General features: G+C 48.3%; 4 protein-coding genes across 30 annotated transcripts; 1 reads left to right on the top strand and 3 right to left on the bottom strand.

The window, feature by feature from the left end:
* Positions 1–6,904: 6,904 nt before the first annotated feature.
* ASS1 (argininosuccinate synthase 1) lies at positions 6,905–42,075 on the bottom strand. Its single transcript, XM_072984556.2, has 15 exons — positions 41,957–42,075; positions 39,211–39,323; positions 38,726–38,794; positions 38,193–38,381; positions 34,910–34,966; positions 33,163–33,237; positions 30,198–30,268; positions 29,561–29,591; positions 23,084–23,174; positions 20,157–20,241; positions 19,272–19,336; positions 16,834–16,965; positions 12,020–12,176; positions 8,245–8,310; positions 6,905–7,218 (listed from the first exon to the last, which is right to left on the bottom strand). The coding sequence occupies exons 2-15, from the start codon at positions 39,316–39,318 to the stop codon at positions 7,167–7,169; spliced, it is 1,248 nt and encodes a 415-aa protein (XP_072840657.2). The 5' UTR covers positions 39,319–39,323; positions 41,957–42,075; the 3' UTR covers positions 6,905–7,166.
* Positions 42,076–44,579: 2,504 nt separating this feature from the next.
* On the bottom strand, positions 44,580–49,006 carry CZW-PARH9orf78 (chromosome ZW-PAR C9orf78 homolog). The gene is made up of 9 exons (XM_072984557.2): positions 48,756–49,006; positions 48,361–48,420; positions 48,041–48,092; positions 47,800–47,870; positions 47,375–47,452; positions 46,898–47,095; positions 46,232–46,368; positions 45,748–45,846; positions 44,580–44,914 (listed from the first exon to the last, which is right to left on the bottom strand). The coding sequence occupies exons 1-9, from the start codon at positions 48,839–48,841 to the stop codon at positions 44,823–44,825; spliced, it is 873 nt and encodes a 290-aa protein (XP_072840658.2). The 5' UTR covers positions 48,842–49,006; the 3' UTR covers positions 44,580–44,822.
* Positions 49,007–51,132: 2,126 nt separating this feature from the next.
* Positions 51,133–68,620, top strand: USP20 (ubiquitin specific peptidase 20). Of its 4 annotated transcripts, none has more exons than XM_072984627.2 (25): positions 51,133–51,270; positions 54,189–54,276; positions 54,493–54,546; positions 55,058–55,120; positions 55,444–55,575; positions 55,989–56,085; positions 56,215–56,284; positions 56,421–56,534; positions 57,144–57,222; positions 58,016–58,448; positions 58,713–58,850; positions 59,472–59,584; positions 60,740–60,915; positions 61,662–61,756; positions 62,063–62,096; positions 62,467–62,512; positions 62,653–62,833; positions 63,395–63,521; positions 63,785–63,954; positions 64,500–64,581; positions 65,132–65,240; positions 65,471–65,573; positions 65,834–65,905; positions 66,412–66,573; positions 66,836–68,620. In XM_072984627.2, the coding sequence occupies exons 2-24, from the start codon at positions 54,205–54,207 to the stop codon at positions 66,570–66,572; spliced, it is 2,721 nt and encodes a 906-aa protein (XP_072840728.2). In that variant the 5' UTR covers positions 51,133–51,270; positions 54,189–54,204; the 3' UTR covers position 66,573; positions 66,836–68,620. The 4 variants fall into 4 exon arrangements, with proteins under 4 accessions (XP_072840728.2, XP_072840725.2, XP_078238862.1 ...); XM_072984624.2 differs by having other exon boundaries at positions 65,831–65,905; XM_078382736.1 differs by lacking the exon at positions 51,133–51,270 and adding an exon at positions 51,589–51,727 and having other exon boundaries at positions 65,831–65,905.
* Positions 68,621–72,047: 3,427 nt separating this feature from the next.
* FNBP1 (formin binding protein 1) lies at positions 72,048–137,655 on the bottom strand. Of its 24 annotated transcripts, none has more exons than XM_072984630.2 (20): positions 137,111–137,507; positions 136,817–136,891; positions 114,307–114,422; positions 111,117–111,173; positions 109,964–110,111; positions 104,552–104,614; positions 104,024–104,128; positions 96,957–97,085; positions 94,981–95,127; positions 92,817–93,011; positions 89,090–89,272; positions 86,633–86,719; positions 80,471–80,485; positions 80,274–80,309; positions 79,026–79,135; positions 76,891–77,023; positions 76,110–76,231; positions 75,429–75,568; positions 74,836–74,994; positions 72,048–72,295 (listed from the first exon to the last, which is right to left on the bottom strand). In XM_072984630.2, the coding sequence occupies exons 1-20, from the start codon at positions 137,132–137,134 to the stop codon at positions 72,288–72,290; spliced, it is 2,052 nt and encodes a 683-aa protein (XP_072840731.2). In that variant the 5' UTR covers positions 137,135–137,507; the 3' UTR covers positions 72,048–72,287. The 24 variants fall into 24 exon arrangements, with proteins under 24 accessions (XP_072840731.2, XP_078238864.1, XP_072840729.2 ...); XM_078382738.1 differs by having other exon boundaries at positions 75,429–75,565; XM_072984628.2 differs by lacking the exon at positions 72,048–72,295 and having other exon boundaries at positions 74,801–74,994.
* Between the last annotated feature and the right edge of the window lie 3,435 nt (positions 137,656–141,090).

Genomic DNA, 141,090 nt, shown 5'->3' with positions numbered 1-141,090 from the left:
TCCACGCAACACCCCATCCTTCAACGCCACCCTGGTGCCACATAAGCACTGCTTCTCCGTGGCCCTCTTGACTTGACCAACTGGAGGAGGGGGGAACAAAATCACTGCTCATTTCTGCCTCTCTCTTTTAATTCCCCGGAATCGCTCGCTCTCGAGTCCTCCTTGACCGAACCCTCGCCGGGCTCTGCCGCCCACCGGGCACCGTCAGGTCTGCCTCTTCCCTCCCCCAACATCCTCTTCTCCCCATCACACCCCCCCCACACACACACATCCTCTTTCCAGGTGACTTTTGTCCTTGATGGTTCAGCCGTCTGAATGAGACTTTTATTATATTGCATAAAAAGGAGCTTTTAAAGAGAAAGTGGTGTGCGTTTTTTCCCCGTCAAACAATGCCCATTTTTGCTAATTCTCCGGTCCTCGGCTCGGCTCGTGGGTCCCATCTGGTTGGCACGACGCGCTCCCAGGCTCTCCCCACCATGCGACGGCGTACCTGTTTGAATATTTCCCCCCCTTGCCTCGTCTGCTTTATCCACCTCTTTTCTCTCCCACCCCCTTCTCCCCCCCCAATCCCCTTCCTTTTCTTCTCTTTTAATCGTCTCCTAAAGGCCAAGCAGAAGTTGCTTAATAGAGTAATGTCAAATGTGTGCAAAACAGACCAATAAAAACCTAATGCATTTTGCCGTCTTTGTCAACCTCTCAAGAGCCTAACATTTTCCACTCTGAAAACCACTTAAAACACATCTCCAACAATCCTCACAAAACCGCCACTTGTTGGCTAATTGTATGGCCCTCTTCCCCAAGCCCTCTGTTTCGTCTTTTTCTCCCCTCCTTATTTTCTTTGCGTTTGGAAGGTCCCCATCCTGCCTGGAACGGGCGGAGGGTCCTGAGCGCCTCCTGCTCCCAAAGGGGAGCCCACGAGCGAGGGAAGGTGACTCTGCCGGGGCCTCAGAACCCGGAAGGATCCTCGCCTCGGTTTCCCCTCATGGCGCAACACGGGGAGCATGGTCTCCCTTGCTCTGCTCCTTCCTTGGGTGACCTTGAGCGCCTTGCTTAAAATACCTAACGGGGTCTTCAAAGTGGGTCAATGGCTTTGTGTGCCTTTTTTTTAAAAAAAAAATAATGAGTCTGGAAAAAGGGGATGGGAGAAGGTTTCTAAGCACTCTGTGTGGTTTTCAAGAATGGCATCATTCCGGGGGGGGGGCACGGAAGGGGAGTAGCCGTGGAAAAGTCATCCAACAGCTCGTGAGGGTGGATGACCTTTGGAACATAAGAGAATGCCTTTTACCAACGTCCGACTCTCGACCCACCCGCCTCTCCTTTTTTTTTCTGGTGGGGAAAAAAGGCCTCGAACTCAGGACTTGAGACCTGGTACCAAAGATACAGATTCGAACTCGGGACGTGGGACCAACGACTCAGGCTCGGGACCAAAGGCTTGCCCACCTCTGATTTGGGTGTCTCCGGTAGAGGCGACAGAGCCTGCGTTTCGTACGGCCCGTGAGACGAGACGAGCCGTTTCCCATCGCTCAAACGACGCGCAGGCGATCGCAGACCAAACCGACTTTGCTCCCTCCCCAGTCCGGACCTCTTTTTTTTTTTGGTCCACCGGCAGAGATGCTCTTCCTCGGAGCCGGGCCAGAACGATTTCCGTGGGCCTGGAAGAAAACGACGGGAGAGCACCGTACGAACGGTGGCCTTTCTGAAGAAGGGCGCAGAAGTAACTTAAGAAATATCGAGGGCATTTAAACAAGTGAATTAAGAGGGGTTTGCAGAGATCTAACAACGGGCCCGTCTCTCCCACCCTGGTTATCTCGTGACCCACAGAGGCGGTTGGGGCAGATGATGTCAGCTCCGAGCGGAGCCTCTCGTATAACCCCGAAGGTCAACCCAGTGACCTCTCCTTGTCCCCTGTCCTAAAGAACAGAGGCCACGGGGGTCACCGGGGTCTACAATTACCGTCGCCAACGAAATCTACCTGTCCTGTCCGTGGCCACCGGGACATTTAAGCCCCCTTTCCTCAATTGCAGGGAAAGGGGTGTGTGGGGGGGAGCAGAAGGAGAACTCCCTCCACCAAGGGCCAACAGGCTGGACCGGCGATGCTCTTGAGTGGCCAGATGGGGCCATCACACCCTCTCTCTCTCTCTCTCTCTCTTTCCTCCGAGGTTTCTTGTGTAGGCTTCTTGTCTTCTTCTCTTCTCCCCTCGGGCACCCTTTTGTCATGGGTATCTGCCCCCACCGGTTTGTGATACCCCCCCCATCCTTTCTCCCTCAGGTGGTTCCCACGATCGCCCATCCCGTGGAACAGAAAGAATGGCCCTTTTCAAGCCTTCCCAGCGATGGCTTTTGCGGGGGGGGGGGGAGAGAAATAAAACTCCCCAAAAGAGACCCAGAGGGATTCTTGTCCAACATGGGAGACAAAGCCACCTTGTTCCAAATTTTGTAATCTCTTCTCTGCAGCCTGCGAAGATCCATTCCCCCCCCCTCCCACAATCACACAAGGGAATTATTTAAGGATAGATCGAAGGACCTTCCTTTGGGCGGGAGGGAGGGAAGTCAACGGGGCAGCCCGAAACCACTTTCTCTCCCCAGATGGAAAGGTTTCGTGACCACGCTTAGCGAGTGAAATCGCTCAGGGGGTTTAAGTCTCTGGTCGGGAGTTTGATTCCCCCGTTATGCCTCCTTGGATGAACTGGATGATCCAGAGGGTCCCTTCCAGCTCTGCCATTCTTAAGATCATGTTGATGATGATGACATCGCCCCTTCGGGTTCCAATATTCTGGTCTTGAATTCAGCTGTTGGCATGGGATGATTTTTTTTGAGGTGTGTGTGTGTGTCAGGATTACATAGAAGCTAGTTGGAAGGGTTTCGAAGTTCTGGATTAATCCGCGAGGAGGGCATCTATTGGGGGGCATCTGGTGGGAAATGACTAGATCTAATAGAGATGGCTGTCCTGTTTTTTTCTTGAAGGCCTCCAGCGTTGGAGCGCTCGCCACCACCTCCCGAGGTCCTTCGTTCCGTTGTCGTACTACTCTAACAGTGAAGAAGTTCTTTCCAGATATTCCACCGAAATCTGGCTTCCTGTCTCTTGAGCCCATCGTTGTGCGTCCTGCTCGCTCGGATGATCAGAAAACAGATTCTTACAAGAGCTGAACTCATTGATCTTCAAAGTTCTACCAGATTCTGTATTGGTTTTGCCGCTACCCTCTCCTTTACAGGCATGGAGACTTTCGGCGAACGAATGGGCTTGAGCCTGGGGGGGAAACGATGGAAGATTCAGAATGGGGGACCGAACCCATTTCTTTAAAGGCATCTCCTATCTGCCTGCTTCGGCCCCACGGGCCTCGGATGGAGCTGCGGCATCTTTAAAAGTCAGGGAGGGGACCTCTTCTCCGGTGTACCCATCGGCGGAGGAGCCCAGCGGCACACCGCTGGGAGGAAGATGATGGAAGGCCACCTGCAGAGATCCTGTACAGCTGGGGAAGATTAGCCTCCTTCCACCCGACCAGAGTCATTACCGGCTTCCAATATGCTATCACTTACGCTAGGACAGCCTGCAGAATGAAATATTGATTGGAAGTGACCCCGGAGAAGCCCCTTTCCTCTTCAGCGTACAGATCAGCCCCGGCCGGCCCGAGGTAGAAGCCTTCAAGAAGGTCGGTCGGTTAGCCGAAGGCCTCTGGATTTAGGGGATTCGTGGGGGGGGGCTCCTGCGGCTGGCCGGAGGAAGGGAAAAGGGGCCCCCAAGTTATTGCACAAAGGAAGGGAAGAGAAATCACCTTGAAGTTGTGAACGTTGTGCCAGGTTCTTCTCACCCACCCACCCCATTTCATTTAACTAGTTGTAGAGACTTCACCTTCTGGACACCTTCGATGTCAACGAATTGGACCAAGTTCATAGGAGGGGAGACACAAAACTTCTACTGGAGTTTTCCAGCGGAAGTCAATAAGCCGCTTACAAATAGTCTCAGCTCGGAGGTATCTCCATGGAACGGATCGCTCCAGACTGAGCAGGATCTGTTCCAAAAACCCTGATATTAGCCTTAAAATTAGATGGAGAGTAGAAATGCAGCGCCTACGGTAGGGCCCCCTTATCCGCGGCATCCGTATCCGCTGGTTTACCGATCCGCGGTCTCAAAATATTAAAAATATGAAAAGAAAAATCCCAGAAATATATATTTCCAAAGATGATGTTACTAGAACTGGCCACTAGAGGGAGCCAAAGACCGTGTGCAGTGTTCGCTATTAAAATAGTGTTTGCTATAATCCACATTTTTCAACATCCACGGGGAGGGCGGCTTGGAACCGATCCCACGCGGATATGGGGGGGTCCAACTGTACCGTTATCCTTGCCCTCCTACCCCACCCCCTGACATCACGGAGCCCTCCTCAAAGGCTCGCTCCTTTTGGGGAACAGCCCAAGCTAATTCCTGCTTCTGTCAGTTGTGCATTACGACAACGTTGTTTTCATCAGTTGTTGTTGTTGTTGCTTTTTTAACTTCCAGTTGCCTTTTGTCACTTTCTTGGTTCAAGAGCATTGTTTTGCATGGAAGGCGTCCCAGGAGTGGGCCTTGAATAATCTCTGAATGTTATGCTTCTATGTTCTAAATTTTGCAATTAATGGATTTTGAAGAGATGAATGGAATATATCCCGGCCATCGTCCTGGTTCTTATTTAGATGCTCCGAGAGGCAGGCTTTTTGTGCGTTAAACAGCATTGTGCATCTATTCTGGTTTCCTCTTGTTAAAAGATGTTGTGTCCTTGTCTTGTTGTTCTCGTTTTTTTTCAGTCCAGGCAACAAACACCAGTAGACAAACACAGAAGCAATACACATTCTGAATGAGGAATGTGGGAATCCCTCTCCCCTTCTCACTTCCTTCATTCTTAAGACCTCTTTGCACCAAATGTTCCATTTTTTTGTTCTTTTACACCTGCGGATCAAAGCTATTTTACACACTCTGCCTTGCGACCCCCATCCCTTTATTCCCCACAAAGCGGGTTGCGCTCGTGTCAGCAGGTCAGATTTTTAGGGCAAAATGACCCTGAATAGGCTCAGCCCCTTAAAAAATCTGCTTTAAAGTTCAGACAAAAACTTAGCGCGGATGGGCTCCCCACCGAACAGCCACCGGTGTTTGCTATGTGTGTGTGAGCCAGAAGGGAGACAATGTATTCTTCCAGCCTTTTCTTAAATCACAGCAGGACCCCCTTATCCGTGGGAACCGTATCCACTGATTCACTTATCCATGGTGTGAAAATATTAAAAATATCGAAAGAAAAGTCCTAGAAATATATATTTCTAAAGGTGAAACTAGAACTGGCCACTAGAGAGAGTCAGAGACCAGGCTATGTATATAGCATTCAGTATTAAAAGACTTCCCTTGAATACAGCTGGCAGTTGCAATAACTGACAGTGGATTAAAAACTGATATAGCTGGGATGTTCCATGTCCAGCTTATATAACCAGAGAGAACCAGCTCTTGGAGCCTAAAAGCCAGCAATCTCTTAACTCGATGGTGCACTTGACATGTATTTAGAAGCAGTGCTCCCTCGTGTGGTGAATGGCATCTGTTTGTCATAGCACGTATTTCTCCTCACCTCCATATTTTGCATCCCGGGATCTTTTGTTTCGTGAGTCAGTCATCAGAAGGAAAGCATGACCTTAATGTGAACGAAATTCTTGTCTGGCGGGAATTAAAGCAGGCTGGGTGGGTATCCTATTATTAATCCAAACCAGAGTAGGCCCACGGATTCAATGGGATTTACACAAGTGTTAATTTGCCATTTAAGCAGCTCATTCAGTGCATCTACTCTAGCTGGATTTAGCAAGTGTAGATCAGTGATCAGAGTTTGATAGCAGGCACCCAAATTCTTGATTTAATTTTTTTTTTAAATTGTGTTCCGTTTCACTGCTGCTAGAGAACGTTAAATGCTTCGCCATGGAATTGAAAACCTCTTCGGTGGGGTTGTGATTTTCTTTATTGCTTTGTGTTTTAACATCACAGGGCATCACCCGGGCATTTTGCAAGCCAAGAAATACGGCAGATGAACATTGACCGACCAACCAACCTACTGCATATTCAGCTCCACCAGTGTCAAATAAAGAGCCCCACGTTGCAGCTCTTTAAATATTTTTGAACGGCCAGTCCTGCTTGTATTTATTCATTTATTTGTAATGCTTTCCGATGGATTCAATCCACGGAGCCCGACTGCAGGATCTCAAGTGGGGGGTGGGAAAAGTGCATTCAAAACCTAGCATCTCCAGTTGCTGAATGTAAAATTAAGTTCACCCTCCCGTTTTCCCTACTTTAGTTAAGAAAATGTTCGCAAGTTTTCTTTCTGGCGTTCCTAGCGCTTTCCACGAAACTGTCTCGAGTCTACCGAGGGCGATGCCTCGAATGGGGTATTTTCAAAATTCGACATGTCTCCCTCCACAAAAATTATATTCCCTTCTTTTCCTGTTCTCTCTCCCAATTGCCTCGATCAAGCGAAAGATTCCTTTTGATTAAAAAAAAGAAAGGTTTTGGAAGGAAAAGAATGAGAAAAAAACCCCAATAAACCAGGCCTTGGAAACGAAGACGAAAACAATGTTTTCTATTGTGATTTTTTTTAAAAAGGGATGGAACAAACAATTATTCCTTCACTTTCTTTTTAATGTTCCACAAGCGAAGAGGGGGTTTGGTTCCCCCCTTCGTCACAAAACACCGTTTGATTTTTTCACTTCCCCAAAGAAACAATGCGGATTTCCCAACATTAAAAAAAAAAATCAGGTGTCCTTCAGAGGCACTTTAAAAACCGTTACAAAGACCGGTTTTGGCAAACGCCATGGGCCGGCGAAGCGCGAGCCGCGCAAACAGCTGCAAACAAACGAACAAAATTTTTTAAAAGAAAGGCAGAAATTAAAAAGACGCCTCTTTCGTTAGGAACAATGTGTGAGATATTTTAATAGCATTCTCCTGCACCGAGCATCCTAGCTCACATTCCCCCCCCCCTTCTGGGTCCCATTTCCCATTGAGAAGAATAACACACACACACACAAAAAAAATAATAATCACACAATGCTTTTGGCTCGAGGAGATGAGTAGCAGTTACCAATTACCGCTGGCAATTAGTGGCCCCACATGGAGGAATTAAGATGAGAGGGGGAGGAAGAGCCCGGGGTCCCCTGGATCGCCATCAATTCTGCGCCAAGCTGGCCTTGCTTTGAAGCCGATGATATTCCTTCAGCCTGGAAGTCAGGAGAGGGAAAAAACGAAAATTCGTTTCATTATGAATTAATATTAATCTTGGGCAAATTCAAGTGAAGTTAAGCGAAAGGTTGAGAGGAGGGGGGAAAACACAACATGTGTCTCTCAACTTATTCAAATTTTCCATATTTCCATTCTTTCTTTCCCCCCAAATACTCGATTGTTGGATCATGAATCTATCCGAGAGGAATAAAACGAGGATCGTCAGCTGATGGAACAAAGAAGTTACCTCGCTATGCATAGGAAGAAAGGAACGCATTATGTAAATGTTCCCTTATATATATAAAAAAAGAATGTTTCAAGGCGGACCATGGGAGTAACAGATCCATTAACAAAAAATAAAACATGCTGCAAGCTGACAATGATTATGGTTGCTGTAGACCAGCTGGATTCCCTGCTTCTTGAAAGTTTGATGGGCGGATGCTTTACAGACATGGGGTTCTTTCCTTTATGCGAGAGGGCACCGCTTCCTGTATTGAGAAAGCTAGCAGTTCATGGTGGTGGAGAATAAATCTATTGAAAGACAGGTGGGGAGCGGGAAATCATTCAGTGAAACGATGGTTGTCCCCTATTTCGGGGGGGTTGTGAGAGAAAAGGCTTCTCACGTCAAGCACTAATGTCTGGGATATATTGAATGAAGAAAACGAGGGCTGTTGAGACGCCTTCGGCTCTTTTTGAGAACGGCGAGATAAAAATATTTTAAATAGAAATTTAATAATTGTTCGATCCTGCTTCGCAGACAGATATTGTCTACAATACCCTTCTTGTGGTTGAAGAATACATTGCATGGTCTCTGGCTCCCTCTACTGGCCAGTTCTGGGAATACAGGGTGAAAACACATTTTTCTGGATTTTTTTTTGGTTTTCTTTTACCATGCTATTTACGGCGTTGGCTATTATTCTGCTGTTTTCGGCATCCGCAGGGGAGTTTGGGACCACATCCCCGTGGACACAGGAATCCTACTGGAAAACCTGTAGCTGTCCCTTGCACGAATGACACTTACTTACCTCAAGGAGTTGATGTTAATGAATCCTGTGGCGTCGGACGGTTCATAGTCCCCTTGGACATCCATGCTGTTCGGAGGAGAGGCAAAAGTAAAAGTTACACACTGCAGTGGAGACTGGGGGGGGGGGGACAAGGCCGCACCACGCATTCAGACAACCCACAAATTCCAGAGGCAAATCTAGACCAAAAGGAAAGGATCCAATTGAATTCCAATGAAGCAAACGTACACCTAAGTTTGGATCGTGAGCATCCGCTGGATGCAAACTGAAATGGGTTTAATTAGAATAGGAGTCGGTAAGGCACCGTCAGGTGTGGCTGATGTTGTACTACAATTCCCATTCTCCCCGGGCAGCAAGAGTGAGAATTGATGGGCACTGTGGTCCGCCGGCCTCTAGATACCTCAGAGTTAGGAAGGTATGAATGCTCCTCTGTGTTTAAAGAAATCAAGTTGTCTTAATTCTCTCCAGTTTATAACAAACAATTCTCTAGAATTGAACCATATTTTTAAGGCTACGGCACATCTAAACAAAACCCCAGTGAAACAATGCCATTATTCATAATTTTGAACTCTTCCCACAACAAAGACAAAAGTCTAAAATTAATCATGGCTTCGAACATTTTGTGAATACCGTTTTTTGGAAAGCTCACAAGTAGAAGAGCTGGGGGGGGGTTGGAAATCTGGCAACCGAGCCAGAGGTGGGGAGTTCGAATCCCCCACTGGGCCTTCTTGAGAGGGGCTGGACTAGGGTCTCTTTCGTCTCTACAGTACTAAGAGGATGAGGGTGATTGTTCTTAATGAATTACTAGGGAGTTCGGTGGTTTAGGTCTCTGGCTTACAGGAGCCAGAGGTTGGGAGTTCGAAAATAAATAAAGATTAAAAATAAAATCCTCGTAATGCGTGACCTAGAGGAGAGAGAAAATTATTTTCCATAGCGGTTCGTCCCAACATGCTAGCTTACTACATGCAGGGATCTCTTGACGCTGCAGGGCTGTCTGGAATTGTATCCGCTCCATTTCCCTAATTGCGCCGATCAGCTAAGTGGAGCAAATTGGGCAAGGCATCAAGCCGTTTACGGCGACCGTAGCATAATCACGGGGGTCTCTAATCACATTGTGTTAATTATTTTAATTGTTAAATGTGGGATTGGAAAAGTAGCATTTCGGCATAATGGCCGTTGCGGCTCCTTATTATCCTTACCCAGCGCTTTCACATTTCCGGAGAGCGTATGGCAAAAATCAAACCGTCCTGTATTTTCATAAAACCCAGCCACCTGTACACGAGTCCGGGTTTTAATTAAAGCCGTGCAAATCGACGGTGCTCTGCTGCCTCCGTGAGCTTTTTGCTGCTCAGAAACACGCCGCTGGCTGATTTGTAGATCGCCCGGCCACACGTTCCTGGTTTTTTGCTTGCCCGCAGCCCCTAAATGTATCACCGATAATCTTTTTTTTCATTATCAGGATCCGAGCTCACAAAGCATCAATTCCATTTAAAAACGTCTGATCCGTTAAAAGAAGACAATAAGGTAATTAATGCAACCTCCAGCAGTAGCTGGTGATGTAAAACTATTTGAGAGCGGTTTAGTCCAGAATTGGAAGTTAAAAGCCATTCACTTTAAAAAAGACCTGATGCTCAATTGTAAATAGAGACCCATTTGGCTACCCGGGAAGAGTTAACCATGGGGGAATGTCATGCTCAGATGCTGCACTTCCAGATTTAGCATTAACTCCCTGGATGAGATATAAACGCAATACAGAAATCAATACGACATCTTCTCTACCTAAGGTAGCTCCTCGTTGTGAAGCAGAGGTGGCGGTGTCTGGAAAGATTTAATGCTCACCTAACCCCCCAAAATCCTGTCTTTTCCAAAGTCTTGCTACTGCCTCCTGCCTCTCAGAATACGCTCCATTCTGCCTCAAGATAGAGCCGGCCCAGGCTTGCATTTCATCGATGGAGCAAGATGGAGGGCTGCTGAGAAAACCCTATTGACAAAACTCTTAGCCAAGACCCACACACACACCTTGGCCCCACTGATAGGACCCCCACGGTTTGACATTGGCCGCCCCAGCTTTTGCCAGACCAAAGACACCCCTTTTGCAAACGACATTCCCCAAAAACCAAACATTTCCGAGCTCTGTCATTTAGCGCTACGCCGATAGAGTTCTTTTTTCCACGAAAAATCCTCTCGGCTCTCTCCGATACACACACACACACCCTTGCAAAACTCAACACAAACAAAACACAAACGAAGCTGGTTTATTCTCTCTCCCCGCCCCTGCAAAAAGAGAGAGAGAGAGAGATCGGTGTGTGAGTGTGTGTAAAACCACACAAACACAAAATAATAAACTCGCTCATTTTCTAGCAAAGGCGCAAACGGTGTGCTGTCGTTTTTGCTGTTTTCAATTTGGTTGTGTGTATGGTGGTGGTGGAAATATGAAATACAAAAAAAGACAGAGTTTACAATGATTTTTAAAAAACACACACACACACCAGAACCCTCCCCTGACGGGCTGTAGAAAAACCTCTGTGCTTTTATTTTTCCTCATCCGAGTGGGTTCTGACCTGCTCTATAATTATGTTACTTTCTACCTACTGCGCGCTGGCGTTTTTTGTGAGATGCACCTCTCACAGCATTCTCTCGGGTCCCTGCGATGCCGTCACTCAAACGCTTTTCAAGAAAAGGGAAATGGCTGGAGACACAGTGAGAATAAGTGCTCCAGATTCCCCACCCTCTCTATTTTCCATCTCTTTCCCCCCCAAAATCCTCCCGCACGACACACACACTCTCTTCTTTTTAAGCTTATTCATTTAATCTCTCCACGTGAGAATGCAAACCATAATGAACGGTTTGGGGGATGAATTATTAGGGACCGGTGGATTGCAAAGGGGTGGGAAGAAGAAGAAGAAAAAGCCAGAGACGGGGGTAGCAGGGGAGCAGGAAAAAGAGGATAATATGGCATTTACTCTGATCTAAATTGATTTGGGTATATATATATGGTTTGTAAAGTGTTTTTTGGGGGGGATTGAAAGGGGGCCGAAGGAAAGCAGGGCCTTTGGAGAGCCAGGGAGAGAAGAGTCAGGGTAAAGAAGGAACATAAAGGAGGAGAAACGAATAGATGGAAATAAATAGATTTGACTTTTAAACAAGACCCTCGCTTAATATATATTTTTTAAAATCAAAAGGAATAAAACCGCCCGGTTTCAAGGAAGCAAGAGCGCCAAAGGTAAACAGAGGCGGTTTTCGTTGGCTGCACGGTCTAGGATCGGAAACGGCGATAAAACTGGGGTGACAGTAAGGACGCCCAAGAGATTTCGCTGCCTGAGGCATACGCCGGCCACTTTCTATATATTTTAGTGGACCCGTGAAGATACTTGCCAGCTCTGATTTTATTTTTTAAGCCTTGAAAGGCCATCCTCTTAGTTTGCTCCAGAGCCCAGCGCCCTGAAGGTTTGGCCATCCCATCCATGGGCAACGTTTTCAAAATGGCGGCCACTTTGGCGTTTCCTCTTGGACCCAACCTTCTCTAGGAGAATGGGATTCCTGGAGCACGGTAGTGTAAGGACACGAAAATTGCACGCCGACACGGCGGTGCAGCCTTTGCTTCCACATCGAGGACCCCAATGGCGCAGAAGGCCCACCCAACAAGCCTGAAAATTCAGCATGATGGGAGTTGTCATCCCAAAGGTCGGAAGAAGAGATGGTCCTTAGGGCCTTTAGACTTTATAAAAAGGGCTTGCGGCGGAGTTTGAACAGCCTCACTTCCCAGACAGATGCTCACCTCACAAGTTGCTCGTTGTACAACGACCCGCCGGACTCCCTTCCCAAAATGTAAACTTGACCCTTCAAGACGGACAGTCGAACTTTCCCCTCCACGGCTTCTTGGGACTTTCCGATGCAGTGGCGGATGTATTTGCATTCCGGACTGAACCAAAAACCTATAACGGGGAGGAGGGGAAAAAAACGGGATGGGGAGAGACCGAATTTCATGAGTCCCGACACTGGGAGGGAACTCTAGGTTCGAGGATTGTTTTTCAAACCGGGAATTTGAGACGCAAACATCTTCCAAATTTCCTGGTCCATTTCGTGCTCAATCGCTCAGGGGTGGAGGTTTCTGGCTGTGGAGCCAGAGGTTGGGAGTTCGAATCCCCCGTTGGGCCTCCTGGACATGGGGCTGGACTGGATGATCTACAGGATCCCTTCTAGCTCTGCCATTCAAAGAGGAGGAGGATTAGCAAAAGGCATATACAAGAGAGGATGCCATTTTCCTGTGGTTTTAAAAACAATCCGTATTTCGATGCAGAAATTGGGCCGAATTGGCTCAGGATTCAAATCCACACCAACCTTCCCAGGCCACAAATTGATTTATCTGTTGCTTTTTTTTTTTTTTTTTTGGTCAGTGCATTGAGCCAATCACTGGATTCTCCTGGTGAATCCGTCTATACCCTTAACTTGCAACGGATCCACGGCGCCCCTTCCAGGGTTTTTAGGGGATGTGAGATATTTAAGGAGTGCCCAGTCTGAAAACCAAGTCCGAAAAAGGCTCACATTTTGCCTTTTTAGTGATGATGATCATCATCATCACTGCAATCATCTTAGAACTGCCAGGGCTGGGGGATCAAGGAGGCCCGGGGGGGGGATTCAAACTCCCCACCTCTGGCTCCACAGCCAAATGCCGAAACCACCGAGTTATCCAGCCAGCTAAATCATTGAACCCTAATTTGGATTTTCCCATCATCATCATGCTCTTAGAACAGCTGAGCTGGAAGGGACCCTATAAGATCATCCAGTCCAGCCCCTGTCAAGGAGGCACCATGGGGGAATTCGAACTCCCAACCTCTGGCTCCACAACCGGAGACCTCAACTCTAGAGCCAGCTAACTGATTGAACTTCCGTAGGGATGTTTCCCATCATCATCATCATCTTAGAACTTCAGAGCCAGAAGAGCCCCAAGGGGTCCTGTCAAGGAGACTCAGTCGGGTATCGAACTCCCGACGGTTCTCCTGACCCCACGGTTCGAATCCCAGCTCCGAAGCAGCGATCAAGACTCGAGAGAGCCGTCTTTTCCCCTCTCGGCTCTCCGCCGATCCCTGTTCTTTCTCTCCTGCCCACGGGAAGACGGATCCCAAAACCCCACGGGATCCCTTTTAAAACCCACCCCACCACCCGCCCTTCCTCGCCTCCCCTGTTTGCAAACCGCCCTCCCTGTGCTAATCCTGGCGATGACGGGAGAGGAGCCCGGAGGGAGGGGAGGAAGTGGCGCCATTTTGCAACACCTGGCCTTTTCTACCTGGCACACACACAGAACGACAGAACAAAACCGGGGGGAAGCTTCTCCGGCGGTGCCACCTTCCCCACAGCGCCGTGGGGAGCAGGGGAGGGGGATCTGCGGGGGCAAGAGGGAAATGACAGCCCTTAATTGCCTTAAATTCGGAGAGACTAGTTACAATAATTAGGTGTTTAAGGAAGACATGAAATATGGGCCTCCAGCAGGCTTGCCTTCTGCTAAGTGGAACCCTCTGTGATCTACGACATTTGGCCGGAATTCATTTTGTGTGTGTGTTTTTTTTAAAAAAAATCTCTTCCACCATATTTGGTGACGATTTCTGGCCCGGCCGCACTTTCTATTCCGGGTAGAGGAGAGGAAGCCATCGCCTCGCCAAGCCGGGCTGAAGCGCTGAAAAGCCAAGGTCGTGGTTTCCTTTACCAAGTCTAAGAGTCTCACGTTCCGCCTTCCTCATTTCCTAGCCCTGTTGCCTCCTCAGGATATATCTAAAGTTAAGATATCTTGAATTTTTTAGTCCTCTGAGCTTCAGGGACAGCCAGATTAAGAAGCTCCGCAGAGCAAGGTCAAAGTGGAAAGTTAAGGACGTGTTGTGCGGAAAAGGATTTGCATTGCCGTCTTCAATAATTAAGGAATTAACCTTGTAATCGTTTAACAGTTGTTATATTTTAGGATGTTTAACACGCTGAATCTATTTTTTAATATTTGTACTGATGCCTTAATGTTTGATTATGTTGCAAACCACCCAGAGTGGCCTCAGGCTAGACGGGGGGTCTATAAGTTAAATAAATAATCTGATCAATAAATGTGTGATTTTTTTTTTAAATTAAGTCCTTCCTCATCTGAAGATCTAAGGTGGAGCTGACTTGGCTTCTGTGAAAATCATCTCCTGCAAATTCATCAATATCTAAACTGATACCATGGAGGCTGGCAGGTTTGGGGGTCCGAGTCACGAGTTCGAGTCTTGGGTACCGAGTTCTGAGTTCAAATGCGAATCTTTGGTAGCGAGTCCCAAGCCTCGAGTTTGAGTCCCTGTTAAAAAAACAAGCCTTTTATCCAGGAAAAAAAGGGAGGGGTGGGTGGGTTCCGAGTCACAACTCAAAACGAAGTCATGGGAAGGGGGACCCTGTCTTGAGTTCGAATCACGTTGCTGGTGCGACTCAAGTCCAACTTGACAGCGAAAGTCCAGATCTGACTGATCTAGGAATCCTGGGTCAAGACAGACGTTCTGGGGTGTGGTTTTTTTTGCCAGAACTTTAGGAATTCAGAAAAGGTCTAAAAACTCTGCCACTCTGAATGACTCGGCGATGTGGATCAGAGTTAGCAGGAACGTGCAGCCTTTGAAGGAAACTCAGATACGTAAAGCGGTTCTGTAGCTGTAGAAGGAAGCAGAACAGGCTGGGGGAAAAAAGCCACCTCCCCAAAGGAGGTATAGATTGATTTTGACGTGGACCCGCTGGCCAGACTCTCTTGACTTTCCCCGCGTTGGCTCCTGCGCTGAACACCGCCACCACCGCCAGCCTCCGAGGCAGCTGTTTCTCCTGACCCCCTCTTTCCACGTTTCCCGGCCCAAATTGCAGCAATCCTATAATGGCTCGCCCTGCTGACCGCACACGGCCGATTGAAATGTCAGGGGTAACAACTTCCTCGCCGCCCTCCCCACCCGCCACACACACACACACACACACACACACCCTCTGGCAGGATCGGCCCCTTTAGGTATGTTCATCGGGCCGTGTTTTTCAGGCGTTTCTCCGGCGCTCCCGCCAGGCCCTTCGGCAACCGGGGAAAATTCACAATGCCCCAGTCTGGACTCTCCACCGCATCGCAGGATTCCCTCGAGGGAGAAATGAAGGCCAAGGAGATGAGGAGCGGGCGACAAAGACCAGCAAACTTTGGCCAGAAGTGTTCTACTACAACACCCATTATCCCCGGGGAATGGGGATGATGGCCTCTCCGGCGACTGAAGTTGAGCCCAGTGGTAGGGAATGGATTATATTTTCAGGACCCCGGAGAGCTCCCGAAACGGGCAGGCTTGAGCTGTGCTTTGGTGCCATCCATGGGTGAGAGGCTCCGAGTCCCATCATCCTGGGGGGAGGAACGGCTGTGCAATGACGGGGTTGTAGTCCAACTCCTCCGGATGGCATCAGGCCACAAAAAAATCTTTGTCGGCCTTCTGCGCATCCTGTGTAAATAGCACAGGAGTTGCTCAAGAGACCTCAGATTCGAGTCCCACTCCGGAACACCTATCGTTATGTGCCGTGAAGTCAAGTCTGATTATTGGTGACCTTTTTTCTGGATTTTCCAGGTAGAGAATACTCAAAAGGGGTTGAGCCTTCCCTTCTTCTCGGGGGGTGCCCTGGGACTGCGCAGCTGGCCCAAGGCCGTCCAGGCTGGCTCTTGTTCCCTGGGATGCACAGTGGGGGAACCAAGCTCCTAGCCTCTGACTCTGCAGCCAGAGACCTTAAACCCCTGATGGATGGATGGATGGAAGGAAGGAAGGAAGGAAGGAAGGAAGGAAGGAAGGAAGGAAGGAAGGAAGGAAGGAAGGAAGGAAGGAAGGAAGGAAGGAAGGAAGGAAGGAAGGAAGGAAGGAAGGAAGGAGCTGATGATGGATGGATGGATGGATGGATGGATGGATGGATGGATGGATGGATGGATGGAAGGAAGGAAGGAAGGAAGGAAGGAAGGAAGGAAGGAAGGAAGGAAGGAAGGAAGGAAGGAAGGAAGGAAGGAAGGAAGGAAGGAAGGAAGGAAGGAAGGAAGGAAGGAAGGAAGGAGCTAGTGATTGGTAGAAGGAGCTGGTGATGGATGGATGGATGGATGGATGGATGGGTGGGTGGGTGGGTGGGTGGAAGGAAGGAAGGAAGGAAGGAAGGATAGGAAGGAGCTAGTGATGGGTGGAAGGGAGGAAGATGCTGATGATGGGTGGAAGGAAGGCACAAGTGATAGGTAGAAGGAGCTGGTGATGGATGGATCGATGGAAGGAAGGAAGGAAGGATAGGAGGAAGGAGCTAGTGATGGGTGGAAGGGAGGAAGATGCTGATGATGGGTGGAAGGAAGGAAGGCACAAGTGATAGGTAGAAGGAGCTGGTGATGGATGGATCGATGGAAGGAAGGAAGGAAGGAAGGAAGGAAGGAAGGAAGGAAGGAAGGAAGGAAGGAAGGAAGGAAAAGAGAGGGAGAGAGAGGGGGGTTTGGTTTGAATCCAGAGCACAAACTGAATTGCACAAGGACACAATTGTTTTCCTGACTCCCTCAGGATCTTTTCCAAATCTCTAACTTGGCCAACCTTGCGTTGCGAGACCTACCGTTGTACACCAACTCGGCAAATTTCCCGGCGAGCCCTTGCTTGATTTTCCGGACTTCGCGGTCCATGGTGAAGGCCTCGACGTCTAAGTGGGCCTGGCGGAGGAGGGTCCCCGCTGGGGTCTCGTAGATACCTAGGCATTTCACCAGGCGGGGGGAAGAAGGACAGGGGAGGGGAGGGGGGGAGAGAGAGAGAGAAGCGAGAGCACAATGAATGAGACCAAACTGTCAGAAAATGACAAAACCCGACGATTTCGCTGACAGAAGGAGCCGTGGGCCCGAGCCCATTCAGTCCCAGCTTGCCGTAAAATGCATCTGTCATTATAGTCCCGCTGGGGCCGAGACAGTCCACTCCACACCTTGTGGAGAAAATATCTAGTTTCCTCACTTCGAAGAGGCACTCCAGTGAGGCGAAATGACAGGGTTTCTGAGCCGGCCGCCCCCCCTCCCCATCGCAGGCCCACCGGTCTACGGCTGAAAACCTGTAATTAAACAAGCCACGCAGGGCAAAATCATGGGGGGCGGGTGGGGGGGGGAAATCCTCTTTTTCTGCCTTCCCACTCTTCCCCTAGAAGTAGAAAAAAAGGGGGGGAGGCTGCAAAACATGGAGGGGACTTGAGTTTCCGGCTTCCTTGGTTCGGGGGCCTGCCAATTCGGCCCCCAACAAACCCTCTACTCCTCAGTGCGAATTTCAGTACCAACTTTCGTCAATTTGACTCGTACATCGCAGAAGACAATTTAATGCTTTTCCAGGACTTTAAGGGTCGCTATTGGCTGGGTTGAAAGGAGAGGCATTTGGTAGAAGCGTTGAGATCAGTGTTTTCCAAGCTTGGATTTCCAGACGTTCTTGGACTACAACTCCCATAAGCCTTCGCCACTCGCTGGGCCGGCCAGGACTTCTGGGCGTCGTAGTCCAAGAACACCTGGGGACCTCAGGTCGGGAAGTCCCTTGGTTCAGATCCGATTCTATGCAGTTGGCCCTTTATTTAAGGGGGAAGACATTAAAATCCTTCCACCTCTGTGTGTAAATCCACACAAGACGGCTTTCAAACATCTGCTCCCAGGAGAAGATGCCGGCAACTTTCTTCCGCAGCCTCGAAATAGCAAAGGGGATTCGGAGAGAGGTTAAAAACGTGGAACCATTTTAAAAATATATATATCGGTGGGAGAAAGAGAAATATTCGGTGCAGCAACCCTAATCTATTCCAATTAAACTGTCTGATCTTTTCTTCAGAGGGTGTTAAAGTTAATTTGGGCTGATAAAAAGATAGGTTTCGGTAGGAACTTTAATTCCCCTCTTTCCACCCACCTGTCTCTCCCCCTACCTGTATTCACCTTGTAATTTATTCTGAAAGAAAAGTGGGGAGTGGAGTAGATTTTTCCCCCCCTCTTGTCTGCCTGTGTTTCTCTATAATATGTTTGTTTGATCGGTGACAGCAGCCCGAAGCTCGGAGAAAGCTCTGTCCAGAAAGCTGGTGTGTGTGGTTTTTTTGACAGTCGGAGTGCGAACCGCCTTTCAAGTGACAGCCGCACTCATCCTGCCTTACCACGCAGGAGACAAGAGACACCTTCCAAGTGACAGGCAGAACCACTTCAAGTGTCTATTTTCATCGCTCCGTGTTTACAGGAAAAAGACAGGGGTGTCAGCTAAGGGGGCTGACGGAGTCTCAATCACCCTGTAATTGCCAGGAAGAAAGTGGGGGGGGGGGAAGAAAGTGGATGAGGAGGGAAGGGGAAATTAAAAAATAAAAAAAAAGGAAGGGGGAAATAGAGACAGCGGCTGCTGCTTAAAAATTTCTAACTAGTAATCTCTACTGGCTATTTACCGTCTTAGAACGGCAGAGCTGGAAAAGGGGACCCCCTAGATCATCAAGTCCAGCCCCTCTCAAGGAGACCCAGTGAAAAATCGAACTCCCAACCTCTGGCTTTGCAGCCAGAGACCTAAACCTATCCAGCAGTTATAGATCAGATGGACTTTGATTGAAAAGATTATCCGGCTTCACACTGGAATTAACCCGTTAAGAGATAAACGTCAGCGCTGATAGACCACCCCAGATTCAAACTACCAAAGGGTGTTATAAAGTTTTATAGTGCTCTAAGGTACAATTGTTCGAGCGTCATTCTTCTGACCTTGACATGATAGCACGCTAGTGTGTCCTGTTTTAGGATCCTTAGTATTTTCGGTATTCACCCTGAAACCAGTTATAATTTGACAGCTTTGTTTTGCTTGTGTGTCTAAACATCTAAACGCTGCCACTTCTGCATGTATCCCCAGAGAGCCTATTTAAAATCCCCCCCTAAAAAAGGAGTAAGACCTCATTTTCAATATCCACACTCATGGAATAATGTTCGCTGTTTTCCGGTCCTGTTCGCATAAACGTGATGCAGCGTCGCATCAGAACCTTTTTGACTGGAAGAGGCAGCTGGAAAGCGTCCTTACCTCTGGACTTCATCCCAATAAACCGGTTCTCCACAATATCGATGCGCCCAACACCATGTTTTCCACTGTAGATGGGGAGAGAGAGAGATTCAAAAAGATCGTTACTTCGCTTACAGGTACATTTTCTTAATTTCCGTGCAAACCATAGGCTCTGTGACGGACAGACTCAAAGGCCCATCTCGTCACTTCAGCCTGTCAAAGATGACCATCTGCAAGGAAGGATTGATGGGGATGATCTGGAGAAAGACCAGAGGGTTTCCCCCTCCCCCCCGGTCTTCCCTTCTAACACGAACCTAGTAAGTGTCCGGTTATCTTACTGTTTTCTGCATCGTCTTCTAGTTAGGGGGCACCTCAGCCTAACCGTTGAGCAACTAAAGCTTATTTTTAATAGGGACTCAGATTTGAGGTATTGGGCCTTGGTACCAAAAAATTCAGGGACGTGGTGGCGCTGTGGGCTAAACCGCAGAAGCCTCTGTGCTGCAGGGTCCGAAGACCAAGCAGTCGTAAGATCGAATCCACGCAACGGAGTGAGCGCCCGTCGCTTGTCCCAGCTCCCGCCAACCTAGCGGTTCGAAAGCATGCAAATGCAAGTAGATAAATAGGGACCACCTCCGTGTCTAAGTCGCACTGGCCATGTGACCACGGAAAGATTGTCTTCGGACAAACGCTGGCTCTATGGCTTGAAGAGCGGGATGAGCACCGCCCCCTAGAGTCGGACACGACTGGACAAAAATTGTTAAGGGGAACCTTTACCTTTACCTTTACCAAAAATTCAGACTTGGGATTTGGACTCAACGATTGGCCAACCTCCCTAGCTGATGCCACAAGGACCATGAGGTTCGGGAAAGCGTCTTCATAACTCTGTCCCTGCCGTGATCGACTTACGCGATTTCGTTCAGGTAAACGAAGAGCTCGAGGGCAGAGTGGCGTTCGGTCCCGTCCATCACATTTCGGACCCCGATGGGGACACCTGTTGGGGCCGGAGGAAAGGAACAGAGAGAGAGAGAGAGAGAAGTGGCCCTGGGATCAAAGAGACAGGGTGGGAAGGGGTAATTCGGAGACCAGACTCCGAATCGCCTTATTAATGTCAACCGCGCCTCTTTAAAACATCACCTCCAACGAGTTAAAGAGAGGTGACAGATATGAACTCTAAATAACTTCTTAAAAAGGCATGGCTAAGCCTCTTTTTGCAAAAAAAAATAAAGGGGGGGACATGGAGAGGAGGGGACCTCGCATAATTTGAGCTGGGAAAGAATGGAAAGAAAAGACAGGGCTTTTTTTTTGTGGAGGGGGGGAAGAGGGGAAAAAGAGTAATAAAAGTTCCCCCCCACACACACACACAACAGCCCCTTCCCACCCTCCCGTCTCCTGCTCTTTTCCAGGAGCCGGAAAATTGCAACGTGGCCCTGGGCTAATTGAATTTCACGCTGCCCATTGTTTTTCGGGCTGTGCACCTTCTGTTCCACCAGCCATTGGGGTCGGCCCTGATGTACAACACCCCCCCTCTTCCCGCCAATAGACCAAAAGAGAGAGAAAGGAGGAGGGTGCAACGGAGGGAAAAAAACGGAGGCATACGGGGGACACCGCGCACGGCCCCTATGATGGAGCGAACCCCACGCATGTGGCCGAGCAGGAGTGAATAGGACCCAGTCTCTTTGCAGGCCCCAAAGGAGAAAATGCTCCATGAATTAATCATCACACCTAATTTTTTTTGGTGGGGGGAAAGAGGAGAGACGGTAGAAAGAGGGGGGGGGGTGCAAGGAACAAAAGGGGGGAACCTCGAGAGGGGGGGCAATGGCCCGGGTTGGCCCCCCGAACAGAAAAGCACATTCTATTTCACTCTTTGGCGAAGGGACATGAGCCATAAACGTGTCCAGAAGTAGACCCCCAGGAGGAGGAGGAGAAGAAGGGTGGCTATAGGGAGAAAGAGGGCTAATCTCCCTTCCATCTGCCTTCCTCATTACCATATAGGGCTTTATCAGTCACTAATCATGGTTCAATAGCCCCCTTTTTTAGCTCTTCCTCACAATAGCCCGCTGCATGGCGGAAAGGGACCCTTGTCAGCTTCTTCGCTCTAAACCCCTTTATATATATTTCATTTCGTTTTATTTCGGTCGGAGCGGGAAGAGGGGAGGGAGAAAAGGGGGCGGTGGGAGGCTGGACGGGGTTTATAAAACGCGGCTCTAAATGACTATTAAATGTAAGCCGCCTCGATAATGAACCCTAAATCTCTTTCGCGCCAATGGTGTCGGGGACTCCCCTTTTTCTGGGCTGTCGTCTCCTTTCGGGCCTGTCGGACGCGGTTCACCTGGCAGAAAAAAAAACCCACACCACCACGCATTGTCCGGGAAAGCAGCTTATCCCTTTTAAAATAGTTAATAATTAGATTAGAACTTCAAATAAATTAACTAGGGGGTAAAACGAGGATGTGTCTGCAGGATGGAGAAGGGAGGGTTCAAGGGGCCCCCCCTCTGGCTGTCACTTTTTTAAAGGCACATAAAAGGGAGTGATTCAAACCACCCCAGGAGTCCTGTATAGATGCAATCACAGGGGGAAAAAAGGGGGCGCCTTCCCGAGCGGACTTTCATTTTACCCATTAGCTAATTTGCCTGATTTGTTGGAGCGCACGCTAGCTCATCTATTTGAGGCGCGTATCGAATGATGAACTACGTTGGAAAAGTTGAAAGGCTGCCTCAGTCAAATGCTTAACACTCTGGCAGGTGATGTGCTATTTTCAAAACATTATTCTTGAAAAATTGGTTGGTTGGTTGGTTGGTTGGTTGGTTGGTTGGTTGGTTGGTTGGTTGGTTGGTTGGTTGGTTGGTTGGTTGGTTGGTTGGTTGGTTGGTTGGTTGGTTGGTTGGTTGGTTGGTTGGTTGGTTGATTGATTGATTGATTGATTGATTGACTGATTTGACCACCCTTATACCCAACCCACCAACAGAAAACACCCAAACCCTAAAAATGACAAGGGGGGGAGAACCCACAGATAAATCTTTCCCCTGAACGCAACAGCAGATTAACACTGAAAGAAAATGGTTAAGGGGAAGGGCGTTTCTGAAGGGCTCCTTAAAAAGCTCAGATATTACACATTCTTTGAAGGAAGAGATCGCACCACAGATGAGGGGCAGGATCTGTTCTCCATCATCCCATTGGACAGGACACATAACGACGGGCTCAAGCGACATGCTTCTCTGGAGATCAACCGCTTTGGAGCAAGATAGGAGAGACCAGCAACCCAAGCTGGATTGCTAAGGGCTGCCCTGCTGTTAGGTAGAACGAGGCAGCTAATTTGGATACCAAAGAACTGGCATCATGCAAAACCAGCTATCTGTATGTTGCTAAATAATAATTGCTGCATTTTTCAGCGAAGGTCAGTCAACCCCTTCCGGGTTTTCGTTCGGAACTTTACAGGAGTGGTCTACAGAAGCGATCAGAATAGGTTCAGCACCATGGTCAGCACTCTGAAAGCATGTGCTGAAACCAGGACTGGATTCCTTGGCTATCTACCGGCATCAGGAGGACCAGCCGCCCGCTCAGAGAGATGCTTAAAGGGCTGTTCTACCTTGTGCATGAAAATAACTTGGTTGGCCTCTGTTATTATGTGTCTTGTGTCGACGGAAAGCGGAGTGTGATCTTAAGTGAGTGAAAATGGGTGGATGCCCCAGCGGCGAAGAAGGCGGCGGCGGGGGGGGGGGAGTCATCCCAAAACAAGGTCAAGGTAGAATGCTCAGAATTGAGAATTACAGTGCCTGTAGTCCAGAAAATCTGGAAATCACATCTGATTCTTTCCCCCCTGATTTTGCTCTTACCCTTCTTGAATTCAATCTCTAAGACATCAGGAGTGTTTGGGCTCATAGCAGGATCGCTTGTTTTCGTGTAGAGACCTGGGGGTGCCTGGTTCTGTAAGAAAGGAAGGAACGAATTGAATTCATTTAAGACTTTACCAAAACTTTATATTTGGGTGGAAAGAATTCAAGGTCTTAAAAATCGGAATGTAGGAAAAACCACAATTCCTCAGGCACATATATTTTTTGGGGTTTTGCGCCAGATTGGGTCTCTGTAGCTTGATAAGGTTCTGTTAGTTTCCCGTCTACCTCTGATGATTTATTTCTTCCAAGTGCTCTCAGAGCAGCTTTTGCTTCACTTTCTAAAAGAGTAGGTTCTTCTTCATACAGCCAAGAAAACAGAAAAAGACAGAGGTTTGGAAGGGCAGCTAGGAAGGAAGATCATCAACTGTTGTGTTATTGGAGACCAAGCCCAAAATCATTAATATGATTCTGTTCCTGATTACTAGGTATAAATGAGGAAGTTAGAGGCGGCATTTAGTGAGAGGCAAAGACTCAAAGGGTCTAGGATTAGACCATATTATTATTATTATTATTATTATTATTATTATTATTATTATTATTATTATTATTATTATTATTATTATTATTATTATTATTATTATTATTATTATTATTATTATTATTATTATTAATTGCTTTTAATGCTTTTGCCCGTCGTCAGGGCCCAATAAAGATACTGCCCTTAATCCGGATATCAGGATCGGATCCTATCAAATCTACCTGAAGAGTTTTTCGACAACGAGCCGCCATCGCGTGCCTTGAAGAGGTGGATTTAACGTTCGCCCCATCCAGAGACGAACAAGGACAGCCTCCAGGAGCGTTGAGATGATTCCAAATTGCGACGCCGAGAACCAGAAAATGGCGTTTATTTCCACTTCCCGAGCTACGGCCCCTCGCCTTATTCAAACTTTTTTTCCTCCCCCCTCATTTTTTTGCTTCGTCTCCAATTCCCTCAAAATGTGGGGATTCATCAGAAGCTCCCGAACCATAAGCTAATGGTGGGAAAAGAAGCGTTTTTTTTCCCCCCACTGGTCCAGCTTTAAGAGCGAACACATCCTTGTGCTATGAAATTTGGCAAGGGAGGGGGAGTGAAGGAATATATATATATACACACACACAGAGGAGACACACACATATATAAAGGTTGATGTGTTTTTGAAATGGGTTTTTGCTTTGTTCCTCTATTTTCCCCCCGGGTGTATTAACCTCAGGGACACCGTCAAAAAGCTTCGTCGATGCAAGCACCTGCTGGGGTCACGTCTTGTCATTAGTTTTTCGGTCAATGCAGAATAAACCCCATTTTTTTCCTGTGGTCGTGTCTCTCTCCGTGGCTGGGCCAGACCCCTCTCTCTTTTCACTCTCTGCCAAAGTCAGATTCTTCTTACTCTCTGTTTTTTTTTTTCCCCTCCTCTCTTTTTCCCTTGACTTCTTCCTCCATAGCTATTTCACCTCCAGCTGTGGGGGCGTCAAAGAAAAAGATGAAATCCAGTTGAGGGGAAAAAATTGTTTGATTTTTTTTTCCTCTCTCTCTCTCCCTGCTGGCCTTTTGTTTCCAGACATCTTCCGACATTCTGATTTTTTTTAAAATTATTATTATATTTTTGTGAAGGCTGCAAAACTCTCTCCTCGGCTGTGTTGTGGTCGGTAGGGTGTTTTTTAAAATTTTTATTTTATATATTTTATTTATTTGCTACCTGTGCAATCTTTAAGGCAAGCTTTAAGAACAGAGTGGGGGAAAAATATGTCTCCGATGTGCCTGTGTTCAGAAGGCGGATAAAGAATGTTACAGACTGGTAGCACAATAGAACCTCCATGTCTCAAGGCAGTCTACCTCCAGACGGATTGGCGGGCAACCGTCTTGGTTGGGCCTTCTTGGATAACTCTGGTTATCCCCAGTAGGCATTGGGAAGGGTTGGGGATGATCAGTGCATTGGCACTGAGGTATGGAAGCTCATGGCGTCAGCCGCCGTGGTGCGTGAATCCGTCTCAGGTTTTAGTCCGAACTACCCAAAGGCTCAGCGAAACTACATGGGGGAAACTGGACTAGATGCTGAAAATCTCTGACTAAAACTCACAATGTGCAAATCAAGTGTGGGGGACTTACAGAGGAAAAGAGCTATTCGTTCTTCAGAGAGTCCACCCTCTCTCTCATCAACTGGCACTTACAGTCCCAGTGACTCATTGGGAGACATTAGTAGTAGAAAGTATAAAACATACCCTTTGCTTGCAATTGTGAGTGCATGAACGACAAACTATTGACAACGGGACTGCTTGTAACAACTCTGCTTCGAGAGACTTTTTAACTGATCTTTCCGCCAGCCAACGACAACGGGCATTAACAAAGGCTCGGAGGAAAAAGACCTCTCGGCAAAGAGGCGGGACTCTCTTTGAGCTCAAAGGGAACGATTGGTTAATGCTGGGCAGATTGACAGTCCCCTCCCAGTCAAAGAAGCTAGAAGGCAGCATACAAGGTTGCAATAAACCCCAAGAGATAGTGGGAACAAGGATTGCATTCATGTTTTTCAGAGCCACCTGGCTGGCACTTTTGGGACGCGATGGCCACCATCCAGTGGGCAATTTACTCTTAAGGTGTGCACTGGAGCAGTAAATTGGCACTCATTCTAAAGGTGCTGGTCGCGTTCCCGGAAGGGAGCTTGGTGGTGCCATCCAGCGCAGGGCGAAGAGCGCAACCAGCACACGTTCTAGGTTAGTGGCAATTTGCTACCATGACCCGCATCCGGAGAGGCGAACCTTTCGCACGCCAGAGGTTTCGGGTCACAACTCCCAGAACCCATCACCTGCGTTGCCCAATGATAAAGGGCCATAGGGGTAGAAAGGCCAAACATCTGGAGTGCCAAAGGTTCGACACCCGCCCGGATGCTCTTGTGGCTCCCCCCGGACCACAGTTTGCTGAAGTCACTAGAAAAGCTTCCACTTAGCCTGGCCGAACTCCAGCAGAAGCATTTACCCCCATCAGCTAGCAGATGGGAGAAGCTGGCACGAACCCGGGGGGGGGGGGGGAGGATGGCTACCATAAAGGCAGAAGGAATCACGTCTGGTCCGGGGTGTGGGGGGCAGTTTAATTATTTAAACCCAGCAGAATGAACTCCCCCGCCAATGCAAGAGGGGTGCAACTCCGTTGCAGGACGCAAAGCCTGGCAAAATACGCTCCCACATTTCGAAGAAGGTAGAGAAATGTTTCCGAACTCTTTCCGTCCAGCGTCTAAAGACATCGAGGAACGTCGGTAAATTCACTAACAAAAGAACCCCCTTAAGATAACTATGATCATTTCGCAGTAATTGTTATTATTTCCCAATGAACAGGCCAGGGTGATAATGAAGTTTCATCTGAGTTCAGTGAACAGCGTTCAGAATGTCATTTAAGGCCACAGGGCAAAGCGACGGGTTTGAAGCATGTTTTCATCAATGCGCAAAACATGTGCCTTACTGAAAGTGGATGCAAAAAATGCGGAAAGTATAAGAATATAGAATGCTAGAATCATGGAATTGGAAGGGGCCTTTAAGGCCATCAAGTCCAACCCCCCACTCAAGGATGATGGAAACAACCTGCTTTGGGATTTGGCAGCCCCCCCCCCTCAAGCAGAGCAGGGCCAAGCGGTTGGCAAGGATGAGAAAGACCGAGAGGCAGCCCGAGAGGAGAAGGGAGATGAAGATCGAGACATTTTTCATCCGAGACTTAGAAGGGATCCTCTAGATCATCAAGTCCAGCTTTGGTTAAAGAGACCCAGTGGGGAGGAATCAAACTCCCAACCTCTGGCTCCGCAGCCAGAGACTTAAAACACGGAGCTATCCAAACAGTTAAATCACGTAACCTTAATTTGGATGTTTCACACCGTCGTCATCATTTTAGAACTGTAGAAGGGATCCTATAGACTATCAAGTCCAGCAGCCCTTGTCAAGTAGGCCGGATGGGGGATTCGAACTCCCAACCTCTGGCTCCACAGCCAGAGACCCAAGCCACGAAGCTCTCTAGAAGTTCATAATAATCGCAGAACTGCAAGGCGGGAAGGGACCCTGTAGATCATCCAGTCTAGCCCCTATCCCAAGAAGGCATAGCCGGGAATCAAACTCCCAACCTCTGGCATCGCGGCCAGAGACCTCAGCCACTGAGCTATCCTTAGAGGAGAAGAGGTGGAATCTTTAAAACGTTCCAACCATACCCCCCAAAGGTGAATCTGGGGGGGGGGTATGTCCAAGTTTTCCAAGCAGGCAGCCCCCCTCCCCACGGTTAAATGAAATAACTAAATAGAAATCAAGGTAAAGAGGAAAAAGTTTAAGTTGCATGCCATCACAAGGGTGGTTTAATTCTTTTTCCTGGGGGGGGGGGAAAGTCCCCGGTTCAAATGACACATACGTTTGCCACGGTCTGTCCCTATTTATCCCACACAGTAGGAGGGTCGGGCTTCCAACGGCATCTTTAAAGGAAGGGCCAAGCCATGGGGGGGAAAGTGGACTGCAGGGTTGGGGGGGAGAGAAGAGGAGGGAGGGAGGGAGGCCGAGGCGACAGGCTTTTTGGGGGGGCTGTAGAAAGAGGGCCTGGAGAAAGGGGGGGTGGAAATTGCTAGCAAATGGTGCGTGAACTAAACCATGATGTACAGCTATCGATGCCTCAAATGGTTTATTCATCCAAGTTGATATTGTTGCTTCTGGGAGTGAATGAACTCTTTTCAGGGTGCGATATGAAGTTAAAGCAAGTAAATTTCTACCTTTCTCGGCATTAGCTGCCTCATCGCTCTTCAATCAGGCATCACAGAGGCAGAAAATAGCTCAACCATCTGTTTTGAAATCCCTCCGGCTGGCAGGTCTTTTGGGGGGGGGGGGAGAGAGGGAGCGTGTGAGGCCTGCGGGAGAGGATGATGGCCGAGAGCGAGGAGGACTCCGAAGACCTCCGCGCCCTCTTCGTTTCGCCGGGTTCCCATCCATAGTGGCCGACCCTTGACGAAGATTCGCCCTGCCCAGAAAGTGTGGCTGAAAAGGCAGGATTCTCGGGCGAGGGGTCCAAAATGGGTCCGGTTTTGTTTTATCCTATCTCCCAATTTCATATGGATAGCTCAGTAGTGGTTTAGGGCATCTGGTGGCAGAGCCAGAGGTTTGGAGTTCGATTCCCCCACACACACCGGGGCCTCTTTAACAGGGGCTGGACTGGATGACCTCAAAGGGTCCCTTCCCGCTCTGCCGTCCTAAGACGAGGATGATGCCTATATACATTCATGCAAAAAAACCCAACCAAGCTGCTTCGTGCTTCCCGATGGTCTGACTTGCAAAATTCCTCGATCAATATGACTCCGGGGGAATCCAATGGAATGGGCACATCCCGGATTAAATCTGGATCCTTTCCGAAGCTTCAAGCCGGATCCCAAACGGAATCCGTGCATGCCTGCTGTTCGTCCCTGGTGGTCTTTCACTCTTTGTTTGGACGCACAAATGCCCACCCACACAGTCACAAAAAAACCGAGGTGGAATCCTTAGACAGCTCGTGCGTACACCCCTCTGGACCTCTGCTGGTCCAGAGAGGTGAAGACGTACCAGGATGAGGCCCTCTTTAGAATACAGACTGGGAATTCGTGGATCTTCCTTGGAAGCAGACGGTCAAACGCGGAGGCCACACGGACCTCGCAATAGCGCTCATACAGAGGTGCGACAGGCACCCTCCTTTGGCCGTAAACGAAACGCTCACTTGATGACTCGCAGTAGCCCATTCACAAGCTCCCCCCCCCAAGGCCCAGAATTATTAGACGGGGCGCTTCCCGGACTCCAGTGCCCTCTCATCATCATCTCAAACTCATTTAGCCCCCCCTCCCAACAGCCTCGGCAACGGGATTGTCTAATTAGTGCTGATGGATAGTTTAAATCGCTCCCCCCCCCAGTGTGGCACCGTCCAGCCGAGCGTGAAGCGGAAGCAATGAGGACCAGCAGGCAAAAAAATATATATATATTTAAACCCTTCGGGCCCCATTGAGACGCCAAGAGCGGGCATGGTGACCGCATTCAGCAGAGCGTCGCGGGGATGTTCTAGAAGAGGAGGATCCCGGTGGGTGGAGGGATGACTTGTCTAACTTTTGGGGAAGTGAGATCTGTTCCCCCACCCCCCACATGCTTGGCTTTTGCTCGTCCGGGGTCAGAAAAGATCCCCTTGCTTTTCTGTTTATCTTTCAGCATCCTTCCTGTCGAAAAAATCGGGGACAGGGTTCAAAGACCTGTTCTGGCACATGATATCCACGCCAAGCTCTCGCGCCCCCCGGATTGTGACGGATTGTGCTCGGGAAAGACAAACTGGTAGTGGTGCATGGGGCTCAAGCCAGGTGGATCTGGCCCTTCCAGGAACAAAATGTTACCCCCCCCAAAGGCTACCCCATGGGACGAAGCTCTGGCCTCTCTGCCTTAGATCCAGCTGTTTCGGTGTTAAATATGACTTACCTTTGGGTCCTCCAAGATTCCACCTTCATAGCTTTAGGGGAGGCGGATGGACGGAGGGAGAGAAGATTTTAAACATAATTAATTAGCAAGCTGCATGCATGGAGAATGTTGCCAAGATGTACAGTAGGAACCCCTTATCCACGGAATCAGTATCCACTGATTCACTTATCCGTCGGTTATATATATATATCTAAAGATGACGGTACCAGAACTGGCCATCAGAGGGAGCCAGAGGCAATGCTATTTATATTATTTGCTACAGAAAAAAAAATATTTCCATGATATCATTACCAGACGTGGCCACTAGGGGGAGCTAAGGACCATGCTATGGAGAGCATCCGTTATTATAATAGCGTTTGTTATAATCCACGGTTTTCAGCATCCGCCTTGGGAGGGGATCCGCCTTGACCTCCCACAGCCCTATTCCGTGGGGAGGGATTATGGGATTTGTAGTCTGACATCTGGAAAGTTCTGGACCAAATGATCCTTCATGCCCTGGACGGGCATTATTACATGTAAGACCAGAGAGCAGTTGCCTTCATCTCATCCTTAAGAGTTATCTCAGGATCCGTGCGGGAACCAGAATCCTGGGCGAGAGGAATGTTCAACCTCCCATCAAGCCACAGAAGCCCCTCACCTAATATGCATAATGTTCTCATCCATGCTCCAAGGGTTTGATGGGGTCACCGGTACTGGAATCCCATGTTTCTGCAGGGGAGAAAAGATACGGAAGACATGGAGGGAATTAAATGTCAGAAACATAGCAGCACGGCGTTGCCAAGTTTTGAATTTCTGGTTCAATTCCTCTGCGAACCCCTGCAGCAGAAGTGCAAGGATTCGCAGAGCAGAATAGCATCAAGTCCCGCAAAGTGGTCCACCCCTTTCCTCATCCGCCGGCGCGGATTGTCTCACTAGCGCACTCCGAGACGTATTATAAAGGGCAAAGACCGAACCGCATAAAGGTCTTTAATTGATGCTGATTTGGGATATTCTTTTTGCTTTTTTAAAAAAAACAACAACACTATCCTTTTAACCGTTCCACACCCTCCGCCTTTTGCACGACCCCCCCCCCAAATGGAAGTCCCGGGCTTTTCATCGCCCCCTCCCCACCACGGGACCGAGATCGTGATAAACCTCGGCTCTGTTACAGGGTCGACCCGCTCACTCAATTATCCGGAGACATTTCTGTGGGTGAAATGGTCTGTGAAAAACCACAGGGACTAAATGCCGGGCAGGAAATTAGCAGGCGATGTCGCAATGACATGGTTCTCAGCCTGACAAACAAGGATGCTGATGGGGCGGCCGGAGGGGGGGGGGGGAGAGAGGCAGGGAGGTGAAGTTTGGGTCTCGCAAAGAAAGCCGAGAATCAACAGGCATCTTCAACCAGGCTCAAGTGTCCTCTGAAGAGTTTCCAACTGTGCATTGACTTATTTTGCCGTTTTTTGCCCCGTTTCAGTGGGGCTGGACAACAGCGATGTTGGCAAAAGCACAGGACCAAGACCCACGCCTGAGTCTTCAGCCCCCCCACTTGAGGCTTGCGACTCAGGACTCGGATGGTGCATGCGCCGCCCAGCTGATCGGCCAGCACATGCGCCGACGTCCCTTCCTGGCCTATGAGTGGAACACCATTGATGGAACCCCCATTCCCAGAATGCATTGCCTGATACCATCTTTGTATTCTTTCAGATCCGGCGGGGGGGGGGGTTGGTGGAGGGGAGAAAACAGAACAAAAGACAACAGAGGTGAGTTTCTGTTAGGACTCTGCTGTGGTGAAGCCTAATAATATTTATTGGTAACTTGCAGTATCATTTTCAGTCACTAGGTGGCAGATTCCTCCATTGAAACATGGCTGCAGGTTACCATCTTTGGCCAATAGGGGGCAAAAATCTCTAACCACAACATAGCCATTGTTCAGAGCTGTGGCTCGTATAGCAATTGTGGTAAGAATAGTGTTTGCTATTATCCGCAGTTTTCACCATCCACGGGGGTGGGCGGGCTTGGAACCAATTTCCCCACAGAAATGGGGTCCTGCTGTACTGCAAAGGGCATGGGCTTTGGTTATTTTTAAAAATGCATTTTAGAATCCACAAAACATCATCCCAACTGTGCATGAATAGACTTGCACTTGCTAGTCCATTAACCAACGGGTTGAAAAGTCTCGGGCATCCCTTAAGTCCATTTTAATGGCTTCAAGGCCCCCCCAAGCCTTTCCCATGGCCATAGGGCCTTTTTCCTGCCTCCCTCCCACCCCCAGGATCGTCAAAAGAAAGCAGAAAATACACTCTCCAGTTTCCGCATCATCATCATCATAACAAGGAACAAACATGCGTACGTCCCGCACGCACTGAGGGAGCTCCCTGGGCCTGTTTGTTTGAAAACATACGGGGAGATGCTTATTAAACGTTCCTTCTTAGAGTACGAAGTAACAGATGGCGAAATAGAGGGGGGGGACCCAAAAAAAAAAAAGTTTGCGGAGAGTGGGTTTTGATTTATTTTTTTAAAAAAGGAAAATAAAAACAGAGACCCAGCCGTCCCCGTGCTCTTCCAGATCTTGAGCGACACTCCGCTTCTAACTCGGTCGCCATTAGCTATGCTGCTTTCGATGGCTGCATTTATATATAAATTGCTTTATATATTTATATATATATATATATATAAAGCAATTTTCTGGTTGATACACAGAACTGCTCTTTTTCTCTTTGATTGATTGAACCCGCTTGTCAAGCATTTCCCGTAAAGCCGACATGGAAGAAAGCTCCCCCAGGGCGCCTTCCAGGGACCTGATGCAAAACTTCTAATATGTTTTATTGCAACTTGTTCTTTTTTTTCTGGGGGGGGGGAGGAAAAGAATGGAAAAGCAAAGGGGGAAAAAAGGGCAACGTTTGAAACCAAGAGAAAATGCATTTACTGACGTCGATCACGGTTGCCGCAGAGGTGGGAGAAGTTTCTCTCTCTTAAGTGGGTGACAATTAGCAGCTAGGTAATTATGGGCTGGTGTGTGTGTGTGTGTGTTTTAAGAAACAGAAAACGGGGGAGAAGTAGGGGAAAATATTGTTATATTTCTTTCTCCCCCCCAAAAAAAAATCCTGACAAAAGCATCAGTCTCCTGCAGGGTTGGGTATATAATTGCTGCAGTAACGGCAAAGCGAGACCGTATGATTGGGGGGGAAGTTGAAATCCAAAGTGCCCTTTAAGGTTAGAAAATTAAAGGTTCGGTGTGGAGAAAGAAACCTTCAGTGTACGGGAATAATAAACTGAAGCCAGGATGTAGAGATGGGAGATGAACGAGGCCTTTGTAATATTCCGGAGGTTGCTTCTCGGATATCTCGCCAGATCTGTCCGGGAAAGGGTGGGTTTTCCAGATCAGGACGCTCCCGGTTTCAAAATGAAATTTGATCCCGGGTTTCCCCGAGCCCACGCCTGAGGATCTGGAAGAGTCTCCCGGTCAGAGTCTCGAATTCGTGTTTTCAGGACCGAATTCCGAATTTTGGGGATTGAGTCCCAAGTGTGAGGTGGGCATCAAGAGCCTGAAACCACAACTTGTTTGGACCATAACCCCACACACACACCCCCCACAGCCACCACTGGGGCCAGTCACACACCTTTGCGTATTCCATCAAGTCGCTGCGACCCTGGAAGCGAGTGTAAAACTCAGGCATCCTCCAAGGAGCAATGACCTAAAGAGAGATGAGGAAAGGGGGTTACTGGGGGGTGAGGAGGAGAGAGTTTTCCACTCAAACAGAATCCTATGCAAATATGACTAAATGGGATCAAAAGCACCTTCTCTCACACTCAGATGCTTTCCACATTTACTGAACTTCTTCTTCTAACGACGGGCTGTCTATAACATATAGTTCAACCCTAAAGCACGTCTACTCTGCAAACTTAATAGCAGGGTTTTTAAGTTAGTTTTACATCCTGCTTTTTGTCCGAAGTTCTCTGACTCTCCTTCTCTTCGCTTAGTCATCACAATAAGCTTATGAGGTAGGTGAAGCCGAGAGAGATTGACAAGTTTAAGTTCATCTAGTAGGACTGATACCTCCATAGGGACTAGAAGCAAGGTCTTCCAAACACCATTCCACATTTTTAAATTCATTTAAACTGCCATTCTCTGGCCAAAATTCTGGGAATCAAAATTTGAAAAACCCACAATTTTCCTTCAAAAAAATACATGTGTACCTGTTTGTTTGGCCATTCTCAAACAGAAACGCTGAACGAGTACATATTAACTGAGGAATAAAATAAGTCTGAACAATTTTAACCATGGTTTTGAGTTCAAGATTCTTCTATATATATTTTTTGCTAATACCCTTCACGTTTTAGACTCATATAACTGCAGAAGTATTCCATAACTTTAACTCAGGCAAGGAAGAAATAAAAAACTTTTGGCCCATTTCCTGCCTCTCGATTCGATATCCTTGGCTCCATGGCAAAAATAGTGTATGTTCACTTTTAAAACAAGACATTCAGGGGCGTTTTGCCTTGTTTTTAAAACAACCCATGTTTTCAGAAGATAAGATCTGGCTTTTTAAAAAAAAAACACAAGGTGTAAGCCCTGTGAGCGTCTGGTTTCAAAAGAATGAATTTTGTAAAATTCGCGCTCCAACGAAATTCGCCCAGGCAGCAAAAGGAGAATTTCTCAATAAGTGTGTATTGCAGTCTTCTAATTTAAAAAAAATCCCACCCACCCTTGTTTTTAAAATCGTTTTCCCCCAACCAACTGCTCGGAGTCAACCCCGGCCTTATGGCTTCGGGGTTCCCAGAAGCGCTGAGCGTTAAGTATCCGTGTTAATCTCATCCGACAAAGGTAATGTGAGACCGTTGCAAGCTGCTACTGTAACTTAACAAGAAGCCTGACCTGCCGAAGGCAAGGTATGATGGGCGGGAGTGTAGATTTACCTCTCCAGATGCTTGCTTTGGGTTTAAAAAAAAACAGGAGGGCCATTAAAAGTTAAGAAAAACCCCATCAAAATCCCAGAATGTCATCATTAAGGTTAAGCTCTTTTGGGCTTTGTTCTAAAGGGTTCCCTTTAATCCACTCTGAATTCGGTTCAAACAGACCTTCTCCAAAATTTGTATTATCTCTTTGGCTATATATATTATTGTATACACACACAAACAAACACACACAAATATTATAGCTTCAATTAACATGCCAAATGTTGATCAAAAGAAACAAATCTTTTTCTTTTCTTTCAGAAGCTTGGGACTGCAGTATTCGGACCCAAATTAGGGTCGAAGCACTGATTTTATTCACTTCGTGCCACTTCATTTTAAATATATTGCCATCCCTAGGAAATTCATGAATGAAAAAGACTTGGTGGTCCCCTCCCTCTTCGGACGCCTTACCTTAATCTGAGGACACAGCGCGTAGTAGGTGAGCTCAAAGCGAACCTGGTCGTTACCCTAGAAAGGAGTGGGGGAAAGCAGGACAATTAACGAAGGATCAAACAGATCCTTGGTTATGTGCAAATTTGGGATTCGAGCTCCATCGCTGGGACTTGAGATCTGAGAAGATGCAGCATTGAAAACACTCCCTTTATTTTCCTTTTCTCTGTCGTATGATGAAGGGTATGAAGTAGGACCCCCCCTTTATCCATGGGATCCATATCCGCTGATTCACTTATCCACGGTCTGACAATATTAAAAGACAACGTGTGTGTATGTGTGTGCATATGTGCATTTGTGTGCATTAACAATGACGCTCCCTGAACTGAACACTAGAGGGAGACAGAAACCATGCTATGTACAGTATTTGCTACAGAAATAGATTTCCACAATGTCATTACCAGAACTGAACACTAGAGGGAGGCAGAGACCATGCGATGTATAGCATTTGCTAGAACTTGATTTTTACAGTGTCATTACCAGAACTGGCCACTAGAAGGAGGCAGAGATCATGCTACCCTGTTTCCCCGAAAATAAGACAGGGTCTTATATTAATTTTTGCTCCAAAAACCACATTAGGGCTTATTTTCAGGGGATGCTTTATTTATTTTTTCATGTACACCAAACTACATTTATTTAAACACAGTCATGTCATCTTCTGGTAGCTGCACAAGGGTGGAGGGCGGGGTTTCACTTAACTAGGGCTTATTTTACAGGTAGGGCTTCTATGACGAGCCTCTTGAAAAATCCTACTAGGGCTTATTTTCAGGTTAGGTCTTATTTTCGGGGGAAACAGGGTATTTATAGCAGTGGTCCACAACCTTTCTGGGGCTGCAGACCGGCTGGGGGTAGCAAGCTCCATGAGCTGCCCCCCCCGTGCTCGCACCGTGGGTGTGTCACGCTCGCACGGGGGGGGAAGAGGGTTGTACTGAAGTCGCGTCTTTTAATGCTAGCTGCGGCTAATGGCTTGAGTCTTCCCGAGACGCTGTGTTTCTCTAATTAACCTTCTCTCTGAGCGTGTAATCCCTCGCCCATCTGCTTACCATTATCGCCAAGGCCAGCGCTGGCACGGAGCCATGCTACAGATGCCCGCCTGCCACGCCGTCACCAGCTTCCTCCGATTCTAGTCCGCGAACATTATCCCGGGAATCTTTCTCTCTCCTACACGCCCAAGTTTGCAGAGATTCGGGGAGCAGAAGGGGGAGCAAATTCCAAATTATTGTTCCGTCAACTCCCGCAACGGAGCTTCTTTTTGAAACGGACAATAATTTGGGAGCTTATGTTTTCCATTGAAAGAATTGGGGGAATTTTGCATCTCTTGGTCCTTAGTCTTGGCAGCCACCGAGAAAGCAGAAGACGGACGATTCCAAATTTCTACCCGGGGCCAATTCCGAAATGCTCTAAAGAGACCCTCTTCTCTCTCGCATGCGACAAACCACCCCGTCGGCTAGCAAAAGGGGAGGCCCCACAGATGGCGCATTGGGGCACCGAAGCCCATGGGTTGGGTCTGATCTGTGGGGCCAGGTGGCTCGTCGTGAGTAGCTCTGGACCCACGTCCTTGCAAGCCAAGTGAAATTTTGCACGGAAGAACGAATGTGTTGCTTTTTCACCCCAAAGGACGTTGGGATTTCAGGAGGCTTAAGACGATGCCACTTCTGTTCTCCGAATCTTCTAAGAGCCTGATCCGAGGGAATTCGAGGGAGGGAAGGATGATGGGGGACAGGGAAGAGACCAGCTCTTTCAGATTCATTTTCTCTGCCAGTGGATTGTAGCAAATCCTTATCAGAAAACATAACACACAACATTCTTAATTATCCAGAGAGCGATTCGGTTACCTGGATTAGCCGCAGCAAAACCCAGTGGCCAAAATCCAGTTCCTGGCTATAGTAAATTGCACTGGAGTAGACCCAAAAGGGGATTTAGTGCTCCAGCTCCTCTGTAAGTTTCATTGATTCAAATGGACCTCATTTCCTACGTTCTCCCAGTAAGGCACAGTTAAGGGTCGGGGCCATTTGAATTATTGGAAATCGCAGCGGCCTCGGCTCGCTGAATCCCCACCGACGCCATGGGCCTACTCCGGCGCCATTTACGGCGCTAAACGACAAGATTGTGGCCATTAAGTTGTTTGAGATAATTGCTAGACTCTTGGCTTGGAATCAGGACAGGGGAAAGGGCTCAAAAAGGCTGCAAGGAAGGTGGGATCAAGCAGCGAAGTCCAGATGGAGGAGCGTTGAGCAGCGAATCTCCGTTTCCTGGTCTCTCTCCCCCCTCTGCTGGACAAATTCTGCCTCGTCAGGCCGCAGAACCCTGAGTCAGCGAATTTAGAGACAGATCCCGGCCGCCTTTCGGGGAAAACGTGGGTGGCTGGCACCCTCTTGTGGTATGAACCTCGTCGGGCGCCTTTCTGGACCACAACATCAATGGCAACGGGAGGGAACAAATAAATGTTCATGGAGAGGATCTGATCGAGATTAAGAAAGCACCTTGCTTTCTGTGGCATGGATTCAGGAGACGCCCCCCCAAAGGAGGCACCTTATTCCACAAATGGGACTTAACCATTTTTGTTTCCACCAGGCGGGTCTTTTAGGGAGTTAATGGCTCTTAATGGAGTGGGATACATGGGCTCTTAGGCTGGTGGAGTTTGACCTCTCGCGTTTAGGGGAATGAATGGATTAAAACATTCTTTTGCAGAGCTCGGCAGCCGCCCCCGTCCAATTTGGGCTGAGCTCGTTGACCTTCGCCAATGCCTTCAAGACAAATGGACTCTCTCCTCTGTCTGAAAAAGAGCTAATTTTTAACTGGGGTGGAAAACAGATAGGATGTCAGGGGTCACAAATCTAGAAGGGTTCAAAGTTGCTTCTTTCCCTCCTGGAGGGTTGCTGAAGTCAGAAACAAGGATGGCCCTTCTGAGAACTCCAGATCTAATGCAGGAGGAACCCGTATCCCTGGGGGATCGTTTCCAAGTTGTCCTGTGGATGCTGAAAACAGCGGATGATAGTGAATGCTATTTCATTTGTGAAAGCTATACATAGTGTGGCTTCTGGCTCCCTCTCGTGGCCAGTTCTGGTCATCTCATCTTTAAAAATATATAAATCAAGGAATTTTCTTTTAATATTTTCAGACTGAAGATAAGCAAATTCGTGGATACCGATCCGGCGGATAGGGAGGCCTTACTGTCGTTCGATCTCTCTAACCTGTGGGATCCTTTACCCCCATTCGGAGGCCGGGCCCTCTCGGTTCCTACCTTTCCCGTGGCTCCGTGGGAGACGTACTGAGCGCCGGCTTCCTGAGCAATTTCTATCTGCTTCCGAGCGATGCACGGCCTCGCCAAGGACGTCCCGAGGAGGTAGCGGTCCTCGTAGATGGCGTTGGCTTGCACCGCCGGCCAGATAAATTCTTCCACAAACTCTCTCCGGATGTCTTCAATGTAAACCTGAAAGGAATCGATGGGAGCAAAGATGGAGACGAGACAAGGGATCAAGGGAAGCAAAAAGAGAGAGAGAATACATCTAATGTTTGCTGTTGTGATGTGCCGACAAGTCGCCTTCGGCTCACGGCGAACCTATGAATGAGAGATCTCCAACATGTCCTGTCTTTATCCACCTTGTTCAGCTCTTGCAAACCCAAGCCTGTGGCTTCCTTGAGGGAGTCCGTCCATCTTGTATTTAGTCTTCCTCTTCTCCTGCTGCCTTTCCCAGCAGGACGGTCTTTTCCAGGGAACCCAGCCCGTGCAAATTTGAAAACCCAGTCGATTTTACCATTCGAAAGAGGTTTTACCTTTTTAGCTCCTAAAGACAGGGCTTTAATCCGTGCTTCCTCAAAGTTTTCCTCTTGGCCGATGTCCGCCTGGCAGATGCACACAAAAACACAACGCAGGAATGTTCAAATTAATTGGGGAGCAAACGGGGGGTGTGGGGGGGGAAGGGGCGAAGCAAATTCTTGGCCAAAATCTCTTGACATGTAACAGGCTGGCAGCTCCCCCCCATCCCCCGGAATCTAAACCTGGGACTTATTTATTTATTTATTTTTGCAAAGGAAGAGGGACGCTGTTGGCATGCGGACCCGAAAGCGCTTAACGACCTTCATTGTTTGGTGTCATTCGCCGTGCAACTAACCGGAAAGCTTAAACAAAGGCAGTTTGTTCCGAATTCCCGTTCCCCCGAATTCTAGCTGGGGCAGTTTGGCAAACTCTGGGGGTGATCCTTTAAAATATAAGCAGAAATCCCAGCCCGCATCTCAGAGATCCTTCTTCAGCCCCTTACCATGTAAGCAATGACTTCGTAGCCTTGTTCCTTCAGCCAAACCAGGATGCAGGATGTGTCCAGACCTCCGCTGTAGGCGAGCACCACAACGCCTTTGCTCCCAGACATCGTGTCTAGCGGGAAAACCCAGAGAGAAAGTCCAAGAGCCATCCAGAACCGAACCGGCCTCGTTTCCATCAGAAAACAAACCGGGAAGACTTCAAGAGGTCAGGCAGCCCAAAAGCCAAACATAAGCAAATCAGCGGATACTGATTCCGTGGATAAGGGGGTTCTACTGCAGACAGTAGGGATTAGGATACAGATCAGGATGGAAGAAAGAGACACCTGGGTTGCACCAAAGCGCCTGATCTCAGAAGGTGGTTTATGTAGCTCCATCGGTTGCAGACACTTAGGCAGCTGGAAAAGCAACTCAGGTGCAGGATTTGGGGCGCCCTTCTTTTCTAGGAAGGAAAAGCTTTCCTTGAAGGAGCTCCCTGCTCTTGAAGGCTCACATTGGCTCCTGCTAAAAACACCCTTTCCCACACTTGGCCTGGGTTTTCCCTTCCTTGCTGCTCCTTTAGATCATAAAACTTAAGCGCCTTGGGAAGGTCTTCTGGAGTTCGGACCAAAATCCGGAGGGGATGACCAGCCCAAGGATGCTGGAGTCACCAGGCTACACTCTAGTGGTTTTCTTTTTAAAATCATAGCGTCCTAAAATAATGGAGTCCGGAAGGGGCCCCCAAAGGCCATCCAGTCCAACCCCCTGCTCAAGGCAGGGATCCCAATCCAAGCAGATCGGACAGAGGGCGGTCCCGTTTTCTCTTGAAGGCCTCCAGCGTTGCAGCACTCACCCCCTCCCGAGGTCATGGGTCCCATCATCATACTGCTCTAACAGTTAGGAAGTTTTTTCTTGATCTTCAGCCTAAATCTGGCTTCCTGTCTCTTGAGCCCATGATGATGGGTCCTGCATTCTGGGATGATGGAGGACAGATCCTGCTCCTCCTTTGGAGGACGACCTTCCAGGTCTTTGAAAAAGGCTCTCCCCTCCATCTTTATTTCTCAAGGCCAAACCTGCCCAGTTATTTCCGTCTTTCCTCCTTATAGGGCTCAGTTTCCACCACCCCCTTAATCCTCCTAGTTGCCCTCCTCTCAACTTGATCCAGTTTGTTGACCTCCTCCTGCACGTGCAGTGTCCAGAACCGGACACCGGACTCCCGAGGAGGCCTAACTCATCAGCAAATGCAAATTTCGTCCATCATCCCTTGACCGCTTCTGTTTGGGCAATGTAGAAACCACCACCGCCCTATTCAGATTTCTCTGCGGTCGCCTCCGTTTTTCGAAATCCCAAGGGAACAGGCTGAACTTCGGCTGCCTCTAAACCGGACACACAGGGCTCCCGGGTTTTCCCAGCTTTTGTGAGGAAGAGAGAAGGATCTGGTCCGAAGCCAGTTTGGGAAGAACTCAGCACAAGGTTGTCGCCCTGACGAAAAAAGTAGGGCGAAGAACGAAACCGAAGGGCTTGCCAGCCCACTAAACCTATTTTAATCCGTTTATTAAACTTTTTTTTTTTTTTTGGCACTAGGATTGGGATGTTTCAGTCCGCTAAGAAAATGTCTTTAAACTGAATTTAAAGTGTCTTTAAAGTGGATTTAAAACCTGGCTAAGTGACTGCAAGAGTTATAAGGTGGGTTTCTCACGGCCCGCTACCGTGTCCTCTACGGAAGAACGAGGCGGATTTTCCTCTCGCTGATTAAACGACAGACGTTTGAGTTTGGTCAGAAGCATTTCTCTCTCTCTGTCTTTTGGACTACAACTCCCATCTCTGCTGGGTGGGGATTGTGGGCATTGTAGTCAATGAAATGATTAGTAAGATTTCGGTGCTCTGGCCCCAACAGGAGAACAAGCAAAACACACAGCAAAACTTAGTTTTGGAAAAAAAATGTTCCCTGGAAAACAAGATCAGGAAAACTTCACAAGGGCTTTCCGCAAATAATTATAATTTTAAAGGGATTTTCTGTGATGAAACAGCACTTGATGCATTGGGGGGGGGGAAACGGTGGGCTTCCTATATCTGATCGTGAGTTACTAAGCAAGGGGGGGGAACTGCTTTTCATGAGCTGATGTGTATTTCAACACACCCAAAAGCCTATTTTCCCCCCAGTTAGCAAAAACAGTTCGTTCGCTCTCTCTTTTCCCCGTTCATCCCATTTGCATTCAACCCAGTCACCAGAAAGAATGCAGAGCAAACAAGTGTTGGAGGGGGAAAAAGAGAGTTTTTGTTGCTGAATCGAGGGCAAAGCTGCTGAGACGTACTTTCATCGGCAGCATTTCCATTCTCTTTTGTCATGGTATAGGGTCAGAAGACACCTTAAAGGTCATCTAGTCTTGCCCCCTGCCAGCGGAGGCACGCCGGATACCCTGTCCTTTGTAAATAATTTTGCAACATATTCCAGCCACTGTTGCAGACCTTCGCTCCGTTGCACAACAGACCTATAAGGTAGGCAGCTCCCGATAACCCATCCTTGGAAGGAAGCGCCCGCATCCAGTTATAATCCAACCAAGGCTTCCTTCCGAGAGACCCACCGCTCCAGGATGGTAAAAAAACAACACTATGGTATTTCTCGAGCCCTTTTCCATGTAGAGACCCCTCAAGAGAGAGAGAAACAAGGTAATCGGAGACCAAGTTGCAATAGAAGGGCTGGAAAAAAAAGCTTCTCCTGCTTTAAGGAACACCGTCTTTCTTGCAAAGTTTAAAAATCTGACTTACCCGCACGAGAGGAACTCAGCTTCCGACAGAATGGTGCCACTCGCAAAGCAGGGGGGGGAAAGGGCACTATCCGTCTTGGCTAGCCAATTCCAAAATATAAAGTCCGGGGGCCCTTGGCTGAAGGGGAGGAGCCCGGAGTAAGGGAGGTGCATGCACGCTGGACATCACACACACACACACTCAAACACACACACACACACACAGAGTCCATTCACAACTTCGGTCTAAAACTTGACTGGGGAGCAAACATGGATGAGGTTTTGCACCAAAGCTTGAAGGCAACTGCTGCGATGTTTCCCACTGTTTGTAGTGCTCTGGCACCCCAGGCATCACCCGAACAAGCCAAGCTTATTAATCCAACGAAGGGTCCCAGAAATGTTTTTAACGGTTATTGGCAAACTGCTTTTACCTTTATTTTTTTGTCTTGCATTACATTTGTTGTAAACCGCCTAGAACGGTGCCTCGGCGCTCCTGAGAAAGGGATATAAATCGAATGAATGAACGAATGAATGAATGAATGAATGAATGAATGAATGAATGAATGAATGAATGAATGAATGAATGAATGATTCAATCAATGAATGAATGGCTCTCTGCGGGTCAGTTTTTTTTCTGCTCAAGATGCAGGAGCCCCCCTGGGGAAGGAATTTGGCAACTCTGCAGTCTTCCGGGCCTTGTGACTACGGGTCTAAGTCCAAGGAGAGAGAGAGGAAGATAACATGTTGAAATCAGAGAATCACCAGGTTTTGGGGGCTGTTTTTCCCCAGCATGTGATATTGACATGGGAAGCCAGGCCCCACGTCAACAGTCGGTCCTTCTTTCCACGCCACCTCCATCCCGTTCAGAGCGCGCAGGCCTTATTTCTTGGGACTACAGACCCCAGAATCCCTGACCCGCGTGCTCAAGGGCCATGCCAGCCATGGAGTTAAGGGAGTTTAAAAGTCTCTCCCGCTTCCAGGTTCCGATGCAGGGGCATCTCCGCGGCTGAGTCATCTGGAGGCGAAGTAGACAATACGGCGATGCAGCGTCACATAGTTCCTGACCCTGGACGTTCCCCTTGCAAACAAAACACGCTTGGACGGCCTTGCCTGGAGGGAATCTCAAAGTCCAAAGTGTCCGTGGCTCCGTTTCCCGTGGCGGCCGATCAGAGGCTCACAAGCACCCACGACGGAGAGGTTCGGAGCCCCTCTACCGGCACCCTAAGGTTGCATCGGCTGGGGCTCGCCACGGCTGATGGCGCGGCAGCCCTTCGTGGGGAGAATTGGGAGCCACACGCCACTTCAGAAGTGTCCGCGCAGAGGTGCGCATAAAGGCAGGGAGACAATCCGTTGGGGGAGCAGAAGGCGACACCTGGCCCCCAAGACAAGACATATATTCCCACCGGCGTTTGCTTCTCCAGGCCAAAGCAAAATTCGAATTGCTGGAGAACTCAGTGGGTTGAGGTCTCCGGCTGTGGCGCCAGAGGTTGGGAGATCGAATCCCCCCACTGGGCTTCCTTGAAAGAGGCCGGACTTCATGATGATCCACAGGGTCCCGTCCAGCTCTGCCGGTCTAAGATTTAAGTCCTCTTGGTGCCTGGTTTCAAAGCAGGGCCGTTGACCTATTCGTCTGTGATCAATGGGCAGAATCCTATTGGTTAATAACGTCTGCGCAATGGCGAAAATTACGGCAGTAAATGACGTCCCCTCCCTTTGCACCGGTCATTGTGTGAGATGGTGTGTGACAGGGAGAGAAAGGGACTGGGTTGTTACACATGGCACTGTGATTGATGCCAGGGCATTTACGCTATTTAACCAATAGGATTCTGAGAGGTTTTCCCGTTTTCCTTCTCCTCCTCACTGCCAGAAAGACATACACTCGTGTAGAGCATGAGGCAGGGAGTTCCACAGGAAAGGATCAAAGCAGAATCGTGTGACCCTTTGCCTCTGGTCAAGAGGCAGGCAAGAGTGGACTGGGTGGAAGAAGCAGGAGACTCCACTGAGGCAGCACCCCATGTGCTGTAACCAATTGGTCTCCACTGAACAAAAGGTAGACTGTCACTGCACATGAAGGTTCAGAATGCCATTACTAAGACATGCTGCTTGATCCGCCCCCATCTCTCTTGAGTCTTTGAAACCATTTAAGTCACGTTTCCCAGCATTCTGTCTGCAAGAATCTCTGCTGAAAAAACCTAATTGTGGCTGTTTACCGGGAGCAGGTCTTTTGTCAGGTTAATGGGTCTGAATAGCCTATTCAAGACCAAGTTGCCCCAAGTATTTATAAATGAAGAAATAAAACTAGGCAGTCCCCAGGAGAAGGGCTCGTCGGCAACCGAGATGAACTGGCTTCCAGCGTGCTTCCAGCAAAACTGCCACTGACGGACGGATGTTATTCAAATAAGAGCACAAGGTTACTCAACAGAAGCCTGCTTTTTAAGGCATCGGAGAATCTTTCCAAAAGGTGACCATCAGTGGAAAGCCATTGGCTTGTTGTGATGATGAAAATCAGGGTGGAGGGAGGATTCTATCAACTACCTTGAACTCCTAAGAATAAAAATTGGATGTAAGCACAATTAACGAGCAATTATCATCACCTCTGAGAATACACACACACACACACACACACACAGAGTCCTCCAATCCAGTTTTGTTTAAAACAGAAAGCTTTGTACTGTACTTGAAAAAACATACATTAGAAACACGGAAAGGACGACCGAGAGATCTCTGGACAACGTTTCAGGGAGAAAACGTAAGACGACACGAAGATTCACCAAAGGAAAGGACCCTTTTCCATTTTCACACCATATTTACACCTCTTTTGCCGGCCAGCGGAGGCCAGAAAAAATATACAGTTTTTTTTTTCCTGGCGTAACCCAGATCATTCGGCTTCAGTAGCGACGGTTCATCTTCTTGAACTTCTCGTAGTGGTAGTCGTCGGTGGCCTTCTCGTTGGGCGGTCGCTTGCGGTTCAGGGGAGACTCTGTAAACCGAACAGAAGCCGAGATTGGAGTTTGGTTGAAGCATAAAAGAATGACAGAGGTAAGCTTGAAACCACAGCCAGCGTTGACGCAGGCCAGCTGCAAGCATACCTTTTCATCACCGGAACCTGCAATATGGGGCCAACGTCCCGTGCTATTTGAGCATAAAATTATCATCTTAGAACTGCAGTGCTGGAAGGGACCCTATAAGGTCATCCAGTCCAGCCCTTGCCAAGGAGGCCCCCAGCGGGGATTCAAACTCCCAACCTCTGGCTCCACAACCACAACCCCTGAGCTATCCCGCAGTTCGTCCTTGACAAACCCCATTTTGGCTGTTTAGGCCTCCGGCTGAGGAGCCAGACGCTGGGAGTTCGAATCCCCGCTCTGCCTCCATCACAGGGGCTGGACTGCATGACTCTTTCAGCTTTGCAGTTCTAAGAGGATGATGATGACTGTTAACACACCCTGTCGCCGCACTACGATTTTAGCAGCCACATCTATTTTATGACGAAACATGTAATTAAGAGGATTACATGTGGCTATTAAGAACCGGCACACGATCATCTTCTTTTAAAGTGGTGTCTCTGAGTCAACCAACAGGAAACCCAAACACCGGTTTGGGTAATTTGGCTGCATATGTGAGATCCATAAGGCTGAGGAACTGGAATTTATCATCCAGCTTGTATGCCGCAAATCCTAGCAACAGTATATCACTAGGAACCATCCCTGTTATAAGTAATTGAGGGCATGTTTGGCTGGAAGGGGTCATTCAGATCCATTAGCCCCAGAAAAGACCTGCTCATTGAAATAACCCATAACTTTTGCTGGCACTTACTTTCTGGTTCCGGTTTCTCGGTATCTCCCACTCTCAGCGGACGGGCCTTGGGTTCTTCTTTATTCCTTCTGATCGGCGCATTGAGCTCTTCGTGATAAACTGAAAAAGAACATTGAGCCAATTCAGAATGTAACATAAGCTGACATGGGCTCAAGCAACTATATCAGATTCAGATGTAACACCAAACCGTGATTTGACTTCTGAACTAACAATGTCTGCTTTGGACCCGCCCGACAAACCATGATCAAATCATGGTTTCCAATGCTCATATGTATGGTAACGTAGAAACCACAGTTTGCCCATTCTAAGGGAACAGGAAACCATGGTTTGTCTCAAACCAGGAAAAGGGTGATTTTTTTGACATACAGGAGAAAAGAGGAGCCGAGCAAATATCGAGGGTGGACATGAGCAGTTTTGAGACCCCCCCCGGAAGCTGCCTTAACCCCAGACCGCCCGCACAGACACACAGAGAACAGAGACTTACATCGATTATGCTGGACGTAGTTCACCGCCATATTAGTGGGCACGAAAGAGGTTTCACTGTCCTTCTTTTTATTTTGCTGCTCGGCCAGCAGCCGCGCCTTGGCTTCCTCTGTAGAGATGATGTTTTTGATCTTGGCTCTAAAAGAGAAAGAGAGATGCTTCCCGTTGGACACAGAAAAAAAATAACAATTCTAGATTAAGGAAGAAGTCACCCAGCAGTTGAATTCTGACCGCACAACAGGGGTGTTAGTTAGATCCTGATCGGCTGAGGCAGCCGGCTCAAGGTTAACTCAGCCTTCCATCCTCCTGAGGTTGGTAAACGAAGGACCCAGCTTGCTTGGGGGGCAGTGGACAACGTTTAGCCTGCACAATTCCACCGCAAGCCGCTGAGAGAGAGCGTTAAGTGCTATGAGATTATCCTTAAGTGGCATATTTTGCTTTGCTTGAAAGCCGCCGCGCATTCCCACTTCCGTTGGTGTCTCGTCCTCTCCTCCTCTACCCGAACTCACCCCATTATTACAGGATAGCTTCGCTCCATTTCCGTCCAACCGCAGCAAGGCAGCCCACACCTCCCTGCTTCGAGGCTCACGGCGTTCCTGCGAGGCAGGACAAGCTCACCCCAATGGAAGCGGTGCCACTAAAGAAGACAGCCGCTCCGGTCACCTACTCGATGCCGAGGTCCACCTCGGGAATGCCGCTGAGCATCTGGTTGGAGAGCATCTCTTCCGTCTTCTTAGCCGAGGAGACCCGGATGCTCTCGGGAAGTTCGTAGAGACAGTCCTCGGCGTTTTTCGCCTTCACTTTCTGCTCCTCGCTCTCCACGATCCCCTTCCGCTTCTTCAGCTCCGTTTCTATGTACTTCATCCTGAAGACAGAGAAACACCCCACTATCACCACTGATCAATACGTAGCAAAGCCTCAAGCCAGCTGACGATTCCCCTTTCAGGCTCGCTCTCCTGTTTTTAAAATGCCTGCAAAAGGAAGCTTCGTTCTTCCTCTTTTGCCTTTAGGGTCAGCTGGCTCATTTTATCGTCTTAGAACGGCCATACCATCGTTCCTTGGACAGTCAGGACAAACTTCCAGGAAACGTCATTACGTTGACGTTCTTCTCATTTTAATAATGAAACATTGCAAAACCACTTACATGTCAGCATCTTCATCCCTCCGGTTTGTCTCAGCAGAAAAAGACGTCCCCAAATTGAGGTCCTCCTCTTCGTTGATCCTTTCACGGAGACAGAAGCAGAAAATGCAAGTTTGAGGAAGAACCGCCCGGACGTTTCCCCTCAAATGCTAGCTTTCTGTGTGCAGAGGTTTTTCTAATGGACTTATGCAGGGTCCCATTATTATCATTATGATGATGATGGATCCCTGACCTGCACTGAAAAGCAGTCGGCCACCTCCACGAAAACTAGGCCTTCGCTGATTCCTTTAACACAACAAATTATTCGCAACTAAGATGGAGATGAATCAAGTAGAATAATGGCTAACGACGTCTTTCCCATTAGCCTTTTCTTGGCTAATCTTCTAAAAAAATGTACTCCCTCCCCAAAAAAAGGGAATCATCCTCACTTCTCTTTGCCCCGCTCTTTCAGTTTCTTCATGTCCACCATGCCGCCGGCCTTGATCTTGAAAGGGTCGTCCTGGCAGGGAAGGGAAACATTTAGAAAGACTACATATTTGCTTTAATGTGGTCCCTGATTGGTCTGCTTGACAAGGGCTGGACTGGATGACCCCCCGAGGTCCCCTTTCCCCCCACCTCTGCCGTTCTAGGCTTGTATTATATGATGGATTCTTTGCTCGTTGATCTTACCGCCAAGGTGGCCTCCTCTTGTAACTTCTCCCCCACCAGCAGGGCGGCAGCACTTGGGGCAAAAAAAGACACACAAAAGGGGGGGGGGTTTCAAGAGAGGAAGGAAGAATTCCCAGTTTATCCCCAGCTTGACAACAAATGGCGGTCTCGGCATCGTCCAATATTAGATTTCTCCCCTTTTTTTGATACCATTTTATTCCCAGCACGAAAGACACCCCCCCCGGGGGGTATGGATGCAAACAAGGCAGAGAAAGAGGTTCTCGGACAACAACTCCCATGATGCCATGACGTTCCACCGTGGAAGAAACCTCCCCCCTTACCTCACTCCGCTGGCTCTTTTCCTTAGACTCTGCACTTCTTTGGCTTCTTCCAGCTTTAACCTGAAGGATACAGACCTGTTGAGGCCACCAGATACCAGAACTGGCCACTAGAGGGCGCCAGAGCCCACCCCCCTGTATCCCCTTCATCGTTAAACTAGCGTTCGCTATCATCCGCGTTTTTCAGCATCCGCGGGGCCCCTAGAACCGATCCCCCCCTGGATACGGGGAGTCATAGGGCATGTTATTCTAGGATGTGGCTTTTAACGTTTTCTAACGTCCTCAGACCGGGAAGGAGCCACTCAGCCGATACCGGTCCCGCGGATAAGCCGTCCCAGCGGCAGAAACGACATGACGCTGAATAAACAAAGGGATGCGGGGGCTCTACCGGCACCCACCGGATCTCCTCGGCCAGCTGCTCGTCATCATCCTCTTCCTCCTCCGAGTCCACCTTCCTCCGACGGAAAACCTTCCCCGCCGGCATCGCTCAGCCTGCCCTCAAAACCAGCTGCGTTGGCAGGAACAACTATGGCGCCCTTTGTTTCTCTGCCCTGCCGCCGCGCGCGGTGATGACGACATCACCAAACAACCCCCCCCCCGTTCCCGGCGCGTTTCCCTTTTGTAGTGAGAGGGGCGCGGTGTCATTAGTGCGCACGCGCGCCCCGGCCCCTCGGAACGGGGGGGGCCCGCGGCTTCAGGGAGCGAGGGCGTGACGTCATAAAAGCGCGCCTCAGAGCGCCGTTGTCTTCCCCTTTCAGGGGAGGAGCCTGGATTATAGAGCTATGAAAAAGTGAAGAGTGACCATCTCTGCTCCCTTTTAGGTCAGTGGCCATGAAAGCACAGCAACGCATGCGCCCGTGGCTTCAGAGCTTCTCGAAGTTACTTTTTTTGGGGAGGGGGGGAATAAAAGCAGCCTGGAACTCCAGCTAGCTTGGGTATCTATATATATTTGCAATGACAGCCCAATGCTGGACATTGTGGAAGCAGTTTGACTCCCGGTGTCAACCGAGGTGGCGGCGAATCTGTGCCGGGTTTTAATCCGAACTTCTTAGGCGCGTTCCCGAGCTGCTGGACCCGAAGGTGCCTCCCTCCACGGTTTCAGCAGCAAGGACAACCCCTTTAAAGATCGGAGTAAAACCCAAAGCGGATTCACCGCCCCATGAAATCGGAGTCAACCGACTACAACCCTCCCCTCCCGTCCATGGGGCTTCGTCTCAGGTTTCGGCACTCAAACCCAAACGTTTGGGGCGGACGGCCCTCCTTCGGACGGAGGACCTGAAATCTAAAAGATTTGGGGGAAATCACCTTGGCAACTTCAGGATGTGCCATTCAGATATGCTCAGAGGCCCCCTTGTCTTGCTCGGAAGAGATCTTCGGGTTTATTGCTCTTAAATCCCGGGCAATTAGAGGTTTCGGGGCCGCGGCTCCCAATAGCGGTACCTCCCCTGGTCTCCAAGAATCTCCTCCAAGAGGGGGAGAAAAACTGGATTTTTTTTGTGCGTCGGGTGGCTTTCGAATTTGGGTACCCTTCCCCACGTTTTCTCAGCTGGCATCAGGGCGTCCTGGTTCCGCGGGAAGGTGGCTCGTACTTGCACGGGGCGGGTGGGCTAAAAAAATCCACTCCCAGTCAGATCCGCTTCGACTTGGGATTCCTGCCTTGAGCAGGGGGGTTGGACTGGATGGCCTTAGGGGTCCCCTTCCAACGTCACGATTCTATTCTGGCATAAACTGACCCACGGTGCCAACGAACCGGCAGGGAGCAGGACCGCACGGTGGCTCACGTCCTTGGAAAGGCTGCAGGTCTCAAATTGAACAGGAGCCCACGGTGGCAACGGAGCTGCAAAAAAGGCCAAGGCGATTTTAGGAGGCATTAAGAGAAGTCTAGTCTCCAAATCTCACGAGGTCCCCTCTGTTCGGCCCGGGTGAGGCCTCCTCGGGGGTGTGTGTGTTTATTGTGTCCAGTTCTGGACGCTGCGATTCGAGAAGGATGATGACAAACGGGAGCCAGTCCAGAGGAGGGCCACCAGGATGATCGGGGGGGGGCTGGACAAGGAGGAAAGATGGAAAGAACTGGGCAATTTTAAGCCTTGACAAAACAAGATTGGAGGGGAGATGATAGGATATAAAATACTGGAAATGGTCTCCTCCAGAGGAGGGACAGGATCTGTTCTCCATCATCCTAGAGGGCAGGACACGCAAGAATGGGCTCTGGCGACAGGAAGCCAGGTGGATGATGGCGGCTTCGCAGATTTCCTCTACTTTCAAGAAAAACACAAAGGGGGAGAATTGCCTTTTTCTTGAGAAATTTTGGGGGAAGGGACACTCAAGTGGATTGCCACTAATTAAAGAGTTCCTTTTGTGACTCCGGGGGAGCATGCAACTCAAGCACAATAAGGAAAAGTTACTTTCCTGGAGTGCAATCCTTAAGAGTTCCCTCCCAAGTCAGCTAAGGGGGAAAAGTTACTTTCCTGGAGTGCAAGACCTGGCGTTCCTTCCCTCCCTCGCCCTCCTGGGGCCACGTTCCTTTCCACGTTCCTTTCCGAGAACGGCCCCAGAGTAACGCCGGGACCGTTCCTTCCTTCTTTCCTTCCCTCGCCCAGCCAGCCAGCCCGCCTCCCGGGCTCCGAGGCCCGCCTCCTGCGCCCTCCCCGCTCCCGCGGCTCCCTTCCTCGGGCTCCTCCCGGCCGGCCGAGCCGCCCAACGCTTTCCGAGCCGCGGCCTCGCTCCGGGGCTTTCCCCCCTCCTCGGCCCGCGAAGGGAGGCCTTTCGCCGCTTCGGCCCTTCGGGGCGGAAAAAGCCGCCGCGAGGCCTAGGCGGGCGCCCGAAGCCCCGGGCTCGCGTAGGCGGCTCCCCCGGGGAAGAGGGGCGCTCCGCGAGGGGAAGGGACGCCGGAGGCGAAATTGACCAAGACAGGTGCTGATTTTATTTTTTGGGATGGGGGGAATTTGCTTGGAGATTATGGGGTGTGCCCTATCCTAATCTCGGTTATGGGGAGGATCCATGCCCGGAGTAACGGGGGCGGGGTAGTGACGTTGTAACGTCCACTTTGTAACGTTATTCCTCCTCGGCTTTTGGGGAGCCGAGAAGAGGGGTTTGCAGGGCGGGGGTGTGTCAGCGCGTCCCTCCCCCATCCTGAAGCTCTAATTTGCAGGCTTTCTTATCATTTAAGGAGGAAGGGGGCGGGGTAATCATCATCCTGTCCCCTTCCTCTTAGATCTGCAGGGCTGGAAAGGGGACCCTCTGGATCATCATCCGTTATCAAGGAGGCAAGGTGGGGGGGGATTCGAACTCCCAACCTCCCGGCTGGGCAGCTGGATCCGTAAGCCACTGAGTCCAGCTGTTCCAACGGCCGTTTTCTCGCCTGTCTCCGGTGGGTGGGTGGCATTTTGCAGTGCTTTTGCATTTTGCAAAATTCCCATTGATTTGGGGGACTTTTGCAGGATCATCCTCCTCTGATTCATTTGAGGCCGGCATGCACCTTTCACGTGGATGCCTACAAAGGGAAAAGGGTGCCTTCCTCCCCCCCGAAACCCAGTCCTCCCAGTTCCCCCCCCCTTTTACAGAATGGGATCTGGAGAGGATTTTAGGCGGCCTGTTTGCTATTTATCCCGGTCTGAAAAAGAGGAAATCTTATATTGGTTTCGGATGCATGTCGTGGTTTCCCCATCGAGAAGACCTGGGTTCAAAATCCTGATCGCCTGGATCTCAAGGACAGCTCTTTGAATTGCGTTTGCTATGGACAGGTCGGATCCTGCCTATCCGTGGTGATCATTCTGGGGTTATAATTCACTGCAGGTGGAAAATGAGGTTTGTTTTGCTAAAAGCATGTAGGTCGCGTTACTCATTTTTCATCTGGCATGACATGAGGGACGTGTGATGATGGAAATGCCGGTTTCGGATGATGACCAAGAGGGTTGATGCGACAACCATCCCATCGGGTGTTTGATCTAATTACAGTGGAAGGTGCCTGAACAGGATGTAAAAAACGATCCCACATGAGGTCTTTTCGTGGCCTTCCAAATTTCAGAGAGACAAATTCTCCTCTTCTAGTTCGGGGGTTTAAATCTTGTTCGAAGATTCTTTTTTTGGGGGGGGGGGTTGAATTTAGAACACCGCTCTCTGTGTAGGAAATGAAGCATATAGAAAAAAACAAAAGGAGCCTATTCAAACTAGCCTGTTCTGGCTACGAAGAGTTATAGTAGAATCATAGAATAACTGGGACCCCCAAGGTCATCTAGTCCAACCTGCTGCTCAAGGCCGGGATCCCAATCCAAGCAGATCGGACCGAGGGTGGCTCATTCGAAGACCTCCAGCGCCGGAGCGCTCCCCATCACCTCCCGTGGGCGTGAGTTCCTTTATTGTACTGCTCTAACCGTTGAGAAGTTTTTCCTGATAATTCAACCGAAATTTGGCTCCCTGTTGCTTGAGCCCATTACGACGTGTCCCGCACTCAGGGATGATCGAGAATATATATACCTAATAAAGGAGACAGGATTTAACCAAGAAGCATCCCTGTCTTTAAAAAGTCCTGCCAGTAGAAAGTGGGCTTGCTCTGCTTCCATCATTTCCGGTTAAATTATTGATTTCTCCAGTGCTGTCAGTGGAGGCAAGGGTTAACTGCGAAACCCTTCAGTGGCTCTGGAAACGTGGAATAATAGGCGATGCTTTTTACATCACCTCCGTAGGTTTCTGGGATTTGCAGAGTGTTCCAGGGGAAAACGGGCATTAGTCGGGAGAATCCTTTTCCTCCTTCCGCACCCAAGCTCTGCCAGAGCCTCCAGATTGATTTACTCTGGCATTTAACGGCCCCGAGGCCTTTGTCAGGAAGAGAACGTACAGCGGAATCTGAGCGATCCTTGTTTATTCGTGATGGCCGGGAGGAGCTGAAAAGATCGGCCAGAAAGGAGGTCGGGAGCGGTTTGAGTTCACGGCTCTGATGCTGCAGCCGTCGGGAGGAAAAACTGATGAGTAATGGCTTGATTCGAAGGACAATCAGCTCTGCTCGGCTTCATGTGGGGTGCTGGGGAGTTTTTTTGTATGCTGGAGAATAAGCATCTGTTCCTTCCATTAGCAAGTCCTGCCAGAAAAAAAAATCCAGTCTATCCAGCAAGCTCTGAAGGATTTTTGCCTCCCTCCCTTGAACAAGCATTTTGGAAACGCGTGGATCCCGAAACAAGCCAGCGTTTGGAGGAGGACGTGCTGCTTTTCGGAAGTAGGAAAGATGCCGGTCTGTATCCCCAGAACGCCGTGGATCCATAGACGCAAAGAATAATAGGGTTCGAAGGGGCCTCTGGAGCCATCTTAGGTTTAAGGCAAGAAACCGGATTCAAGCACATCCTACGGACGCTGGTCCAGTTTTCTCTTGAAGGCCTCCAACGCTGAAGCGCTCACGACTTCCCAAGGCTGTGGGTTCCACCGTTGTACCACTCTAACAGTTAAGAAGTTTTTCCCCCTGATATTCAGCCCTTGATGCCTCTTACCCGCATTTCCCTTTGTTTCATGAGAAGAAACACTTTCCTCTTTTATTCCACTCTATTCAGACCTTGTCTGGATTTTTCTGTCTAGTTCTGTCGCTTCATTTCCAGAAGGTCTCTCTGGCTCAGAATGCATATCAAGAAGCTGTTTGTTCACTATCCCGAAGTCCCATTGCTTTGGCAGCAGGACAGCTTGGGATTGTAATGATAAGATGGGACCGAACATGTCAGAGTCACTTATGTGTGTGTTTGTGTATGTGTGTGTACTGCCTTCTGGTTTTTAGGCGTGAACAGTGCACCAAGCTGGACGTGACCCAGACTCAACTTTTCCCCCCTCTCTCCTCTTCTCCTTCCCAGGTGAACCTGGTCCAAAATGGGAGAGCCGTGTCCTCACCTGGATTGCATAGGTGAGATCACAAAGGAGGATCTGCTTCTCAAATCCAAGGTAAACAAAAATTAGACGGCAGTAAGAACTTCCTCTTCCTTAAAATCCCGGATTAAGCTCGAAAATCTACCTGCGGAAAGAGGCCTTAGAGGCTTAAACTAGTGTGTGTATGATGTCGGTCCGCTGTGTGTTTCTAATGTTCGTTCTTAAAATTGGATTTTTGGTTTCCCTCGGCTATGGTCATTTCCTAATTGCGACTTTCCTTTGTAAACACAGGGAACATGCCAGTCGTGCGGCGCAGCAGGACCCAATTTGTGGGCCTGCCTCCAGGTAAGGCCTTCCCCTTAAAATATCTCCTCCTGAGTTCTTGGCCACCCTGTAGAGAATCGTCTGTAAGTCGCTAATTTGGAACGCATGAAATGTTCCCCGTATGAGCGCATCACGTGTGCGTTATAGATAGAACCGAACCCTGAACTAGGAAGGAAAAAAAAACAAACAACCACCACGAATTGGATTGTTTCGTGATTCGGTTTGGGGATCTCGAAGCTCCAAACTTTCTTCCCCTCGTTACTTAATTTCGCTTCGGCAAAACGAGTTACCTGCATCCTCCGCTACTCGTGTGGCCACTCGGGGTGCGTGCCTCACGAACCTGAAAACCACACCGTGAACCGGTTTGTTTTTTTCAGGGGATTCGTGATAGTTTGCGACTCGTGGGCAGCCACGAACCGCAAACCATCACAAACTACCGTTTTTTTCCCAATCCGTGCCCACTATAGACTCTCACTGATGCAAAATTCCTCTTGCAAAATCAACACTGTAGGGCTTCTCTGTTTCTCTCCAGGTCGGTTGCCCTTATGTGGGTTGTGGGGAGTCCTTCGCCGATCACAGCACCCTCCATGCACAGGTGAGCCAACGTGGCCGCTAAGGAACACGTGGCTTGGGAGAGCCGTTGGCTTCAAAGCTGGCCACGATTAAGGAGCTTTCGGCTACAACTCTCCTTGTTTTTCACCCTGGGTCCAAAGCCCGAGGGGATTCTGAGAGTGGCGTACGCCGTGAAGCACTTCTGCCGATCCATCGCTCTGCTGGCCACGCTGGCAACGCACTAGCGATGGTGTTGTCACAAATCCTTGCTGCTGGTTGTAGCCGGTACAGGTAGGATTTTACCTCTCGGAAACGGTGAGTCAGAAATCTGAATGCCTGTTTCTCTCCCGCCGACTTCTCTGCCAGGCAAAGAAGCACAACTTGACGGTGAATCTGACAACCTTCCGGGTGTGGTGCTACGCCTGTGAAAAAGAGGTTTTCTTGGACCAGCGGCTGGCCTCGCATACCCCGGCGCCGCCTTCCAAATATGTGGAACAGGTGAGCATTGGAGAGCTCTCTCATCCTGTGGCTTTCTTTAGAAAGTCAACCCATGTCGTACGGGGTCTTCCCCTTTTCCTGCTGCCTTCTACTTTTCCATGTACAGAGGTTACACAAAGCCCTCCTCCACACCAAGCTGGGCACTCAGTTCACCAACCGCAGAAGGCTGCATCAGCCTCAAGCCACCTGCCTGAGCCCATTGGGTTCAAACTCAGGTTGTGAGCAGAGTCTTCACTGCAGTACTGCAGTTTAACTACTATGCCCCATAAGGTTCCTGTACTGTGTCATTTTTTATGTGTATTTAACACTTAGGTGTCCTGTCAGGGCTTTCAGAAGAGAAAGACTTTTCTCCTTCTCCTAGCTTGTTGTAAAAGAGATCTGGATCATGCTTTCCTCCTGGCTTTCGATTCTAGGACTCCCCTCCTCCCATCCATCCTGTCAAAGCGGTTCCCATCGCGGTGGCCGACGAAGGCGAGTCGGAGTCGGAAGACGATGACCTGAAACCAAGAGGTAAATCTGTTCGGGTTCCCAGCTGGGGAGCCCCCCCGTTCCCTCTTCCTTTGAGTCCAAGAATGTAGGAGGAGATGAGCGAGTCGTAAACGCCTCTTTTGTCTCCCCTCCTTCCTCCTCCTCCTCTAGGCCTTACTGGAATGAAAAATCTTGGGAATTCTTGTTACATGAATGCAGCTCTCCAGGCCCTTTCCAATTGGTACGTGGTAGAGCCTTAAAGAGCGTTTCTTAAAGGCACAATCTCGCGTTCTGTGGTTGTCCTGCCCCCCCTCTATGTCCCCCGATAAAACTGCAGGTAATGCTCTCATCAGCCTTCTCTTCTGTCTGCGTTTCAGCCCCCCACTGACCCAGTTCTTCCTTGAGTGCAGCGGGCTCGTGCGAACGGACAAGAAGCCGGCGCTCTGCAAAAGTTACCAGAAGCTGATCTCTGAAGTCTGGCATAAGAAACGGTGAGTACATTTCAGAGAGCGGAGTTGTCTGCCTTAATAAATAAATAAATCCACCTGTAACCCCTAGATTTTTACTCGGAAAGTAAACTTCATTGAGTGTTCGCCGGGCTTTGCTCCTCGCTAAGCAAGCATTTCTCCAGCGGCCGTCGAAAGGCTCGTACGGAAGTAAGGCCCAGCAGACGACACCCTTGAGATGTCATTCCGTTCAAACAGGTGTTAGGGTTGGGCTGGAAGAAACGCCCTGTAAGGTGCAGGATTTGATCACTGTTCTGGAGAGAGCCAAGGGTTGGGGGAATGGGCTCAAGCGATAGGAAGATTTAAGCCGAAGATCAGGAGAAACTTCTTAACTGTTAGACCAGTACGACAAGGGAACTGATGACCTCGAGAGGGGGTGAGCTATGCAACGCCGGAGGGCCTTTATGGGAAAATAAAATCGGTCGGATCAGCTTGGATTTGGATTCCTGCCTTGAGCAGGGCATTGGACTCGGTGGCCTTAGAGACCCCTTCCCGCTCAAGCATGCTACGATTCTACGAACCGTAGAAAAGCTGAGATCCGAAGCAGCTTTTCTTCCTGATAATTTCTGTTTGATTTTTTCTTTTTTCACGCAGCCCCAGCTATGTCGTCCCCAGCAGCCTCTCTCATGGAATCAAGCTGGTGAACCCCATGTTCCGAGGGTATGCACAGCAGGTGAGGAAGGGCTTTTAAACTCCAAGAATCCTTTGATGGAAGCGCCCCGCCAAGCACTGTCATTCAGACCAGCCCGGGGTGTGTGTGTGTCTTTTCTGAGAGGCTCAAAGTCCGCCCCCCCCCCAGGGTCGTGTCAGCCTCGCAGGGAGTGGATTGGTCCCCCGGGCGTCTCTCTGATTTTTGCTTCTAGTCCTGGGGATCGGAGGACTTTGAAGGCTTGCTTTCTAAGGCTGGAGGACTCCAAAGGGAGAAGGGGTATCACGTGTCAGATGAGAAGTGAGAGAGAGAAAGCTCATAAAAACCAGTCCTAAAAAAGAAGGGGGCAAGTTTATCCCAGTTTGGTGTTTGAGATTCGTGAGATTCACTTCTAGAAGGAAGACATGGGGGTCTTCAGAATTTTGGATCACCTCTCCCGGAAATCTGCAGGAATTTACCTGGCTAGATTTTTAAAGGCTTTATAAAAAAGAAAGAAAGAAAGAAAGAAAGAAAGAAAGAAAGAAAGAAAGAAAGAAAGAAAGAAAGAAAGAAAGAAAGAAAAAACCGCAGTAGGTGTTTTCAAATTCTTAAGCTGAATCTGCGGAGGAGAACGAGGAAATGATGGGCTACACTCCTATGGTCTGGTTGGGTTTCTTTTGGAGAGCTTTAAGAGGGCAGAAACGACGAGACCCATCGTCCCCTGTGACTCCCGCAGAGCTTAGCCCCAGCCGCCTTGTCTTCTCTTCACAGAATGAAAATGGCCGTTGGGGGTGGGTGGGATTCACCTTGACGTCCCTCTTCTTCTCCTTCCCCGCAGGACACGCAGGAATTCCTGCGCTGCCTGATGGACCAGCTTCACGAAGAGCTGAAGGAGCCAGTGGTGGCCGAGGCGAGGGACTCCGACTCCAGCGACACGGACGACAAAAGGGAGGGCGACCGGAGCCCCTCCGAGGACGAGTTCCTCTCCTGTGACTCCAACAGCGACCGGGGCGAAGGGGACGGGCAGAGCAAAACGGGGGGCTCCCTGGTGGAGGCGGAGATGCTGATCCAGGACGAGGCCGGGCGCGGGATTTCGGAGAAGGAGAGGATGAAGGACCGGAAGTTCTCCTACAGCCACCGGCGGAGCAACTCGGAGCAAGCGGATGAGGACGCCGATGTCGACACCTCGGTGATGGCGGGCGACAGCCGGGCTTCCCCGGAGGGGCTCCCCCCTTCCACGCCCCGAGCGTCCAGTCCCTCCCGGAACCCAGGTACCTACCTCTTCACGGGCAAAGTGGAAACCCGTTGAAACATGACGTCTGTGTCTCTTTGGCATCCTTTCCCTCCAAACTCGGGCCATTAATTCACAACCAAGAGGATGACTAGGTGGGCGTAAACGGGTCAAAGCGCCCCGGAGCTGAGCGAGGGGGTTCCGGAAGAGCCCAGCCGGGCTGAACCCAAAGGACTCAGAGCCGTCCCCCTGGTGTCCTAGAGGACAACGTCACAGCCCCGTTTCCGTCTTTCCCCCCGCACAGAGCCCGACAACGATGCCTACTCCCGCTGCTCCTCCCGGCCTTGCAGCCCGGTTCACCACGACGCGCACCCCAAGCTTTCCAGCAGCCCGCCGCGATCCAGCCCAGTCCGGTTGGGGCCCTCCTACGTCCTGAAGAAGGGTAAGGCTGGAAAACGTCCGTGTCCAGTGCCGCAAGGTCCAGTCCAGAAACCCTTGCTTTCATTCATCCCTTTTGCCACAAACAAATGCTGTGGATGTCTCCCTATAATCCGTGTCCTTTCCACCCACCCGCCCCTTGCAGGGCAGGGTTCACAGCGCTGGCTAGTGTTGGTAGGATTACTCTGTTGGTTTCATTTCAAAAGCGTTCAGTTCAAAAAGCAAACTCAACCGGCTGGAAGATTGAAACCAGCCTCCGGGGTTCCCTTTAAAACTTGACGTTGAAGTTAAAAGCGTGCCCGAAAAGCAGGTCACCTCCTTGAACGTGAGGATCTCAGCCAGAAAGCGGTTTCGGGTTAGAGGTGTGCCGATTTGTAGTTTGGGACCACGACGCGCACAGAATTCTGCACAGAATTCTAGCCTACCTGTGGAGGGCGGTGCTGATTCGCATTTTACCAGCATCTCCCAGGAAATGGTCCTTGGGGTGTCCGTGCGCTCCCGGCCACCAGCCACCCCATCCTCCATCAGGTGACCCACTCAGCATGCCAGGTTTCCGCAGCCCTCTTCGGCGAAGCGAACAGATGGAGGACGCCTCTCATTAGTTCTTTCTCATCCTCTTCTCCAGCTCAGATGTTGGCGTCCGGGAAGAAGAGGAAGGAGGTCCGTTACCGCAGCGTCATCTCCGATATCTTTGACGGCTCCATCCTTAGCCTCGTGCAATGCCTGACCTGCGACCGGGTGAGTTTTCCTTCTTCCTGCTCGTTCGGTGGAAATAGCCAGGAAGGCTGCCTTCCTCGCATCCTGTTGAAGCAGGAAGTTGATTTCTGTTCAGTGGGGGCTTTTAGCCCATGGGGAACCACCCTCTGATTTTAAGGGTAGGGGGAAACACACACACATACACGCACACACACCAGAGAGAACGAGACTTTCCCTAGAACTTGGAAATGAACTTTTAAAAAATAATTAGTTAAAAGAAAAATCCTAGAAATATATATATTTCTAAAGATAAAGTTAACAGAACTGGCCACGAGAGGGAGCCGGAAACCTATGTAGAGCATTCGCTAGTGTATAAATAGCATTTGCTATAATCCACATTCTTCAGTATCTGCGGGGTGGGCTTAAAACCAATCCCCGGTGGATACAAGATGGCCTTTCTGTACTTGTTTCAAGAAGTAACATATTCTTGTTGTTACTTGCGGCATTACTAAGTAATTCATTGTTACAGTGTACTTGTTATATGGCTTGTTTTTTTGGGGGGGGGGAAGGATTTCTACACAAACTGCACAGAACTTGGGAAGTGCCTGGTCAAAATGTGTTTAAAACCTAAAAGGAAAGTAACTAGGGAATGTTAGTCCCATAGAATGCTGTTGTTCCCTCTTAGTGCATTACTTTTGAAGTGTAACTTAGTTACACGGCATTACTATTCTCTGTCCCGACTCTTCTTCATTTTACTTATCAGTAGAGATAGGCATGAACGGCCAAACCAGCGAAGCCCCGCTTCCTCCAGCAGGCGTCCATTCAGAGGCCGCACCCCAGCTTCCCTGCCCCGCCTCCTCTGCGCACTGCCTCCAAGTGGGTGCCTGCTGGGGGAGGCAGGGTGTGGAAGCACCAAACGCTGGCTTGGCCAACGAACTGCCAATCTGGAGGTTCATGCCGGTCTCTGCTCCTAAGTCCTTATTTCCACCGGCTGGAGATCTAGGTGCGTGGACTGGGCCTTACTGGTTGCCGGATGGCTGGGAATTCCAGGAGCGCTAGTCCGACAGAAATTTTAAAACGTGCTCATGCGCCGCACCGGGGAAAGTTAGCGTGGGGCCGGCAGCCGCACTTCCGCCTTGGCCGGCCGAGCGCTGACCCTCGGACTCCCCTCCTCGTCCTCCCTCTGGCGTCCTCCAGGTGTCCACCACCGTCGAGACGTTCCAGGACTTATCCCTCCCCATCCCCGGGAAGGAAGACCTGGCCAAACTGCACTCGGCCATCTACCAGAACATGCCGGCCAAGGCGGGTCCCTGCGGAGACAACTATGCCGCCTCGCAGGGCTGGATCGCCTTCATCATGGACTACATCCGGAGGTGCGTGGATTCCCCTTCGGATCTGGAGTTTGGGAGGGGGGGCGTTGAGAGAGGATGGGAGTCCAGAGGAAAACGTCCAAAGGTTTGAGAACATAGGAGGCGGAGGTGGGTGGGTGGGACGTTTTGGCTTTTCTCTCTTTTTACTACAACCTCGGAACTTATCTATCTATCTATCTATCTATCTATCTATCTATCTATCTATCTATCTATCTATCTATCTATCTATCTATCTATCTATCTATCTATCTATCTATCTATCTATCTATCTATCTATCTATCATCCTACCTGCCTTTCTTCCTTATCTATCCATCTATCATCACTGTTCCTTCTTATCTACCTACCTACCTACCTACCTACCTACCTACCTACCTACCTACCTACCTACCTACCTACCTACCTACCTACCTACCTACCTACCTACCTACCTAACCTACCTACCTACCTAATCCCACCTTTCTCTTTAGAAAGGACCCAAGGTGGTGAAACCTAATTTAAAAACTACTCTTATTAAGAAAGAGGTTGTTAGATCAAGATGGGGTGAGGCTACAGCCTCAGTCAAGCTTCCGGGCGGATGTCCAGCCTTGGCATGAGCTCAGAGAAGCATTTCGGAGGAGGCGTCGATGGCGTTTGCTGGTTTGGTCTTCCAATCCGGAGGAATCCGGCAGGAGCCGGGCCTCGGGGAGCAGGAGGACCTTGAGGGAGTCGGATGAGAGTCACGCCCCCCCTTCCCTCTTTCTTTTGACAGGCTTCTGGTGTCCTGCATCCCCAGCTGGTTTTGGGGGCCCGTGGTCACCCTCGAGGACTGCCTGGCGGCCTTCTTTGCCGCCGACGAGCTGAAAGGTACGTCCGTCGGAGCGGGGAAGGCTCTTTCAGAAATGTTCCAGGCGGTTCGCTGTCCCTAAAACTAGGATAGAAACGAGACCGGTTCGGTTTTCAAGGGGACGGACAGGTTCGCCGTGCGCGGGAACCGAGCTCTCTCTGGTCGGTTAGGCAAGAGAGACCAGGAGACACGTCAACTGCTGGTCAGAGAACGCAAAATTGTGCCGGATCCCGTCCGGAGACTGGCCAGATTGTAAAGCAGTTGCAGAAAGGCGAAGAAGCTTCCCTGCGTTTGGTCACATGTTGTTTTGTTTTTGCTCTTTTCAGGTGACAACATGTACAGCTGTGAGCGGTGTAAAAAGTAAGTCCCTTCTCTCCTCCTTTTGAAAGGAGCCTCTTTTCCGCTCTCTGTGGCTTTCTGGGGGGGGGTGTGCTTCCCTCCGTGGCCTCTACCCTAAGGGGCCCCCTTATTCGTGGGATCAGGATCCTCTGATTCGCTTATCCGCAGCCTAAAAACTATGAAAAATACATCTAAGGGTTGGTCTTAAAATAGCGTTTGCTATCATCTACATTTTCCAGCATCCGCGGGGTGCGTGTGCTGAAACTGACCCCCTGCAGATATAAGAGTGGGTGCGCAGTTTTCAAAGGGGGTTTTCCGGATTTGCCCGGGGAAAAGCCGGAACCCGATCCTCTTTTTTCAAAAATTTTTTTACCCCTCTTTCCTTCCCCAGGTTGCGGAATGGGGTCAAATACTGCAAAGTTCTCCGACTCCCCGAGGTAAGGGGTAGAAATGTTGCTTCAAATTAAAAGCTCAGAGATAGATCTGGGAGGCTTCCAGCTTGTGGTTCATGCCTTGAGCAGCAGGCTTGCAAATCCACCAGGTCGCTCTGAGCTGCATTCGAATTCTCTCCTCCTAGATTTTGTGCATCCACCTGAAGCGCTTCCGCCACGAGGTGATGTACTCCTTCAAAATCAACAGCCACGTCTCCTTCCCGCTCGAAGGCCTGGACCTCCGGCCTTTCCTGGCCAAGGAGAGCGTCTCCCAAATCACCACCTACGACCTCTTGTCTGTCATCTGCCACCACGGCACGGCGGGCAGTAAGTCCGGCTCCTGCCTGCTTTTAAGTCGGTCTGGAAAGCCACTGGCGAAAGCCAGAGATACTGGGAATTGCATAGAAGGTCCACCTTGGGTGGGAGCCACATCCCGGCTAGTTCTTCTCCTCGTGGCTAGCCTACCTGTGGAGGGAGGGAGGCGATGGACGGCCAGAGAGAGGATTGGGTCCCAGCAGATGCTGGAAAAATGTGGATTATAGTGAACACTATTATAATAGTGAATGTTCTACATAGGATGGTGTCATGCTCTCTCTCTCGTGGCCTGGTAATACAGGGTGAAAATTCTAGATTTTTTTCACTGTGCGTTTGCTATTATCCACGGTTTTCAGCATCAGCGGAGGGGCTTACAACCAATCCCCCATGGATATGGGGGTCCTACTGTACTGTGGCTTTATAATAAGTCCGTTGTGATTCACATCCAACTGTATTCTAGTTCCTGTCTGTTATAGTCCGGAGGCCTCCATTCTCTCCCACCTCCTCCTCCTCCACCAGAGATTAAATACCGCCCGAGCCCTTCCTTCCGGTAAATCTCTCCCTTCCTCTAAGGTGGCCACTACATTGCCTACTGCCAGAACGTGATCAATGGCCAGTGGTACGAATTTGATGACCAATACGTCACAGAGGTACACGAGACGGTGGTCCAGAATGCAGAGGCCTACGTTCTGTTCTACAGGTAAGGGCCTCACCGGCCAGGCCTTCTTCGATGACGGGGACGCAGAGGAGGGGCAGAAACGGGCTGTGCTGCTTTGTCGCCATCATCACCGTAGAACAGCAGCGGAGGAGAAGGGGACCCTCTAAGATCATCACGGCGTCCAGCCCTGATCAAGGAGGCCCTGTTTGGGGGGGGGGGGATCGAACTCCCAGCTTCTGGCTCCACATCCAGAGCGATCACCCTCTTCGCCCACCCGCCTTGCTTCCCCACCTGTCCTCCTCCAGGAAGAGCAGCGAGGAGGCCGTGCGGGAGCGTCAGAAGGTGGTCTCGTTGGCCACCATGAAGGAGCTGGGCTTACTCCAGTTCTACATCTCCCGGGAATGGCTGAACAAGTTCAACACCTTCGCCGAGCCCGGGCCCATCACCAACCACACCTTCCTGTGCCCCCACGGAGGTGAGACGGGGGAGGTGAGACCGGGGGGGGGAGGCGGAAAGGATGAGGAGAGGCCCCCTTTCCAGAGCAGTGGGTATCTCCTGTTCCGAGCGGCAAGAGCCAGCCGTTGGCTGTCTGCAACCCGGGCCGTTCGGTCTTTCCAAACCTGGTGTCGCTGACGGATTGTGACATACGAGGACTTGGGAGACCCGGGTTCGAATCCGTTTGGCTGTGGAAACTCCCAGTGCGGGTGGCAGCGGTCAGACCACTCCTTAAATATCTCACTGACCTGGAAAACGGATCGGAAAGCCCCTCCCTGCCAGATTTGGCTTCGTAAGTGAGCCAGCGGTTGGAGGGTGCAAGGCAGAGGACTTCTGCCTAAAGACATGATCCGAAATCTTCCCCTCTCTACCTGCCTCCGAGCTGACTTTGGGAAGAGTCCTTCCCTTCTGGGGTGTAGCCAAATTGCTGTCATTCTCAGCTCGAGCATTAAGACAGCTCCCCCCCCCGCCGGAAAGGATGCCGTGCTTAACGCCACCCGCCTTCTCCACCTCATTTCCTTCCAGGCATCCCTCCGAATAAGTACCATTATATTGACGATCTCGTGGTGATCCTTCCTCAGAACGTGTGGGAGTACCTCTACAACAGGTAGGGAGTCCGCCCGGCTTCCGGGGAGGGGGCGCTCGGGTCTCAAGAGCGGCTCCAATGCCAACCCCTTCGTGGGCCAGGAAGGAGGCCGTTAGCATCGGGGGGGGGTTTGCCCCAAATCGAGAGGAGCTCAAAGCGCGGCCTCAAACATGTTGTGCACTTCAAAACGTGGGTTCTAGCGAAGAACGTCTGGGGGGACCCAAGGATGGGAATGTGATACCTAGCTAGTATGGTCTCTGGCTCTCTCTAGCGGCCAACCCTGGGAACGTCATTGTTAAAAATATATATTTTGGGATTTTCCTTCTAATATTATCAGTCCGTGGATAAGTGGATCCGCGGATACGGATCCCACGGATTGAAGGGGTCCTCCTGTAGCTTGTGCCAAAGGGACATGTTTTGTTTTAAGGGGGTGCTGGGTTTTGTTTTTTTGGAGGCATGCAGCTGCAGAAGTGTGGGTCTCATCCTTACCACACATTGGCGCATGTGGGGGGGAGGGAGGTGGCTGCCCGGCCACCGTCCCACCCCGCGTCCTCCTCCTCGTCATGTACAGGTTCGGTGGTGGCCCAGCTGTGAACCACTTGTATGTGTGTTCAGTGTGCCAGGTGGAGATCGAAGCCCTGGCTAAGCGGAGGAAGGCGGAAATCGACACTTTCATCAAGGTACCGTCTCCGGCGCCCGACCGGCCCACGCGGGCGGGGAACCCAAAGGTGGCCTCAGAAGGCCGAAGGAGAGAGAGAGAGAGAGAAAGACACCCTCTTGCGGCCAAGAAAAAGAACATTAAAACAGCTGTGGCCATGGGGAGGGTGGGTTTTCCCACGGAGTAACAGTATTCATAACCCTGCCCTCGTTGGCCTCCTTTCTCTCTCCTCTGTACCTTTTTTTCAACCAGCTGAACAAAGCGTTCCAGGCGGAAGAATCCCCCGGCGTCATCTACTGCATAAGCATGCAGTGGTTCCGGGAATGGGAATCCTTTGTCAAAGGCAAGGATAACGGTAAGGAGCATCCATGCCCCTATTTACTAGTTACATCCTATGAAAATCATGCCTGTAATTGTGACAAACCTCCAGTCCTGGTGAAGAACGAGAGGATGTGAAAAGGAGGCGTTGGCCCAGGAAGGGAAGAGGGAGCCCACCGGGGGGGGGGGGGGAAACGGGACGGATTCCTTCCGTGGAGCAACCTTGGTGGAAGTCCGTTCTGCCAGACGGGCGTCGATTGGCCTGAAGGGAGTCAATGCGGTTTTCCTCTCCAGCAGAACCGCCCGGACCCATCGACAACAGCAAGATCGCTCTGGCCAAAGGAAGCGGCCACATCCAGGTCAAGCCAGGTAAGATCCTTGGGGTTTATTTTTTTTCCAACTCCTTTCCGCCCTCCTCTACCCGCCGTCACCCTTGAGATGAAGGGTGGCTGTCCCTCTGGGCTTTGCTCGCTTTGGGTCACGTAGAAAAAAAAATAACGGCCTCCAATGCAGCGTGGTCGTTCCTGAATGCTAAACGTGACTTTGGATCCGTGTCGGGTCTTCGTAATTTACTATTGCTGACGGCAATGATAATACACGAGGCCCCCCTGTATCCGTATGTTGCGTGATCCCTGGCTCTATCTAGTGTCTTGTTTTGGTAAAATATAAATCTGTATCCCTGGGTTTTTTTATTTAGTATTTTCAGGCAGTGGATCAGTGGATACTGATCCCGCGGATAAGGGGAGTCCTACTGTAATTGTATTTTTTTTTATAAGACAAGATACCCATTTGCTGTAGCATATGCCCTTAGGACACACACACACCCCATGTCATTCACTGGCTCACTTTCCTGACGGCTCCCTGTGCGTTTGCAGGAGCGGACTACGGGCAGATTTCGGAGGAGACGTGGACGTACCTGAGCACGCTTTACGGCGGAGGCCCCGAGATCGCCATCCGGCAGAACGTGGCCCAGGTGCCGGAAGTCGAGAGTCTGCACGGGGAGCAGAAGATAGAGGCGGAAACCCGGGCTGCCTAAGGTAGGTGAGCCGAACGCCGGCTCTGCCCGTAACGAGGTTTCCCAGCCACTGCGTGTGGGTTCGGCCGTCAGGAAGCCTCTCGGGTCTGTTGCCGTCTGGAGCGCCCGCGAACGTCCAGAACCTGGCGGACAGAAGCCTTCCTGGGAGAGCTGGTGGCCACTGGCGCACCTCTGCGCTAATAGCAACGGTCCACTGTGTTGACGGTCTGCCGGGAAAACAGCGCGAGTGACGCTCTTTCTCTCTCTCTCCTCGCTTTCGCCAGGTTGGGACGTCGCTTCCCTGCGGAGGGGTGGACAGTTCTGCACCTTCAGAGTCCAGACACTCGTTCTCTTGTATTTTTGGAACTCGGAACCTACCAAGCAACCGCCGCCAACCCTGCCTTGCCCGCAGTGAGTAACATAGCCAACCCGCGTGAATTTCAGCGCCCGGCCTCCTCGTGGTTCGCTCGCAGGCGAGAGAGCAGCCCCGCGGACCCGATTTTGCCTAGAGGTTCACAATTCCAACTGTGGAAAGAAGGACCCCTTTTACACAAAGGCCAGTTTAGTGTTCGATTCCCCCCTCCCCACAAATACTCCTGCGCAGCCTTCAAAGAGCTTCTGGATTTCCTTTCGACGCGGCTTGGAACAGCGTTGGGAGGCCCGTTTACCCCTTGGAGCTGGTTTCGCATCCGGGTCCTCCCTGCATAGATCCTCTGGCCACGACTTGATGTCGGCTCTTCAGGCACCAGCTGGCGGCCTGCGGTGGTATCGTAATTTTATTTCCCCCCCCCCGGCCTCGATTTTGTCTTATTTCGTCGTAAATGTAGCCGTTCTGCTGGAGCCGACCCAGAAGAAAAGTGGGGTGTTTTCGGGGGGGGGCACAGAGTCTGGAGGGCAAGCCCCCTTCCTTCCTTTTTATTTTCTGTTGCACAGAAATGGATTTTGCTTCCCTTCTTCTGATGGGAGACGAGTTATCGGAACGCCAGATTTATCCAGTAATTAACTATTTATTTATGTATTTACTTGCAAGGCTCGAACCGCCCCCACCCCTTTATCCCCTTTATTGTATTCAAGACGGCTTCTCCCACACCCCACGGACACCCCACAACTCTTAGCGAACCAGACACAGCTGGGCGGTGTGGCCACCCCACGGACTTTGGCTGCCCGGAGAAAGCAGATACCCCTAAATAAGCCCTTTTGCAGTGCCATCATCTCACGCAGGGTGATCCAGTGCACCCCAGAAGCCCAACAAGCTAGAGGTCCAGGAACCCCCACTGAAGTCGGACCTGTGGTTTGGTTCAGCCTGAGCCCCTCCCCTTCCGTGGTAGACGCGCCGGTCTTGCAGCCCCCCCCCCCAGTCTACGGGATGTGGCAGATTCTCGGGGGAAATTCCTCCCGCCCCACTATCCCAGGGAATAGATCCATTTATCCACAGGACTCATTTATTGAACGCAACTCTGAATTTGGACGGGACGCCCGGTTACAGAGACACTTGAGGGAAGAGAATATAAGATTTCCACTGTCTCAGTGGTGCAATTGACACAACGTGGCACTCTTCTACACACACACAACACTCCTTCAAGCCTCGCTGAAGGCTTCATGGATTCAGCGCCATCGCGCTTCGGCCAGCTGGTGTTCCTTGGGGGGTTCGGTGGCAGAGACCGAGATCTGTAACGAAAATTCGGCATCCGGAGATTTGTGTGTTTGCGGGGTGCAAAACCGTCTGCTGCGAATCCGTGGTTCTCCTTTCCAAAAGCAAACGAAGACAGAGCGCGCTCTCTCTTAGATGTTTCTCCGTGTTTCTGTGTTTTCCGCGTGGGTGGTTACACCTACAAGACCCTCTTCCGAGCGAAGGGGCCACTTGATTCGTGAACGTCCCACGATTCGTGACACACCCAGTAGCACTTCCTATATCTTGCCGTGGGACTTACGGGGGATCCCTTTGTTACCGTGGTCGTGCTCTCCGCAGATGGGAGCGCTCGAGGCGGTTCCCAACCGGCGCGCCCGCGTTTTCGTCCTCCTGTGCTAAGAACGTGAGCCAATAAAACTTGCTTGCAGAGTCCGTGAAATTTCGCATTGCTTGTGTTTTGTCCGTGCTTGTCCTCGTTGCCGCATGAGCTGCCGTTTACACAGCCAGGTTGTCAAGCTGAAGCTCAGCCAAGCCTCCCTGACCTCCTTACGCTGTAAGAGTACCTTGGTCCATGTCCACTCCATTGCGCGAAGGCCATTTTCAAATCTGTCTCCGCCAAGAATTTATTTTATTTTATTCTGTGCGCAACCGAAGCTACAGCAGGACCCCCTTACCCGCGGGATCAGTATCTGCTGATTCACGTATCCACAGTACGAAAATATTAAAAATAATAAAATTTCCCAGAATAGAACAATCCTAGAAAGATCTGTTTCTAGAGATGAAGTTATCAGAACTGCCCACTAGAAGGAGGCAGAGGCCATGTTGTGCATAGCATTAATTAGTATAATCGTGTTTGCTATGTATGTTTGCTATAATTCATCTTTTTAAAGCATCCACAAGGGACGTTTAGAACCAACCCTTGGTATATGTGGGGGGGGGGGGTCCTACTGGCATGGCAATTCTTGAGATCATAGGCAGCTAACGTTTTAATACAGATATTTAATGGGTGGAACACATTTCATTTTGCATTTTTAAATCGCAATCAACAAGGCTTGTAACGTGCTTTCAAACGGAAGCGTTTTATTTGATAGAATTTTGTCTCCAGAAACAAATGAGTCGAAACACCAACATGTCTTTACATTTGGGAGAAGGGGGGGGCTATACTGAAACCATACACGCACGCCCATTGAAGATGCCACCATAACCTAGATTTAAAAGAATCCAGTGTCTATAAACACACAGAAATCAATATTTCTTTTTTGTAAAATAAAAAAAAGTGCTCGACGTCGTATGTTAAAATATAATTTGGCTTTTAAAAAAATCTCTTTTTTTTGACACCTTCAAGCATGAGAGGAGAATGGAATACATGGCAGAACCTTTGAAAAATAGTCAGCATTAAAACACAACTTTTCCGTAAATATGTTTCTTTTCTCTCGTCTATTTACATATGTTAAGAAAGGGTTTGGGGGAGAGAAGGGGGGGAAAGGGTGACTTTCGAGGCGAGAGGCCCACTCTCACCTCCCCTCTTTCAGTAGGATCGCAAGAAAGTCATCAGTTGTTATAAACCCGTTGCAAAAATTCGTATCAAGTTCAATTTCTGAGGCTGAATTCCTCTTAAGTGCAGATGGAGCTTTTTCTTAGCACAAGATCCTCACCACCACCCCCTTTCTGTGCACAGAGTTGTCTTCTTGCATCATAAAAGAAAAAAAAATCCAGAAGTAAATTTTTTCACCCTGCATTACCAGAAAGGGCTCCTAGAGGGAGCCAGAGACTCCATAGCATGGTCTCTGGCTCCCTCCAGTGGCCGGTTCTGCTAAATGCATCGTGAGAACACCTTTTTTTTCACTTAATTTTTTCCCCCAGACTGTGGATAATTGTATTAAGTGTCCCGGTGCTTGGTGGAGATTGACAGATGGGAAACCTTTCACCAGATTATCAGTGGAGCCGGTCGCCTTGCATAAGAACCTGTTGCTGGAGGGGCCTCCTGCATCCAGCCAGACTCCCCCGGGAAGCTCACGAGCACAGCATGAAGGCAGCAAGACATTTGTTTTTTCTCCATTATCTCCACATTATTTTCAGAGGTAGAGTGCCTCTGGAGCTGGAGGTTCCACGTACATTTCCCTGGTTTCTGCTACTGGCAGCGTGACCCTGGGGAGGGATGTCTATGTGATTTTCCAGCCATCTAAGACTACGAGCTATTCATGCCGTAGAAAGGTTCCCACGCTCTCTGCTACAGATTTTGGTGGTTGTTTTTAAAATGTGCATGGTAAAACAGGGAGATGGGAGGTGGAACCCACACGCCAAGGGAACCTGCCCTCCGTGAAGTCAAAAACGGCTGGCCTAGAATTACCGAAACAGACCATCATCGCCTCGCCTTGGGCGTCTTGCCTGCCGTGAGCGATCGGATGATGTCGGGACTTGAACCCCAAACCACGGGGAAACAAAGCAGACAATGACTTCGCCACCCTTCCGAATCTTTGCAAGCTGCCGGCTGGATTAAGTAAAAGTTAGGCCGGGTTTGGTAAACAGATAAAGGGCCCGTTTATTGTTAACTTTGTCCATCGAAAAAGGCTCGCGACGGGAGCGAGGTCGAGAATCTTCTCGGGAGCGCTGTCTGTGCAGGGGGTCCCGGGTGCCGATGCTGCGGCTTCCGATGGCCCGGGCCTGTCCGTAGAATCAAGGAGAGCTGGAGGCCGCCTGGGGGTGGGTACCTTCTCCATCCCTGGGGTTCCCCGCTGGTGCTGAAAGGAGCAGCTGCCCCAGACCCTCCTTCGAGGCTGGTCTTCGGGCGTTCCAGAGGCACAAGGAAAAGGAGAGGGGAGCCGGAAGGCAGCAAGCGGGCAAACCTGAACGGGCTCGCCTAGGGCGCTCTGTGGCTGTCAGGGGCGATGGGAGCGGCTTCCCCTTCCAGCCGCAGCATTGTTTTTTTAAAAAAGGATTTAAAAGCGGGCCCAAGGAGCAGGCGGCGTGGAAAGGGGGGGCTCGGAGGGAGACGGGCCAAGAGAGGTGGACAAGCCAAGAGTGCAATTTTGCTTTGATGCGGGAGTTTTTAGTTTTTTTGGAAACGCTGAAATAAATAATGCCAGATTGTGCGGAGACAGCATGCAAAAAAGAGAGAGAGAGAGAGCAGCATCTCCTGATGCCAAACGGAAAGAACCAAATAAATTAAAACGGCAGCAGTGAGCTTAAAAATAAAAATAAAAGGCAGGCAGGCTCGAGCAAGGCGACAGGGCGAGCATGCGGGCAGTAAGGCGGTGGAAACCGAGGTCTGCGGGAGGCGAGCCGGCTGGAAGCGGACTTACAGGGTTATGGTTGCAAGGTGTGGGCGTGTGTCTGTGTGTGTGTGTGTGAGACGGCTAGCACACTCCAGCTGTGGCAGAGCTGGCGGGATTCGTCCTGGGCATCGTTGCGGGCACAGCTACGGATAAAACGAAACCCAGCCTGGCTGGAGAGGGGGCGATGCCCACCTTCTGGAGAGACACAGCAGGAAAGGAGGCCACCCCCCGAGGCCCCCACTAGCAAGCCACCCTAACTCTCGGCCTCGGTTTCCCCTCGGTAAAATGGGAAGCCCATTGCCTGGCCTTGCGTATCTTTTCCAGAAACCTTCTGCCGGCCAGAAGGGGTGTGTATGTGTGTATGGGGTGTCCGTGGCGAAGGTCCTGCCCACCGGATTTTCCTGGTGTGTCTCTCGAAAGGGGAACCACCATGCGTGGCAGGAAAGCTCATTCGCTCCAGGATAGGCACAGCTCAAACCGTGGCATGGAGGGAGACGGATGGGTTAGTCACACGTGGCGGGTGGCATGCTGGGGTGAGTGGCAAGCACAACCGAGCAATGACTTTGGATGCCAGGATGAGACACAGACGGGTTTTTTTTAAAAGTGAGATTTGTTTTTAATTCTTCTTCCGCGGCTTCATCCCGGGCTAGGGGAGCGCCGGATCCGTTATGAGTGGTTTGAAAAAATACCCTCCCCAAAAAAAGTCCAAAAAAACCCCCCAGCCCTGCTACGAACAGGGTGACTTTAAAAAACAAAATGAAAAAGCAGACCACTGTTTTCTCCTCCTGCGCCCGGCTCGCCCCGAAGCTCTTGCGTCGCAGCCGACACGTTTTAGGGATCTACAAAACACAGAGAAGAAGAAAAAGAGAGAGAAGTTGTTCTATTAGGGTGCAAACGTGGTGGGGGGGGAAGAGAGTTCGGAACGGGAGGCGTTCACCAGTTTGACAAGAGCTACGAGAAAACGAGAGAGAACCACCCCATCTTCCAAGCGGCAGAACGAGGAAGGGGTCTCAAGGTGACGAGGGGCGAAAAAGTCACGCATGACGAGACCGATGTTGGGAGACGATGCCTCTACGCAACCAGCCACAAGTAAAGATTGAGCAAGGGCGCCCGCAAAGCCGCTCAGAGTGGTCGCATAGACCAGATGGGCGGGATACAAATAAAATAAAATAAATAAATAAATGTGCCCACGGTGATCATTGCCATAGGGGAGTCCTTCTCGCTTAAGTTGTGTTTTCTTGGCGTCATCTCTGGCACGTCTGGTTCCTGATTCGGGGGACCCATGGTCTGCCTCTCGGAGTCCCCGACGCACAACGGTGTGAAAGGCAGAACGGGGAGACCCGGAGAGCCAACACACTTATAAATGTGGAGGAAAGGCTATAAGGGGACCCTTAACCCCAGTTTCAACTCCCAAGCTTTCCGGGGTTTATCTGTAGATGCCGGGCCCCCACGACATCTTCTGGTCCGACCAAGCTAGACCCCCCTGTTAGGTCTCCCCCCCACGGACATCGAGAGGAGGAGCGTTTAGAGAGGTTTCTCTACAGGAATCTAGCAGGGCGTTAACTTACCGTTCGCATAACAGTAAATGCCAGCAGAAGGGAGGAAGAGTAAAATTACTATGTCTCAGAGCAAAAATCACAGCAAATGATCCTATAGGTATGTTTTCACCCCTTACGATTTCTTTTTTGCAGACGTTAAGGGCTACGTTTTGCTCTAAGAAAACGGCGAAGCTATTCGGAAGCAGAAGCGGAAGATCCTCCACTATGAAAAATAAAAAAAAATCTACCCAAGGAAGCAGGGCAAAAATTCAGTTTTAGGCAGTAACCGAAGCAGCATCTGGCCACTAGGCGGAAGGGAGACTAGGACCGGCTCTTCAAAGAAAAATCGCACAAAGTTGAGAAAATAAACTTTTTTCTTTTATTACAAGACGGGACGGGAATACAGCTACGAGAAACCCAGCAGGAGACACGGGAGGTGTTTGGGGAGGGGGGGTTGAACAGTTTTAGATTTAACAAACCTTGCCTCTGAAGGTGGAAATGTCTTATAATGTCGACTCTGAAGGAGGCCAAGTGAGAAATAAGAGAGAAAGGAAGGGGGGAAAAAAGGGGGGAAAGCTTCAACGGCGTAAACAAGGCTTTGTCCGTCGTTACGAGTTTTGACAGAAGGAAAGTATTTGGTTAGGAAAGTCGGCCAGCAAGACAACGATTCACACAAATACATTTTTTTAAAAGGGGGGGGAGTCTGTCACCAAAGAGGAACAAACAAACAAAAAAACTCAAGTCACATTTTAGTTTTAAGTTAAATTGTACAAAACACAGATGCCCTATACAACCGATACTAACAAAGAGAGAAGAGAGTCACTATGAAGAATGTCTTTTTTTTTAAAAAAAAAGAAGTTGGCAAGCATTGACATAATCACATTAAAATAAAAAGAATCCCAGATTTCAAAAGTGCGAGGGGTCTTGTTTACTTTCGGGAAGTTGGGTCACGAGGAGAGGTTTGGAAAAGACGCAGCGAAAAATTTCCAGCAGCCTTCGCTGGGTGGAATTATTTACATTCTGGAGAGGGAAGGGATATATCATCAATGTAGAACTGCGGAGCAGGAAGGGACCCTGTATGATCATCCGGTCCAGCCCCTGTCAAGGAGGCCCCGTGGGGGGGGGGGAATCGAACTCCCAACCTTGGCCTCCGCAGCCAGAGAGACCTAAGCCACTGGCCTACCCAGCAGCTAGGGAAGGAAAGGGACTTAATTCTGATCCGGAACACAAACACTCCCGGTTTGTTTTCGTGGGATCACAGCAGAAAAACCTCAACCGTGGCATCTCGACCCTGCCCTGCCTTGTCGGAGGGGAAACATCCCCGATTTCACCAGCCCCGTGCACGCCTGTAAATGCCACGCGGGCGGAAAAGGTGAGGCCAAAATGAACAAAGGACCGTTTTCCTACCTAAAGAAGACACGAGTGAAAATGTTTGTTAAGGCTGAACTCCTACACGTGCTTCCAAGGGGAAAAAGCCCCATGAGTTATGGGTGGGGACTCATTTCCCAAGAAGATGATGCAGGATTTAGCGGTACAAGAGGCTTCCGGGGGGGAGGGGGTGCCTCTCAAGCACGCCATTCGGCCATCTTTCTCGTTTTTTCTCAACCAAAGGGGGGCCCCTCGCCCCTGCCCACGTGGACCGCCGTGGTCTCCCCTCCCTCTCCGCTAAAGTCCATCCCTTTCTCGACCTAAGAAGCAGTAAATGTACTTTCGGGCCACGGGAAGGCTTCTCCCACCACCACGGGGGGCCCGGTTTTGGAGGGCGAGCACCGGCCTTTTCGGGAATCGAGAAAAAAAAAAAGAAAATCCCGGAACACGGTATTAAATGTAAGTCATAGCACCTTTCGCGTTCTTCTCCAAAAAGACTTCCACGTAGGAGGTGGGGACGTAGCCTTCCTCGTCTTCGTTTCTCCGGATCCGCGTCCAGCCGTCCCCCTTGTCTTCCTCGATGACGAACAGCGTCTCCCCTTCGGTGACGGAAATGGTTCCTTCGTTCTGACCTACGGGGAAGGGGGAAACCCAGGAGGTCAGGGCAGGGGCTTCAAAACGGCCCCTGTTTTTCCATCAAGATTTGCATCCGACATCCAGGTGGTAAAAGACGTCAGGAGGCACTTGGCAGAGATGGGCACGAACTCCCGATTTGGCGGTTCGGTCCCCGTTTGTTTACGGCCACAAGAAATGTTTGGTGGTTCGGGGCTCGGAAGCAGCCCCCCCGGCTTCCCTGCCCCGCCTCCTCCAGTCGCCGCCTCTGAGTGGGCGGGGTCACGAGCCACCAAATCACCGTTAGCGGCACTAAACGAATCAGACGAACCACCGAATCGTTAGTTCGTGCCCACCTCCAACAACTCGTTGAGTCAACGAATTGCGAGTTGCATGGTGGGGGGGGAAAGGAGGCGGTCATCCTCTCCTCCGGCCCAGAGAATCCGTCCCATACCTTCAAAGGTATACAGAGCTTTGCACGTCCCGATGGTGGGCAACGGCTCTTCGTCATCAAATTCGTCATCGAACTCCGTGGCCGGCACCTTCACCTCACTCTCCTGGCTCGGCTCCTCTGTATAACTGCCATCTGGACTGCTCAAGACAGGAAAAAAACACAGCAACTATAGCGGAAGGCCCGGCGGGCCAGCCGGCAAGGAAAGGAAGAGTAACCCATTGTTCGCCCAGCATACAAATACCCTCGTGTCTAGTTCGGGCAGCAAATTCGGGGAGTTCGCACACCGGCAAGAAAAACAGCCACAGGAAGCGTTTCTGCGCTGGTGCAGAAAGAAAAGGGTTCAATCCCTCTTCCTCCATGTCATGACCTTAATTCTGATCCTCGTTTCCCACGTCAACCTACAGCTAGTGTGTTTTGTGGGTTTTTTTTTTTTTTTGGATATTCCATCCCTTCACGTATCCACACAAGAGGATCTTTTTTGGCGGCTGCTCTCAGCCCAAGCCAGACGTGGGGGCAATCAAGAGAGAAGGCAAGGTGATGACAGCCGGACTCCCCCTATCCGTGGGATCCGTATCCGCTGATTCAGTTTTATCCGCTGGCCAAAAGTCGTAAATAAGAGAGCGTCTTTCGAAATCGGTAAGGCGACGCAGCAACGTTTGCTGAAATACACAGATACTGTACCTCTCACGGTCCTGGGCGCAGTTGTTGACGGTCAAGGTGTTCTGAGTCTCATACATCCCGCTCTGACGGCGCGTCGGCTCCGTCCGCACCGGCAACCGGCCTTCGACCTCCGCGAGCCAGCCCTGCCACGGAAAACGAGCAAAGGGTGGAGCACAATTCATCATCAAAGACCTGCCTGAGAATTAAAGCATCCTGGGAACTGCAATCTATAAACCTAAATCTGTACACCTTTCTCTCTCTCTCACACACACACACACACCTTGCCAGAAGAAAGATTTCCAAGTTATTTTAACGGTCTAATAGATGGATCAAGCTACTGCTTATTCCTCAGCTGGGCCTGACTTTCCTTTAAAACTGTGGTTCACACACACACACACACACACACGCCTTGGGTCATTCAGATGTTCTTGGACTAAAACTCCCAGGTGCCTTCACCACGAGCTGGCCAGGGTTTCTAGGCGAGACAAAACTCCAGAAAAGGCCCCCATGCTGGGAAAATGTAAAGGGGGCAGGAAAAGAGGAAGCCCTAAGACAAGATGGGCCGACTCCCTTAAAGGAAGCCACCGGCTTGCGTTTGCAAGACCTGAGCGGGGGCTGTTGAGGACGGGGCGTTCTGGAAGTCACTAATGGAAAGTTGCACTGCCTCTAGACATGGAGGTTCTGCTTAACGAGGTATTCCGACAGTTCATAGCCTGCTCTTCTGGATAGATAAACGTGGAGGGGGCGAGCAAGTTGGTGGGACTGCTTTGGGGAGTCCTCAGGAGCAAAGGGTTCGGGGTACCTCAAATTTCTGAGCCTCCTGCCGCAGCTTCTCCAAGTTCTGCCCGAGTTCGGCTAGCTTGTGATCCACGCTGGCCGCGTCCCCCATCTGCGGGTTCTTGATATAGACGTCTTTCATTTTCGTTAAGGCCTCTCTGTGACAAACGAGGACACGCTCATGAAAAGCCGGGTGGGGGTAGCAGGCTCGTCACCGTTAACGAAAACCACCCCCACTCCCCGGCTCCTTCGGCAAAGGATGCATTTCCAGGGTGCTTGAACTTCGGGGGGTGGGGTGGGTTTAAAGCTCACGGCAAACCTCCACCCACAATAATCGTTTCCTGCATGTGGATCAGAATCCAGACAAATAATACACATGCACATGTTGCAGGTTGCAAGAGAAAAGGTTTTGTATGTATAGCCTATGGAACAGTTCCATGCCCTCCCTGTGGATACCGAAAACCGTGGATAATAGTTTAGTTTTTTCTTGTGTTCAAATGGACAGCACTAGAAAACAGGCACTGCTCGAGCAGAATCCGAACTCGGTACTGTTAGCTCAAGACTGGGATTCCCAAGAGGCCTGTTGAGGCACAGACCTCCTTGAGCGCCCACAGGCATCCCGTTCCGCACCATCCCAGAAAATACGATGTGGGGGCTCAAAATTTCCCATTTAAGAGGAGCCTTCTGCCATGTGGGGTAGGGGGGGCTTCGATGCACTCCCGGGGAGCCCTAAGTAACTAAAAAAACATTTTTGCGTTTTATAAAAAATGGCCACCAGAGGGTGCAAGGGAGCTTTTCCGGTAAAACTCCCCATTTTTGTATGCAAAAAAAAAAAAAAAATCTGGGTGGGGGAATTCTTGAGGGGAGTGGTCCCTCTGGGGGTCTGTGTGAAGCCCCCGGTCCTCTGGAGATTACCCCCGACTCGGTCCCCTTCCTGAAACTTCTCGGGGACGACGGTTCCCAGCCCTTCCGATCCGGTTAAATGTTTTTCACAGACCACGAAGGGTGGCAATCTTCCCGCTCTCTACCTCTCCAGACCTCGGGCTAGGATTCAACTTCTCCGAATCCTCGGCCAAGTCGGGATTTAAAGAAGTTCCCGTAAGAGAAGGAAACGCATGCCCAGAAGGCTCTTGACTCTTGCCAGCTGCTTCTAGAACTTGCTGCATAAATCACTCCCAGGCAGAAATCTTTCCGTTCCTTGCTTGCTCAAGACATTTGGGGCTCTTACTTTATTTTACTATTTTTTTTTTACTTTGTTTTGTTTCCTTTTGTCCCTTCAAGGACAGAATTTCAGGCTCCTGAAGTGTCCACGGCTATCCGTCTCTCTTCGCAGGTTGCAAAACAAATGATTAGCGATGTACCACTTGAGATTTTCCTGAACTCCAACTCCCAGGGCTTCTTTCCTGTGTTAATGTTCAGAAAAGAAAGCTACTGGGTAGGGCAGTTCTTCAGGAACCACCCTCTATAGGGCAGGGAGACTACAACTCCCAGAACGCCCTTGCAGAAGCTTCCATTTTTTGTCCATTAACAACAGGAAGTAGGCCTAAGAAAGCCAGGAAGCTCCTGAACTAGGCCCTGCACCAGGCGAGTGAAATGTAGGTACGTAGGGGCATCTGTAGCTCTGGGCTCTCAGAATTTTGCCTGGGGAACTCTTGAATTCAGGGTTTTTTAGAAGGACTTAGAAATGGTTGCTAAGCCGTCTGGAACGCGAACCACTGGGCTTCCGGGGGGGGGGGTCACCTCTGCCGATCTGGTTCAGGGGAAGGGGGGGAGAAGCCCATCAGGAAGGAGGCTCAGCCAGCATCTCCTCCTTCTGGGACGGGCTAGACCGACCATACATCAAACGAGTCCCTCAAACGAGTTTCATAGGGCGGGAGGATTTGAACGCACGTCTCCCCAGGCCTGTCAGCTGGAGATGTAGTGAAACTAGAGGCATGGAGGTCGAGGGAAATCCATCTCCCAGATCCAAACGGCTGCTGTAACCACTACGAGGCCCTCTCTCCTTGGAGGTTCTTGGACTATAACTCCCAGAAGCCTTCACCCACCCGCTGCGCTGGCCACGATTTCCGGGAGCTGCCGTCCAAGAACCTCCGGCGATGACGTCAAAAACTCTCCACGGGCCCAAGACCCAACCCGCCCGTCCCTTTTGGACGTTCCTACCGTTGATCCACTTCCTTCTGGATGTCCCTGTTGAGTTCGTCCACTTTTTGCTGAAGCTTCTTCCTCCTTTGCTCCGGGGGGAGGTTGCTGAAGTCTTCCGGCCCACCGCCCTGCAGACCGGGAGGAGAGCAGGAGAAGAAAAAACAATCCCGAATCAATTGGTGACGTCTCCTCTTTGCAAGGAATCTCCCGGAACAACGGCGCCCCGTCAAGGCACGCCTGGATAACGTGGTTATCCGGGATTTCCTGATCGCACTGATTTGTATGAATACGAATTGACAAATTAGCAGTTTTTGAACAAATTTGGCGATTCGTTTTTTTAAAAATTCACGCCCATCTCTAATTCCTACTGTATCGCTCAAGAGGCCGGGGGAATAAAATTCAGCGCCCCACCCCGTGTACAAAGGAAGACTTAGCCAATGGCCGAGAGAATGCTACTGAAGTCACCCACTTCAACATTTTAATTTCTTTTAATTTTACCTCTATGTCCATCATTTTAAATTGTGCAACGTTCTGCTACGACGAAAGAAAGAAATGCATGGCTGGTCTTCAATTCGTTTCTTTCTTACCGTCGTCTGAGCCGTTCTCCGCTTCGTAATTTGAAAATGTGAATTTTTCTCCAGTTTTCGAATTAAACAGAGTTAACGAGTGGTTTTTTTTTAGTTGGGATTCGCTGGGTTTGATTATAAGACATTAGTCGTGCGCTGGCACTAAAACTACCTAAGGCTGAAAAACATAGCAATGTGGACTCTCTGGTGCAGAAAGGGTGCAGGTAGCATCCAGCTAAATTTATTCAATTTTGTTTTAAGGCATTTCTAGACCTTTTGACAGTTGGCCTGTCTCCAATTCAACGTCAAGATCGTGCAAGCTTTTAAACAACACAGCACTCTTGGCAAACGGATGCTATCCTGAACCCCTGCCTTAAAGAGTCCTAAACAATCTGGGAATTTGTCCATTTGGTCTGTCCTTCAATTTAGACCTTTATCAAATTATATTGAATTTTTCCTGCGATTTCCAGAGTTCAAGGCATTTTTCCCTTCAATGCAAACATCTTTGCAAATAAGGAGAAAATGCGACGTACACGTCAAACGCAGCAAAAGAGCAGAGCGTGAATCAATTTCACTACATTTTTACAGCCCCAGTCACATTTTTTTTTTAATAACGAAGTATTCTAATAAGTCAACTATAAGCTACTAAGATTAGTGGTTAATTTTTAGGGGCTCATTCGAAGCATTAAAACTGGATCACCTCCATTAGATTCCAGACCTGCGTATTCAAAGTTATCTGAGAACCGTCAAAGCAAAAAAAAAAAAAAGGAAAGACAACAGGAAATTTAAGTTAATCGAAGGACGGCAGCTACGCCGGGTGGCAAATCAAGCGCACACAAAATTGTGATTTTTTCGAACACACACACACACACACAAGCATGCTGCAGTGATGCTTACCAGCTTGAGAGAAAGCTTCGCATGAAAACGGAGAGATACAAGGAAGGAAAAAAAAAGAGAGAGAGAAAAAAGAAGTATATATGAGGTGAGGAACTCGGATCAGTGAGTTCCACCGTTATCACGAATTATGAACGCACATAAACACACACGCATTCTCCTGGCTCGGCTTGTGGACGATGGGACACTGCGCTTTTCACACATCTCTGCAAAAGTTCACAAGATGAAGGGGGGCCAGACCTAGATAGAGGCTACCCAAACGGTCCCTGGCCCCATGGAGAAGGGGGAGAAAAACAAATCTATTCCAACTTGTGCACCATGAAAAAAAAAAGATAATTATGGGTGACATTCGTTCCTACCCAAAGCAATGCAAAGCTCTTTTTAAATAGCCGGCTTCCCCACCCCACCCCCAGTTCCTGGAGTCGCTGCTAAGGGCACCCCAACTTTTTCGACGGGGAGTCACCCGTCTTGAGCTTGCTCGTTCACCGCACATCATCCTCACATGTGGCGTAGCTCTGAGGCCATCCCAACTTTCTACCTGGCAGACCCAAAAGACTCTGGGTTCTAGTTTCTCCTTTTTGCTAAAAGACAGCACAGTAAGACCCTTGCCTCTGTGGGGGAATGGTTCCAAGCCCCTCCGCGGATACAGAAACACACGGATAATAGCAAATGCTATTGTAATAGCCATTGCACCGTCTCCGGCTCCCTCTTGTGGCCAATTCTGGTAATGACATCCTTAGGAATATATATTTGGGGGATTTTTCTTTTAATAATTCTAATGTTTTCAGACTATGGATAAATGACTCAGTGGATACCAATCCTGTGGATAAAGGGGTCCTGCTGTATTTCACACCTTTCTGGTTGATTGGTTTAAAAAACCAGCATAAAAAAGGCAGGGACTGGAGTCTGCAACTTGGTGGAGGCAAAGAAGAACGAGTCGACTAAACGCTTCTCTATCTTCCCCTGTCACAGAACAAGACGGCAGAATGGAAACGGGCAGGATTCTGGACTGCAAACTGCTTGCGCGTGTGTTCTTTCGTGTTTTTGGACGGCGAGGTCCAGGATTATTTAAGTATTTTTGGGAACCGCAGCCAACAAACCCGAATCAGCACACCGGCAGGTATTGCTGCTCAAAATGAAAGACTTCTGGGAGATGTAGTTCCGGCGCCCATTAGGCGCTACAGAGGGCGCCTCCCAAAGAACTACAGCTCGCCAGAAACGTTTCTGAGCTGATTTTCGGGTTTGTCGGCTGCATTTTCGTCAGAATGCGGGGTATTGCAGTCCAAAGCCACAAAACAAAACACACCTAGCAATCATGGGGGAAAGAGAGCCGAGCCTCCCCATGAAATAGGTTTAGTAAGGGAGGACCTGAGGAAGTAGCGTTTACATGAACATCGTCATCTTGAAGGTCCCACCAGTGTAGTGGTGCCCAACCAGGTGTTGTTGGACTGCAACTCCCAGAAATCCTGGCCAGCACAGCGAGTGCCAAAGGCTTCTGGGAGTTGTAGTCCAAGAACATCTGGATGACCCAAAGTCAGGAACCCCCGCGGTAGAGCATTTGCAGTGCCCGGGGTGTGTGTGTGTGTGTGTGTGTGTGTGTGTGTGTGTGTGTGTGTGTGTGTGTGTGTGTGTGTGTGTGTGTGTGTGTGTGTGTGTGTGTGTGTGTGTGTGTGTGTGTGTGTGTGTGTGTGTGTGTGTGTGTGTGTGTAACAGAAGAATGCAGCCTTCCGTAGATTAACTTACGAAGCTTAGCAGGATTTACCGGTGAGGGGGTGTGTGTGATGAAATTACAGAGCACGGAGAGAACAAGAATTTTTTCTCTCTCCCATTTCTCGTGGCACGAGATTGTTCGCATCGCCCAATAAAAAAACTGCTCCGCAGAAAATTCGAGGGAGGCCAATTCACGAACATATTCAGCACCACGAATTTGCAATACAAACTTCCCAGCAGGTGTGGTTGTGGCCACTGATTTAGGTGCCCATAGACAACCCCACTGCTCGTAACTTTTTCCGTTTTTGTCCCCCTGGATAGCAGCCGGATAGGGAGCCTGGGGCCCTGGGAAGTCCATTGTCCCTCTCTCTTTCCCCTTGTCAAAGCGACCAGAGATACCGTCGGTCGCTGTGGCAGGTCGAATCCTCTCCCTTCTATCTCCCACACACCTGCTATTTAAAAACAGGGAAGATCAAGGCCAGTGTCGGTTTGGCCGACTCGCCCTCGGATGGCTTCCGAAAGGGATTAGAGCCGGGGGCGGGTGGGCGGAAAAGCGCTGTTGCGCTTTAGCGCAGATTCCCCGCTACAGCTCATAGTGAGGGGAAACTGGGAGGAGGTTCAGTCCGAAAGATCCTACAGGGCCCTGTTTTGGCTCATCGGACAACTTAATCCCGATCAACCAGGTTTACGGAAGGCTAATTAAGCACCCGCCCTCTGCGTACTTCGAAGGATCCTATGTTTCGCCATCAACCGCTTTTTGATGGTTCGCGGCCATGCCTGGAGCGACCGGCCGTCCTACGGGTCACGTTCTGTTGTTCTCCGCCTGGCTGGTCATTTTTCAACGTCCAGCTAAACACTACGAATGAACGACTTCCATTAGCAACCTTGCCGAGGTCCTGGAAACTAAAAGCCATGGCTTCTTTTACGAATTCAATCCATCTCGTCCTCCTCTTCTCCCACGGCCTTCCACTTTTCCTAGCGAGCCTTTCTCCTCTTGACGTGTCCAACGTGTAATCGCTTGAGATGAGTCGTCTTAACCTCTACAGAGAGGTTCCTGATCTGGAACCTCTACATTTGTCTTTTTGACAGTCGGGCGCGGTGGGATCCCTTTAAAGCTCTCCTCCGACGTCACGCTGACAAATGAGTCCATTTTTTCTCCCGCCTGCTTTCTCCATGGCCCACCCCCACTAACTGGGTAGCCCAGGAAGCTCCCTTATGCCAAGCGACGATCTTGGGACCAGGAAGCCGGGAGTCAACGTGGCGCCCTTCCAGAGGCATGACCCGGTCAGTGTAAAAAAGAAAAAAAGAAGCCGAGCGATCCACGATCTGGCTTTGGAGACTTGGCAAGCGAAAGCAAGCTCAGTTCCTGCCACTGCCAGGCAGTGGCCAAGGGTTCAAGATCGAAGACATGGCCCGGCTCAAAGCAGCAAGCCTTGCTTGTTAGAAAGAGCCGTAAGGAACTGAGCGCACAACGAAAGGAAGCAGATCCTCAAAGACTAACCCTCCTAGTGGTTTTTCTAAACCTAGAAGGGGAGTGTCGTGGGATCTGATCCCACCAGCTTCCCGGCAGCCCCCTTTTAGATCTTGGCTCCCTGCGAACACAACCCCGGCACCTTCTTGATCCTCTCCGGTCCCATATCCCAGACCCTCCCCGACCTGTGAACTTCAGCAAAGACACAACAAGAAGAAGCGGTGGGGGGGAACTCCAGATGATGCGTTTTACAGACAACGGAGGTACTACGGGAGGAAACCGGTTCGCCTACAGAAGCGGGCTCTCTACGGAAACCATCTCGACGCTACATGCATGGCCAGCTAGAGGCAGCTAAGTGTCTACTCCGAGGCGGAAATAAGTGCCAGCCACTACTATCGCTGGAGTTGCCGTACATTCAGCGTAAACTAAGGGCCAAGACTTAACACAGACACACACACAGCATGCCTAGGGTTTTCTTTTAACGGGAGGAAGGGGTTTCGTTTGGCGTCTACAGGTCTTTGACAAGGGGAAGCGTCCTTCTAAGCTATACGATAACCAGGCACTGAGTCAAGAGCATCACATACACACACACCCAAAAAATGCTCACCAAAGCCTTGTTAAAGATCTGTGCAAGCAGCGTGAACAACGAAGTGATAAAAAACTCATTTAAAATATCGTACGTGGAACCAAGAGGAAATACTATGGGGAAAAGATTCGAAGGGGGACTCTGAGGGAGTTTTTCCTGATCTAGAATTGCTTAAACGCGACACTGTAAGAAAGGCCTTCGTGGGTATTTTACGTTCTTTGTCTGGCACATCTGGACAAAAACCCTCCTGAGGTAAGTTGAAAATTCGCATCTGCATTTCATAGACTGGAAGGGCCTGAATCTAAGATGGCACCAGTTTGTTGGCGAAAGCGGAGGTGAATCAAGAACTTTCCAGATTTGCAGTTCGGTCTCTTAGGTGTGATACCACTCTAGGTTTTTTGAGTAAAAACAAATGTGTTCTTTGTCGAAAGGGACCGAGGTCTAGATCAGTGGTTATCAAATCAGACCTTAAGAGGAAGATATATTCCTTATAATTCCCATGACAGCTGCTTACATTCAAGTGAAATAAATGGAGGCAAATAAATAAAACATTAATTTTGCGATTCATCGGGCCTTATTAAAGTCAAGCTGCAAACAGAACAAGGATCTATTTTTATTATATTGCCCTTGAGATTTTTTGCTGCGTTGATTAACTATGCCTTTGAGCTTCTCCTCTCCAAAGTGACTTACAGCACTCATTACATCCTAAAATGTGACAAGAATCATTTATTCCAACCTGCCCCAATTGAGGGCCGTGTCCTCCCCGGACGTTCGCAAACTACAACTTCCATCTTCTCTAATTTTTTAGGACAATGGAAGACGTACCGTATTTTTCTGTGTATAAGACACTCCCATGTATAAGACGCCCCCCCCCCACTTTTCTAATCCAAAATTAAGAAATCTAAATGGGGCTTAGGAAGTATAAGGAGGAAAGGGATCAAAGCGCTGCAGGATCGCTTTGATCCCTGCTTTCCCCTCCTCTTGTTTTTGTTCTCGCCTCAGCTTACTTCTGTGTATAAGACGACCCTCAATTTTTAGTCTAAAGATTTTAGACAAAAGTATAGTCTTATACACAGAAAATTATGGTAGTTCAACATCCCTTCGGGTGGGGGGCTCGTATTGGCAAAGGCGAGGCTGAGCCCCTGTGGGCAGATTTCAAGGTAAGGGCTGAGGGAGGGGGAGAGATTTCTCCTAACGAGGCTCTGGCCACTAACAAACCACAATTCTACGAAATGCAAAAAGAACGAAAGCAGAACAAAACAGAACAGATCCGTTCAGGCACATTTTTTTCTCAAGATCAGACTACGGGTAGCCTTTTGCGGGGAGAGCAGATGGGAGGAAGCCTACGAGCCACGAGCGGCAATAACACACCAGAGCGCATGAAAAGCCAGCAAATCTACGTGTTATTGTTTTGGCACGAACTACGACTCTCACTTGAACACCGAGCAAGAGGGCTTTTCGCAAATCTCCGGGATTGCCTACATAAACATTTTCCCCGTTGCCTCCTTTAAGGGCCTCAGATATATCTACTGTCAAACTCAAAGAAGCGAAATATAGGCTTAAACGGGGTACCCTTTTTATGTTTACAAGGCCGCGAGGACCAATGTTTCTTTCTACAAGTCTCTTTCTATCTAACTAAGATGGAGTAAACAGAAACAGGAAGTGATCTCAAAGAAAAAAGGAAGCAAGCCTAAGAAGGCCAATCTAATTGTAGATTTTGAAAAGAGCAGAGCGAAAACACACCCACCCACCCGATTCAGGTCACTTTCTACACACGCTGGGGCTCTGTTCCAACAGTCAATATATACCGTATTTTTCGCTCCATAAGACGCACCTTTCCATAAGACGCACCAATTTTTTAGAAGAAGAAAACAGGAAAATATAATATGTTTTCTTCACTCCATTAGACGCACAGACTTTCCACCCCCGTTTTGTGGGGGGAAAGTGCGTCTTATGGTGCGAAAAATACGGTAATTAGATGTCTAATTAGTTTAAAACTGGTCGTGGATGCTTCTGATCTCTCTTCACTGCCTCACCAGAGCCTGAAGCTTGCTTCCAGAGTGCCAAATTCTAGCTCAGCATTGCATACAAAAGGTGGCCATTTCCTTCACTCTCAACTTTTATCCCTGTTTAAGAACTACGGATTCCTTCAAATATCTGGATGCCCCTATCGTTTCTACTTCTATGCCTGATTTGTTTTTGTTTTTTTTTTTACATCTTTGGTTGCGTCTCGTTTTTAAATTTTGATATTTTTTTCCAATCTTGATGTTGCTCACGGGATTTTATTTTTTCTCCCGGCCGACGCAACGGCCCGCCCGCCCCTCTTGCATCGCTGTAAGTGGGGGTCCGTGGCTGCGCAACGGCCGTAGAGGCCCGGGCACACCGTACGTGGACTTACAACGTATTCCCTAGCTTCAAGAGCATATGTGGGCTTGCCTAAGGTCCTCTTCATGAGTTCTTTGTGAAAATATAAAGGCTGGGACTGCTGGTGAGTCAGCAAGAGAAAAAACAAGACGCATTAAAAGAGGTGTGGGGCAGGGAGAGAGAGAGAGAGAGAGAAAAAAAACTTTCTTATTTATATCTCTACAGGCAAAACAAAACAAAAAAGCCACACAAAGCAATTAAGTGCCTCTTTGCCTCTAGTCCTCATGTTATGACCGAACGTCACAGAGCAGCATCTGGGGGTTATTCTCACATCTGTCTCTCTGGACACCTGGGACTGGAAGGAAGATCCTTTGGGCAATCTGCGGACAATTTTCTTTTTTTCTTATTTTTCTTTCCTCTCCACCCCACCCCCTTTTCCCCTTTTCTTTTTGGCTGCGCAGGAAACCCACTTTGCAATAAACGGGTCTGAGCGGGAGATTCTGATTTGGTTATTTGGATCTTCGGATTCAAAAATTGTGGCACCTTGTAGACCGGGGTCTAATGCCGGGCCTAGCAATGTCCGAGCTTCCTGTTCCTGCTCCCATGATAACTGGAAAGGGTTTATTTTTCCCCCTGAACAGGAAGCTAGGCCTAGCTAGGCCTTAAGGCCTTCCTGTTTAGGCCTTGCTCCCAAGTGAGCCACAATAGTATGTATACATTAGCCCTATATTAACCATATACAGTGGTGCTCGCTAAACGATTGCCTCGCAGGACGATTAATCCGCTAGACAATTAGTTTTTGCGATCGCTGTTGCGCTTCACAAGACAATGGTTTCCTATGGACGATTTTCGCAAAATGACGATTTTTCCCCATTGGAACGCATTGAATAGATTTCAAAGCATTCCAATGGGGAAAACGCGTTTCGCAAAATGATGTTTTCGCAAGACAGCGATTTTCACGGAACGAATTAACATCGCCTAGCGAGGCACCGCTGTATAAATATTTAGGCTGCATATCTCGCAAGTTCCTACTCTTGACAGTTCAACACCTGCAATGTTAGCTACGCCAACAACATCAGGAGAGCAGCATTTTCTCTAGTGTTGACTCCCCTTCAAGTTCATCGACTTCCAGATCAGTGTGATGGGGTCTAGCAGGAGTTGAAACACATGATTTTGATATCTGAGTCTTTGGCACCAAGTCCCGAGTTCGACTCTTTGGCACCAAGTCCCGAGTTCGAGCCTTTGAAATCTGAGCCTCTGTTAATAACAAGCTTTTCCCCCTCCAAAAAAAAAGAGAAAAAAAGGATGGAATTCCAGTCCCCATACATTTTCCCAGCACCAATGAGACTCAAGGGTGTGCTGCAGAGCAGTTCGATCGTAACATGGAAAGCGGCCGGTAACTCCAGTCAGAAAAACCATTTCATTTCATTGATAACCGCTTTAAGTCGATACCTGATTTGGACAAGCTCAGAAACACAGCAACAGGCAGCGACCGATTCTAATCCGGATTAAGAACATGTTATACAAAATAGGAATAATAATAAATGGAAAATAAATCCCAAAGGCTGGAAACCAGGAAGGCGTTCTTTCTCTTATTTCCTATCAACTTACACAAAGACACACCAAAGAATCGCTACAGGTGGGGTTGGGAAGGTGTTAAGGCGGAATGTCTGCAGGAAAGGCGTCCGGGATCGTCTCCAAAGAGAAAGGACGAGAAAGCGTGATATAGGATCGAGAGGATTTTTTTTTTAAAGGTGAATTACATGGTCAATGGAAGAGGGGAGGGAGTCAACAACGTCCACAAGGAACAAACCACAGAAACCCACATTTAAGAGGCACATGAAATAGACCTGCGCCTTTAGCAGATGGCTCAAATCGAAATGGACATGCCAAGAACCACTGGAGGGGGGAACTCCAGCAGTTTTTCCCTCTAAAAGCCGCTTTAGAGGACCTCAGCACCCCCCCAGTGCTGCACTACAACACCCATCCTCCCCGAGTCGTGAGACACAGAGTCCCGTCCCATAGGGACAATTTGTGTGTATGTGTGTGTGTGTGGTGTTCGTTGTGGGAGTTGTTGACGGAGTTAGTGGTTCCGAAACTTTTTTCGTGGCTCCTTTGACTCCCTGGCCACTGGCCGTGGTTTCCCCCCAACACAATACTTTGGGGGAGGGAAGGGAGAAAGCAAGAGGGCAAAGCCCGAGGAGTCCGTCCGTGGACGGATTTCTGGGGATTCCGTGGCACCCCCCGGCTGGGTTTGGTGACACGCCGTTTGGAAACCACTAAGGCATTCGAATTCTCAGAATCCGGTCTAAATGCTATGGTTTAAAACACAAACACAAACACACACCCCACTGGAAGGAACACGGGAAGGGGGGGGAATTAAAATCATTTGCCCCAAACACATCACGACAGAGCGTGCGATCTGCAGGACGCGAGGAGGAGGAGACAGAGTGAGAGACAGACAGAGAGAGACATCCAGAGGAGAACTTACCCCGCGTTTTAGGCTCCGGAAGCAGTGGATTTTGGGTTTGGAGGTCATGAACTCGTTGAAGCGATGGGAGAGGGGCTCCTTTTGCTGCTTAGGAGACTGGGGGCCGTTGGGAACAGCAGAGGGTGAGGCAGAAGAAGGGGGCGGAGGAGGGGGCTGATGGGGGGATGTTAAAAGGGACATAAGCTACGTATAAGAGATGAAGAAGTGGTAGAATTTAAAAAAAGAAAGAAAGGAAAAAACGATAATCGAAAGGTTAAAAAAAAAAACCAAAACCCAGGAGGAAAAGCATATGAAATTTAAAAAATGAACCCATACAACACACCAAAAAACAGGAGCAGCATTTGAAAGCAACCATTGGAAACCAATTCGGAGCAAATCATCAGAGCCATGGGTTTTTTTGAAAATGAACCAAAGGAAGGAAGGAAGGAAGGAAGGAAGGAAGGAAGGAAGGAAGGAAGGAAGGAAGGAAGGAAGGAAGGAAGGAAGGAAGGAAGGAAGGAAGGAAGGAAGGAAGGAAGGAAGGAAGGAAGGAAGGAAGGAAGGAAGGAAGGAAGGAAGGAAGGAAGGAAGAGAAAGAAAGGAAGAAAGAAAGAAAGGGAAAGGAAGGAAGGAAAGAAAGGAAGGAAGGAAGGAAGGAAGAGAAAGGAAGGAAGGAAGGAAGGAAGGAAGGAAGGAAGGAAGGAAGGAAGGAAGGAAGGAAGGAAGGAAGGAAGGAAGGAAGGAAGGAAGGAAGGAAGGAAGGAAGGAAGAGAAAGGAAGGAAGGAGGGAAGGAAGGAAGGAAGGAAGAGAAAGGAAGGAAGGAGGGAAGGAAGGAAAGAAAGAAAGGAAGAGAAAGGAAGGAAGGAAGAGAGAGAGAGAGAGAGAGAGAGAGAGAGAGAGAAAGAAAGAAAGAAAGAAAGAAAGAAAGAAAGAAAGAAAGAAAGAAAGAAAGAACAAGAAAGGTCAAGGGTCGGGAAGGTATATTTGGTTTGTTTCTTTAATTAAAAAAAGATTTGTGTTAAAAAAAGGGGTGATTGCAAATGAGAAGCTTTAGTAAACGGCACAATGCAAAAAAAAACACAATCATGCATGCATGCATACATACATGCATTCAATTTTGTTTTATGTATGGCTTGATGCTGTAACAATAAAGTATGTATGTATGTATGTATGTATGTATGTATGTATGTATGTATGTATGTATGTATGTATGTATGTATGTATGTATGTATGTATGTATGTATGTATGTATGTATGTAACCCCAATCATGCGGTATTTTCCTTGACACGATGCCTCTTGCCGCATGCAAAGCCGAGAGGATGAAGCGGAAGGGGGAACGGCCTCTTGCGCACAAAGCTAGCCAAAGCTCATCCTGGGGGGGGGGAGCCTCGTGGCAGATGGGCTTCAACCGCAGCACTGCAGTCGAGACTCCAGCTCACAGCCTAAATGCGATCTCGATGGGCTCAGGGAGCCGGCTCGAGGCTCGCTCAGCCTTCCGTCCTTTGGAGGCTGATCAAATGAGGGCCCAGCTCACGGAAAGGGGGTTCTGGAGGCGACTGATTTATAAACTGCCCAGAGAGGGCTTTAAGCGCTATGGGGTGATACATAAGCAGGCCCCCCCCTCGGCACCAGACATAGCCCTCAGGGCCAAAATAGGTGACACTCCCCCCCTCCCATGAGCAAAATCTTCAGTCCCTATTCACGGATCGCTCGTGGTCGCATCTGCTCAGCCTCGGCCCACCCGGCAGGGTCGCTGTGAAAGTGGAACGATATAACAACCCCCCCTCAATGCAAAGATCTTGTAGGATGATTGTCTGGGAGGCCTTGATGAGAAAACGGCAAATGCGCTTCTTCGCATGGATGAAAAGAAATATTGGCCAGAGGTTGGGAGTTTGAATCCCCCATGGGGGGCCTCCTGGACAGGGGCTGGACTAGATGACCCACAAGGTCCCTTCCAGCTCTGCCGCTCTAAGAGGATAAGGATGGTGGGAAACATCCAAATTAGGTTTCGGTAATTTAGCTGGCTGGAGAGCTGAGGGGTTTAGGGAGCAGACTGCCTCTTTAGACAGGGGTTGGACTTGATGATCTAGAGGGTCCCCTTTTTCCAGCTCTGCCGTTCTAAGGTTATTATTATATTCCTATAAATGTTAATAAGGAAAACCTTCCCTAGTACTGATATGCAAAAACCTTCTCTAGTACTAATTTTATTTACTGTTTTAAATAGAATACTTGTTTAACGCTTTTAAAAGATCTGTATTATTTATTATTTTTCACTTTTAAATATTGCCTTTTTAATGATGCACGCCGCCTGGGGTCCTTTTCAAAGGCGTGGGTAAAAACTTTGTAAATAAATACTTACTAAATGAGTAAATAAGTCAGGAAAAGCTCAACCCTCGTGGGGACTTCGTAGGAGAACAGGAAGTTTTTGTTCCCCGAATCGGAGATATTACTTTTTTGGAGTAGCGTTCTCAAAACCTCTCCCTTGGCAGAAATTCTGTGAACGAGTGGGTTTCCCGTGCTCGGGGGGGGGGGAACGTAACCCAAGCCACCCTAAAACTGAATAGAAAGGGGAGGAAGATGAGAAATCTAACCAGCAGAAGGGTTCTGTTATTTCCTTGAGATAAAATAAGGCCTCTAAATTAACATGCTGATGTCGAAGGAAAGAAAGACGTGCGAGAGTTAGAGGGTGACATAGGCTGATCCAAAACATTTGCTACCCAGCATATGAGTAATAGGGAGATCTACACTGGCACCACGTTGTCTAGCAAAGAGCTCCCAACAAATACCCCCCTCCTAGTCACCTATCAAAAGGAGAAGGATCGCCCTAGGCGAACAGACCAGGAAAATGTTGGGAAATGTGGAAATCGTTGTTTCTTTCCCCCGTCACATTCCCCTGCTGTTTCATGAGCCACGGAGGGTGTAACAGACTCTTAGGGAGAGCTAACACAAATCACTGTGGACTAGGAGCTTGGTTTGATTTTTTAATTCTTTTTCGGCTAGACTCAGGAAGCGACATGACACCATGACACCGCCCTAATTAATGCCAGCGGAGCCCATGTTTGGAAGAAGGCTGTGATCATGCAAGTTTTAAACAGAGAGATGGGCGCTGCATCTTATTAATTTTGTCGTAAAATAAATAAGATCCAAGCGGTGCCTCTGTATTGAAAAATGGAGGAGGAAATCAGCATTAGAGGACAGATGAATGCGGGTGCGTTGTTAATTAGCTGGAAAGGGGTTGAACCATGTGAGCAAAAAGCAGCCAGCAGTCATCAAACAATGAATGCAGAAAACAGCTGTTTAGAACAAGGAACGTATTTTGGAAAAAAAAAATTACACACACACAAAAAACATTGATAAAAGGGATGAGAAACCATCAAGGAAATGGAAAAAAAAACACCATGGCAGAGACATGACAACTCAAACAAAAGAAGCCCAAAACAGATTTAAACTGATGACAAAAACAAAATCTTAACACAATATTAAGAAGTACACTGAAATAATAACAAAACGGATTTTTAAATCATAAAGCAGAAGTCAGCCATTAAGAAAAAAACTTATTACAATAAAATTACAAGAGGACACCAGCTATTAGTTCTTAGAAACTAATTTCTATCAAAAAGAAAGAGAGAGAAGAAAAAGAAGAAGAAAAATAAAATAGACTTCACTGCTGGGATTACCAAATAACTCACAAGTACCTAAACTGCTCAAAGTACGGACAGCACACCAAAATTCCGAAAAGCCGATACCTTATTTTTCTTGATGAAAGGCCATAATTTGCCCTTCGACTTCCCGCTGAACCGGGATTCCGACTTCCCGTCTTTGGAGTTCGAAAGGCTGGATTCAGACACGGTGCGCTTGATCGGCTGGGTGAAATCCTCGAAATCCACATCGCCCGGAGGCTCGAACCCGGACTTGAAGGCTTCTATAACCAACTGCGAATCCTGAAACCAGACCAGTTTTCGGGATGCGTGAAAATGACCGTATTTTTTTCTGTGTATAAGACTATACTTTTGTCTAAAATCTTTAGACTAAAAATTGAGGGTCATCTTATACACGGAAGTTGAGGAGAGAAAAAAACAAGTGGAGGGGAAAGCAGGGATCAAAGCGATCCTGCAGCGCTTTGATCCCTTTCCCCCCACCCTTGCTAAGCCCCACTTAGATTTCTTAATTTTGGATTAGAAAAGTGGGGGGTGTCTTATACATAGAAAAATACGGTATGTCATTCTAGCTCATCAATCAACCCCAAAGTTCCAGTCTCTGGTTCTATGACCTATAAAGCCCTTTTAAATAAAGAACCTTTTAGGGCAGCGGGGACCCAGAAACAGGTCAAAATATGATTTACCGTATTTTTCGCTCCATAAGACACACCTTTCCATAAGACGCACCTATTTTTAGGAGAAGAAAACAGGAAAATATAATCTGTTTTCTTCGCTCCATAAGACGCACAGACTTTCCACCCCCATTTTGTGGGGGAAAAGTGCGTCTTATGGTGCGAAAAATACGGTAATTTTTTACGAGAGGGCAGGTGTAGCTATAGAACAAAAAACGTCCCAATCGATCTGACAACCACATGAATGGGCCCAAGTAGTATGTACACCTCGTGAGTATACACATAAATACATCAATATTAGAAAAGGAGGGAAAATAAATTCATTGAATGGTCCATGTGATCAGGCCTTTAGTGGCGTGGGGAGGGGTGTGTGAACTTTTGGGTCTCGTATCACATCACAACTATTTTTACTGTGATGTAGAAAGATTTGAGGCTACAGTTAGAAAGGGAGAGAGGAGGTAAGGAAGTCGTCTAAACCGTGCAAATCAACACGTCAAAATATTATCGCATCCTGTGCTCCATGTTTTCTTAACCCTTTAACTTTCCTTTTTTTATAAAATTCCATCTCCGTTCATCCATCATCACGTCCTTTTTCCTACCCGCTACAATAGAACTATAAATAATCGTGCCCCCCACCTTGTGTGTGGCTGAAAGAGATAAATGTCAAAACAGGAAGTCAAGAATCCAGAACAAATTAATTTCCACCCTCCAACAGCATATAGAGGAGGGATCCCCCACGCAGGTTTGCTCGGCAACCGTTTACAGCCGGCCCCACGAGGATAACCTTCATTTCAGTGAAGATGCTACAAGGGAATGAGGTTGGGATGAGGTTGGGGGGGAATGTGATTTTGTTAAGCATAAATATCTAGAGGCAAGCGGTCAAATTGAATTCAGCTTTAAAAGACGCACATGTGTCATGGCAAACAGGCTGGATTTAAAATGCTCTGCTTTCTGGAAGACCATTCTGGATATTTTAGCTCCAGACCTTGAAATATATATTTTTAAAAAATCAGAAAAACAGTGTTTCTGACCACACACAGAGTGCCTTTCCCCTCTCTCATGAATTTGGCTTGAAATGAGATCGTTCCAGTGCATAGACTTTTAAAAAGTTACGACGGCAGCCCCCCTCCCCCCCGAATTTGAGGAGTGACGAAGGATAATTACAATTTTCAGAACACGGAAAGTGAGAAGACGTGATTATATTCCGCTCGCTTGGAAACCGAGAAAAGGGGGGGGTAGGAGACAGAAAAGAAGAACTGTGTAGGTCGGAAAGAAAGATGATGATTATCCCCTGTTTCCACAAAGCACAGCAGAAAAACTTGATAACCTTCCATTAAATCCCTATAGCATGACAGTGAAGCTATTAAAAGTGTAGGAATTAAGAAGGGAGGGAAAGATGAAGGAACGGCTGAAAAAAACGGGGTTTCTCGCTGCTTTCCTGAAAGGCAAGACAGGGCTCCGGTTTATTTATTGATATAAAATATTTCCCTCTCCCCCTGCTTTTCTCCTTAAAAAGGACCTAAGGCAGCTTACACCATTCAAAGACAATACTGAAACGTTGTCGGTAGCCACCAACTCACTTTCTTCTGATCGATGGCTTCGGCCGCTTTCGTGATCTCGTCCAGACACTTCCCGATGATGGGGATGACCTGCCGGTCGACCTCGGCGAAGGTTTTCATGCATTCACCTATTCGGATGATCCGGCGCTCTTCCATTTCTTGTATTTTCTGCAAGTACGAGAACCAGCATTAATTCGGTGCTTAAAGCATTCCATATACAGTCGGACCCCTGTATCTGCGCAGGGATCCATATCCACGGATTCACTGATCGACAGTCTAAAAATATTAAAAGGAAAAACCTAGAAATATACCGTATTTTTCCGTGTATAAGACTATAAGAGCCTTGTGGCGCAGTGGTTAAAACGCTGTACTGCAGCTAAAACTGTGCTCACGACCTGGGGTTCAAATCCCAGGTAGCCGGCTCAAGGTTGACTCAGCCTTCCATCCTTCCGAGGTCGGTAAAATGAGTACCCAGCTTGCTGGGGGGGCAATGTGTAGCCTGTATAATTAAAAATTGTAAACCGCCCGGAGAGTGCTTGTAGCGCTATGGGGCGGTATATAAGTCCAATAAATAAATAAATAAATAAATACTTTTGTCTAAAATCTTTAAAAGTTGAGGGTCATCTTATACACGGAAGTAAGCTGAGTGGAGTGGAAAACAAGTGGAGTGGAAAGCAGGGATCGAAGCGATCCCGCAGTGCTTTGATCCCTTTCCCCCTGCACTCGCTAATCCTCACTTAGATTTCTTAATTTTGGATTAGAAAATTGGAAGGCGTCTTATACACGGGGGCGTCTTATACACGGAAAAATATGATATATTTTTAAACGTGAAATTACCAAAGCTGGTCACTAGATGGAACCAAAGACCATGTTATGGATAGCATTTGCTCTTATAATAGCGCTGGCTATAATCCGTGTTTTTCAGCATCTGCGGGGGAATAGGGTCAAACCATTACTCTTTTGGATCAAGAAGCCCTTCAGTTGCACAAGTTTCACATCATCATCATCATCATCATCAGTAGAGCTGCAAGGGACACTACAGATCATCGACTCCACCCCTTCTTAAGGAGGCCCAACGGGGGGGGATCAAACTCCCAACCTCTGACTCCAGAGAGATCTTTGAAGCAATGAGTTACAAGCATGTAAAGAAGTGACATTTCAAATTAATTTACTGAGCGGTAATGGCAGTGGTCTCTGACGTAACGCTTTGCAGTTCCTTTCCATTTTAGATGCATTTTTAACAGGGACTTCCCACCCACCCCCCACCTCCTAAATTCACATCTTCTAGAGATGGCACGTACAATGCAGTTAAGTGCTTGACACAAAACAGCCCCTCTTATCATCAGCCAAGGTTCAGACTCGAAGACTCAGGCAGCTGGCAAAGCTCACACATGACCGATGCTCCGGCGTGCCAAATTTAAAAGCACCAAAGGGGTCAGCTGTTGATGCTGTGTTCTGTAGATACCAGCCTGCCCCATCGCCAGGCGAGTGTTTTCCCCTTCCACAGCTGTCGAAGGGTGGTGACGGAAGGAAAACACAGTGAGATCACCCCACAATGTCCTCCCGGCTTTCTGAAACAGGGACAAACCCTATCCATGAACCAATCTCCCCCCCCTTCCCACTGGGGCTGATTTCAGAGGCGTGCCGAGTAATGGATGAGTTTTCTGGAGACGTCAACATGAGCGGAAGGCGATAGTCAAGAAAAGTCGCTTTACGATGTGGCTTCCTAGCCTGGAGCATCGAGAGCCAAATTCTGGCTGAGCATCAGGAAAAAAAACTCCCTAACTGTTAGGGCGGTATGACGACAGAGCCAAAACGTTGACACTCCATCGAATACTTTGGACGCGGTACGAAACAGGCAGTGAAAAAATCAGCCTGCAGGAGCAACCCGATTCATTTTCCAAATCCGGGGTTCAGCCCAATTTTTGATAATATCGGCTTTCTTATTCTCTCGTTCCCTCCCGCCAACCAGGACCAGAAAAGCCCCCCCCCCTTACCTGGAAGATGTTGGGTATGTGCGTATGGTAATGTTCGTGCTGCTCGTTGTTGAATTTCTGTAACGTGGACGAATATTCTGCTTTGCTGTCTTCGGCCATCTGGTGACGGAGCTGAGCTTGCTGACGGGCCTGGGGAGGAGGCGGAAAGGATGGAAGGAAAGGTGAGAAATTCTCAGAGGAAAAAGTACATTGGGGGCAGATACCGCTCCAAATCATGGGTGCCATGTTTGAGCCTGTTTGGGGGGGGGATCCTCCAAAGCCAGAGTCTGTGCATCTTCCTTAAAACATGAAAAGCAGTAAAATTCACCATATCTGCCAGTTTCACTTATGGGCATCCTGAAATAAAAGAAGCTAATAAAACCCAGAAATATATATTCCCAAGGTGTATTAACAGGACCGAACACTAGATGGAACCAGAAACTGTGCTATATACAAGTGGGTTAGGATGATTGCTTTAATTTGGTACGTCATATGTCCGTCCGTCCTTCATCCATCCATCCATCACCAGCTCCTTCTACCTATCACTGGCTCCTTGCTCCCTTCCACCCATCACTAGTTCCTTCCTTCCTTCCTTCCTTCCTTCCTTCCTTCCTTCCTTCCTTCCTTCCTTCCTTCCTTCCTTCCTTCCTTCCTTCCATCCATCCTTCCTTCCATCCATCCATCCATCCATCCATCCATCCATCCATCCATCCATCCATCCCATCTCATCCATCCATCCATCCATCCATCCATCCATCCATCCATCCATCCATCCATCCATCCATCATTTCCATCCATCCATCCATCCATCCATCCATCCATCCATCCATCCATCCATCCATCCATCCATCCATCCATCCATCCATCCTTCCTTCCTTCCATCCATCCATCCATCCATCCATCCATCCATCCATCCATCCATCCATCCATCCATTCCATCCATCCATCCATCCATCCATCCATCCATCCATCCATCCATCCTTCCATCCATCCATCCATCCATCCATCCATCCATCCATCCATCCATCCATCCATCCATCCATCCATCCATCCATCCATCCATCCATCCATCCATCCATCCATCCATTGACTAACCCATCCATCCATCCATCCATCCATCCATCCATCCATCCATCCATCCATCCATCCATCCATCCATCCATTGACTAACCCATCCATCCATCCATCCATCCATCCATCCATCCATCCATCCATCCATCCATCCATCCATCCATCCATTGACTAACCCATCCATCCATCCATCCATCCATCCATCCATCCATCCATCCATCCATCCATCCATCCATCCATCCATCCATCCATCCATCCATCCATCCATCCATTGACTAACCCATCCATCCATCCGACCTTGATACTTTTCTGCATCTGGAATCACAGAAGCATTTAACCTGCGAAAGAGATACTGCAGCTTCGTCCCCCTCTAAGAAAGGTTACTTGGAAGCCGGCCAGAGGGAGAGCAAAGCATCGCCCAGAGACACAGCAGGACGACTCCCGAGGAAGCGCATCCTGCCCAGAGCCTTTCCTTTCATTTCTTGAAACTTGAGACTCACGGCCCGAGAGAATCTCCTCCCGCCTTCTGAACGTTTAATGAACCCTTTCTTTTCTTTTATCCCTGCGAAGGAGGAGAAGGTCAGGAAAGGCTTTTCTCTGAAAAGGATGTTGCGGGTGCCCTACCCAAATTCCGGGAACAGCAAGAGGAGGTCAATTTGGCGCATTCTTCTTCTTTAGAAACGCCCCCCGAAAGGTGGTTCTCGGAGGCAAGGCGACTCACAGATTGCCGGAAAGAGCTGGATATATATTTTTTTTTTCAAAAAGGACCTTGTTGATCTACCGAAGTGGGAGTCGTTCAAAGACTTCTTCCCAGCAGAGGGTCCAGAAATTGGATTTCCAGTTCAACGCTAGCCAAGCTTTTTTTTTTTTTGTCTTCCCACCCAACCCCGCACGGCATTCTTGTCCCTATGCCAAGAGGCCAGCTGGCACAAAATGGCAGTTCCTCCTCCTCCAAGCAGATAAACAAGGGGGGGGGGAGACAAAGAGAGAGAGAGATAACATAAGGATGCTTAAAAAACAACAACAGGTGATTTAAAAAACCCAAGCAGGGCGAAAAGGAAGGGCTTCGAATCCCTAAAAGGTTGTCCTACAGACGAGAGACGGGCTCGGTTCTCGATCGTCGGGCAGGACACGTCGTCATGGGCTCAAGCGATGGGAGGCCAGATTTAGGCTGAAGGATCAAGAAAAAACTTCCTAACTGTTAGAGCAGTAGACGACGGGACCCACGACCTCGGGAGGTGGTGAGCGCTCCAGCGCTGGAGGCCTTCGAGAGAAAATAGGACAACTATATCTCAGATCTGCTTTGGTTTGGATTCCTGCCTTGGGGGGGTCAGACTGGATGGCCTCTATGGGTCCCTTTCCAACTCCATCGTGCTACGATTCTGTATTTCAGCCAGACCTCTTTTAAGCTGCTTCCAAGGTGAGGATTTTTATTCCATCAATGGCCTTGACCAACCGTCCCCCCCCCCTCAAAGGACTGTGGCTTGCATTAGGACTCAGACTTTCTACCTGCTTTTCCAGACCCGGATGCCCTGTCGTCCCCCGGGAGGGGGGTTAGTTCCAGAAAATCAAACCCCCCTGGGAATATGGGGGAGAAGGAGCACTGGAGTCTCAGCCTTCAATAAAAGATGCTGGGAGAGACCAAACGAGGCAGGGACCCGTGGAAGTTTTTCTGGGGGGGACTCCTCAGACCCCTATATAGGAGGTGTGGGCTGGCACCAAAAAATGCATTGGTTTTCTCCAACATCAACCTACCCTCTCAAGGTGACACCTTCCTGTTTGATGCAAGAGGTCAAACCGGGAGATGCTTGCTATGCCTCGGCTAGAATCAGTCTATACCATGTCCTCTGTGTTGTTGTTGTTGTTGTTGTTGTTGTTGTTGTTGTTGTTGTTGTTTGTTCCCCCATTGTGCTTGTTAGATCTTTGGACTGGAATCCCAAGAAAACAGCTAACCTGCAATGGGTCGGGTTTTAAATTTTTACTTTATTTGTTTGCGTTATGGATAAGCCACCTTTCTCCCAATTACGGAGAACAAGACACGCGCAAGACAGGAAAGTGTGGCGTTCATCGCCCAGAAGGATCACGAAGCCAGGGGAGGTGGACCACGTCGTGCGGATTCAAAGCCGCCTTTGATCCGGAAGACGAGAAAGCAAAGAGAGGATCACATCGCACCAATTAGAGGGAGGGGGGAAGCCTAACGAGGTGTGGCAGCTTGAAAGCTTGTGGCCGACGACCAAGTTTGGTACCCGAATGAGCAAACGAGGAGATCCCGCGGGAGGCAGACGGTGCGGGTGGCCGGGGGAAAAAAAACACGAGACGGTCCTTCATCCGCAAAGGACATGGACAATGTTATCTCATGCTTGAAGTACGGCCCGAAATCCTGCCAGATTATCTCTCTGCATTAATGAGCAACGGAGGAATGTTGGGGCAGTTCAGTAGCACTAACGAGGCTCTTAATGAAGAGGGGAGAAAAAGGCTGCCTCCCGGCTGAAGATCTGAGATTATGAAGACACAATGAGATGTGTCATCTCCGTTCCATAAAAAAGAGTGACTCGCGTCTTCGGATAGACGGCATTCATGATATTTTATCCCACCCTCCTTCAAGGAGGTATGGAGGTTTCTCTACACATCTCGGGGAGGCCCCCGGAGAAGTAAGACGGGGAGGGGGCCGGCCCGAGGATGGCTAAATGAATTCCAGGATAATGTCAGGGAGAGAGAGAGAGAGAGAGACAGAGGTTTCCCAAAAAGGATATCAAACTCCGGAGACGAGCGGTGGAGGAGAGGAGGAAGAAAAACAGAGCCAAAATATTCCTGAGCGTGCAGGAGGGAGAGAGAGGGAGGAAGGAGAGGGTCGTGGTGTTTTTTTCCCCAAAAATGGTCAAGGAATTGAAACGAAACGAAACCAGAAAAAGTTCAGGCTGCCCACGGGGAGAACCAAAACAGACTTCACTGCTCCGGTTAAGAGCAGCTGCTCAATAATCCACGTTTCCCCGCTGCGTTTATGGGGCACAAAGTTAGTGGTCGGTCAGCTTTACAGGGGGGGGAAAACTGAAGGAGAGAGGAACCTCATGTCTAAGAAGGGCACCCTATAGATTTCTTAGCCTTAGATCAGTTCCCAGACGGGATGGAGGGGACCTGCCTTAGCCTTTATGGCTTGCGTTTGGATTCCAGGCGAGAATTTGTGCAGTTCTTCGAAGAAAGACTAGAGGCAGCCCCTCCCAATGAGCCAAAAATGTTAAGTCAAATGGGATCAGAAATCATGTGAGCCAAAAAAAAAAAAAGACAATGGGAACCACAGAACCATGGAGTGAGAAGGGGCCCTCAAAGGCCATCTAGTCCAACCCCCTGCTCAAGGCAAGGATCCCAGTCAAAGCAGGTTGGACAGACGGTGGTCCCATTGTCTTTTGAAGGCCCTCCAGCGTTGGAGCGCTCACCCCCTCCCGAGGTCATGAGTTCCGTTGTCGTACTGCTCTAACAGTTAAGATGTTTTTCCTAAAACTCTGCCGAAATTTGGCTCTCAACGCACCAGGCTAGGAAGCTGCAATGGATATAGCAACCCTTCTTGAGCATCTCCTGCTTTCCACTCCTAGCGATGACCAGGGCAACTCTACATCAAGAGGCACCTGGGGATAGACGGTGGTCCAATTTACGCCACCACCTCCCCTTGACTTCCGTTGTCGTACTGCTCTAACAGTTAGGAAGTTTTTTCTTGACAGCTGAAATCCGGCTGGGATCACACAAGTAGGTTTTAAAGACCGCTCTCTGGGAAGTCAGCACGTGCCGTTCGGATTTTCTGAAATCCGGAGTCCAGAATTCTTCAAGAATTATATCAGGCAGAATCCTGGGCGTTCCCATCCATACATAAGCCTCGTTATGCGTGTGGTACAGATCCGCACACATCTTTTCCTTAATCGCATGGACCCGTTCAGGAAATGAAGGAACCGAGCTTATAATTTCTAGAAGAGAAAGGCAGCCCTGTTTAATTCACTCTCCGCTGATGGGTCACAAGACGGTGAATCACAGTTTCTAATTAAACCCCAAACGAGCGATCCTTCGCACTCCGAGTCAAGGCGTGCGACGGGCGCTGTTCACGTTCACTCCTCGGGAAAAGGGGGTCAAATGGAAAAGAAAGAAGTCCAAAGGAAGCTCCCCAGAAACGGGGCCAACGGGGTCGGATCCATCACGCCGCAAGTAGGTCATGGAGCTGGCTGGGGAATAAAGGCAGGGAACCCGGGAGATGCCAAGGTGGCTGGCTGTCAGAAAGAGAACGAGGCAGCCAAGCAAATTAAAAACCAGGAGCCTGGCGATACCGAATTCAGGGCGATGGAAGGAAAAAGAGAAAGGGGGGGGGGGAATAACCAATTTGTTACACAACGTTTTTGGAGGCTGTGCAGTTTTCTGAATTGTGGGTAAGCTATCCTTTTTCCCTTCTGCTATTAAAAAAGAGAGAGAGAGAAAGAGAGAGAGAGGACAGGATCACAGTCCCTCCAGGAAACAATGTCCTCTTTGCCACTTGGGAATTTACATAAGAGCGAACATCACACATCACATGCCGCCAGCCAAAGGGAGAAAGGGAGGCGCAGATTTTGTACAAACGCTATTCTCTTTGTGCAAACCTTGTCAGATTCACCAGCTCTCAGTGAGAGACAGAGCGCTTACTGTTAAGTCGGGTCTCCGAAATTTGTACGAATCAGCTCTCGTAAAAAAAATTTTTAAAACACACACACAACACTATTCTCTTCCTGTGGGGAAAAAAACCCTCAAAAAGCAAGCACAGGTGCACCCGAACACCGAGCCAGCAAGTGCATAACCACTGGCTGATGGGCCAAAAGATGCGAGCAACCCATCCGAAGCTTCTAATCCGTCAAAGTCCACTAAACGATTTAGCCAGAAGCCCTTGTCATGTTGTACTGTTCGCGTAATTCGCCCTGAAGAATCTATTTCTTTAACTTGTGTGATTTTACTCCATGTTTGTTTTTTAAACAAGAGAGAGAGAGCGACTTAGTTTCGCTCCTCTTGTGCAAGATCTTGCTTCCTATGTGGGGCCAAAGGACTAACAATGTGTTTCTTCATTCTTGTGTGTGGGTAAGGATTTAGATCCTTAAAGTTGTATACTTTTTAAAAAAAACTCGAAACTGCACTGAACAGAGAAGCCTGCTCTTACATCACGTTGAAAAAGAGAGAGACTCATAAATGGGTCCAGCTAAATGAATGCAATCGTACCTCGTCTGGAATCTGCTCTGCCAGCAGTTATTTCTGACCGAGGAGGAGAACGTGATCCTGACAAAGGGCAACGGGGCTGTCTTGCTGCTATTTTTAGCCAGCTGTGTCGGAAACCCAGAACCCCCCCCCCCAATCTCCCTCCAAGCTTCTGAAGACCTGCGGCCGCAGGAATAATGCAACTATAACCAACTTGAGTCTCCCAAAATCCCACTCCTTTTTTTTTTAATCACAACTTCCTAAACTAACTTGCGCTGCTCCAGAATAGGAGATATTTAAGTATGTCCAGTGATACATAACTGGGAAGGATGACCTCTGAAATTGGTAACAGAGAACGTTGTGCCTGGCTTGGTTTTTCCTTCTCCCTCCCCAACCCCTCTACCTTTTGTGTCATGAATTTCCATTGGAACACATTAAACATGGTTTAATGCGTTCCAAATGGGCCAAATACTCACCGTTCAGCGAAGCTTCGTAATGGCCGGCAGCCATTTTCGCGCCCTCGCCTCACTTAACGAGGGTGTGAAAACGCTGCGCACGGCCATTTTGGGCCATTTTCGGGCTTCCGGCGGTCATTTTGGCCGCTGAACAGCTGATCGTCGGGCTTCGTTTTGCGAAGATCGGTAAGCGAAACGCTTACCAGTCTTCGCAAAGCGAATTTAGCCCTATTTTAAAGACGTTAAGCGATCGCATTAGCGATCCGAAAAAACGGATCGCTATGCGATTTCGTCGTTATGCGGTGTGCTCGTTAAGCGAGGCACCACTGTATATGCAGCCATGTTCTTTCTCTCTTTTTTTACCTTTTCAACATCTGCTTTTGTTACGTTGATGTCCGCGTCCATCTTTTCGAAATACTGCTGCGCTCGGTCGGCTTCTTTGCAATCCCGTTCAAATCTTCGTTTACTCTGGAAAAGGGAGGGACGAGATTCAGGTTTGGACAGCAACAAACCCATACATACACACTCTTAAATCCTCTGAATAATTGGATTATTTTTCATTGATTTGTTCCATTTCCCTAATTTTGGGTGACCTGCCTTTTTAGGGTTGACTTGTTCTGTTCCCCCATCCTGTATCCTATTTGGGATTCAACTGAACACTTGGTTCAGCTGAGAAATGAATCGGCGCGAATCACCAAACCGGCAGTTCATGCCCATCTCTAGAAGGGATCTTATAGATCATCTAGTCCAACCCTGCCAAAATCTACATCCCATGGAAATGCTATGACTCCGTGGCTGCGGTAACCACTGGCTTCTTGTCCCTCTATCTTTTTGGGTGACCCTGCGGCAAATATTACCCAGCCCACAAACATGAAAGTGGCCGACACTCACAGATTCGAGCTGTTTCCAGCAGGTCTCAATGTGCTGCTGTGCTTTCCGGCCGTCATGGAAGTGCTGCGAGAAAGCAAGAACGAAAGCATCGTTAGCAAAGGACAGCAAAGCAAGAGGGTGATCTGTGCGCATTGGTTTATATGTCCATTTGTTTGTTTGCCAGAATGATAATAATAACTATGTGCCATTAAGTCCATTCTGAATTGGAATCCACAGAATCATAGAATCGGAAGGGGGCCTCTCAAAGGTCATCCAGTCCAACCCCCTTGCTCGAGGCAGGAATCCCAGTCAAAGCAGATTGGGCGGAAGGTGGTCCAGTTTTCTCTTGAAGGCCTCCATCATTGGAGTGCTCACCAGCTCCCAAAATCATGATCCATTGTCAGACTGCTCTAACAGTTGAGATGTTTTTTCCCCCTGAGAATCAGCCTTGTTGCCCTCCTCTGAACTTGCTCCAATTTGTCGGCAATGTGGTGTCCAGAACTGTACACAGAACTCTAGATGAGGCCTCACCAGCGCCAAATAGAGGGGAACTAGTACTACGTAGGATTTCGAGCCTAATCCTAAAATCACATTGGCCTTTTTTGCAGCCACATTGCCCTGTGGGCTCATATTCGGCTTACGAGCGACAAACATTCCAAGATCCTTCTCACATGCAGTGTTACTGAGCCAAGCATCCCCAACCTTGCAACTGTGTGTTTGGGTGTCCGACCCCACCCCCCAAGTGTGGAACTCTGCACTTACCCCTGTTAAATTCCTTCTGTGGTTTCCAACCCCACTGCTCAAGATTATCAAGACCTTTCTGCTCCTGGTCTTCAATGTTGTGTCATCTGCAAATCTAATACAGTGGTGCCCCGCATAGCGACGTTAATCCATTCCAGGATTAACGTCGCTATGAGGAAACATCGCTAAACGGAACGGAAAACGGCATAGGAACGCATTAAACTTAGTTTAATGCGTTCCTATGGCTCCCAAACTTACCATTCAGCGAAGTTCCTCCATAGTGCCGCCATTTTCGCGCCCTCGCTAAGCGAGGGCACGGCGCGAAAACACTTGCGGCGGCCATTTTGGGCACGCGGCGGCCATTTTGGAACCGCCGATCAGCTGCTGGGGAAACATCGCAATGCGAAACGCTTACCGATCATCGCAATGTGATGTTTTACCCATTAAAACATCGCAATGCGATCGCATTAGCAATCTCAAAAAACAGATCGCTATGCTGATTCGTCGTTAAACGGTGCGCTCATTAAGCGAGGCACCACTGTAAGTATTCCCTGCACTCCCACACCCAAGTCATTCAGAAAAATGTCGAAGAGCACCGGGACAAGGACTGAGTCCTGGGGTACCCCCACTTGTGACCTCCTTCCGGTTTTATAAGCACATCCTAAAGCCACCCAGGGCCGGCTTCCATTCCTGCAAAGATGACTCGGGAATAAAATATTTTTAAAAGACGCAAGTGGGTCTTGATTTGCTTAATGGAAATTGCTTCTCCTGGAAACGTTCATTCATTAATTCATCCATTCAGTATCTAGGTGTACAAAATTGGCCTCGGACGGCCAACACGCCATCCACTGGTCGTACAAAATTCGCACCCCAGAAAGAAACTCTCACACTGGGCCGTAGTCCTGCTGGAATCGCTCCGTACCTAGCAGACACATTAAATCAAGGGCATGCTAAGCCATAAAAGGCAATGCAGCTAGCTTGCTGGCACAGCTGCAGCCCTGAAATCACCATCATCTTCCGTTAAATCTGATGACACCCCTACCCCCCTGATCCTTCGTCCTGAAACATAATGAATCTCTCTTCCCCCCCCTTTCCTTCTCAAGATCCAACTTCATTGCAATGTGACGCTTTCAGAGACACCGTTCATTCTGCATATTAATTTCCTCCCCTTTGCTGGCAGTCACGCAGACCTGTGGATTTTTACACCGCTGGCTAAGAGGGAGAGGGAGGGCTTAACATGGCTGCTGCAACCTATAATGGATCGCAACGTAATTCTCTCTCTCTCCCTTTAAGGCTTATGGTCTCCGGAGGTTAGAGATTTTTCTTTCTGCATAGCGAAGGATCAGGGCTGGAAGAAAAGTGACATTAAAAACTGCATTGCCCCAGAGCATGTGCAGAAAATCAGACAGCTCCATCGTTTAGGTCTCTGGCTTCGGAACCAGAAGTTGGGAGTTTGATTTCCCCCAATGGGCTTCTTCGACAGGGGCTGGACTGGATGATCTTATAGGGTCTCTTCCACCTCCGTAGTTCTAAGATGATGATGATATGGACGGGCGCCCCCAGGCTACTGCTGACTTTCCTTCTTCCATCAATCTTTGCCCAAGGCTAAGCATGCAAACATCTGGTTCTGGACAGAGTTTTTTCTTCAAACAGTAGCCAAAGGCCACCGGCCAAGAGGAGAACTGGAGAAAACTGGCATAAAAGGATCATACCAAACACGGTCCGTTATGCAATACTCCAGGAATAATAATAAAAAATTTTGTTTTGTTTTGCTTTATTTCCTGGATATGCAACCTTTGAGACAATGAAGAAGGGAAAATGAGATTCTCTCTCTCTCTCTCTCACTCACACACACACACACACACACACACGGAGAGAGAGGGAACACAATCCAGCTTCATATTTTCCATAGCTGGAAAAGCTATCCAGTCAACAAAAGAGATTTTAATTTAATGTGATCTGTAAATCTCATTTCCCCAGGTTGCAAACCCGCACTCTGCAGAGGCAAAGAGAATAAGAAATTTATCCCAGTCAAGTCGAACAACATCTCATCCCGGCCGCTGTGGAAAAGCTCTCATTTTTAAAAACATCAGAACGCCGCCGTGAGATAGTAAAAAGTCAGGATTAGCAGAGAAACGAAACCCAGGAATGGGAATAAGTTTTTTAAACAGTTAAGTGATGGGGGTTATTATTATGGCCTCTTGTGTTCAGGAAGAAATAAAAGTTTTTTTTTTCCACTCATGAGGTTTCAAAGCAGACGTGCCCATTAAAGGGGATTGGTTTTCCCCCACATCGCGCATTCCTGCGTCCCACGTGGGAAATCTATTTTATGCACCAGATGCAGAGAGGAAATGGTGTGATCCACAACTTTCTTGCTAAATATTCGGAGAGATTTCGGCGGCTGAGTCCCCTGCGAAGTGCTTCGTTTCCGTTTTAAAGGGCTGGGAGGAAATAAACAGGGCGGCTCGTCGCTTGCTCGGGACGGCTTTTTGGAACCTGGACTTTGAAAAGTTCGCAAATCTAACGAAGACTTAGTAGATTCCAACAATACGTGTTAAGATGTGTTCTTCGCCCGGCGACTTCACCTATTTGGCTTTTCCCTTTACGGCTCCGTTTTTCCAGAATCATGGCACGGATGCTCCTCTTCCGTCCCATCCAACGGGCGATCCGTGGAGTAGGCTGGCCACTCTGGAGGGGCCTTCGGTGAAAAATCCAGCCCCAAACCCCAGCAATTTATAAAAGGAGGTCATCTTGCCAGCGTGAAACACAAGCAACTTTGGCCGTATGCAAAAAGAGAGAGAGAGAGAGAGAGAAAAGCCGAGACACATCATGCCATCCCAGCGACAGAGCACATTCATCAAAAATAATAAGAATAAAAATAAAAATAATAAAAAGGCCTGCATGAGATGCTCTCTGGAGCCAGGCCGGGTGGGGAGAAAGTAGCATAAGGGGTCTGTTTGTCCAGCTCCATCCAACAAGGATCATGTGGAGCATTTCACCCATGAAGGTCGTGACAAAATAGCCCTTATTTGTGCTTTAAGAAACAATCGGCAATTGTCCCCTCCAGCCAGCCCGCTTTGGATTTGCCAGGCGACGGAGAAATAATCTTTGCTGAAGCGGGAATAAATGCTTTGGCTAACTTTTTGAGCGTCTCCCTTGCAAAGCCAAAATAGGCGTGCATTCAGAGAACGGGCGTCCCCTCCTTTTTTAAGGATCTGTGAGGGTCTTTGAGGACAGTCGGCAAGGAGTGGAAGCCTCTTGAGAGCCGAGGAGCACCATCCAGACCTTTGGAAGGTTAAAGCGATGTACCATCAAGACAGTGACCCCGTCTCAAAATGGACAGGGAAGATCTGGAGAAAGCAGACAAGCTGACACCAGGAATGATCGCGAGTATAAATTTTGTGGGTGGGAACACCAGGCTGACGTACAGAAATGGGAGGTACTGCTAGAAGTGTCACCATCCTAACGACACACACCTCTCTGCGAGGTACGAGTCCCCCTCTATTCGACACTGGGTAAGGCCTCTCCCTGCGTGCAGTTCTGGACGCCGCACTTCAAGAAGGATGATGACAAATTGGACCCAGTTCAGAGGTGGGCAACAAGGGTGATTAAGGGGCTGGAAACCAAGCCCTGGGAAGCAAGACGGAAAGAAATATAGCCATATGTCCACGGTTCAAAATTAAGATTCAAAGTTCTCTATCCAGAGAAAGAAGAAGAAATAGAAAAACCCAGGCCCGATCCGTCCGCGTCTCCCCTTAATGAACGATCTCATTTAGGAGTTCTATTTTAGGATCAAAGCCCTTCACGGTGCGGCGTGAAGAACGCCCGGAAAATTCTCCGGACCCATCCATGCAGGAGAACCTCCTTCCAAGCCTTCGCTCATCTTTGTAATGGATTATTCAGGCATCGGGCCAGTCAAGAAATAAGCCTTATTCGTGCTTCGTGGCAAAGGGAGGCACATGTCTGAACCAAGCCAGGATAGGAAGGAAAAGCGCAACAAGAGGAGAGAACACTTTGCTGAAGCACTCGGCCCCTCGAGATTGGGACTCCATGGTCAAAATCCTGCTGCTCAGTGTAGTAAGTCACCACTAGAGTAGGCCCATTGAATCTCTTGGGCAGAGTATGCAGAAAATTAAAACACACACACTTCCAGTATACAGCGGTGCAAAGTCCAGACAGAGACCTATAAAGCAGATTTGTTTATTTACAAGTCCCCTTCACATATACCTCCCCTTGTTGTATAGTTAGTTTAATTAGATTTCCCTCAGTTTACCTTAACTGCCATAACAGTCTCAATAAATTTAGCCAGAGACTCTGCTTTTGAGAAAGAATACAGCATGTGTCTCTTCTACTTACAAAATCTTCATATCAGAATACAAACCAAAGCATGTTCGTGGGTTACCCATTATGGTGTCTTAACTGGTTGAGTTTATTAGTTTCTTCACTAACTGACTGGACACATAAAGAACGTTGATCTTGCCACTGCTAAGCTGTCTCTAAACTCTAAGAGACTCTAACACACTATGAATCCTGACTGAACTAAAAAAAAAAACGGGGGGGGAGCAGGAAAAAGGAATCTTAGGGGGAACGAGAAACCACTGGTGACTCTGAGTGATGGACATTTCCTGCAACTCCATCCCGGCCAAAAAAGAAAAGTCTTAAAGGCGCAATATGCAGGTTGCATAAAATTACCGATTTTCTCTCCTGCTTCAGTTCTTGCACGTAACGGGCTAACTCAGCGGTGATCTGGGAGGTCATGTTCTCCGATATGACCTCGTGCTGACCGGCGTAGTCGTTCATTTCGTTCAAAGTGGCTAAGAACGCGCGGCATGACGAATACCTGGAAGAAGGCGGAAAGACAATTAGAAACACACACACACGGGCTCCTAAGAAAATACGCAATTACCTTTCTTGACAATAAGGTTCCGTTCACCTCTAGTGCTATCACTACCTTCCTTAATTCTTTGGAATGAAGGATATCAGATCAGGACCTCCCGGACTGTTAAGACAAAGATCAACGGCCTATTTGGCTAAAGAATTAATTGCCACAGTTAAAGAGAGAAAGAAAGAGACAGAATACATTTTAGCTGTGATCAGTCATGGGTTGTCTAAAGAAAGGAACCAAATTTGCCCAACTCATTACTAAATTAATGAAATTTAACTGTCCTTACAATTTTTATCTCCATCAAAATTCATAAATGAAAAATTTTTCCCCCTCTAGCCATGTTCATACATGAGCCATAATTCAGTATTAATCATGATCTGTTGTTTTAAATATGAGTTATGGTTAAATCTATGTTATGATAGACCTAGATAGCTGCAGATAGCAAATCCCATTATTTTCCCTATTTCTGCTGTTTTTAGTCCTCTTTTTTTGCCAGCTCCCGTTTCAACGTGGGGAGCTGGAGAAATAAGCTATGAACAAACCATGGTTCTGAATTTTGCTTTGACAACAAACTGTAGTTTCAATAAGCAGAGTTCTTGAACTAACCAAAGAAAGAGATGCCTTCTAATTGTGGTTTGCAGCTGACCAACAAACCATGATTTGTTCACAGACACAGACACAATAAACCAGAATTCAACCAACCATAACATAACTCATTGCTATGTGCCTATTCGGCCAATAACTAGGATTTTTTTTCTGTGTGAAACAAAGCAGATAACATCAAAATATAATGCGAGACAGCAACAGCAGAATACTATATAGTCTGATTTAATTATTTATGTTCTCTCAACCGTACTTGCTAATCAATATTTAGCATGTTTCTAAATACTATTTTTTTAAAAAACTCTCAATTGTTTCCGGGAACAAAACATTTACATTCCCCTTTTTTCTCAAACCTACTTGTATTCATCCTCTTCTTTGGAGTTCTTTTTTGGCTGATATTTCTTTGAAAGATTCCTATAAGAAAGCAGAAGTTTGGAAACAGAAGGAAAAGATCAATGAATGCCTTTAAGCAATGTTCTTAGTTACCTACCGTATTTTTCGCACCATAAGACGCACTTTTTTCCCACAAAACGGGGGGGTGGAAAGCCTGTGCGTCTTATGGAGCGAAGAAAACAGATTATATTTTCCTGTTTTCTTCTCCTAAAAAATTGGTGCGTCTTATGGAAAGGTGCGTCTTATGGAGCGAAAAATACGGGTAGTTATTGCAACGACTCACTTCAAATGCAAGCATTTTTACAGTGAGTTATAACAGTAAAAAAAAAAACACTATAAACTAAGAAATGAACAAGGCCAAATTCCAGTTTGAGATCCATTCATACGGACAACAAATCTCGTACTTCCTCATTCTGCGAGTTCTATCTGATTTACATACATCTTACAGTTTGGCTCGCCTGGGAGAAAAGGCCTAACTGGAAGATTTTGAGGGCCTAGCTCCCTCTAACTTCCTGTTCTGAAATAAAGCAGCCAGCTAATACCAGGAGAGGAACAGGAAGTTAGAAGGAGCTAGGCCTAGCTGAGCTTCAGTTAGGCCTTTGCTCCCAGGCGAGCCACACTTATATTCCCAAGAAATGCCAAAAAAAAACCCTCATACCAACGCTTGACATGTAGCCCAACATAGATGCTTGCTTGCTTGGTTTGTTTATTGTACTGAACTGCTGTACGTCGCCTTGCGCTGTTTCGTTTTTGCAAATCTGCAAATCGACCCAGCTCCAAAACTGAAATCAAGAACCATTTTTAAAAGGAATTTGGGGTTTTACTTCCCTACGGTTCGAATGCAGCCTATTCCTCATTTCCTCTTTTGCAACAACACATCTGACAGTCACACATTTTCCGCTGGAGAGAATTTTATTCCACCCTACACTTGTTTTTTAAGGGTTTTTTTTTCTTCTTTTTTTGGCTGGGCTCTTTGACCAATGGCTAAACCTAAGGAAAATTCGCTTGATTTCCAGAGATTATCTTTTAAAAAAAATTAAAAAGAGCAAGAGGAAGGGAAAGAAGCAGCTCTTCCTGTTTTCCATGGTTTGGAGCAGGCAGGCAGGAGAAAACCAAAATGAACCCCACTTTAAAATGTGAAAAGAGCATCGGCGTGCGAAAACGGAACAAATTCGGAACGTTTGCCCACTGTTTCAGCCCGGGATATTCTGTGTTAATTGCGTCTCCTCCCCATTTTGGAATTGGGGTCTACTGGGGGTCACTAGGAGGGAAAATCTGGCCCACCCCCAAAAATGGCTCCTCTCTGCTCCCATTCCTTATATGACCCACGGCCCCAAGTTTATCAGATGTTCTGGAGGGCGATTCGTGGACACGGGTTCGGCCAGCGAACCTCTAGCGAGAATCTGCAAGACTGAAGTCATGGACCCACCCCTTGTTCCTTTTGGAAACTTCTCTCTCTCTCTCTCTCTCTCTCTCTCTCTCTCTCTCTGTGTGTGTGCGTGTGTGTGTGTATGTGTGTGTGTGTATAAATTAATTTAAGGAGGGCTGTTCACCTTCCAGCAGACAGCAAGGAGAGCGCATTTTATTTAACGGTACGGTTGCTAAATTCGGAACAGCAAAACCCAGAGGAGAACAAGGTCATTCAGCTAACGCAGGCACCGGCGCCTTAACGAGGAAGCCCATCACGGCAGCAATTTCAATTAAGGGTGGACGGCGGCTCTTAATAAAGCTTCCCATTTCCAGATTTCTTCTCCGTTTTATTTTCAGATGGGCCAGAGGCCGCAACAGCGACGCAATGCAATGCAAAAACAGTGAAGAAAACATTTTTAAAAAATAAAATACGTGCCATGATTACAGGGTGGGATAAAAACGGATTCCATCATGATTATTATTATTTTTAAAAATCCCCATCAAACACCCCCCCCCCACAAATAGTGTTCCTAACAACACCACATCATGATTGGTAAGGACTTATCAGAGAAATCCAACTGGAGTCCATGGGAAACCGCGTTTTTCCCAGTATGCTCTCGGAACGACGCCGAATCATAGAATAAATTGAGTCAGAAGGGGACCCATAAGGCCATCCAGTCCAACCCCCTAACTTAAATCAAAGCAGATGGGGGCAGTGGTGATCCTGTGTTCTCTTGAAGGCCTCCAGCGTTGGGGCGCTCACCTCCCGAGGTCACGAGTTCTGTTGTCTCACCACTCTAGCAGTTAAGATGTTTTTCTTAACACTTGGCTGAAATTTGGCTCTCAACACTTCAGGCTAGGAATCTGCAATATATATAGCGACTTTTCTTGATGATCTCTTGCCTTCCACTCCTACGGATGGCCAAGGTAACTCTGCATCAAGAGGCAACCTTGATCAGAAAAGTCTAGGTTTCCCCCCCCCCTTCTTCTTTCTCCCTTGCCCCTTTCCGCCATCATCACACAGAGGAGATTAAGAGGCGTATGAGAAAGATTAGCAGCTGGATTAAAGAGAACAATGTTGGGTCTTTACATTGGTCAAACGACCACAAGATTTCAAACTGTAGGTCTTTCTTGCAGCGGGCACGACCGCTTACAGAGCAACGAGAGATACGAGCGAACGATTAACGATTATTTTCTTGAGAGTTCAGTGTGTGGCCAAGGCTGAACTCTGAGACGCCCACCTCTTGCCGCAGAGTTGGCCCAGACGCCAGAGCTGAGCTGGTTTGTTGTGCTCCATCGGCTGTGTTCATCTCCATCAGGAACGGGTCTTTTGTAAGATTAATGCCTCTTAATTGACACACACATATACGCGTGTATAGTTTGTCCTTGGTTCTCCGTGGACCCCGTCACAATCTTCCTAGCTCATACTGGGCTAGTGAGTCACCGGCATTTCTACCAAGAGGATGGTCAACCTTAACCACACATTTCTCTTTCTTTCCAAAAGGGTCAACTCAGCAGGCAAGGATCTTGGGTCTAAGAATGAAGGATCAACGACGACAATAATTAATAACCAAAATAAAGGGGGATCTGGTGTCTTCATCTTACGAACCCCAAGTTCCGTTGCACTGCTGGGAAAGGGCCGGACAACGTTCTGCGGAGGAAACCGACCGGAACGGTCGACCAAACAACACACCAGACACGACGTCATTCATGCACTTTCGAAAAAAAACTGATCCGCGCTCACCTAAGTTGCTTTGCATAGTTGATCTCAATCTCGGTTCTCTCTTTCACAAACTTGATGTATTTCTCCAGGACATCGATGCCCCACTGCGTGTGTTTTTCAAGGTTGTCAAACTGATCCTGCAGCGGGAAGAAAGAAACCAAGAGAGATGATTCAATTAGGAGACCTCTCTCTATATAGATAGATAGATAGATAGATTCTATATATAGACATACAGTATATAAACACTTTGTGAAATCACAACTTTTCATCAAGACAACGGACCTTAGCGATGAATCAAGCATTGAGTAGCAAACCAGTGTCAAGGTGCCAATGCCAGAGGCTGGGGGGTACACACTTTTGGGTCATGGAACAGAAACTATATACAGTGGTGCCCCGCATAACGACGACCCCGCATGATGACAAGATCGCCTGATGACGACTTTTTTGCGATCGCTATAGTGATCCCAAAATGATGGTTCTTCTGGGTTTTTTGGCTTAACGATGATTAGCTCCCTGCTTCAGGAACCGTTTTTTCGCTGGACAACGATTTTCCCAGCTGATCGTCGGGTTTCTAAAATGGCCTCCCGCCATTTTCCGAATCTTGTTTCGGAAGACAGGCATTAAAAACTGCTGATCGGCGCTCACAAAATGGCCGCCCTATGGAGGATCTTCGCTGGTCGAGCAGGTATTTTCCCCACTGGAACACATTAACTGGTTTTCAAAGCATTCCAATTGTTTTTTTTCCCCGCATGATGACGATTTTGTTGTACAGTGATTTTGACAGAACGGAATATCGTTGTCATGCGGGACACCACTGTATAGAAGGCTGGTGGGTAGGTAAGCTGTCCCCTAAGAATAAAGTGGTCCAATTGGGTGGAGTTATAACTACTTTGGATTGTATGTATGGAGGTTCTCATGAATGAATGAGAAAAAGAAATCAGTTAAAAAGAATGGCCCCAGTCTCTGCAGGTAGAAATCTAACACCACAGGGAGTTCTGGATCCAAGCTTTCTCTCTGATGTGCTAGCTTTCCACATGCGGGGAAATTGTTTTCATTAAAGAGCGCATAAGAGATCAGGAAGATTTATTTCATGATTGTGACTTCCCTCTCAGGTGGTCAACCTTCAGATGGACCCTCAACCCCAAGGACCCTCTCAACGGTGAGCGCCCCACGTTGCAACAAACACAACAAAAAGATGTGAAAATCTGTTTTCCTTCGGCTGCACTTCTCGAACATTCGTTTGCATTTTCTTCCTATCTCTGGTTTCTGTTAGGCTGAGCGACTTTCTGTTCTCTACCCGCACTGACATCCGTGCACATTGTAAACACATTTTTCCTTGGGCGTTTATTTACCTAACTCTCCCTCCTGCCCAAAAAGCTCATCTCTGCATAGTTCTTCCAGTTACGCACATTTTAATCATTCGCATTTTTTAAAACCGTGCGTTGTTCTCCCAGCATAGCCATTTGGGTTTGGAAGCAAGAAGCAAAATGCAGTTTGGACCGCTGACCCATCTCTTCCCACCGAACGCAAAATTTTTCGTGCTCGCTTGCAAAACCTGCAAGAGGCCAAGAAGTGTGATGTCAAACAGAGACATCTTGAGCCTAAACAAGTGGGCTCGGCTGTGTTTATCAACTTCCCTTTCTTGCAAACCCCTGTTTACAAACCGTCTGCCCTCAAAAATTTGCTTATCTTCCCAGCACAAAAAGACTCCTTCAGCACCACACCCTTGTAAGGCTGGACGTTTCAGAAGTCTACGGAGAAAAGAGCCAGCCCAGAGGAAATGATCAAGAGTTATACATCGCATTGAAGAGATAAAGAAAAAAACATCTATTTTTCTGCATCTCTCTTCGGCCGTGATAGCCCAGAACGAATCCTGGCACATTTCCTCATTGAAAACCTTATTTGCGAACTCCTTCGAGATGTATTCGCTCCTGCTTGTTGGATTTTTTGAAGTCCAACGTTTCTGTTGTGTGGCTTTTTTTTTTTTTAAAAGCTTGTTTTGTGTGTGTGTGCAAAACACAGTTGCACTCTTTTTTCCCCCGCTTCTTTGTAACTGCAAAAATACCAATTCTGCCTCCTTGCAAGTAGGGCCAGCCTGTAAAGCCTCAAGCAAGCTGCGCACCGTCTCAAAGTGACTCAGGAAAAAAGCTATTGTAAACCACTTCTGAGTACTCTCCACCGGGAAGATCCTAAAAAAGGGTCCCCATAAATCGGAATTGACCTGACAGCATGCAAAAAATAAATTAAAAAAAATCCACAACCCTAGGATTTCAAAGATCTGCAAAAATTACTATAACTTCAAGCAATGCATTTTTTAAATGAGCAGAGAAAATGCACCCCTTTGCAAAAAACGTACACCAGAACAAGAGAAAAAAAGGGGGGGATTTTGTCCTATAAAATTGGAAGGGGGGGGAAGGACTCAGAATATGGGGACGGATCCGAGGCCCAGATGGACAGATTCCCCAGAAGGAAGTCGCCTCTTTAAAGGAAGCATCATCTGTTTCCGTTGCTATCTGTGCCAAAACTGCCCGGAAACCTGATGTGAAAGGAGGAATCCATCAGGGTACCAACGGAGGGAAGGAGGAGAAAGGGTTAACCCTTGGAAGAGGCAGCTTTCCAGATGCTGCCATAGCAACAGCCCGGGCATTCCAGGGGCGGGAGGGACTCCTCGGCCAATGGGAACCCAGCTTCACCCGAGAAAGACGGCGATGTGATTGGCAGAGCCGTCCTCAAATCAGGGGCCAGGTAGGGAGGCTGCAGTCTCCTCTCTCTGGACCACTTGCTTTTGAAGTCCATCAGAGCATCCTTGATGGGACCTGATCCGTCCACCATGGCCACGGTTTCGTGGCCCACCGTGGTCAAGCCCCGTAGGGTCCAGGAAACCCATAAGCCTCCGGGAGAGGCAACGGGCTGCTACGCTTGGCCGTTCCTCATAGGAGAGGAGGGTCCCGATTCCACCAGGGACCACACGCCTTCCTACGTGCAAAGCCTGCCAGGTCCGATCCCCCCAGCATCTCCTCTCTGGGTAGAGCAGAAAGAGAAAGAGAAATGCTCCTGAAATTTTGGAGCGCTGTTGTTCAAGCAGTCCTAAACCTACATCAGACAGGCCGGGGGGCTGACTTGGTCTCCTCCAGCCTCTTGGTGAGTCCCAGGTAGACCTGCTCTGAACGGGGAGGCTCCATGGGGGCGTTTGTCCCATGGTTTGGTGCCCGGCTGAACACGGGTAGGTCCACTCTTCTTCCACACCCACTCAAGCATCTACACATGGAGTGGGCCCATTTGAACCCGAGTCTAGGGGGTTCTCTCCAGCCTTACCCCCTTCACCATGACCCGCCACCGGGAGGAAGATGAGAGGACTCAAGGGGTCAACCGTAAGCCTTCGGAGGGCCTCTGGGGCCTAGCGACAATGCCGGCACTAAAACCACAGAAGTTCAAACCACCACCTTCAACGGGAAAGAGAAACCAAGATGGCGGCTGGAAACGTCCTTCTCTTGGCAGCTTGGCGTCTTGCGTGGTGTCCATTTCGGCCAACGACCTCCTCGCTTCCGTGGGCAGCTCCGTCGCTTGGAGACCAAACGTACCAACGCGTCAAGAGCAGGTTGGACGCGAGCGGCGCAGAATACCCAGCGTCGCCTTGCACGGACGTGGCATGATCCGCGCGGTCAACGCGGTAAGAGACGCTTGACGAGGATGATATGAAAACAGGCATCGGAAAAAGTGGAGGAAGGAGAGACAGGAGCCGTTCCAAGGGGATTCTGTCCGTTTCCAGCTGCCTCTCTCTCACTGTCATCCTATTTTCCGCATAAAATGTGCCGGTTAATTAAGTCGGCGATTCTCAATTAATGAGAGCTGCGTTGGGAGGCTGGGTGCGCAGCGGGAATACACAAACCTCCGGGGCGGGCGGCCTCTCCATGAAAGACACAAGAAGGAACGAAGGGTAGGGGTAACAAATCCGCCTGGATTTTTCTCAGGCGGGCTGGATCTGTCTAAGGTCACAGCGCAAGGACGACAGCGATTACACTCGTTCCTTCGAAGAGCATAATTCGGGGCTTGAGGGACGGAAGGAATGGAGCCCAGACGAGGCCGGAGAGAAATCAAAGGGAGGCGTCGCGACAATGCAGTGAAACCCAACATATGCTGAACCAGGAACAATAAATCACAAAGAGGGAAAAAAATACCTCTGCCTTCTCAGCAAAAGCAGACTGCTTTGGAAAAAACTCATTTTATCTGATTTTTTAAGCTAATCTGGGTCAGGCCTTGTTGGTACTCAGGTGGGAGACCACTAAGAAACATCGGCAGCATCTTAAGATTTGCAGATTTCCATGATCCCATGGAAGGGACCCCATGGGATCATCCAGTCCAGCTCATGTCAAGGAGGCCCCATGGGGGAGGGGATCGAACTCCCAACCTCTCCTTAACCCCTGAGCTGTTCAGCCAGTGAAATTACTGGACCCTAATTTAGAGGCTTCACATCATCATCCTCATCTTAGACCTGCAGAAACTTTGGCCATTTGTCCAAACATGATGAACAACACACACACCCCATAGGATTCTCAACTGGAAGGTCGCCGTCCACATTCTGAAATAGCCCTTTAAAACAAACGTGTCGGGAGCCAATTCGTTTTACCGGTTGGGGATAATGGGAGCTGTAGTTCAAACCCACTCCCACCCCTATTCTAGGGGGGTAGCATAATCATGAACCAAAGAAGGGTGTATTTACAGATCAACTCAAAGGTCAACACTTAATAACCCCCCATCCCCCTTAATCCTTTTCCAACTGCACCCCTTGATTTCAGATAATAAAATTATGGACATCCAGAGTCTGCCAACGATTCTCAACCTTGGCTCATCCAGATGTTCTTGGACTAAAACTCCCAGAAGCCTTCACCACGAGCTGGGCTGGCCGGGGTTTCTGGGGGTTGTAGTCCAAGAACCTTCAGGGACCCAAATTTGAGAAGCACGGGTAGCTGATCTTTCCTTCTTTGTCAGATGTGCACATGTGAAAACGGGGGGCGACTCAAAAAGGTACCAACAGTTTTACATCCCTAAAACGTTCTCATCATACCTTTCGAGAGTCACTTATAGGAACCGAAAACGATAACTGATTCAACCCACGAGCGCAGTTTGAACTTCCAGAATCGCAGCAGCTTTAGAATCTTGCCTGTCAAGAACTCAAAATTTCCATTTGTTTATTCCGACTGCAATCCTGAGTATATCTAGGATGGTTTATATCCGTATTCAATAAACAAAGACTTAGCCAACATCGTAACGTCTTCCTCCGTTTTTTTGTTTTAAAACACATCTGAGCCCAACAATTTGCAAGAAAAGAGCATCCACCCATAAAACAATACACATCTGACATTCCTGAGTTTAAAACCGGCTGTTCCCGACCTGAAAAACAGCAGATTGTCACAGCAAGGTCTTTTCACGCCTCCTGTAGTTTGCAATTTTAGCTTGCCTTCTGACTGGCCATCAGGAGATAAACCATATTTTGGTGGCCAGTGTGGGATGCTTAGCAAGAAAAGCCGGCCAGAATCAATAGCTATGGGATTTAGAATTCAACACCTCTGCATGCAGGTGGATAAATTCTCGCTTTTTTTTAAAGGACTACACCCAGAAAAGGATACGAAGGAACTTACTCTTTGCATTAAGGCATTCTTCCCTCTTCCACTAGCCATATTATGTTAGTTGTTTTGTCTGAATCAAGATCTGCGGTCACTATAAACCACAGTTTAAGCAAATGAACCCGAACCATAAACCATGGTTTGAAGTTGGCTTATTTTCCTGAACCATGGTTAGCACTAACCACAGTTTGTTTGAGTCTGGAGATAAGCACACCATCTTGGTTTGCCAAAAAATGGAAACAAAGCTTCTTGACCGCACCGTGCAACAACGACAGGAAAGGGAAGCTGTAGAATGGGCAAGCTGTGAACCTCACTAGTGCAGTAGGATCCCCGTATCTGCGAGGGATCTGTTCCAAGCCCCGCCCCCTGCCTAACACGGAAAAACGAGGATTATAACCAACATTATTACAGTAGTGCATGCTATACATGGTGTCATTAACCCACTGAATATTGGTCTCAAAGGCTGCATTACAACTCTTTCATCTAAATAAAAAGAAGTACCCAGCCAGTTTTGAAGTTAACAAGAATCTCCCGAAGGGATAAATGAATGCACGGAGGTAGGTGGAAAGAAAAGGGGAAATATTTCCAGAAAATGTTGACTCACCAGAAACAGACAAAGCCACTTGTTCAGCCGCAAGAATGAATAATTTAGCCGGAGCTCAAACATCCATTAATTTACACCAATGTTTACAACATCTCCTCTTCGCCTACCCTAAAACTTTTATTGCATGGACTTCAGAACAGTAGCAAAGATTGTTTTCTAGCGAGGATGTTTTAAACGGGTCGTTAGCCTAATTTTGACGGCACGGATACATTTCTGGGGGAGCTGATTGGAAGCAAGATCTTGCATTACTACATGCGCCTCTCTCTGTTAAAAACAAAAAATTGAAGTTGCACAGAGAGAGCGAGAGAGCTAGAAGCTCAAGAAGAAGGTTGCAAATGTACTATTCCCCCCCCCCCCCAAGATGCTAGCTTTCTACATGCATGGGTCGGGACGCATGCCAACATCAACAAAGATTTCTTAACTGCTCTAGACCATGTTCAGATGATGCTCCAAACCATGGTTTGGAGAGTCATCTGGACCAACCCAAGGATGTTGTCTCCTGGTATAAAGCAATGGTTCCCAACTTGGGGTCCCCAGATGTTCTTGGACTACGACTCCCAGAAGCCTTCACCACGAACTGGACTGGCCAGGATTTCTGGGAGTTGTAGTCCGAGAACATCTGGGTCACCCAAGGTTGGAAACCACCCTTCGATTTACAACACCACCTTGATACAACCCAAACCTAATCCATAGCTCGGCTTTTCTTTTCCCGCGTCGTTACGGGAAAACCCGTCGATGGCTCCGTGTGGGCGAGTGTTTCTCTTTCTCCACGGGAAACAATTTAAGGCAAAAAGATTGTTACCGTTCCTCTCCACAATGCCGTGGGCGGAAGCAGTGCACAGACGTTTATTTCTAATTACCGAAAACACCCAGCTTCCCAAGATAAATAAAACGCTCTTGAAAATGTCACTCAGCGGATCCTGAATGGTGGCGTATAAATATTAGGTAATTTCTCCCAGACTCGGCGATGGCACAGTAAAAGCAATAATTCTCCGTAATTCTCTCCCAGATCCAGCCAAAACGGAGCCCTTTGGGGTCTTCCCTGATTCCCATGAACTTGAAAAACTCCTCGTCGAAATCGGACAGACTCGAGGGGTCCCGTCTTTGTTCAAATTGGCCGAACACCTTCCTTGTTATGAAGACGTGAACCCTAAGAACGGCTGGACAGCTCAGCGTTTTCAGGATCCGGTCGGAAAGCTCTATTTCCCCCCCAGTGGGACTCCTTGACTCCTTGATCCATGGTCCCCCTTCCAGCTCCGCCGTTCCAAGATGATGATGAGGACGGTGTGAAATATCCAAAGTAGGGTTCAGTAATTTAGTTGGCTAGAGAACTCAGCTGTTTAGGGGGAGTCAGAGGTTGGCGGGCTCGATTTCCGACTGGGCTTCCTTGAAAGGGGCTGGATTCATAGGGTCCCTTTCCAGCTTTGCAGATGAGGACGAGGATGATGATTCCAAAACACTGTTCACGGGGAGGGGGCGGAAACACCCCTAGGCAAACAAGCTCTTGTTTATAGCTGGCAAACGAACTCCTCAAAAACTCGCTCTCAAAAATTCTAGGCCTTCCCGAGAGGTTTATCGATGATCCCATAAAATATTGATGTTGCCCAATGCGAACGATATTGCTCAGCCATCTGGTAGATGGAGAATTAATTTGCATCACCGGGGGGGGGGGGGAGAAGTGACTCTCCCAAGGCAGCTTTGACAAGGGTATGGATTTCTTTCGGCATTAAAGCAACGGAACGCATCCGGTTCTCGTTTGCGAACAAACCTATCATAAGAACCCCAAGAATGTCAACGTAAGGAACTAGGAAGACAAGACGGATTACCCCCGGACATCAAGGAATCTCTGCATCTCACCTAAGGATGGTGATGTTTTTTTTTGGGGGGGGGGGAACCCCAGCATTCTTGGAAAGAATCTCAGGTGCGTGAAGTCCAAAGAGTGAGACTCAAGTCATGGGACTTGCTGTTGAGTTCAACTTGAGTTGCATCGTTGACTTGACCTGCGACTCAACCCCGTTGGGTTGGGTTGTGTTTTTTTCAATGATTCGGACTTGATTCGCAACCCGGACCCATTTTTCCGAGCTGAGTGACGGAATCCCTATTCTTTTAACGAAGGACGCTGTAGACCCAGAAGCTTTGCAACGCTCAACGGAAGACGCAGGGGAGGAGGGTTTTCGATGGGGAGGGAGGGTCCCGACCTACACCCCAAACAGAACCCACCCACCCCTTCCTTTTTGTCTGGGGGGGGAAGCTTGCTTTCAATAGGGACTCAAGATTTGCAACATGGACCCAAGAACATTGCCATACAACCGGGCATTTAGAAAAGCTGGTCTCCTTAACTCCTGACGTTTCTACGGAGGAGTCCTTTAAAGCAGTGGTCCCCAACCTTGGGCCTCCAGATGTTCTTGGAATACAACTCCCAGAAGCCTTCACCACCACCTCTGCTGGCCAGGATTTCTGGGAGTTGAAGTCCAAGGACATCTGGAGGCCCAAGGTTGGGGACCACTGCTTTAAAGGACCATTCTGTTCTGACACCAAGATGGGGAAATATGTAGCTCTCCATGTATTCTTAGACTACAACTCCCATCGTTCCTCCTCCCTGACTGGGAACGCCAGAGTTGCAGACCAAAAAACATGTTCATGGGTCCTTCTTGAATGCTGCTTGAAAAACACGGATCCATTTGACCTAAGGGAGTCTGGAAATGTTTCTACACGCAGGGTATGAGGATGTATTAAATCCAGCCCTATTCCTTCCTGCATGGTTAAGAGAAATGCCATTATGCGCACTGTCAAAACCAGATCTGTGTGAAATCTGTCGGGGGAAAAAAACCAAATATTAACTGCAGATTAAGGTCAAACTTGGCCGGCTGATCCAGAAACGGCCATATGGTACACTTCGGCATGCGGCAATTTTGACGGGGGAAAACCATCCACAACAAATCATATCTAAAGATGCATCGTCAACTCAAGCTATAAAATGCTGTATTAATATGCTAGGTTTTGTTTACTTAGGGGAAAAGGTAAATCAGGGTGACTTTTAAATCAGGGTGCTAAATAGCAGATTTTGCTAATTGATGACCTCACTGCAATCCTACATAGGTTTACTCAAAAGCAAGATGCACTGGGGTGAAAGAGACTTGCTCGCAAATAAGTGGTTGCAGCTCTATCTTTATTGGGTATTTTAATATATTTTATATTTTTGTGTCTCATATACAATTATATCTCACGCCATGATCTCCGGGCGATGATGGCTTAAGGCAGGCAAAAACGGCGACAGAACGTCCGCTAGAGGGGAGCAGATTGATCTTCATTCATTTTAAAAAATGTAAATTATCACCGCTACTTTATCTGAGATGTGTTTAAGGGGTGTTCATTTTAAGTGAGTTTCAGGGCTATAATTGATTTAAGCGTGTATTTTGACAGCTGGGATCCGACTGAGAAATTACACCGGCGAAAAATTCCACGGGTGGGAGTTTCAGATGTGAATTCTTGCGGACGGAGAAGTCAGTGCAGATTTGGTGTCGCTTGCTACGGGATTCGGCTTACTCTCGGAGATGATGGAAAGATGGGGAACCCCGGAGCCCGAACAGTCAGTTGTGGGAGGAGATATGGGGTCTCAGGTGCTGGCACTGGGTCTCAAACCAAGCCTCCACCCTTAAGAGTGGGATCTGGAGGCCTGGAGAGAAGCCACTTCTGCTTTGGGCAAGGAGGATGGAGAGGTCCCAAAGAGGGAAGATGGGAGCATGTCCCAAAGTTGAGTTCTTATTGGAGGAGGACGCCAAACCACATGGGCAATGGACGACATTTAGGAGGAACACTGGGTGTAGGTAGGCCTCTCCAGCTAACGATCCCAGGGAGGAAGGGAAATAACCATGAAAATCCCCAATTCATGATGCAATTCAAGAATTCTGGGGAAGACCCTAATTGTGGGGAGTCCCACTCATCGTAATTAGAATATACGGCTCGCTTAAGTTTCTCCGCAGCTGGCAACTTCATCCGTTCACCGGGGTGTTTTAATGGGCATCAAGCAGGCCGCAGGCGGAGGTCCTAATTTCTGCTTGTCCAAAATGGATCAGCGGGATCGCCGGGCGTGAACAAAAGGAGTGCAGCGATCACTAATTAATTAAACAAAACTCGTTGACTCTCAGTCCTGCCCTTCCTTGCCATGTGGCAGCACAAATGTCTTCTTAAGACCATGGGCTGGGCCACCATCTCTTCTTAAAGGCAATGTGATCAAGCAAACGAGAGGTCCACCGTGTGATCGGTCCGAGGTCAGTTTGAAAGGTCACCGTTTCCTTTGGCAGGAACCTTTATGTCCAACCAGTTGAGTATCAACTCTACGGTCAAACTGGGCAAGACGTTGAGCTTCCATTTAGAAGCTGGTTGCTTGTTGGGTTCTCCAACACTGGGATCAACTCAGGTTGTTGAGGCTACCGCGATCGGGATGCGTCTCCTCACGACGACCGATCCCAAAACGAAGGTAGCCGATCCGCAAGACGCAGGGGCGAGACCAGCCCGTGCAAGAGAGAAAACCGGAAGAAAGTCTCCTCTACTTTCAAAGGCTCTCTGCTTCTAAATGCGAACGAACGTGTCCTGAGAAGATGTATTTCTTAAGACGTGACGAAAGATGGGATAGATTTCGAAGGAAGACCCAGGAGGACACAGATGAGTCATCTTCCTGCCACTTGACAAGAGAAACCGACGAGGGAGGCTACTGTGCAACAGGAAATGAGTTTAACTCTCAAACTAGGTCTGAAACGAGACGTAGAGCTCGTTCATACTCTACTAGGAAGTTCTCCTAGACGGTCAATTTCCTGCGAGTTTACACCGGGAACCCCGCCGTATCAAAGGAAGAACTCAACATCCTGCTATGAGCAAATCGTGGCACTGCTGACGTTCTCTCGCTATCACCAATAAAATCCCGGACGTCGTTTGGGGGGTTCTTCGGCAGCATTTCTAGGTTTTGGGCACCCCGGGCAACCGCAGTGGGGAGAAACGGGGACCTGGCAAAAGGTATAAACACCTTGAGGGGGGCACGTGGACCACGTGATCTTCACTCTTGACTTACGGATCTGATGGGAGACATAGGATCTGTTGCAAGGTCCACGTTGTGAGCCCCATCTTCTGCTCGGTTGAGTTGGCAGAGAGGTACACACAAAGCTTGCATCCCGGAAATATCGTTAAGCCTTTGGGGACTCAACGTCCTTAGAAACCGAACCGAAGACTGATCATTCGTGGCATAAATGAAGGTTTCAAATACTTTGAATGAGCAAACGTTTACGTATTCGGAGTCTGCCTGCCTTTTTTTAAGGCGTACGAAGGGCTCAAGCACCTGGAACACGCACCCTTGTATTTTTATTCGGATTTGTCCCTTAACTTCTGCAAAGTTTAAAATAACGCCCCATGTCCAGTGTGTGTTACGTGCAATGGTTTTGCCCCCATGATCGCCGCGGTCAACACTTCCAGTGTCGGGCCGCCATTTTGAGGGAGGCTCAACCAGCCAAGTAGTGATAAGTTCCAAAATGGCTTTCTTCTCTGCTAAATCTTATTCATGCCTCCTTTTGTGGCTTTAAAAAAAAAAAAGAAGCAGCTGGTCCTCAAGACACAATTCCGGTCAGGATACCGATTAAATATATCTGTTTCGGTTTTTAAAGGGTTTCGGGGGAGAGTCGTGCTTCTAATATAGTTTTTAAAGGTTTGGGTGTGTGGGGTGTGTGTTTTGTGGTGTTGCTTCTAAAACCTGCACAGCCTTCTTTGCTTTGCAAAAAAATAATTAAAAAAAGAGCAGGAAGAAGGAAAACGGAAGGGGAAAAAAAACCTCTAACCACAGATTTGCAGTTCTGCAGAGAAACGGCCATCTGCTTCTTTCCAGCATTACCTGCGACGGAAGAAAACGCAAGCGAAACCACGTAGAAAGCCCACCGCCTCTGGCGACAGCAAAAAATCGGATTTTTCCAAATAACAGAAAGGAGGCATTTCTCAACAGATCGAGAAGCAACAAACTAAATCTATGAAGGAAGCCACCAGTTGAAAGATAGTGTGTTGAGGTTTTTTAATATATATTGTTTGTTTGTTTGTTTTATAGTCCGTCTTTCTCCCAATACGGGGCCCAAGGTGGCTCACAATATTGTAATCAATCCATCCACCAGTCTGCCAATCAATCAATCAATCAATCAATCAATCAATCAATCAATCAATCAATCAATCAATATTTGGCAGCACAGAAAGAGGGGAGGGCTTTCTTTAACCCAGGACTAAGGACTCCCGAACAAGTTAGGGGATAAAGGAAAGGGACATGACCATAGATGCTAATTGGCCTATTTTTAAAATCACTTACAATTTTTAAACAGCTTGTTCCAGTCGGTTCTTGTTAACTGAAAAAGGGTTTCAGCAAGATAACACACACTTTTTTAAAAAAAAATACTTTACAGGTGTCCTCTTAACTGTCCAACACACCAAAGACCCCTTTGGATGCTCCTGCGTGTATTTATTTGCACTGCCAATTTCGTTTTTATTTTAATTCTTGGTTTGGTATGCCTTTGGGCGTTATGATCACGAGGGCTATTTCTTTTGCCGTCTACCGCCCAGCGTGGCCTCTGGCTACCTGGACAGTATAGGAGTCAAATAAATAATTTTTTTCAGAATGGAGCATCCAATGTTAGCCTATCCCAGTCATTTTGGGGACGAATTATGGCACAAAAAAGACTCAGAAGATCGGTTGCGCATCTCGTTCATCGCTTTTCATCCCGCTGGCCCATCGAGTCGGAGAAAGCCTTTCGAGAGAAGATGCCCCAGGAAGATCTCTCCCCCCCCCCCCAACTTTGGGCAGCTTTCTCTCCATCTTCCTCTTTCATTTATTCCCGATTTATTTCCAAGCCCCTCGACAACACGCAGAGACACCCATACAACTACTATGACAGGCGAGAGAGCCTTCCAGAGTCCATTAAACCTGACGAATAAAAGGCCCCGGCCGTTTTAAATTTTTTTGCCTTCCTGTATCTCTAGGATTCGCTCCAGGCAGAGATGGGCTACGAGTGATCAGCATCCGGGGAAAATACAGTATTGCAATTAAAAGATGCAACCTCGTTCTGGGGGGGGGATCTGGGGAAACAACTCCTCGGGGGACATTAATGTCACTTGGCTGCAGTTCGCAGCCTTCCCCCCCTCTCCTAATAAAGAATAAAAATCAGTATTTTCCGTGCTCGGTTCCGTGAAAAATGAAGAATGACAGTTCAAAGGAAGGCGACTTGGTCTGTGCCATTTTGGAAGGAATATGCTACAAGTAACCGTTTGTTTGTCTGTTTTTGTGTGTTTGCTGATAAACCCACCTTTCTCCTTTTGAAAAAAAAAGGACTCAAGGCGGCTCAGATCGCCCAAGGACAATATTTGAAGGTCAAATCGGCAAGTCTACAAAACCTTAAAAGGATCCAACAAATGCCACTCGTTTAAAAAAAAAAAACAGTAAACAAACGCAACCCCAAAATACATCCAAGAAAGGTAATACCAATCCATTTTAAAAAAATCCTACCCAGGCAAGCCGGTGACGGAGGAAAAGCATGCCTAAAGAAAAAGGTCTTTAGCTGCTGGCGGAAGGACGGCCAAGATGGGGGCCAGGCGGGCCTCCAGTGGCGGGGAGTTCCAGAGTCTAAAGGAGCAGCCACCGAGAAGGCCCTCCTCTCCTGGGTCCCCATCAAACGCCCCGGTGAGGATGATGGGATCGAGAGAAAGGCCACCCCTGAGGAAAGATGCTACACACCAGCAGGTGAAGGCAAAGCACTTATTGTTTTAGCTTTAATATTGTCTTTTAATGATATAAAAACTCTGTTATATCCTCATTGTTTACAGCTTTAAATATTGTCTTTCCTGCCACCTTGGGTCCTTTTTTTAAGGAGAAAGGCGGGGTAAAAATAGTTGAAATAAATAAATAAAGTCAAACTCCTCCACCGCCAGATGCCTAAACCACCGAGCTATCCGGCATGACCCATCAGCCACTCCAAGACCCAGGCTGGGAAAATAAATATATTAACCAACAGCGTCCGCCAAATAAGGCTGGTTCAACAGACCATGAACAGGCACGAGAACTTCGCCCCTATTAATGCCAGACGTGTAATTTAAAGACATGAAGCCTAATCCACAGAGCATTTCCTAGGATTAATTACTGGCTAGAGAAGCTGCCGGCCGAGCGCTCCTCTCGTGGCTGTTAACCCAAGACGGCAATTGTCTTCGAAAGGAATAATAAACCCCTCTCCCGGTCTTAATAACCTGGATATCCCTTTCCAACCACAGAGAACGGTTCAGCTCATGAATGGACTGGTGGCCAAGAACGCATCCTGGTTTCCCCAGTGTGCGGGCAAGCAAAGAGTTGCTGGACTCAAAGGGAGGTAACAGCCCCAGAGAACATCTGGAAAGCCGCCTGCTGCCTCCTCAATATACCCAATGTTGGTCTAAACCACCTTTGAGTAAGGTATTTTTGATGGCAAGTCATCTCCTGCACAGATGTATCCGGAACATCAATCGATCAGGGTTCTGCTTTGGGTGGCCCCGTCATCCGCAGTTCAACGTTATCAAACAGGGAGCCTCTCTGTCTCCCCCTAGCATCCAGTTCTGATACTGCCTCCTGGAAGCCCTTCTCAAAATGCAAAATAGCTAGGAATTCTCAACAGAAGAGGCTCGGTGGTTGAAACTGTTGAGTTGATGGAGGACCTTTGCCCCTTGGAAAGACTTCACTTCAACTCATGATTCAGAACCCACCCAAACCTTCCTTTTTTTGGGCGGGGGGGGAGAGCTTGTTTTTAATAGGGATTTGGACTTGGGTCTTGAGACCTGGGACCAAAGACTCGGACTTGAGACTTGGTAACAAAGACTCAGACTTGGGACTTGGGAGCAAAGACTCAGACTTGGGACTTGATAAGGAAGACTCAGACTTGGGACTTGGGACTAAAGTCTCAGACTTGAGACTTGGTAACAAAGACTCAGACTTGGGACTTGGTACCAAAGACTCAGACTTGGGACTTGGTACCAAAGACTCAGACTTGGGACTTGATAAGGAAGACTCAGACTTGGGACTTGGGACTAAAGTCTCAGACTTGAGACTTGGTAACAAAGTCTCAGACTTGGGACTTGGTACCAAAGACTCAGACTTGGGACTCGGTACCAAAGACTCAGACTTGGGACTTGATAAGGAAGACTCAGACTTGGGACTTGGGACTAAAGTCTCAGACTTGAGACTTGGTAACAAAGACTCAGACTTGGGACTTGATAAGGAAGACTCAGACTTGGGACTTGGTAACAAAGACTCAGACTTGGGACTTGGTACCAAAGACTCGGACTTGGGAGCAAAGACTCAGACTTGGGACTTGATAAGGAAGACTCAGACTTGGGACTTGGTAACAAAGACTCAAGACTCGGGCTTGAGATTCAGACCCATAGGCTTGCCAACATCCATGCTAAGAGTACACATGTGATGACGACTATAGTTTTCGTGGTTGAAACACCCTTGAATTTAAAAAAAAAGGGGGGGCAAGGAAATTCTGATACTAACCACCACTTCCTGCTCACTCAACATTTCCCCTCCAAAAGCAACAGGCCAAGAAATTTCGGGTGATTTTTGCTTGAAAAGGAAATGCAAATCTGAGAAAGGAGTTGAATGCATTTGCTGTGTTCTGGATAGTCCCTGTTCGGGGGCCGCACAGAAAGCAAAAGCCATTTGAAATAGGAACGTGCGTCCTTTAGCCGTCTGCTTCGCCCTTTCGTTAAGAAACGGACCTTCAAAACGGCTTTTCGAAGGGTCAACCTCTGAAGCCACTGTCCAAAGAGGGGCTCCTAATTTTTTTTAAAAAGGGGAAGCAACTGTTCAAGCGAAATGAAGTCAGGAAGACTTTGGGATGGTCAGGAAATGCTTATCAGCACTCAGTCACGGCTGTAATTCTTGAATCACATGCTGGAGCAACAACACGCTCGTGTATTAACTTAAGAACTGATGATTAGTGTGGAGAGAAAGAAAGAAATGTGTGAATTGAAATATTTAGGCTGCTATGAGCATAAAGCATCTCTATCGGAGTCTCCCTGTTGGATTTCTGCACAATGCCCTGATCTAGCTTTGTCTTCCTCCAAACCAGGCTCTGTTGTGTAATTGTGCTAGAGTGTAAGGAGTAATCAAAGAACACTAAAGTGAGAACTATCCATCCATCCATCCATCCATCATCACCTTTCCTTACCTGTCTATCTGCCTACCTACCTGCCTATCACCTTTCCTTCTTATTTATCTACCATCACCTTTCCTTCTTACCCATCCATCCATCGATCCATCGATCCATCGATCCATCGATCCATCGATCGATCCATCGATCCATCCATCCATCCATCCATCCATCCATCCATCATCACCTTTCCTTCTTATCTATCCATCCATCCATCCACCCACCCACTATGGATCCATCCATCCATCCATCCATCCATCCATCCATCCATCCATCCATCCATCCATCCATCCATCCATCCATCCATCCATCCATCCATCCATCTAGACTTAGGGCTTTTTTACTCCGGCACTATCACTAAACCAGTTTCCTGAAGCTAGGTTTTCGGAGTCGTTAGCGACTCCAGTTTAGCGGTCATAAGCTCCATCTGCTGCGAGTCAGTGGAACGGATAGAATGTCAGAGGGAGACTCACGGGACCTGGGTTCAAATCCTCGCTCTACCGTAAAAAGTCAACGGGGAAAGGCAGGGGGAAAGCCACTTCTTGAACAACTCACGGACGTTGGACGCCATGCTGATGGCACACGATACGAGTGCATTCTCCTGGCCTAAATTTATTTAAATGGACACTAGAAACCCATCGTGCTGAGCGCTCCTTCACCCTTCTAAGAAGAGTTGGGTATTTTTCAACTCTTCCCTTCTGCTTTCCCACCCGTTCTCCTCTGTTCTAACACATCCTTCACCTTGTAGCCCTCTGGGGCTGTTTGTTTGTTTGTTTGTTTGTTTGTTTGTTTTGGGCTCTACTTCAATCTTAACCATGCCCGAGAGCGAGTAGGTGGCTGTGTTTTGAACTATGGCAGCCAGTTTTGGCGTGATCCTTATATTTTTTTTTTCCTTCTGCGTGTCGACAGAAGGTGGAACAGCCTCGGTTCAGCTGTTATCTATGAACTCAACACAATCTGGCACACTTTGCAGTTACGGAAACAAAACCAATCCGGAAGAGCAGAGTCCCGTTAGATGCCAAAGGTGATCTGTTCTTAAGAATATGAAGCTACCTGCACAAAACACACGCACGGAGAGGTAAACAAAGGGCCGCAATCTTATGAGGTCTACACAGCCTGGCACCTTGGCATCACGGAGACAGCAAAAGGTCATCCAAAATCCGCCTTGCCTTTACGTGGAGGAGGCGGGGAGCTCGCCAGGTTTTCCTCCCACCTCTGTTACTACTCGCGAGTTGCAAAAGGCACAGTCCCCCCCCCCAGACGTCTAGCGCGTGGAATCCTCCACTCACACAACTCTTCAAACCCAAAAGATGTCCTGTTGGTTGAGAAGCCGTTGACTTAAATCCACTTGCTACCCACCCACCAACCCCAACCGCAACAGATCCACTGGATCAACGGGGCTGCCAGCGTTGGCTTACCCTTGAGCCAGTGATCCCATGGATCTACTTTGACTAGCAAACCAGATTTTGGCCAAGGACGCGGTCCAATTCAGCCTCTGCTTCCCTTAACGGAAAAACGGACAAGTCTGCAAGGTATAGATGGTGATCCTTGTCTTCCTCCTCGTTTGGGGTGGCCTGCACAAATTTAGCAGCACACTGCTGCTGAGCCTGGAAGCTCTACTTAGTCATGATGCCTCCTAGGTTTGACCCTATCTATGATCCGTAGTGTCTGTCCCAGCTCTACAGTTCTAAGATAGATGATGATGATGATGAAGAATTCCATAAATGACTGAGATCCTGCTGCTTAGCGTAGACAGTTGCAACGACGGGGGGGGGGGGGCATTGAATCAACAGAATATATGAAGGAGTTCACATTTCAGATCCCCGCGGATCGCATGGGCCGACTCGAGTTGCAACTTACTACACCGAGCAACAACAGTTCAGCCCCGTTCGTCGTTCGGCCAGCCCACCTCCTGCGTCGACAGAGAGACGAGCCACGCCGGGCTCCGACTCTTTGAATTTGCTAATAAAAACATTTGCCCGAAGTTAAAACAATTCTGCGCTCCGGCCGGTCCTGCAAAGGAAGTGAGGAAGGGCGGAAGACGAGCCTTTCTTTTTCGACTGTGTGATGGAGAGAGAAACACACACAGAGACACACAAAAGATCGGTTTTGATTTCTCTACAAGACCGGTTGGATTTTTTTTTGGCTCAGCCACTCTCAAGAGTACCTCTACTCCCCGGCTAGTTCTGAGTTATGGGGTGGAGGTGGTGGAAATACACCGTTTCGCTTTTTTCTCCCTCCGACTTCCTTCTTTGCAAAATATTCGCAGCCAGACTTTCCCCTTATCGTCCACCTCCTTCAACCAGAAATCTAGACACCCCCATGGATGGAGTCGGTCCTTAGGAAGTCAACCCTGCTGCTCCCCCCCCCAAAAAAAGGAATAAAACAGTTTCTCCACTGAAGGAGGTTGCAGGAAAAAGAAGAGTAAATTACAAAGGCGTTTGGTGTTTTTTTAAGGAATGTTAACTGGTACAACCAGAACAAAAACTGGCTACCCAAGAGGGCCCAGATTTCATTGGTTTTGGATACTCCTGCCGCCAACTTGGGTCAAGATGCTGTTTTACCGGTCAAATCCGTAAAATCTTGGGCAAAGCTGTCACTGTTCTGCGTCATCCGGCCGCTATTGACTTACGCCAACCCTCGTAGAGTTACGATCGGCTGGACAGCTCAATGGTTTAGGGATCTGGCCGCAGAGGTTGGGAATTCGATTCCCCCACGGAGCCTCCTGGACGGGGGATGATTTTATTTATTTATTTATTTATTTATTTATTTATTTATTTATTTATTTATTTATTTATTTATTTATTTAGTTAGTTAGTTAGTTAGTTAGTTAGTTAGTTAGTTAGTTAGTTAGTTAGTTAGTTAGTTAGTTAGTTTATACCCCGCCCATCTGGTCTATATGACCACTCTAGGCGGCTCCCTTCCACCTCTGCAGTTCTAAGATGATGAGGTTGATGAAGGCTTCAGCACTACCATACCCAGTGAGTCTCTATAGGCTGAGCAGACTTTGAACCCAGATCTCTTGAGTCCTTATCCCACTCTCCCCACATTGACCAGGAAGACGGTGGGGAATCGAATTCCCCACTACTCGCTCTGCGGCCAGAGACCCAAAATACTGAGCTATTTAGTAGTTCATTTGGGATGAACATCAACATCAAAACTGCAGAGCTAGAAGGGACCTCATAGATCATCCAGTCCAGCCCTTATCAAAGAGGCCCCACGCAGGAATCGAACTCCCAACCTCTCGCTCTGCAGCCTAGAGAGAAACAGATAATTTCAAAAGTGTGCACTCTTATTATCCTCTAGGAAAAGGCATTCTATGCTCTGAGATCCTTTGCCCAAAACGATCGGCATTTTCTTCTCCACCGAGGGAATTTCCAGTATGAAACGGGACTTGCGATGCATCTGATTCCGGCCGACGCACCGATCCTGTGCCTTTAATGCAACGCCGGTCCCCAAGCGGTCTGCCGCAGGTACATGCTAGCACCCACAACCCCATCAAGGGGAGAACAGACATCGCATCATCGGCCCATGGCGGGGCTCCTCGCATTTAGCGTGCGCCGCAGGAATTTCCAAACAGACAGAGACGGGCATTGTAATCCGTCCCTGTCCTGAAACAGCAGGCGTCTAGCGTGTCCTGTCGGGGAAAAGGTGCTGAATCAACAGGGTGGTCAGCCCAGCCCCACCATGCAGCCATCATCACACACCACTGCAGAAAAACTCCAGCCACCTGCATTTCACATTTCATCATGGGCCAACTCTTAGCCTTACACCACAGATCCTGCTAACTCCATACTTCCTCGACTCTGCCAGCTCTGTTTCCTCTTTACTGACCCCGCTGACCGAGGCAGAAACCTCGCCCGGCGTTCATACCCTGTCATTAAGCTATTTGGGGCCTCCGCAATTCCCCAAACTTCTCATCAACGGAAGAAACGTTGCCATTCCACAAAACACCACCGAGACACTCAACCCACACCTCCGCATCCTTTCCACCTAAAATCAGCCCTTTTAAATATATATATATATATATATATATATATATATATATATATATACTGTAAGAGGGAGTTAGATTCAGGTATATCTACCTGTATTGCCATCCCCTAATGATGGCAAATTGCACAGCCTACGTCAGGAAGCAAATCTGGAGAAATAGGCTACGACGACCTCATCAGGTCTAGCCTCTTGCTCAACCCACACCTCTGTACCTTTTCCACCTAAAACCAGCCCATGATTTTTAAACAGTGTCAGAGGGAGCTACCGTCAGGTATCTACCTGTCTCGGCGTTCCAGAAAAACCACCTGTCTAAGGACGGCCCGAGTCAGGAAGGAAATCTGGGAGAAATGCGCTCAGTGCTTAGACACAACCTCCATCAGGTCTAGCCTCTTGAAGGCCACTCATGAAAACCAGGAGCGCCTTAAAGACAGAGGCTTCTGCAATTTTTGACTAGCATTTTCCCTAGCTTTGCTGTTGTTATTTGTTGTTCTGTGTTGTCACGCGACCTCAAAAAAATGTGGCAACTCTACGAAAATCCATTTTAGGGTCAATTTAAAAAAAGAGCATGCGGTTTATAAGGTAAATTTTGGCTGCTTTATTCTGAAACGGTTGGAACGCACACCCTAGATGCATCTTGAGACTTGAGCCTCACAAAATTGTGTAAATAAACTTGTGCGGTGGGTCCCTTTCCATATGTTCCTCCACTCTAAGGTCTCCCTACCTCCGAAACATGGTTTATATACAAACAGGGAAACCTGGAAAGGACAATCACACACACACACACACAAACACACACACAAACACACAAACGGGCTGTTCAGATTGATGCATATATACAAGGCTTTTGTGATACCAACAGAGAACCACAAATACAAAAAAAATACTCCATTTCCATATATCTATTTTAACAACTGATCCGATTTTTTTCTCTCTCCTGGCGGAAACCATCCGAATCCCTCGGCTCCCGGTCTGCTACGGATTTACCTTTCCTAAAAAATAATAATAATAATAAATGGACCAAAAACACCCTTTTATAAACCTGCATCAATCCCTTTGCGGTCTGGTCTGTCTTTCTCATTTCTCCCCCTCCACCCCCTCCCTTCTCTAAATTGCAGTCTGGGGTTATCACAACAACGAAGCACACACATACACACACAAACGCCATCGTACTTCCTTCCTCTGAGTGGAGAAATACAAATTTAAAACAGGAAACCTCAGTCAGCATCGCCCTTTTTTTTTCCTAGCAAAAAACACACACCCTCCTCTTTTACTAGAGATTCGAAAGCGATGATAGATAGATAGATAGATAGATAGATAGATAGATAGATAGATAGATAGATAGATAGATAGATAGATAGATAGACAGATAGACAGATAGATAGATAGATAGACAGATAGACAGATAGACAGATAGACAGATAGATAGATAGATAGATAGATAGATAGATAGATAGATAGATAGATAGATAGATAGATAGATAGATAGATAGATAGATAGATAGATAGATAAGGAAGGAAAATAGATATTTTTAGATAGATAGATTTCACTTTATCACTTTAAATATATAATTATAAGCTTGTGGATGACAGATAGATAGATAGATAGATAGATAGATAGATAGATAGATAGATAGATAGATAGATAGATAGATAGATAGATAGATAGATAGATAGATAGATAGATAGATAGATAGATAGATAGATAGATAGATTTGATCCCCCCCAGAAGACAATCGTTTATTACTTTGAATATATAATTCTGATAACTATATGTATATCTTCTGTGCCCGGCCAAGGCCCCTTCATCCACAAACTCTCTTTTTTTCTCCCCCCCCCATGCCGAATCCCGTGCATAGCCAGCATTTCAGGCTGGCCTTTGAGGGGGGGAAAGAGGGGAGGAAAAGGGGGTGGGGGAGGCATCTCCTCCAGCCACACTGCAGAGGGAAATCCCAGATCCCACCAAAAAGGAAAAATCCTTTAGCTCGCAGACCGTTATTCCCCCCCCCCCAGGAGGCGGATAAGGTACCCAAGATGGGAAAAACCTGGGGGGGCTGGTTTTATTTTAATTTAGGATTTTATTTTATTTTTTGCAAGGCGCACTTTCCTACCAATTTCCCAAGGCGGGTCTCCAGCGGAAGGCAGGCGCATGCCTGCAGAATCCGGCCAGCTCTTTGCCCCCTTCCCTGTTGATACATGCAAATGTATAGAGATGTACACCAGACCCAAATATATATGGATATATATGGATATATTGTATATATATACACACCAAACCCACCCACCCCAGCCAATCCAGGCTGTCTCTCATATCATCCCCCCCCCAAAAAAACCACACACACCATCAGGTCTTATTTCCCCCCCCAACACACACACACATATTGGGAGGGGGGGTTGCCACTTACCCACAGCTCTGTCCCCCAGCTCATGGTTCCAGGAGGTCCAGCTTAAAGGAGGAAGAGGAGGCCAGCCGTGGAGGGTGGGATCCTGATCAAGCTAGGGGTGGGGGGGCTGGTTTGGGGGTCCAGGCACCCTTTTCCCCTGCCTGCCCCCCCAGCCACCCCAGGGTGGGGGAAAGAAGGTGGAGAGTCTTGCAAAGGATTTTGCAAAAAAAAAAAGGGATTGCATGCAGGATTGCACCCACCCCACCCCCCAATCAAACAGGGAAAGCGTCTTTTCTCCCTCCCCCTTTTTTAAAATTTTTCCTGTTGTTGCTGATTTTCCAAATCTTTTTCTCCCCCCCCCTTTTTTTTTTTTGCAAGGCTTTTTGCTCCTCCTAGGATCAGATCCTGCTACCTTCTCATGGTTGCAATGGGGCGGGGAGGGGAGGGAGGAGGATGATGAGGATGATGATGTGGGGGGCGGGTGGGAGGGAGGCGTTGCAAAGCTCTCCGCCAGCAAGCCCAAGGATCTGGGCTTGGAGAGGCAGCCCCGGATTCTCTGCTAGGGGAGGGGAAGGGAGGGGAGGGGAGGGAGGCGGGGGGGGACTTGACAGCTCCCGGGGGTGGTGCGCATGCGCCCGCCTCCAGCAGGGTGGGAGGGGGTTAAAAGAGAGAGACAGACAGACGGACAACCGGAGGGGAGGGGGGGAGGCTGCCTCGTGCTGCAACTGCGCAGGCGCACAAAAGGGGACCCTTTGGCCAGCCAGCCCTGTTATTGCAAACCACACGCTTTGCAGCACCTTTTTTTAATAAAGCTTTTTTTCCTCCTTCCCCCAGAAACATTTTATTTTATTTTATTTTATCTCACTCTCTTTCCTTTCATGTCCTTTTCCTTTATTTCATGTTCTTTTCTTTGATTTTTTTATTTTACTTTTATTTCCTTTTACAGTATTTTATTTTACTTTTATTTCCTTTTACAGTATTTTATTTTATTTCCTTTCATGATCTTTCCTTTCGCTCTCTTTCATTCCTTTTTTACTTGGTTTCATGCGGCATTCTTCCTTTTCTTCGACTTTCTTTTCTTTAACTTTTGTTTCATTTTTCACGATCTCAAATCGTTAAATTTCATTGCCTCTGGCTTGATTTATTTAATTTATTTATTCATTTATTAGAGTTCAACCCAGCACTCCCCCCCACTAGATGGCGTCTATTCGGGGCAGCTTGCAAGTATCATAAAATATCATAAAAACATCATAAACATTAAACAACTGAATCAATAATATCGTGTATTCAAGATGGGGAATGACAGAAAACAAATTTGATTTCACTTTTGATTTCATCTTCTTCCGTTGTGTCGGCTCAGCCCGATGCTTGGCCAAACCTCCCAACCTCTGGCTGCGCAGCCGGACCGGATCGTGCGGCACGCCGTGAGGTGGGGCCTCCGTGGCTCGGATTTGATGTCCCTGCGCGTTCCAGAGAAGCACCGTCGGATTCAGAATTTGGAGCCCGATGCCTTGAACCCGTCATGTTCCTCAAAAACTTCCCGGACAATTTTATTTTTTGCAGGGTGCATCCTCCTACAGAAAGAGGCTGTATCCACCGGGGAACATCCCTCGCGGCGAAGGGCCGTACGTGGTCTGTCGCGATCCAGTGTGTTGCCATCACATCCCCGTGCATGCCGGCAGAATTTAGCCCAGAGCGTAACACGGCCTCCGCGCGCCGGCCTTCTTCCCGTACAGCCCTCCAAAAACGAATCCTCTGACCCCGCACGCTTCGATGAATACCAAAGTATTTGAAATCACACATACAAAACCGCCATAACAAGCATACTAGCTTAGCCAGCAGCTCAGAACAAATCGCTCCACTTCTTATCTGGACTAGGGTTGCCAAATGGTTTTCTAAAAACGAGTGACCCGCTCTTCTGCGATTCCGGGAGAGTTTCGGATCTCCGGATCCCCAGGCATCTGTTCGGCCTCGCTCTACGCCAAGTTAAAAATGACTCTCTTCGCCTGCAAATCTCTGCTTGGCACGCGCCTATTAAAAGCACAGCTAACGGTGGAGAGTAGAGAAGTTGGCAAGCCTAAGGAAATCAGAGTGTGTTTTTCTTTTTCTGCACGCTCATCCACAGAGAGGGTTGCCAAATTTTTAATCGGTACAGTGGTATTTGCCTATACAGTAAAAAGCCGGACATAATGTACGTATCTTTATTGGGTTCTGTTTTCCTGGCGTGAATGAGGAATCTACATTTGTTAGATGTGGCTACCCTCTTAAGAGGAAAAAGCACAGCATTTCACTCCCCGATCCCCATTAAATGTACACTTACTTGCAGCCTTGCATGCTGCCTCTACTGGGTGTGGCTGGAAGGGACCTTTATAGGCTCAGGTGACTGTATATCTACTCAGCACTAACCAATCATTTCTTCCAGCTTTGCAATCTATAGAGAGACCCGCCTCTATGCCGAGTGTCTTTTTCCCTCTCTTTCCTCTGTTGGCAGCAGTTGTTTCTTTGCTGTTGATCAGTTCGGTTGGTTGCTACGCCTATGTGTGCAAAGAAATTGTTTTTCTGATATTCTCCTAGAAATATCTCAAAGTGAGTTATTGAGACTAAGTGCCTGTTAAGGAGGGGAAAAGGGGGCGACTCTGGGGCATTCTTCTCTATGAATCTCTGCACTTCTACTGCATAGCAAAAAAAAAATTATTAGAAATTCAAAACTATGCAATATATTTGTAAGTATATTGCAGAAGGGGAAAAACAGCAGGAGACAGGGATATTGAACTGCTGCTACAATCTGTGACCTGATTAATGCCATCTTGATTTAATGTATGCATTCTAATTAATTACTTGATTAACAATCAAATATATTTGCATACAGGTGAAGATCAGTTTGATGCTAAAACACACTTCCTTTGATTTCGGATTACAGTACATGATACAGCAAAATCATAAAAAAGTGATTCTGTTGAAGAGAGAGGCAGGAAGGACTTTGAAGATGATGATTACCATTTTTCATTTCTTGCAATAACACCAGAGAACAGTATTTTTTTAACTACAGCACCCTGAATCCCCTGAGATTGGCCACAAAGGAGTTTTAGCCCAGACAAGTAATTTTCCAAAACTCTTCTTAATCTTCACCTATCCACTGCTAGATTAACTGGGGCATAAATTTTCATCACAGACATGGCACAAATATAAAACTCGACTGTGCTAAAGGGCTTTTGATCTGTGAGACTTCCCCCCCCTCTTCAGCTGGTTTTTAGAAAATGCCTAAAAGGACGTTTTTAATTTTTTTTAAAAAATGCTTTTAATCTGATCATCATCCTTTTAATCTATGAGAAATTGCTTTGGGGGTGTCCTGGCTAGATAGGAAAGAAATAAACCAATGTTTTGAATAACACACATAAACAAAATTGGCGTGTGGGGGGACAGAGGATCAGTCCCAGAATCTCTAATTAAAGGGGGTCGGCAACATGAAGCCCTCCAGATTTTGCCCCACTGCAGTTCTCCTGGCCCGTTTGGATATACAGGACCACGTCTGCCAAAAAGTATTGTCCCTGACATCACCGGGAGGACTGCAATAGACCTGCCCCGATTTAAAAGATCAGGCGACAAATAAGAGTGGAATTATAAGGACAGATTGGTGGTTTAGGCTTTGGTTGTGAGTTCAAATCCCCTCTGGTCCTCCTTGAAAGGGGCTGGTGATCCACAGAGTCCCTTTCAGCTCTGCATTTCTGAGATGGAGATGATTGTTATTATTCATCCTTGGGGAAAGCTACAAATAAAAATAGTTAATACTGAACTGGAAGGAAACTAATTTGACGTGGTTGGTAGAAAGAAGATTCTCCTGCTCAAGGATTAATTCACAAACCACCTTTTCTGACCAGTTGATTAACTGCTGCAGGTTTGATAATAAACTGATTATTTGCAATTAAATGAGTACTCGGGTGTCCTTCTCTGGAAACAGCAATATATATATATATACATATTAACAGCATTTGCATGACATC

This window comes from Pogona vitticeps, chromosome ZW-PAR (genome assembly GCF_051106095.1).
Source record: "Pogona vitticeps strain Pit_001003342236 chromosome ZW-PAR, PviZW2.1, whole genome shotgun sequence".
NCBI classification, from domain to species: domain Eukaryota; kingdom Metazoa; phylum Chordata; class Lepidosauria; order Squamata; family Agamidae; genus Pogona; species Pogona vitticeps.
This window is presented reverse-complemented; position numbering and strand designations above follow the sequence as displayed.

Bases quoted from the DNA above. Each gene is read 5' to 3' on its own strand.
- USP20 (XM_072984624.2), top strand. From the start codon at position 54,205: ATGGGAGAGCCGTGTCCTCACCTGGATTGCATAGGTGAGATCACAAAG. The intron at 58,449-58,712 runs GTACCTACCTCT...CCCCCCGCACAG, and splicing joins CAGTCCCTCCCGGAACCCAG to AGCCCGACAACGATGCCTAC. The intron at 62,834-63,394 runs GTAAGTCCGGCT...CCTTCCTCTAAG, and splicing joins CCACCACGGCACGGCGGGCA to GTGGCCACTACATTGCCTAC.
- ASS1 (XM_072984556.2), bottom strand. From the start codon at position 39,318: ATGTCTGGGAGCAAAGGCGTTGTGGTGCTCGCCTACAGCGGAGGTCTG. The intron at 38,795-39,210 runs GTAAGGGGCTGA...TGCATCTGCCAG, and splicing joins ACGAAGTCATTGCTTACATG to GCGGACATCGGCCAAGAGGA. The intron at 30,269-33,162 runs GTGTGTGACTGG...TCTCCCCTGCAG, and splicing joins ACTTGATGGAATACGCAAAG to AAACATGGGATTCCAGTACC.
- CZW-PARH9orf78 (XM_072984557.2), bottom strand. From the start codon at position 48,841: ATGCCGGCGGGGAAGGTTTTCCGTCGGAGGAAGGTGGACTCGGAGGAG. The intron at 47,453-47,799 runs GTGAGGATGATT...TCTCCGTGAAAG, and splicing joins AAAGAGCGGGGCAAAGAGAA to GATCAACGAAGAGGAGGACC. The intron at 44,915-45,747 runs GTAAGTGCCAGC...TTCGGTTTACAG, and splicing joins CGAGAAACCGGAACCAGAAA to AGTCTCCCCTGAACCGCAAG.
- FNBP1 (XM_072984628.2), bottom strand. From the start codon at position 137,134: ATGAGCTGGGGGACAGAGCTGTGG. The intron at 111,174-114,306 runs GTGAGCGCGGAT...GCTTTCTTATAG, and splicing joins AACTATGCAAAGCAACTTAG to GAATCTTTCAAAGAAATATC. The intron at 104,615-109,963 runs GTAATTTTATGC...GCTTTCTCGCAG, and splicing joins TGAAGCAGGAGAGAAAATCG to CACTTCCATGACGGCCGGAA.